This window comes from Maylandia zebra, linkage group LG16, assembly GCF_041146795.1.
Source record: "Maylandia zebra isolate NMK-2024a linkage group LG16, Mzebra_GT3a, whole genome shotgun sequence".
In the NCBI taxonomy this organism is placed as follows: Eukaryota; Metazoa; Chordata; class Actinopteri; order Cichliformes; family Cichlidae; genus Maylandia; species Maylandia zebra.
This window is the reverse complement of record NC_135182.1, coordinates 19,223,843-19,368,021: the sequence shown is the minus strand read 5'-3', so window position 1 is coordinate 19,368,021 and position 144,179 is coordinate 19,223,843. Positions and strand designations below refer to the sequence as shown.

The following is a 144,179-nucleotide window of genomic DNA, read 5'->3' as shown; positions in this document are numbered from 1 at the left end:
TGCCAAACGCAAACACCCCTGAGGGCCCCTGGTGGAGCTTTGCTCTTTAGGCATGTCACATCATCTTTAGCAAACATCCCAAAGGGACGATGATCTGACTCTCGCAGGGTCCCACTCTTTGGTTCTGGTATCTCACTTTATTTATTTTAGCCAAACATTTAAAAAGAAAAAAGAAAAAGGAAAAAAAGCACAAGTGAAAAACTAAGAGGAGCATTGGTAAGAGTAATTCATTAATCTTCATGCAGGCGATTAGCTGCTTTGAAGTCTTTGATTTTGAAAAGCCACGTTCCTTGCTTTACTATCCCTCCCTCACAGGCTGTTTAGATAAACATTGGAAATAAACAGATTAGTTAAAATCATTAGGCAAACATCTTAACACGCTAACACAGGCTGTCTGCTTTGGATTGCTGATAAGTGGAAGCCCTTCTGCAGTGGCATCGAATGATGCTGTCGCGTGCGCTGCGTGCGCTGGATCGGCGCTGTGGCGGCGGTGCGTTGCTGATTATGGAGAGGGGAGAATACTCTGTCAAAATATGATCAATATTTCCTATAAGTGCCTCCGCTGCTCTGCATGAGTAATGGCCTGATTAAGCGTGCAGCACGAGAGAGGCTAGTGTGAATGCAGCCTCTCCACTGCTGTGTCCATCAAATAATGAGATCACCTGAGACAGCCACTGTCACACACACACACACACACACTGAACAGAACATGCTGACGGGACACTTACCCTCTCATTGATCATACTGTCATTCAAGCCAGTGCTTAGGAAGAACACGTGCACACAGATGACTTTTGCACACACAGACACACGCACAAACATATTTGGAAACAAACAAACAAACAAAAAAACTGCGCAGGTATCGCTAATCTTTCCATGTGTTTTGTGTCTGGAACAAACGGCTCTTACTGCAGTTGCTCGAATGGCCACATGACAACACCTCTACAAAGTGCTCACCGAGAGAGAAAGAGATGCGATGTTCAGCCGCAACACTGAGCCATCTGCAGGAAGTTGGTTTCACTCTCGTGAAAAGTGGGACTCCTTTTTCTCTCTCAGTGACACGGTTATTATCTTGGTCACTTAATCTCCTCAAATAAGATTGATTTCTCCTTTCAAGCTGTGTTAGAGTGCCTCTGTCAGAAGGCGCTCGAGCCATGGGAACCATAGAGTTCCAGTGCATCCTCACAATATTCCCATTTGATGGAGGTCACAGTCACCCTGCCTGTTTCTTTGACGTAACGATGAGTCGACGCACAAAGGCTCTTTCATTGTTACAAGTGATGGAGAAAGGCACGGCTATGTGCACAATACGCGACAGGAAAGGATGCAGCGCTTTGAGCGTGTCATACAAATGCAAACAGGCACTCTGAAACTGACAGCTAATTATATACAAAGATAATAATCACCAAACTGTCAGTAATGTGATCACAAAAGAAGGAAAAGAAAAACTTTTGCTACGTATTTCTCTCACATTAATGGGTAGTTTAGGGGTAATTAAGGTGTAGATCCAAAATGGAAGTAACATCAAGAATTTAGTTAGTGCTACAAATGTTTGGGTGATTGAGAATCCTCAAAAATTCTTATACATATATAATATATTTAACTCTTACATTCGCCAGAATATATATTCATTCACAGCACTGTTTGGTCTCTGTCAAGGTCAGTCTTCTGCTCAAGCTTAGTTAAGTCATCTGCTTTTGTTTTTTTCTCTCTTTGGGTTATTTTTCCTTATTCTACCTTTCATAAATGACTTTTAGTGGGAATTTTCGAGTATAATGACGTATAGAAAAGGGTAAAAAAAATAAATCACAGAAGGTCATTTTTAATAGGCAACCTGTGAATACTTTGAACAGTTTTGCAGTTTGATATGATCACATTTAACTTTCGCTTTTCTTCTTTACAGACCCGCGTGTAAAAAAGCATTTAAAAGTATACATAAATCTTGACCTTTGACTTTTCACAGTTTTTACCTTTTGTTTATTCAGTTCAGATGAGCACAAATCAATAGATTCATTCTTTGCATCCCATTCAGAACATCAAGCAAGGTGGTTCATCAAGTCAAAGGTAATTAATAAGCTGGACTCAATAAGCTGCCAACTTTTACGCGAGTGTCTTTGACACTGTGTGCGGTGTTAAAGATGAACGAGTCACCTTTTGGAATTTTTTTTTCTTTTCCTCCCTCTGAAGGACGATGGGGCACTAGAAAAGCCCAAATAGCATGATACTGCGCTGCCACGGGTTCAAGGAGATTGGATCTCTTATTGTTTGCGGAGTGGCCTCAATTCAGCTCGGACATAAAGAGCGAGAGACTAGGAGAGGACTGAGAGAGCGCAGTCTTTGTGGGGCTGAAGGAAAAGGGTGGATAAAAAATTGCCTTGGTGCATCAGTTTTCTCTGATCCCAATTGGAACTATACGTGTATCTGAGAGATGAGCTATCTGTGGTGGGCTGTGCCACAAGCAGGCCTTTTCTTCCCTCTGTCTCTATGATGAGTTAGCAGGACCTGGAGTGATAAAGCTGATAGAAGGGCTGCTATCAGGTGGCAGTCTGGGTAATTACAACTCTCTATTTGGGGCTTTGCAGCGATGCTGTGGCGATAAGGGGAATATAATAAGGAAGAAAGGCCAGTGATAATGTATCCGCTAAATGGTTCAAAATAGTCTATCATTGGAAAAGTCATCTCATAGCCTCGAGGTAAGCAAGTATCTTTGGATATGAACCACGGGGCTCTGCCATAGAGAATACGTGGCAGGTTTAAGCTAAACATATACCCTGCGGGTGGGTGGCAGCAATCGCAGTTCAAAAATCTGACTTTTCACAAACGGTTGGATCGGCCGTTTTCTTTTTAATGATCCAGGAAGTCATTTGATTGCCGCTGCTATTTTGTTTGCCCCTCGGGGTGTGGAGATATTCTGCAGTGTGAGATTACATATAATACTTTGACAAGCGGCGGTTTAAAGATGAAGGTCTTATCAGCCTGGCGGACTCCACATGCTTCTGTGTAGCCATTCTCCTTCCATAATGTGCTTTCAAAGTTTGTTGTAACTGTCAGTTGAGGTCCTCGAAGATTGAACTGACAATCACTCCCCGTTTTTCTTCCCTCTTTACCATCATTCAAGCTTTCACACACACACACACTCTTGCGCACACACTCTCGCTCAGTCCTCAGGGCCATTTTGCCTGTTCAAGTCCCCAGTCTTTAATTTGTGTTCTATCTTGTATGGCTTTTTTATTGTGAATCACAGATTCCCTCACCAGGGATCATGACCACTATCAATAGTATTTTCACTAATGTGATTAAGTTAATACTGTGCTCTATGAGGGGATTATTTCTCAATTCCTCTTGATATGCGTAATATTTAGGTTGTGGTTGAGTAAATATTTTGGTTCTTCACCAAAATAATTCCCACTGAGACAAAGACACAAAATTCTGCCCTAAGGAGCAATAAAGACTGTATAATTAGAATGATTAAAGAACTGCACAACTAATTTGGCACTTATTGAATATATTTTGAGAACACAACCTTCAAAATAGGTCACATTTTCAAACCACAAAAAAATATTAACTTTATATTCACATTAATTATGCATTTATTCAGACATTCTGCGTGTGACTCATTTGAGGTGATGCTGAAGTCGGCATTGTCTCTTTACCAATCCTGTCATTATGTTGCCTTGCACTTAAGCATGTTTTCTACGTATTGTAAACGCTGTAAAGGAACCTCATTAGACAAAATGACTTCTAATCTAAACGCAATCACCTTTAAATAGTAATCAATGGGATCACTTTCAGCACTAAACTGTTTGTCATTAACACTTTATCAAAGGCTCACTTGAGATAAGACTCTGCGGCTAATGGCGTGCGATAGTGACAAATTGACTTTCAATGCTCTCCACATCACGGGGAAAACACTTTTGTCCTTCGCTGTATGTCACATTTATGCCTTAAAATTTGGGATTTTGTTGTCCTGTTTTCTTTTAGCGAGTGATTAGCAAAAAATGTGCAAAAATGATGAAGCGAGTTAACTGAAAATATCCAGTAATTATGTGTGTAACAGAATTATATTTCTCCATCCTTAAAGCGCCGCTTTTATGATAGCTATCGCGCTTTTAAATAGGTTTTAGCTAAATTAATGAAATATTTGGATCCTGATTTGTGCTCTTTATCTGCACACTTAAATCCTTAATCTGAAAATCATCTGTAAAAAAAACCCCCAAAAGTGGAGCAGTTGTCATGAGCGTGTAGGGGTAAATAAAGATCATCTCAGCACAGTCGAAATGACTACCTTTCGCTGTGGAGGTGTACGCTTCTCTCTTGGCTCGGTCTGCATGAAGCAGCCACGGCGGCAAAAAAAGGAAGGGGAAGATCCAGGCAGAGCTGTGATCAGACAAGCAGAAAGAAACCACATCAGGTACACAATCAGGAACCCTCCCTCTCCCTTTCTACAAACCTCCCCGATAATGAGCAAACTTTCATGTGACAGTAAATACTCCCCACTCTGGGGTTTGAAGTGGCAAACAGAAGATATTGTTGTTTACCCTCGCTTTTTCTCCCCCCAGTCAAAGGAAAGCCATCAGATAGCAAGAGGTCAACTTGTGTTCCCTTGAAATCAATTTATTTTAAAGACCCGATTCCCCCTCCTTCCAGCTCCAATGGGAGAATAACAGTAAACACTTTGAAAAGTGGGAGGAGGTGAAGTGCACATCCTACAATATTCTTTATAGATGAGGGCTTTTTATGCAAACTGGGATTATCCAGGGATCCTCATCAAGTCTCTCCCCACAATTTGTTGTGCTTTCTCACAGACTTAGTGGAGTGTTGAGCAGAATAAACTGTTTGTCGCTATCGTGGAGATTCTTGCACCTCCAGGGGGTCCTATTTCAGAGTGATGGCTTTAGCACTTTAGAGTGAACTGTGCGCGATCTCCCCGGGTAGGAAAATGTCCCCATGGGCTTGTTGTTGCTGCTGTCTGCCTTCTATTTGCATGATATTTTTCTATTCACTCTTATCATCAATGTGCTGTGAGGTGGGAGTGCTGGCTCCGTCTCAGAGGCTGGACCCAGGCTTTATCGGCAGGTAATTCTCCTACTCTCACTAACTCATGTTGAATTATTTAAGTGTTTCTTCTAGGACCCAAGCAGAGGTTAAAAAAAAGAAGAAGAAGCAGGGGGTGGGGAACACAGACTGGAGTGTTTACTGTTGTTGTTATATTATTATTATTATTATTATTTTAGATATGAATTCCATTACAAATTGAATAAATTAATGTTGTATCAGTCTACAATATAACAAGCTCTTCTTTCAAACAGATAAAACAAATCCTGACATTTTTTTCTGAGCACACAACCTCCTTGGTGGCTGTACCTGCCCCGTTAAAGCAGGCCTCAAATCCGCAATATACATCATTAAAACAGAGGCCATAATTTATATATTTCCATGCAGTCAAATAACCCTAACAATAAAAGAGAACAGCAATGAGAAATTCATATAAATAAGTAAATAAGAAATCTCGAGGGGCCCAGTGACAGCAAGCATGTGTGCACATACTTACCTCTGCACGTCTAGAACTCCCAGCGAGAACTTTCCACTCGGGCTTCTACGTACAGTTTATAGAAATGTTTGCACTTTGGTGTCACGAGAGGTTTACGCTCCTGTGGAGTGAGCGCGTGCAGCGCTTCGTTGCGGGAACGTTATCTAGGTGAATGACACGCGAACAAAAAAAAGGGGCGCGCGGTGCTGAGAGATGCTGCCAGCCAGCTTATAAGCAGCAGGTTTGTCTCTCATCTGGTCCCCGTTTCCGGCGCGGATCATCTTCACCTTGTCAGGTTTCGTACCTGAAACAAAAGAGCGATGCCTCAGTGAGCGTCTTCTCTCCGCGGTAATAAAACAACGCTAATCCTTGTAAAAAGAAATGTGAATAAGAAAAAAAAAATCCTCATCTTCACTTTGGGTCTTTACTGATAACTTTCAATAATTTCCCGACATCATCATCATCATAATAATAATAATAATAATAACAATAATAATAATAATAATAATAACAATAATAAAATAATAATAATTCCACATTCTATATTGTGTAACTGGAGATTAAGCTGAACCGTTAAAAAAGGACAACACTAAGGTGAATTGAATTAAACTTCCGTTTATATCCTCATTTAAACGCTCGACCTACAGCCTAATTCCTCATTTATAATATTGTTCGATGCCGCTCTTCTATTTCCTTTTTTTGTACACACACATACATATGTATATAATTATGTGCAACAGAGAAGGTGCCAGAACAAGCCACTTAAACCTACAATTTGCTCAACAGGTCCTGCAGATAGCTGTAATTGCTTAGTTGAATATTCGACAACCTAATTTCAGTTGTTGATTCGCTGCCCTTGGGAAAGTCCTTTGAAGTGAAAGTGAAAAGGGGGATTTCAGGAAAGTAATTAATTTTCACCAAGCGCGATTAGAAACACTTCAGACCTCCTCAACATTTGCTTATTTACCACAAATACCGCAATATCAGAAAATTAAAGAAGACATTCTTTAGCTCTCGTGTCGTCTTGTGCTCGCGCTACTTTTTTTTTGTTTTGTTTGAATGGCATTGCCACCCAAGGGGAAAGAGGGAAGGGAAAAGGGACAGCAGACGGAGTCACCGGTGAGGACGAAAGGTGAGAAAGTGGAGTGAGCTGGTTTGATTTGTCAAACGCACACATGAAACTGAGAGGAAGTGTCTACTGATACCTTTTAAATCAGTGAAAGCACGCGAGTTGTTGTTTTTTTAACTATCTGATTTCAGAAATTCAATACAAGGTGAGAGTAAACGTCAACGAACATCTGTCTGCAGTCGCTTTCCACCCTAAACCTGACAGCATTATTAATTTTCACATGTGCTGCCGTCCTCAGGTATTTCAGGTACATCTCTTAAGTAGCCTACTTTTTCTTTAAAAAACTAAACACAAAGTTCTCATTAGAATAAAGCTGTTGGGATGAAAAGATGAAACTACTGACCTTTAACACCGAGGACACACAGTTCTCATATAATACATAAAGATGTAAATACGAGATGCGTATAACCTTTAAAATCAGGGTAGAATAAAAAAAAGAAAAGAAAAAAAAACTGTCCAGCAGTCGTCTGCGTGATCGCTGCAAGTGCGCATGCGCTAGCAGCACTTTCACTACCTGCCGCACAACCCCTGTATTTCACATGGGGCAGGCGGGAGTTACCATTCACTTGCGTGTATGCTGCTGCTGAGTGCTGGTTGACAGTCTCAGGCGACAAGAGGAAAGCAAGGCACAGTTTTTCTTTTGCTTCATCTTCTTCATCTTTACCAACGCCGTACCACTGCTGGATGGAACCATGAAGCAGGAAACACTGGAGCACTCTTAAGGACGCTGCCGTTTGTACTTTTCGCATGATAATCACCGGGGAGATGAAGAACTGAAGTGTTAAGTAAGTAAGCAAACGTACGAGCTGCAGTCTAAGTGAATCTTCATTTTAATGTCGTCCTGCTGACGCTGTCTGAATAAGCTGCTCTTTATAAAGTGCGTTTTGTTTTTTCTGTACTTAACTTGGAAGTTATCTATACTTTGTTTGATTTTTGTGCAATATTTTGCTTTCAGAGACAGTTTGTGCCAACATGTCTAAACCGATGGATCACGTTAAACGTCCGATGAATGCTTTCATGGTTTGGTCCAGAGCCCAGCGCAGAAAAATGGCTCAGGAGAACCCTAAAATGCACAACTCCGAGATCAGCAAGAGACTGGGAGCGGAGTGGAAACTTCTCACCGAGTCTGAGAAAAGGCCATTCATCGACGAAGCCAAACGGCTGAGAGCGATGCACATGAAGGAACACCCAGACTATAAATACAGACCGAGGCGGAAGCCCAAGACTCTGATGAAAAAAGACAAGTTTTCTTTCCCCGTGCCCTATAATCTCGGGGAGCACGACGCACTCAAAGTTAACGGGCTTTCCACTGGAGCACTTTCCGAGTCTATCATTGGGAACCCCGATAAGGCAGCAGCAGCTGCTGCGGCTGCGGCGGCCAGGGTATTCTTCAACCCCTCCATGTCCACGAACCCCTACTCATTTTTCGACCTGGGATCCAAGATGACCGAGCTTTCCCCACCTTCGTTTCCGTACGCTTCTCCTTTGGGTTACCCGCCGGGAGGCGCTACGGCTTTCACCGGGACTGGCAGTGTAGGTGGCGGGACGCACGCCCACACTCACTCACATCCGTCCCCGGGAAACCCAGGCTACATGATCCCGTGTAACTGTACGGCCTGGCCCTCAGCAGGACTCCAACCACCCTTAGCATACATTCTGCTCCCCGGGATGGGAAAACCTCAACTTGAACCGTACCCTGCATATGCTGCGGCATTATGATAGGCCCACTTTGGACATCTGAGAAAATGAAATGTGAAATCAAAACAAACAGAAAAAAAGCTATTCACGCAAGAGTTTTATTGTGCATGCACAAACCTGTACATGTGATGAAGTGCTCGTCGTCTCAGATATCACATGTGTATGTATATTGATTAATGCCTTTATCTAAGGTAATGCTTATTTAGAGAACTCTCTAATCTATTATTACCAAGCCATCACTTCACACAGCCACAAGGAAAAGGACTAAAAAGATGGCACACATGCACACAGTTGAGAGAGAGGTATAAAAGCAGTTTCCCCTTGTGAAAACTCATTTTTAAGGGTGTCCTGATCGATTTCTATCTTTTGCACCTGCCTGACTAACCAGTTTGGAATCAAGGGCAGCATATACAATGACCATGTTAAGGATCAAGGCATTTCCTCGCAAATAAGTTGCCGGAGGTTATAATTCACGGGTTAAGGGGAGTTGTTACAGCACTGTAAATGTGTACAGATAAAAATGACTTTAGTTTATTTGCCGTTATAGGCTTAGTGTTTGAGATAGGGCCAGGAAGCTACGTATTTCACTAGAAACCCGGTGTATATTTTGAGTTTTTAAACCGTTTTATAGATGTCTGTACTATTTATTGTTTAGTGGAATCTATGGTGAACCAGACGATTTTTAAAAAAAAAAAAAGTGAATGAGGCTAGTTCTGTATTATTTGCACATGAAACGTAGAGGATGTAATTTATTTTGAAGGTGATATTCAGTTTTAATGCTTTATAACTTTCGGGGTTTGATTCACCAAACCCCATTTTCTTTCTCTTGAAAAAAAAGTTCAGATTTGAAGATGCAGAAGAAGATTAAAAAAAGTTGCAGATGGAAGTTTATTTAGTGGGTTTATAATTTCCTGGATTCACCATTCTCCCACTCCTCGTATCATGTGCAGAAAAAAAAGACGTTTTTAACTAACTCTTATGGAATTTGTATGTTTTGTGTTTTCTTTAACCTCCGTTATGTACTTCAAACTATTGCTACTGTTCACTTGTTCAGCAAAGGACTACAATAAAGCGTATTCGGATTAAACGGAAGGGAATCGCGGCTGTAGTTCTTGATGAGATGAACAAGATTGTTATCTTTTCTTTTTCCTGCTCTTGCTCCTCAGTCCAGGTGAAGTGTAAGGTATCCTCCAAAGGCCGCTTTTGTCCGCGCATTGAATGGCATTACTAGGGGGGGGAAATCTAAATCAGCCCATTGTTATCAAGAGCCAAAACCTTATTTATCACAATTTTAATCGTGAATAGGAAGGAAGATAAAACTGTGTGGTACTCTGAGCTTTCTTTTTCCCAAGGAGAAAGAAAGAAAAAAAGGAGAGAGCTGCTTTAAGGCTGCAGAACAAACACGTCTTTTATGCTCTAAATCAGCCTGAGCTGCGCGCTCTAAGGTAAAAAAAAAAAAAAAACTCCAAACAGCAATAGCAATTAATACAAATTAAAAGAACAATAACTTAAATTTTAAAGACAAATAAATGCTTATCACCCGATTTAAGGAGTGTGCAGTCACGTGTGCGCGTACACCTGCGTGCGTAAAACAGGTGTGTATGTGCGTTACCGCGCACGTAGTTTTTTTTTTTTTTTTTTAAAGTAAAATGCGTAATTTAAGCAAAGCGCTTCTACCAGACTACACTAAGAGATTAATTCATAAGGATCAGAGCGATTATGCAAAACTAATTTGGACAGTCCAGGGATAATTATCTCCGTCACGGTTAATTAAACCCTTTCACCGCTATGTTCTCCATTGTAACACCTCGATCTCTCCTTTTTTACGGAACTTCCTTCTTGGCCTCGAAAACAGCGCGTTGTGTTTAGTTCACAGTAGAAAAGCGCAGAGCGGAAAAAAAATGTGTACTTTTTGACACCGGAATTTGAAGCTTTCCTCCAGGTTAGGCCTCTTTTTTTAAAGAAAAAAAAAGAACTCCTCGTTCTTTTTCATTTTGTAATGAGATATTTCTGAATGACGTGTCACGAACGACAAAGCGTATTTTTTGGAGGTGTCATAAAAGGGCAAAACTGTCGGATCAAAACAGAGATCGTCCCGGAGGCTGTGAAAGAATCCGCATTGCGAGTTCAGCGACCATTTCTTTCTCTTTCTTTGACCCTTTTTTATTATATTTTTTTTTTCTTGAGCAAAAGAGGAAGAAAGCTGAAAGAACTTTTTTCCAACTCTGGGAGCGTTTAGACGGTCGAGGAGGTTTTGTCTGGGAACAAAACGTGGGTTGGGAGGTTTTGTGAGAGTGTTGTTTGTTGAAGTGGAGCTCAGCAAAAGCGGCTGCTTTCCCTCATTGTGATGAAAGCAATCAGTGGTATTTGGAAAACTGTTAGCATTGTGCACTTCTTCTGTGTCCATTGTGGAGGATTTCTTTTCACAAGGTTTTTTTTCAGTCGATCCAGCTGGCCGGAGTGAATAGCAGTGCAATGTGTACACGCTTTGTCCCTCCAAGCCCTTCAAGTAGCCCACATTGAATAGAGTGAGTTGACACTGCATGACAGTGAAACAACATAATAAAAAATACATGAGCGCATGAATAGAAGCAGGCGCATAAATAAATAAAATGGGTGGCCAAAACTGGATAAACTGAATGACAAAACGGTGAAAGGGGAACAAAAAGATATTTAACACGCTAGATTAGCATTAGAATGCAATCTACAAGCCAGAACAATTGATGAATAGGTTTACCGGCCAAGAAAGAAATGGACTAAATGCCTTTTGAATAGATAGCCTATGTTTTTTCTGACTAAGAGGGGAACTCAATGGGAAAGGTGGAGATATAACTATGGAACAAAAGTGGGAGAAAACTTTTTTTTCTCCCCCTATAAAATGTTGATTTTCTTGCAGGAAAACCAGGAGAAATAAAATCAGATTCTGGCGATATAATATATAGTTGGAATAATTTGGGGATGATTAAAAGTCTAAATACTTGGATATATAACCAAGCTAAACTGACAGACTTATTAGGGGTAATTCTTCCAGGTTCTCCTGACTTTTGATCCTTATCCTTAGTTTTGCAATTGCAATTAAGAGAGATCCTTTTTTTCAGTAGGTGAACTTTTCTCATTACACTTTTTCTCTGTCTGAAAAAAGTTAAATCTGGCCACAGAAAGAGCTGCATGATAAGCATATGATGTAATCAAAATGTAAAAAAAATAAAAAAAATTTGAAGGTGCTAATCATTGTGAGCAACTGTTAAAAAACACTGGGGGAATTCAAAGGGTTGTTCAGATTAAATAAAGATTAAATAACTCTTTTATCTAAACCGAAAGTAGTGCAAGTAGCAGCCCTCCGTCAGGTACAGTGCCTTTTGTTGGCATCAAGGGAGGGAGGCATAGAAAGCATTTATGTCTATTTGATATATCTGAAGTGTGTACATGAGATAAGGACTTCTCTTTCTAAAGAGCAGGTTGTAAATTAATTTTTGACTTTATTGATGTCTGTTAAACTCTGAGCAAAACTGGCAGCGGGGATCTGACATGACAAGTGCTTTTAGCTAAAGTGTTATTCATAGAAATTAATAGTCTAATATTCAGAGAACACTCAAAAAATTAATAAAATATTTTAAATTCAACCAAATTAAATAGACTTCTTTTTTTATTTAAACTGTAACTAGTTAAAGAATATTTTTTAATAGGAAAAAAATGGCAAAAACTGAAATTAATGTTTTCATTGAAAAAGAATATCCAGACAATACATGCCTTGGTATTTTACTCTAGATATTGACAGTCAATACAAAGGTTTCTACATAAGATTTAAAGCCATGGCTGCCTTGTGTTTTCATAAGCCCCCGCCTGATGCCCTGATATCATTATGTCTTAGTGTTAAACCCTTTATGTGCCTGTAAGACATTTGTAGAAGTGAGATTAGGCAAATTAACATACATATGTATCACCAGTTCAGCCATGTTGACCTTAGAGGGATCTACAATGGTTTCCTCATCTCTAATTCGCCAAGGGCTGCCCCACAAGCAAGTGGATTATCACCTGGCTTCAATGGCCTGAGATGGATCATTTTAGTATTTCTTCTGACATGAATAATACATCAATATCATCTGTTTGAGGATATTTTCTCAATTTGTTTGCAGGAGTGTGCTTCTTGCTCACCTGGTTGTCATAGCATGTGTGTAATGCTGGGAGATATACAGCCAGTGCTGGCTTCTCCGCGAGGAACCTCAAAGAGTCTGATCACTGAGTTCTCCATCTCATTTTAGGCAAATCAAAGTGTGAAAAGTCTCTCCTGAAGCAATATCTCCATCATCAGGCTGGGTCAAGAATGTTTATGGAGGCTGTGTGCCATATTACCTGTAATCTCCAGAGTATGAACTGCTGTATTTCTTACTTCTCTATGCTCCCAGGAGGGGGAAAAAATGCCAAAATTATCTTGCATTGCACCTTTTCCGCAACACTTCAACATGGCAAATCAAAGCCTCAAAACCATACATGTCACTGTGCCCAAGGTCACTAAGAGAAATGAGAAATCTCTGTGTACTGTACAGTCAATCCCTATAAACATGGCACACAGCCTCTGAAGTCTGACTCTGCCTTTAAGAAGTCCAAGTTTGTTTAATAGTACATAATGCAATAAGTAGATGGACCCGTGCTGGAGTTCAGAGAGGGGATGCTTGAATAAGGTTGGGGGCAAATGGGTGCATGCAGGAGGGGTGCTGGTTGAGGTGATTGTGAGTTTTGCAGGTGAGATGAGTAACCTGCACTTAGAGTCTGTACAGTCTTTAGCAGCAAAATCGTAACCCCACTTTATTTATTTCGGTTTGTTGGCATACATTTTAGTGCATCTTTTACATCGGTAAATTTTTATAATTGGAGAATCTTGAAAATAAAACTTGAACGCTTTTCTGTATGAAAACATTTCCGCCTCATATTGACAGGAAAAAATAAAAAAAATGTGATCCTGCAGATTATTTAACTGTAATATTTCGAGGCTTTGTAACAGCTCAAACAAATTCATTTGCTTAATGCACAAATTTTATATTTGAAGAATTTATTTCAGGAAATAAAAAGTTAGTTGTATTCAGGGTCCTCAAATAACTCAAATAGTATTGTTTATTGTGAAGGGTTTCCATATGTTCCGTATCGGCTCTCCTTTTGCACCACTACTCTTCTCAAACCTTAAATGGGTGTAAACGTAAAAATAGTCCGTGTTATATTTTAATCTGGATTGTATAAGGAGTCTGCCACTGAGGCAAGCATGAGAATATAATATATGAATTAGATTAGTAAGTAGATGACTATAGAGGAGCACACCTTTAACAATAAATTCTCAAAACTGTACAAAATTAAAGAAATATTTTAGATGTATTATATCACACAAAGGTAAAAATGTTGCATTGACATTTATTTCTTCATGGCCCAAACAACATGTGAATTATTTTACATTTTTTTGTGCAAAACATATGCTTTAACACCAATTCTTATTCTGCTGCCTTCATGAAATATGCAGTTTGTGGTACAAGGAAAGGAAACATATATAAGGGAAAATTAGATTTTGTCATTTTTTTGAAATATAAAATAAAATATAAAGGATACAGCATAAAAAAAACCCAAAACAACATCAGCTAAACACAAAGAATACCGTTTCTTTTCAGACTGTAAATATAAGAATAAAATAAATGCACAATGAATAGATATTTCCCTCATCCCCTCTACTCCCACCCAGCTACCCAAATCCCTTAATAATTATTAGGTGAAACCTTCATTTTCAAATAGTCTGTAGACAGAGAACTGTGTTGTGCACGAGCTTGTAAAGGCAAACAAGAGTGTTCAGTTTATCCGGGGTAATTCCAAAACAGAGAGAAACATTCAAAGCGAAACAGACCCTCCTCTTAGCATTTTGTCTGACTCTAAAGCTCCCACTGCTGACTAAAGGAACTCATTGCACTAATGACTTTTTAACCATGCTGAGCATGAGGAGGAACATTATTTCAGAAATCATGTTCAGGCGTTACACAGGGTGGTATGCAAACATAAAATCTGAGAATACTGTACACAGGTATAACATTGAGAGAGAGAAAAAAAGAATTGCATATGTTTTCGTCGATAAAGTCGCAATTTCGAGAAGATTTAACTTTATATAAAGATCGTATAGCTTCAAGGTAGTCACTGAAATCATTAAGTTAATAGCCCAAAACATGAGGCATAGGATTATTCTATGAATCCATCAATAAATTAGAATAATGTCAGCGAGCAGCCTTAACAAATGTTCTTTAAACTGACATGACATTTTTTGTTCCATTTCCAAATGACCGCTGGCTGAGATTGCTGGGTCTCGTATTAATTCTCAGGTTTTCAAGGAAAAATATATCTATCTTAAGTAGAAATAATGAAGTTGAAGAGCTGATGCCCCGAGGAGCAGTCACAAAGAATTATATCTTTCTATAACACAGGACACAGGCAAAAGATAAGTACCTGTCAGTTGGCATACTCTCTTCTACATGTGCCTATCAATAAAAGAGATTATTTTTCCCAGTTATTACAACAAAGATCTGGGGGGCTCGAAGATTGCACCTTTAATGAGAAGGAATGATTTCCTCCTGCACACTCACAACCACACTTGAAGTGAGTGAGCTGTAATGCCATCACCCCCCCCCCCCCCCCCCCCCCCCCTCGATTTTACAAGAACTTATTAAAATGAAATATTGCCAACATTAATGCACAGGGATTATTTATTACATTTTAACAGGATTATGGTGTGCAAAGCTTGATTTGGGATTCATACCCTGCATTGTGATATCATGGTTTAGCAGTCAAATTGTGCAGACTTGTTGTAATTAACAGTGGCAAAATAGATCATTGCCAAATGATATGTCGCTCCATGAACTAATCTTTGTGTACTGAAATGTCGGGAACCTGAAGAATGCATGCGCTGGATGAGAACTGGGATTTTGTCTTTTGGCTTGTGCTACTTTCCCCTTACTTTTCTCTCTGAAAGACATTGTCCTAAACTCCATTACTCTCATAGCTGTTTATTTTTTTATTGAATTTTATAGTGTCAGGTGCAGCGCTTTATTTCATAGACTTGACACTGATCTCATGACTGTGGCTGTCAGATTGTTTTTTCCGCACTCAGTTTCACAGCGAGCCATGGTGTAATGCGCTGGAACAACTTTATGGATGCCTTAGTAATGACGATATAAAGAACGCTAGTGTACGCACCTTGATGACAGTAAAGCAATAATTTGTTTGGGCACCTTATCATATTCGGCAGAAAATCCAACACATGCAAAACGCGTCTTTAATCTCGAAAACATGGCCGGTTCATGAAATGTGCTATTAGTTATGCTGATGAAGGAGCATGACTTCATACCTTAATTGTGAAGTAATGTGAAGGTCCTCAGAACAAATCTATTATGTATGGTCCTACCAGACATCACATGCAGGGGTCCTTCAGACATCCCATACTCTTTAGCCACACCATCACGCTGTGCCTAGTCAAATTGTGTTGTGGAAATTTTCCATGTTCTTTGTTACAGCAAAGGGTTACATTGAAGGTAATGGCTTTTGAACATAGTATTTATACCGGCTTTGTTTGCTTGTGTGTGGGAAGAAAAGGGATCTATAAAAGGATGTGAATGGGGAAAGCAATCAAAAGTCTGGCCTTCACTTTCGCTGTGCTGCTAACAAAGATGATACAAGGGTAGGAGCTGCTGAAGTACCTGCATATAGAGGGACATCTCTCTGAGAGGTGCTCCTCTCTAAAGGTTTCTCAGTTTTTTTTAATATGTAAGATGTATAGTTTTATTCAAAGTAAATAGCCGCTAATAGCCATTAAAATCGTGGAGTAAATACACAGCCAGTCCCACAACATCCATGCAACTCTGCAACTTCCAGCATGCTAATTCGAGCACACTAAAGTTATTTGTATGAAAAATAAAATGGGTCAAGTGGAACAGTGCCCTTTGACAGTCCTTTTCAACATAGAAAGAAACCTTGGAATTATTCCCTTCCACATATAAACTGTCACAGGAGACCGAATGAACTTGAATGTCTAAAACCAAACCTCTACTTTGATATTGATGCAGACAGGTGTAAAAATATACATAGCGAACACAGAGCAATAATAAGAGATTTATGTATGTAGGGCGCAAAAGAAATGCCGAGCCGATGCCTGGTGCTGTCAGGTTCATTTTCCTGTTGCGTCATTCACCATGCCAGTGCACAGTGAAGCCAAATATGGCAGAATCCTACACTCCTCGTACCACGTGCCTCAGGATCTCTTGTCAGGCAAACAGATGTCTGAGCAATATGAATTGTTGGATGTTTGTGTGCGCATGTAAGAAATGAGTAAACAAGTTGAAATATTTCCCCCTTAATTTGATGCACAATGCTTCCTGACAGCTAATTCATTTCATGCAGATTCAAGACCCAGTGTCATATGTCAGGTCCTTTCTGCTCAGATAAATATGTGAGCTTGTAGCAAGTAGCTACTAATGCAAAATAACAAAATGAGGCAGGCATTGCTGTTTAGCCTGTAATATTATCAGTTCCTTCTGACCCTATCTAACCTTTTACCTATACAGTCAATACACCGAGAGGTGATAAAAGACCATGGGTGAATGGAGTGTGTGTAATGTTGCAGCCAGCAGCGATTACAGAGGTAACACGAAGACTTGGAAGCAACACTAAGACAAGGCTTTCTACGTGTACTAAATTGCTGGACAGCTCCAGGGCTGACATTTAAAACATAACATCACCAAACAAAAACACATTAAAAGAGAAAAGCTGAGCAGGGGGCTTTGAGGAAAACCTGAAATTCAAGTTTTGGCGAAGGCAACTGACCCAAATTTCCTGGCCCTTCTTTTCCTTAACATGCTTCTGCAAGCCTGGGCCCTGGGGTGACGTTTCCCTTATACAGGGATTGCCAGTGCATTTACATAGCATGGTTAATGAGAGATCAACACCAGGAAAGCGCCTTGAATATAAAGCTTTCTTGTAAAAATAATGAGCGAGCGATTGATCCATACTCAAACAAGCCGGTTTGCTGAGTTAATACCAAAGGCAGATTATAGCCAGTGCCAAAAGTGCCCTGGCGTGCGACGCCTTTTGCTTAGAGGGTCCCCAAACTTGTCATCACATTAGCACATGGTCAAGGAGTACATCCTACCACTCTCATAATCTGCTTTCCTGCACAATTAGCCTTCTATAATAAGGCGGCTGTCTGACAGCCAGTAGGGAGAAAAGAGGGAAATCACTGAGTTTTACATAGGACGGATGGATCATTTACAGCCACTGAAATATAGACTCTGAGGTGATTCTCTTTCTAAGTCATCAGTGGTCCTCACACCGAGTCTAAACATTATGGAAACATGGAGGTTTGCTCTTCTTTATTGTGCCAAGCATCTATTACACTTTGATGAAGCCAAACAAAGGAGGGCAAGGGAGGGGGTTGAGAGAAATAAAGAGGGAGTAAGTGAAAGAGAGAGAGCACCCGTGGCCAGGGCAGATGTGTTTTAGCCCAAATTCTGACAGAATCAGATGCTGAAGAGGGTGGAATGGTAGGGAAAGGCAAGTTTTCTGAATAAAATAATAGATAATTTCAGCCTGACAAAGGCGAGGAAACTATGGGCAAAAGAACAAAATAGCAGGAAGGGATGGAGAAGGGAAGGGGCTTGAAAAGAATAAGAAGAATTCAGTGCTGCTGCTTGCAAGGGAAAAGAAAAAAAAACATTGATGACACCCGGTTCCATTCTTCCGCTCTCCCCTTTCTCTGCTCCTCGCCTCGCAGCACGGCGGGCTAAGCTGGGAGCTGTAATGTCATTAAATTGCAAATGCTTTTTTTTTCATTTCCGACACACACTGTTTACTTATCTGGCAAAAACATATGTTGGAAGGAATCCGTTAAATTCTGCCCATTGCCTTGGGTGAAAGTGCAATAGAAACGGGCCCACTGAGCTCCTTCTGTCGTCTCCTTTTAGCACTTTGCCTTATCTACAAGGCTGCTTAGCAGCAAACTGGCGAGTTCAATGAAAAATGAAGATACAGAGCAAGATTAGGGAAGAACAGTGAGGGGAGAAATGCTTGGAGAGAGGGTCATCCCATTGCAAATGATTTCACTCCTCTCCATCTGCATAAATGACTATTTTTAAGGCATCTCCAGCGTCTGTATATTTTTCTCACTCTGCCACACATTTAATTTCACGCCCCGTGTTCTGAATATGCTTAAATGCATATCTCTGATGCACCTTTAAGCCAGAGGAAAGAGGATGGGGGGGTGAGTGGGGAGGGTACGAAAGCAAAATTAAAGATAAAATGGTGTGATTTGCACTACAAGTCTATTACTTTATGGCATTTACATATAGTTTACCTCTGCAATTCCAAGATTTTTTTTTCTACCACCTTCCTATCAGTATTTGGGCATGTATAAATATGTATAAATCTTTGTTGAGAAAAAATAGAATTCCTAGAACTGCACTGGAAAGTTTGAAGGGTGCACTTTTTTGCTTTAACTTCTTCTCTTGCTCCCATGAGACTGTCAGCATATCTGCTGGGGGTGTTCTCTACCGGCTTGCCCCAACAAAGGCGCAGGCTTCAAGCACTTTGTGCCCCATGATCCCCAGATACTCCTCCCCTCGGTGAAATGAGTGGGGAGAGCGAGGTTCCAGGGTCAGGACTTGGCCATGGCTTTAGAGCTCGGGCCTGGCAGAGCCGGATGATGTGAGGAGCTGCATCCTTGTCAAACAAGTGGCTGAACAGCTTGGTTAAAGCACAACATCAACTCCCAGTATGTCATGTAGATTGTCATAGATGATATTTCCGCACAGTTGCAGACTCCCACACAGGTCTCACATAATGACACAATGAATAGCACCTACATGTGTGCCACTGTTGTGCTATCAAGTGGATGTGTTGTTCTACCACTAGGGCTAGGAAGTTTGAGCTGTGAGTAGAAAGCCCACCACTGACAGCAGAGAAGACGAAGGCTGTGGATTGGCCTGGGAATGAAAAGGAGAGAGAGAGAGGCTATTCAGAGCACGATTCCTTTCCCTCATTGTCTGCCCGCTTAGATTTGAATACGCTCACTCAAAGAAGATGAGAAAAATGCTTCAGCCTCTTGCATTGTTGGCTTTCTCTCTCGTCTTTCTATTTGCAATTAAATGCATTTCAAATGGAACAACTGTACAGAAAGCATTTCTGATAAAAAAGGAATTCCATTGCCTTTAACCTCCTTTGTAATGGCTTTGCAATTTTTTAGTACTCTTATTATGAGAATTGCACAATCAAAAACATATCTTTGAATAGAAAACGCCACACAAGTAGGAAGTATTGCTTCATTGAAAATTAAATTGCATTTAAAAATCATTTTCAGTCTTCTGTGTTCCTCAGTTCTTAAGCCAATCTTAGTGTTTCTGTTTTGCTGCTTTGTGTGTAACATTGTGCCTTGACAGGACCCTTGTGTCCTGTGCAGTATCATACATAGTGGTCCTAAGCATGGGATGAGATCAGTCAATTAGAATTAATGTCATCTGGTCATTTACAGCTAAACACCCTCCGTGTGCATTGTGTTTGCTTTGTGTGCAAAGCATCAACTGCAAAACCAATCTCATCCTCCAGACATGAATTTTTGAAGGATTTGAACGCTGTAAATAACTCCAAACCCTCTCTTACGAGGTTTACCCCTGGAGCACTTTGTAACTTATCAGGGCTGCCTTGTGCCTCCTCTAATGCTTGCATTATGCTCAAATGTAAATCGGTAAGCTGCCAGAGAGGTGGGCGGGAATCACTGAAGAAAGAATCACTGAAGGGTCTAGCCAATATTCTGATTGGGGCATAGCAAAATAAACAGTATAGTTTTGTTTTTTTAGAAGCTATTTGAACAAAAATATATCACACTACTCTCTTATGTTCACAAACAATTGCTCCTCAGTGTTACACACCACCAGATTTTAGCTTAAGTAATAAAACGTGAGAGTCGTGTCTTTGACACCACATTGAGCAAAGTTTGGAGAGTTGTAGGCTTTCTTCTGCACAATGCCAACTCCTGGATAAAAGAAAACTCTAATATATTCTGAGTGAATGATGCCCAGGGGTCTGTTTTGTATTTCTAATTTCCATCTCTAATGGTACAAGAGGCTGATTAGTAATTAGGACAGACCCATTTAAATGCATGTAATGAGCATTATATATTTCCCATATACTATGCACTTGCTACTGATGAAAATTGGATAGTATCTTCATCAATTTGAACGCATGTTGACCTTTAAAGGCAATTAATCTACGATACAGCTCTTCATGCTGCTTGCCCTTGAATTGGCTTTATAATGTAATGAGTATATCACTGGAATCTCCCAAATAATGGACCTGAAGCATGCTTTGCAGCCTAACTATTAATCTTATTTTCCAGTGAATCATTTGATCAGTTTTCTAGAGAAGTGGGTTATACAAGTACAAACTAGTGCAGAGGGGTATGTGGCCCCTAGATATTAATTTGGAGATGGATAGCAGTCTTAAAGAGGATTAAAACTCTATACAGGCTACTCATTTCACATGACTGCATACCTCCCAATCCACTGTATATACTGTCAGTCACTGCTTGGCATGGTTGAGATTTGAAATGGTGACAGTTAAAGTACAAAGATGTCCAATCCTAGACTATTTCATGGCATATTTGGTGGAGCATCCCGAAGAAATGCAAACTGTTAGGACCAGTCGTTCCAGTGATCCAAGGCCACCACATACAGCAACACTGCCCCCATGCTATTGTCTACAGACACTGCATCCACCTCATCTTTTTTTTCCCTCATTCTTATATGCACTGTCCGTATGAACATAAAGATGAAATACCACCAAATGCCAGATACCACAAGGGCTGATATTTGCACTGCATCTTTGCAATTTTTAGGCATTTGTGATCAATCGTGGACAAAAAACAAAAAAATTGTACTTGAGATAGTAGAAAAGAAATATTATGTGTTGATGATATTCTTTAAGAATGTGAAGATGAAGCTCATAGAAATGTAAAAACAAGATTTTATTTAAAGCAAACATATGTGATTCAGTCAGAGGGTGCATTTTTGCCAAATTCTTAAGAACTAAACTAAACATAACAGTACTAAAATGTTATCATAAAAGATAGGAGTTTTATCTCAATATAAGAAAAAAAGAGAGTAAAGATTTAACTTGAAATGAACCTCAGAGAGCATTTCATTTCTTAAGTGACCATAATTTTAATTTAGTTCAATTTTTGTTTTCATAAGAATTAAATTTGCATTTGTGAAAGAGATGTCTGAACCACAGCAAGGGTTACATGATTGTTTCTTTTCTGCTCTCTTTGAGTTTTCATGTTTGTGTGCATTTGTACAGAGTGTGGGCTCATTTAAAAGACCAATATGAATATGGAGGAGAAATCCAAAAAGACTGTAGAAAGGGTTGTAGAGAGATGCCTCACGTTACGTAAAGCATAAAACAATAAAAAACTTTTGAATGAGTTGTTTTTCACTAGTTTCTATGATCCTGAGCCGTCCTCTCTGTAAATCTAACTGAAGAGGCCTCAGTTTAACATCTAATAGGCTTTCTATTGTGTAGTCAGCACATATTCCTGTGACGCACGTCCAAAGTGGCACGGTGATAAGAAAATGGTGCTGGATTTCTGCATCCACATGCTAACAATTCAGCTCCATGTGTAATTATCTTGGTACTTGCCAGAATGGATACATTCGTCCTGGTGTGTTTTGAAGATGCATCATGGAGTATTAAGCAGACGTTGAGCCTGAGAGAAGAGTTGAAACCTGCGTAGGAAAAGACAATTGAGGGTCATTAGATGCAAATCACTGTTTCTTTCTTGTCACGTTCTCCTCAAATCTTCTTCTCACAGGATGAATATATCTTGGTGGAGAGCTGCTACCTGCTGTTGAAGTATCTGAAAACACTGATCATAGGTTGAGTTTTATTTTGTAAATTATTAAGCTCTACTGTAATTTGATATAAAATAATTTAAAAAAAAAATCTTTAAAAGATTTTGAGCTGAATGTGATTATATGCACTGCCTTGTTTTTCCATGGCTCTCTGGCACCATCCTGTGTTTCAGCAGGAATAATGTATTCCTGTTGATGTACACATTTTTAAGAAGGTAAATGATTTCAAAGTAATAACTTGATCAAAAAACAGGAATATAATATTAAGTTTACTATAAGAACTCATCACTTTATACATACTTGGGTATCAGAGTTCATTTTAAATCAGGGTTAGTCTGATGGTTAGTTCAGATCAGTATTACTGGAATTTTTCTCATTGTGTTATTTTAAATATGTGACTGAAATGAAATTTTACTATGATTATCATAGCGCATGTAAGTATCTATGTTCCCTATCACGTTGGCATCTCTGTGCAGGGGGGTTTGCTAGTATATATAAATATAATAAATGTGCTAAAAATGAAACAAATAAATCATATTTTGTTTTTCAAAAATAATTTACTTATGTAATTTATATCTTCGTATAATTTTATCTTGGCTGCATAGCCTATTTTTGAATTTGCTGGCTGCTGCTTTCTATGCAGAGTCTGCATCTTGTCTATAAGCTTGTATGAGCGCTCTCTGGGCACTCCAGCTTTTTCACACTATTCAAAGACATGTATATTAGGTTGACTGGTTATCCTACATTTTCTGTATGTTAGTATGACTGACTGTCTGTCTGTGTTAGCTTCGTGTTTGACTTGCGACATGGTCAGTGTGTACCCCACGTCTTGTTCCTATGACAGCTGGGTATTACTAAGTATTTCTTTAAGTATTTTTTCTATTACTTTGTGATCTTCATTCCACTGTTCATTTTATAATAATAATGTGCCTCATTGTTAGCTTTCATATGAAGCTTTTCCCATCATGTGAATTCAGATTCAGATTCAGAAGACTTTATTCATCCCCAAGGGGCAATTGAGAGACTGACCTTGCCAACCATACATACAATACACAACATCACATTGGGGAGACAGGTCAGGCTAGGTAGCTGGCCGGTCAGCCACACGAGCAGCGACCCCTCTCTCAATTAAGAGGGGAGAACAGACTCTTCTTAACCTTAATTATTACATGGACTTTAACTGCCAGCTGTCACATGAAAGGCCACAGCTATAGTGCATTAGGAGTGTGGGTCAGATTTATTTTATATGTTGGTTTCACTCAATATACAGCAGCAGATCTCTGCCTCTAGATAAAGGTACTTTGAAGAAGTTTGGGGGTAGAACACATTAATATGATGTGCGATAATATTCTGTATTGTGGGAGCATGGTGGCATGGTGGTTATCACTGTTGCCCCACAGCAAAAGGTTGCTGCATTCAAATCCACTTTTTAGCTGAAGCAGACTGGGTTGTTTGTGGATTACTTGTACTCCAGATACTCGGGTTTCCTCCCACAGTCCAAAGACATATGGTTGTAGAGTTGGGTCAAATGATGATTGTAAATTGCTCATGAGTGTGAATGTGAGTGCAAATGATTGTTAGTCTTTCCATGTTTGCTGTGTAACGGCTGGCAACCAGTCCGTGGTGTACGCTACCCCTCACCCTATGGCAGCTGCGACAGGCTCCAGAACTCCCAACAAACTTGAATTAGATATTATTATCATACACTTAAAGCTTTATTTCAGAATTTGAAAAAATGAAGAATGTGATTTGATTGGCTGGCTGAAAGAAGATATGACGATGATATAGATGGTACAATGACCTGTATTAACTTAAAGCGAACCCCAGACAGTTTTTCATCTGTAAAACAGTGAGTATAATTTTAATTGATTTATAGAAATTTCATATTTGTTAGGTTTCATGTCTGAGCCACAGCAAGGGTTACATGATTGTTTCTTTTCTGCTCTCTTTGAGTTTTCATGTTTGTGTGCATTTGTACAGAGTGTGGGCTCATTTAAAAGACCGATATGAATATGGAGGAGAAATCCAAAAAGACTGTAGATCTAAATCTAACTGAAGAGGCCTCAGTTTAACATCTAATAGGCCTTCTATTGTGTGGTCTGCACATATTCCTATGATGCACGTCCAAAGTGGCACGGTGATAAGAAAATGGTGCTGGATTTCTGCATCCACATGCTAACAATTAGTTAGTTTCAGCTCCATGTGTAATTATCTTGGTACTTGCCAGAATGGATACATTTGTCCTGGTGTGTTTTGAAGATGCATCATGGAGTATTAAGCAGACGTTGAGCCTGAGAGAAGAGTTGAAACCTGCGTAGGAAAAGACAATTGAGGGTCATTAGATGCAAATCACTGTTTCTTTCTTGTCACGTTCTCCTCAAAATCTTCTCACAGGATGAATATATCTTGGTGGAGAGCTGCTACCTGCTGTTGAAGTATCTGAAAACACTGATCAAAGGTTGAGTTTTCTTTTGTAAATATCAATTATTAAGCTCCACTCTCATTTGAAATAAAATGTCCATTCATTCTCAAAATTAGTGCTAGAGTGCAATATATTCATCCTGTTTTTGCTGTGTATTACTCTTTGGCTCTTGATGAAGGTGGTCGCACTTTTCTCCTCTCCCATATCTTCCCTGCTTAGCCTCTTGTGTCCTTGTCTAGTCTCGTGTTTTTATTACTTTTCCCTGGAACACTCTCTCACAGTCTGTTCTCTAAAACCTAAAAGAAGAATTATGGATTTGATCAACTGGTCCCTGAATGCTACTGACACCCTTCTCTCAATGAGAAGTCTGGGCTCGGGTGAGCCTGCCGGATACACGATGAACGGGTGGCATAACTGGAGGGTTTTGAGCCTGGCGGGACTGTCGATCGAAGACGCTGAAGATATCTACCTATTCGGAACCATGATAACAGGGTTCTTGCTGATCGGAGCTGGCTTGGCCCTGTTTTATCGAAGAATTAAGAAAGCGATATTGGCTCTTCAACCCCCCACAAGGCTGCCCGCTGGGATTGAAACGATGGGACGAGTCGTGAGTTCTCAAAATGTGCTCATTGAGTGCAGCACAGCTAAGATCTTGGAGAAGCTTGCGTCTGTCGTGAACACTCAGAATAACACCACTGAGTGCAAATTGGATGACATCTTGGAGAAGCTCACTGCGGTCGTGAGTTCTCAGAATCTGCTCTTTGAGCACAATAACGACAACATCACGGAGCGAAAGGTTGATAACATCATGGAGAAGCTCACGGCTCTCCAACGGGAGATTGAGAGACCAGTGTCGGACTATTAGAACAGCTTTGAAATTCCTATGAGTTGTTCGCACTAAAGTAAAAACCACCATCACTTCATGCGGCTACCACTTTGGCGCCAACTCTGGTCTCAAGGCTGGAGCTGGAGCCACCTGGGTTGGCTGGAAGACTGTTTACTTAGCCTGGCAGGGCGAAGGACACTGTCTCAGCTGAACTCTGGACACACACACACACACACACACACACACACACACACACACACACACAGACATATATATACACATGCAGATATACACTCATCCCCCTCCCCCTCCAAACGCCTTCGACGCTTATTTCCTTCTGATGCAGACGGCGGATCAAGGAGACCAGCGCATATGCTGCAGGCCTGGATGCACTGTCTACACTGGCTGTCTCTTACCCTGTACCCATCCCTGTTGCTTGTCATGTGTTTCTATGGTGTATTAAGAGTTTTTTCATGTGCTATGTGCAGAGGTGTTTTTTTTCTGTTCTCAAACTGATCTCCCTGTTGGAGCTCAGTCTGGGGGGAGTTATTATTTTCTCCTTGTCTTTCCTCATGTTGTGCATTTTCCATTGTTATACCTCTCTGACCCGTCTTCCCCATGTGATGTTTTGTGTAATGTATGTATGGTCAGAGGGTAAGATGGCGCTGGCCAGGCAATGGACGGCAGCCTTAACATGAAATTTCCCACTCGTGGGACTAATAAAGGTATCTTAATCTTAATCTTAATAAGTTTACTATAAGAACTCAACACTTTGTTGATAATTGGGTATCAGAGTTCATTTTAAATAAGGGTCAGTTTGATGGCTGGTTTAAATCAATAATGTTTTCTATAAACTCTGCACCATACAGATCTTTGTTTGTCTTAAGTTTAAATCAGAATAAAAAAAATGAAATAAAATGTCTTAGTACTAGAAAATTCACTCATGTCTTTTCAGGTTAACAGGTAACTGTAAATTTGGGAATAGACTATGAATAACTGTCTTTATCTCTGTGTTTTATTTAACCTATTGTGGGAGTACACTGCCTGTCACCCAATGACAGACAGAATAGGCTCCAGCCTCACTGCCACCCTGATTAAATGGTTTAAAAAAGGATTGATGGATGAATGTAATTCATAAAATTCAGTTGGCAGACATTGTAATGTTAATAAGCCACCATTATCTGCTTTTAACTTAGGCCTAAAGCTATTTTCTATAACATATCAGTATGCATAAATGAATAACTCAAATTACATATTATATAATTTTATAGTTTATAAAATTGTATATACAATCATTTATATAACTATATATTGACTCTGAAATGTTGAAATTAAAGGAAAAAAATATACTGTGACTTCAGGCTTTTAAAGCCTCCACCGAGACCAAGTTAAGTGGATGCTCACCAGCTTTGACAGAAAGGGGGATTTGGTTTAGGTCACTCTGCTTTTCCATTTTTTAAAAAGACAAAGAACCTAAAAACAATCTACCAAGTACAAATATTTGTAGCTGATCTTGTTACCAGAAATTAAGCAGGGTCATGCTTTTAAAACTAACTGCACAAGCTGATGAATACGGAGCCCCGCAAGGGACATGGGAGAAAAAAAAATTCTTCCGAGATCTCACAAAAGTTTTGCGATATTATCTGGATATCTGGATATTAAACAGACTTTAAACTGTAAGCTTTCTAGTACACAGTCATTTATGAGAATATCTTATATAGAAATATTTATTGTTGTGTTCCAGGAGGGTCAGTGAACTAAAGTATAAAGGGGAGCCTCTGCCTGTTAATGATATTCTGAGTGTTCTTTAGCACAAAAACACTGTAATGTTCTGTCAAATGTTATCAAGTTCTATGTCTATGTGTATTACTTCGAATTACTTTAACTGTCTATTTGGCTTGATACATGGATCAAAACATAAGACACAAGTCTTAATTTAATGTGTTAGGAGTTTTAATGTACAGTGTTTACTCAGATAATGGTGGTTTATGTTGAGTATTTTGTAATAATTTTTAAATGGTGAGTTTATTTACACCATCTGTATTTGTTAATGACGGGAATATTTAGTTGTTGATGTTGGCTAGAATAGTTTAAAATCGAAGAGATATTCTATTATGCCTTGTTGCTTCATATATACTATAACGCCAACTGTCACACTGGCAGGGTACACGAAATGGTACTAAGGGGCATCATAATCTGAGGGGGGGCACCTTGCATTTTTCTAAACTCAAGTTTCTCAGTCTAAAAATATAATTATTTCATGTCATTTTTGCTATTGTTTTTTAAATATTTATTCTGATTCCAGACGAGCTTTCCTTTTTTAATGTTGGTTAAACAAAACTGAAAAAATAAAGAACTAAATAAAGACCTTTTGAACTCTTAGAATTTCAAATAGACATAAACATTCTTTTTTGGTCACTGAATTTATCTGAAGCTTATTTTATCAGCTGAATAATAAATTCTTTGCACCCACCTGTCCTGTTGATGAACAGCAATTTCATTTGAATGCTATTTTGGCAAAACTCGCCACTTCTGAAAGGATGATATGTGTTGTTGAACTACCGGACAAATAAACTGAAATCTAATCAATTTCTACTATTTTTTTTTTGACTATGTAGTACAGACAACTAAAAAAATTGCAAATGACAAAAGCATAATGACAACATCTGTGTATGGACCTCCTGTGTTCCCTGGCACTTTAATTTCAGAGAAGGGTAGACAGAAGTGCATAATCTGTCAAAAATGTAGCAATAATTTATAATTAACCATATATACTATTTAATCCAATTTGAAATCCTGGCCTACAATCTTGATTATTCAAGAAATCTGTTAAATCTGATAATCATGAGCCTGCTCCTGGAGGAGGTTTCTACCTTTTAAAAGCGAGCTTTTGTCATGGTCCTGAGTCTGAGGACTCAGTGTTTTGTGTTCCTTATGCTTTTGTTCATTCAGAGTGTGTATTCTGTTGTGATTTTGCCATTTGTTAGGTTTCTGTTCTTTGCCTGCCTGCTTCCACTTCTCTGTGTTCCCTCTGTCTGTCCATGGTGTTATTGTGTCTGCTCATGAGTCTGCCTGTCAAGTTCAGTGTCCGGTCTGGTTCTCTGTGTCTGTTAGTTTCCTGTTTTATTCTGAAAGTTCATGTCTCATGTCAGTGTGTTCAGTTTTACCTCTCCCCTGTCTCGTTAGCCTTATTGCTCCCAGCTGTGTCTCCCTCCTGTGGCCCATTCCCTGATTACTCCCCGTGTATTTAAGCCCTGTGTTTTCCTGTGCTCGCTGTCGCGTCGTCTGTTTAACTCCATGTCAGTCTGCATTATTCTGTTACCTGGTATTCATTCTGCGTCTCTCTGCCATCTCTCTTTGTGCATTTCGCTCCTCCTCCCGTGAGTGTCTGGTTTAAGTTTTGTTCTTTAGTTTTCCCAGTTTAGGTTTGTTTACTCCCCGCTCTGCTCTTCCTGTTTTGTCACTTTATCACCTCTGCAAATAAATTTTCACTCGCACCCCAGTCAGTGCCTGCATCTTGGATCCTTTTCTCAATTCACCACACGACTGCTGTGCAGCCGTGACAGCTTTCCTTCCAACTGTCGCCAAAGGGCTTGCTCATAGGGGGTCGCATGACTGTTGGAGTTTTCTGTTTTCTTTGTATTATTGTAGGGTCTTTACCTTATAATGTAAAGTTCCTCAAGGCAGCTGTTGTCATGATTTCCCATTATATAAATAAAATTGAATTAAACTGAACTTAAAATGAACCCCAGACAGTTTTTCATCTGTAAAACAGTGAGTATAATTTTAATTGATTTATAGAAATTTCATATTTGTTAGGTTTCACGTCTGAGTCACAGCAAGGGTTACATGGTCGTTTCTTTTCTGCTCTCTTTGAGTTTTCATGTTTGTGTGCATTTGTACAGAGTGTGGGCTCATTTAAAAGACCGATATGAATATGGAGGAGAAATCGTACGTACTTGCGTTCTCGTGTACTCGTGATACGTCTCGCAAAAGTTTTGCGAGATCTCGCAAAAGTTCATCTTATTTTTTTTTTCTCCCACGTCCCTTGCGGGGCTCCGTAGATGAATGACCTTCTTTTAGATTCAAAATATGACCTGCACAGACCTACTCACTCAGCGTCTCCCTTATTCGTGCTGTTTGTTGCCCAATGAAGTAATTATTCTAAAACATTGTCTTTATTGTGACTCTCTTTAGCAAACTTCTCTTTTCCTTTATTTGACTTTCTGTGCTTCCAACTCAATCAGCTGACCCAGGTTGTTCATGCTTACAGATAAACCAAACACATTTTGCTACAGCCTCTTCGAGCCATTCATTTCATTGGTGTCAAACTTCAAAACCGTTTCTTTCTCTGTTGCTCTCTGATCGCTGCAAACCAAATCCACGTCTCCACCTCTTTCCCTGAATTGTTATCAGAAGCAGGATGCTTCAACTATGACTCATGAGAAGTTCTGCACCACATCAAATCCATCTGCAGCTATCGCTCTGCATTCTTTACCAACACCCCCACTACCACCACCGAGGGATGTAAAGTCCTTCTAGAGCTCCACTCCTTATAACATTTATCTTTATACTCCATTATATGGATGATGCCATGTTAGGATTTACTTGCAAAAGACTCCTCCCATAAGTTTTCCTAATTTGCACACTATGTTTAACAAATTAATTAAATACATTTAATTTACTTACTTTTTAAGGATGTTTTATTTTAGTCTTTTCTAACTCAAACTGATTTGTTTGTGTTCACTTCTGTTTTTCCCCCACGTCTCTAATTTTGTTTGCTTAACCATTAAAACATGTTTTTTTTCTTAGTGTTTGATTGATCGTATCTTGTCTGTGATGCGATTTACACTTCTTTATTGGTTTGCGTGAGCTATCCCGCCATTCAGTGGCAACAGATCTCATTTAGTACACATGGCAAGCCATGACTGTGATGAACCACAATCAAACGGCCTGTGAGTCTGCATCTTCACAAGTAGGTACACTTATTTACTGAAACTGATGTGAAATAATTTAAACAGAGAAATTCCAGGGAGTTCTGCTTCTTAATCCTTTTGAGTGCAGTGAACCTCACATGGCCTGCTGCATAAAGAAAGCAGTGGTCACACATGACTTTTCTCATGGAGCCGCGATTACATTTGCTTTAGAAATCTTGTGTTTATTTTTACTTTACCTCTGTTAAGCTATTTTCAATTCAGTTTTCAGTTCATTTTAGCACTGAATCATAACAACAGCTAAAGTTGTTAAGTTAAATATACTTTGACTTGAATACTTACTGACTTTTCTTTATGAATGCCATCCCATTATGAAAAGGGGGGAATTGTATGACTGAGCTGCACTTAAAACAGGTTTTCTTCGTGTTCAAATTATGGCTATTTAAAATTTTGTGTTGGTTAATGGGTTTTGAGCACAGTCTATTATGTTATGATGAAAAATGCTAATGAAATAAAAGCATAGTTCCACATGTTATTCTTGTTACATGTAACACAACCATGGGCTACCACTGGTACAGACCGTGGGCCTAACATTAAAAAGCCCTGTGTTATAGCACATAGTTTTTATCAATTTAATTTACATTTACTATTAATGATATGAGTAAAGGAAGTCTTCCCCAGTAGGGGAAAACTGCCTATTCATGACATTAATTAGTACATGTACATAGGCTCTCATCAGCCATATGGAAGGCCACTGCTGGAAGTACCGTAATAGTATGGGTCTGTTAAATGTAAGGATTAGTGGTTTCACTCAGAAAGTACTTCTAGTTGTTCTGCCTCTGAAAACAGGCTGGGTAAAACAGATTTATTTCTTAAGGGCAGTGAGAAACAAACTGTATCAAAACTCAAACCCACAAAGAGAAAGAACTCATACTTTTCAGTCACAAGTACAACCGCGTGCGTGGTTAGTGACTAATTCAATCTTCTTTAACCCTTTAAGACCTACCATAGAACCAAGTTCGCCAGAGCTTATATTATATTTTTACATGCTGTGGAGCCATTTTTGGGAGCATTTCAAGTTGCTATACATCAATACAACCATTATAGCCCAAACTTTAATAATATGTCTGCATTAGGTGCATAGTAATTACATAAATTGCAAAAAAGTGCAATAAACTACAAAAAAATTGAAAATCGTTTTTGTTTTTTTAACATATATTTCTAGTTAGAGAAATTTAAGAGGCTTATCCCTCAAAACTGTAAATACAAAAAAGTTACACAAACTAGTTTCCCACCACAGGAAATTTATTTTGAGTGTCTTCATAGTTTTATTTTTGAAATACACCAATTTTTATATACTGCAGGAAAAACGAAAATAAATATTATAGTGCAAATTTGCAAAATAACAGCATATGCATCAAAATAAACTATTTCCAGCAGTGCAATATGAGTCTTAAGCATCCCAGAAACGACACAGAAAGTCATAAAGTCAAACATAACTTTTTAAAACACATAACAAGTAAAACACAAGCTCATAAGGCCCCGATCGTAAAAAACTACATTTCCGCAAAATGACGTCACTTCCGGTTTCGGGCAGGTCATGCGGTCATGTGATAGTTCGCGCTGATGGACGTAGGAAGTGTTACAAACAGCTGATGGATCGGCGAAGCGTGTTTCTGGAATATCATGTTTTTGTTGCTGCAAGTGATTTTTATGCAGTTTTTGCAAAGCTATATGTGGAAGGAAACTGTGACCTAGGACAAGCTGATGGCATAAGATGTAAGTACAACTCCTCCAGTTTCATATGCAAAAAAAATTATTGCGCTAGCTTTGCAGAGCTACCGGGATTTAAAAATAGTTACGCAAAACAGAGCGTGCCCGCTCCGATCGGCTGTAAAGGGTTAAGTGTTGAAAATAAACTAAGTTTATTAGTTTACTATTATTTGTTTTTCATTTGTATCCCAGAAGACGGTGCGACCCATTCTTAAAACTCCAGGAATTTCATTGCACAATGACAATAAAGGGCTATTCTGTTCCATTTCATTCAGCACTGATTGCTAATAATACAATTTGTCACATGGAATCCAGTGAAATCTAAACAGCATCATTAACACCACTCTTTAAAAGTCTTTTGGACACAGTAGAGTTATTCAGCTATTATCAGAACAAGTTGTTCTGTCTTCAGATAGGACTTTCAAGGAACTCTTGAAAGGAAACTTTGACCGCTATTGTACTGTTATGATAATATCTTGATCAGATTACCGTCCCTTCTGACACAGTACACATCATGTAACTTCGCCAAAAAAAAGTTTGCCACCGATTAAATACAGATATGGTGATGATGGTGTGATGGTCTGGGGCTGCTTTAGTGCTTCAGGACTTGGAGGACTTGACTGGATCTTGAAGTTTGCTCTATATCAGAATATAATGAAGGAGAATGCTTGACCATGCCCCAAAGCTTGGGTTGGCCAGCAGAACAATGATCCAAAAGACACCAGCAAGTCCACCTCTGAATGGCTAAAAAAACAACAACCCCAAAATGAATGCTTTGGAGTGGCCTAGTCAAAGTCTGGACTTGAATCAGAATGTGATGTTTTGGCATGGCCTTAAACAGACCGCTCATACCCAAAAAGCCTCCGGTGTGCCTGAATTAAAAAAAATTCGGCGAAAAAGAGGGGGTTCTCTTCTGCTTGTTTTCTTTTTTCTTTCTCAGCAGGTGATCCAGGTGATTGATATATGTATTTTTTTTTCTTTTTCTTTTTTTTTTCTGCCCGTTCTGTTGGTTTTTGTCTTTTGCCCTTCTCCCCCGTCCCTCTTCTCAGCTGTTTCTCTTTCCCTCTTTCTTTCCCCCAGTCAAGTCTGTCCCGTATTCAGTAAGTGAAAATAAAATAAACAATAAAAGGTGAATCAAATGGACCATTACGGCAAGGCTGGGATGGTCAATTTGGTAAAGTAAATCCGTTGGGCATCTTTCTTTTCCGTTAGACAATAATTCTGATGGCAAAAGAGCCAAACGGGACAGGCAAAAAAAAAAAGAAAAAAAAAGAGAGGGACAAAAGTCCTCCACAGCGATGTGAAATATGCTTTGCCAGTTATCACAAATGCTTGATTGCAGTTGTTACTACTAAAGGTGGCACAACCAGGTATTAAGTTTAGGCAACAATTAATGTCGATGCATTTTGAGTGTAGGGTTTTCTGCTGTGTGTATTTAAAATATCATAGTTCTTCTGCCACTGGTTATGTGACTGATATCAAATATGCACAAATTATCAACCCTACAAAAGGATAAGTGGAAGTGAATGGATGGATATCAAACCTTTTCCAGTAGTTTCATACTGTCACGTGCCATTTTGCTCTTTATTTGTTAGGAATCACACAGACAGTGACACTGTATGTATAGTGTGTGAAAGATAAAAGAGTTCTTTGAAACAACGTCATAATACCTCTACTGCTGTTCTTCCCGCAGATCACATGGATAACCAAAGACGTCAGCTGAGACCTGCGGTGAAAATGTGGAGGGCAAAAAGCTCAAAACCAACCTGTACTAACAAGCTCCAAAACTTTCAGAAAACGTCTGGCAGGATTAAAGTGATTAGTCTCTTATTTAGATTTACTAGGCATGCAGTTGGGGAACTGATTTGAAAACTATTTTTGTTCTATTTGGATAGCTGAATATGACTCAACCACAGCTAACAAATAAAAATCACAATGGAGTCCTTTGGCATAAAGTCTCTATACATATCCTTAATAGTTCCTTCAGGCAGTTGCTTGGTTAATTCATCCGGATCTTAGTGTGGCTCACAGCTCTGCTGTCAGGTGATCATCACAAGACCAGTGGCTTAATCCTCCTCTACAAAAGCAAGAACAGAAATCAGAGGCTTTCTTAATGTGCATGGAGGCAACTGGAACACAACATGATTTAGCTGCAGGAGTTGTTTCTGTAGATATTAAACCTATCACTGAATCTAATTCAAAGATACACAGCAAGGAACCATAGCAGAGTGAGATTCCACACTCTTCTGGGGTAACTAATTGAGCGTATTACAGCTGAGATTTGATCTACAAACTGATTTGTCACTGCTGACTGAAAGAAACAGGTGATATATCATGATTGCTCTGGGTCTTGGTCTTCTTTGTTTACTCTTTGGCCCTGACCTGTCAGAGGCTCAGTTTCCTCGAGTGTGCTGCACAGTGGAGGGGATTTTGTCCAAGCAGTGCTGCCCTGCTGTGGGCTCAGACCCTGCCAATGTGTGTGGCTCACTGTCGGGAAGAGGAAGCTGCACTGCTGTTCGAGTCGACACCAAACCCTGGGGAGGACCGTACAGACTAAGGAATGTTGATGACAGAGAGAGGTGGCCGACCAAATTCTTCAATCAGACTTGCAGATGTACTGGTGGGTGCTGACCAGCTTATTTAGATAAATAAGAAAAGTTAAATCCGTAAATGGTTAAAGTAGACTTAGATTTAACTAGGTAAAGGGTTGTGTTAAACCTTGTCTGTTGTCTGCTTTTTATTTAATGAGGCCTTCTGAGATTCTTAGCAGTAGTAACTGTTTTTATCTTTTGCATTTAAACTGCATTTTTAGGTTTTATTATTTTGTTGTACAGTGTTTTGTGACTACATGTTTGTGCACAATTTGACAATTAATTTGCTCTTTATGTTGCAGGTAACTTTGCAGGTTATGATTGCGGCCAGTGCAAGTTTGGCTGGATCGGACCAAACTGTGACCAGAGGAAAGCTCCCGTTGTGCGGAAGAATATCCACTCCTTGACCCCTGAAGAGCTCCAAGAGTTCCTGGACGCTCTGGAACTGGCCAAGAGCAGCATCCACCCAGACTACGTCATCGCCACTCAGCACTGGCTCGGACTCCTCGGACCAAATGGAACCGAGCCACAGATTGCCAACATCTCCGTTTATGACTTCTTTGTCTGGCAGCATTACTACTCTGTTAGAGACACTCTGCTTGGTAAACCATCATGGTCATATTTACACAAAACCACTACAACCATTAAATGTGTGGGTTTTTTTTTCAGGAATATAACAATAATAAAAATATCAAATAAGACAAATACTATACCTACAAAGCAGATTCCCCCCCTTTTTTAATGAAATTTTATGAAGCCTGACAAATTCCAAGTATAGACCTTTTTTACTGTAACTACAAAAATTCTGTAACATATAAACTGATAAGAGGAATGCTTTTACTTAACTTTTTGTTTTACGTTCTCATATGTTTGTTATAAAATTCATATTTTTAGGCATTAGATATAGTGTTTATTAAGCTCAGAACTGTTGTGAGACTAAAGAGGAGCTAATGAAACAATTCATTTTCCTCCAGGTCCAGGTCGTCCCTTCAAAGCCATTGATTTCTCACACAAAGGGCCAGCATTCATTACTTGGCACAGGTATCACCTCCTGAGTTTGGAAAGAGAACTCCAGGTATTTGGAATTTTGTATTATTTTTGTATTTTTTTAAACATCTCTTAAAATATTATATTTTTTGTGGTGGAGAGTAGAGGAGTGTATCCTTTGCACAACAATTTGCATTTTTTTTTAAATTTGGGCTCATCAGATTTTTAAATTGCGTGCACAATTCTTGTTTAAATTCACTGATGAAACATAAATGACCTGTCAAAGGGACATCTGTTTAAAGCTCAGATTATTGCATGTTATATTCAATAAGCTTACTGATGACTAACATTTTGGTGAAAAATTGACAGACAAATCATTCTTACAATATTTCACAAAGACATTTTAAACTTGCATTAAAAAAAAGACAATAAAAAAATGGTATACCTAAAAATTATATATATAAAATATAAACGAGAGAGAGTTGGCCCTATAAAACATCCCTATAGAGCCATGTTGCTGATTTAGCAATACTTTTTCATAGAAACACGAGTGTTTCCTTTTCTTCTGCAGAGACTTACTGGCAATGAGAATTTTGCAATCCCATATTGGAACTTTGCCACAGGGCAGAGTGAGTGTGATGTGTGTACTGACACTCTGCTGGGAGGCAGAAACCCAGACAACCCCTTCCTCATCAGTAACCAGTCCAGGTTCTCCAGATGGGGGGTGGTGTGTAACAGGTCAGAAGAAAATACTGATTGGAGGGAAACAATTGTCAGTAATTGTATTAAAAATGTGTAACCAATTAACGAATGTTCATGGTACATGTTGGTGAAACATTTAAATTCTTTACGTGTATCTAATTTATTTCCAGTCTCGACGACTACAATCGTCTCGTGACCCTTTGTAATGGAACCAGTGAAGGTTTCATACAGAGAGGGATGATCCGGCAAGGCAACAGGACTCTGCCTACAATGACTGACGTCAGAAGCTGTCTTGGAATTCGGGACTTTGACAGCCCTCCCTATTTCACCAACTCCTCCTTTAGCTTTAGGTAAAAGTGGAGTGTTCACCATTGTTAATGATGTTACATTTATGCCATCTCTTTCACAGAACAAATGAATTAATGCTGTTGTTTGTACCTCACAGAAATGCTCTCGAAGGGTACGACAAACCTGATGGAGAACTGGACGAAACCGTAGACAACCTTCACAATCTTGTCCACTCAATGCTCAATGGAACCAGCTCGTTGGCTCACTCTGCAGCCAATGACCCCATCTTTCTGGTGAAAACCTAATTCAATGGTTTCCTCTGATAAAAAAAAATCTCTGACACACTTTGTTTTCATTTTTATAAAAATGATATTTGTCATTTGTACCTTGCAGGTGCTCCATGCTTTCACTGATGCTATTTTTGATGAATGGATGAGAAGGTTTGTTCCATCCAACGCCACTTTCCCAGATGAGATGGCCCCCATTGGACACAACAGAGACTACAACATGGTTCCCTTCTTCCCTTCCATTACTAATGAGGAAGTCTATGTTCCATCTGAGCAGCTGGGATATTCTTATGCCATTTCCCTGGATGGTGAGCAAATAGTGAAAGAAAAACTTTGATCGGTGGGATAGGTGGACATTTTTGGAAAATTGATGTAATTTCTTACTGGTGAGAGTAAAGATTGATTTCACTCAAGTGTGTACAGTGTGCGTGGAGCAAAGAGTTGGCCTGGGTTTGCATGAAGAGTAGACATACCTAACCCATACAATTATTAAAGAAAAAAAATAAACAGAATTTTCTAAATTAGACTGCCAACATGATCGGTTCAAGACCAAAGTCTGAAAATGACAGATTATGGTTTTAATGGATAGTTTTTTGGCAAAATTTCTCAATTATATATACGCCACTGACACGTGTGGCCTTTCAGTGAACACTAATAAAACAGGGCAACATTGCATGTTTCAAAACAAATATCAACTCACTGCCGACCACTTTCAAATCCATGGCGCTGGCTCATCAACATAAAAAAAACCCCTCTTTTTGTTATGTTGGAATAAATATCTTCTTATTTACAGATTTCATTCACATTCAATGAACCTGCAACTGCAAAGGTTTCAGCAATCCATCTCCTGTTTCATCTATACAGATGCAGATGGAGGACCGGCTGTTTTTGTGCTGGGCTCCACTCTGGGAGGAATCTTCATCGGTCTCCTGGTACTTCTCCTTATCTTTGTGCTCTACCTGCGTCAGCGGAGAAACAGAGGCTTTGAACCTCTGATAAAAGCAGAATTCACAAATAGAAAGTACACAGAAGAAGCCTAGATTTCACCTGTTGTTCTGAAATGCGCTTGAGTGCTCAAACATACCTCATAGTAATGGAGCACCCTGTCTGCTGTCACGACTGTGAAGAAGAGCAGAATAATAATCTTCTCTTTGAATAGCATGTTGTTTTTTAGCTGTTGCATCTAATTTCATGTTAGCAAATGAATCACACGATTGTTCTACCAAGTACCTTGCACTCTTAAATCAGTCTTCAATTAAATGCATTTCTACTTTAACCAGTTTTAACCTGATTTACCATCTCAATCATCAATATATATAAAACATATATGATTACAAATTGTTTTTGGGTTTTTTTTAAATAAGAATTTATTCTCAAGAACAGCAATAAAACAAAAATGCAATCATCTTAATTGCACCAAAAACAGTAAGGCATATTTGCTCAACTAGTTCTTCAAACCTCAGTTTGAAATTATTTTAAAACCCCATAAAAACCTTTCCTCATTAGTTTTGAAATCAAACAGCAATGCATTAATTCTGAAAAACAAACAAAGAGATAACAAAAAACCCAAACTGAGCATTTTTGTGAGTCATAATTTGTCTGACCATACATCCATTTTCAATATTTTATTGCAAAAATATTAAAGGTTCAGTGATACAAAACAATAAAAAGGGCATCTTATGAGATCAAAATGTAGAATAATGGGTCCTTTTAAATGAAACTTTGACATATTTCCTCTATATTCTTGAAATAAATGTGGGTTAAAAAAGTGACTCGTATGAAATAAAGAAAAAGCTCAACAAATATTCAGTGATATGCCGCAAAGGACTTAATACAGGCTAATTCCTTGGAAATGTAAGCTTAGCAGGCCTGTTGGTTATGAACCTGTCGGGCTCTCAGAGAACAGTGGACGTACATACAGGCTGGTTTTGTCCGCCCCCCTCAGCACGGCCAGGCCTCTCACATTCTCCGTAAGTACGCTCTAGTGAGGAACTTCACTGAAGCATTCAGCTCTGTCCAGTCTCCACAGATTCTCATTTCACAGGTGACTGTGGCCGGCTTCAAGCCTGTCTGTGCTGCAGACGCAACCATTCAAGCTTTCCAGATAAATTTAGAGACCCTTTCTTTACATTTCCAGTAACCACTATGCGCTGTTGCTGCTTCTTCTCCTAATATTTCCATAACCTTTTGCAACTATTATATATAGATGTATATAGATATAGATCTATATATCTATCTGTCTATGTATATATAATTTTCTTTCTTTTTTTAAATTTGTAATTTCAACTTGTTAATACTGTCACAAAGTATTTTAGTTTTGGTCCTACAGTGTTCATTTACACACAGAATATGCTTTGGTTACTGAACCTTAAAAATAAGAGGGAAAACAACATTTACAGTATTAATGAATCATCTCAAAATCCTGTAAATATTTCTAGAGTATTTTTTGAAAATGCTAAAAGCCCCAGTTACTGTAAATTAACATCGAGGTTACAGCAGCCCAAGAACTGATAGTAATCGTCTTCGAGTGCAAAATGGTAAACGTCCATTTACACAGTTAAAGAAGATAATCCTGCTTTTCAGTGACTTCACATGACCTCCTCTGTGCTGTGAGAAGAACACTTGTATGCAGCACTTAAACACCTCTTTGTATTTGATTAGTTTTACTGACAAGTTTGCATTTTAGTGGTTGCATGAGACCCATTGTGCAACCCTTAACTTACTAATTATATTATCAATCACAATATTTGACATGGTATAAATATATTTTATACCAGGACATGCACACCACAACGCTGCAGAGGCAGCATCTACCTTGACAGCATAACCCATATATTAGCGGCACCTTCTCTAAATGTGAGTAACTGCTCCATAATAAATCTGTCCAGGCTATCTACTCTTGAAGCCTAAGGATCCAGTTTGATATGAGAATATTTTTGCACATAATGAATTTGCTGCAAGGCAAATTAGTATATAAAATGTCAATCTTAACCCTAACAGTGACTTTAAGCACAATGCAGCTGCTGAAAGGTTTTTAAGAGAATAGCTAAAAGCTGTGCAGATGCATAACCAACCCATGACATAGTTTAACTACAATCTTTCCATATGACACAGTTAAAATGATTGTGAAACAATTTAGAAGCTGCATTTGATCTAAAAATAAACATGACAGCATTACGCTTCTCATCAGAAATGAATAGTTGGCACATAAGTTCATGACAATGGAATAAGGTGTCAGTTAAAACCACATGTTCCATTCAGATCAAATCAAAGGATCCTTTGCTTTAAAAAAATAACACGTGTATAAAATGACCACATTCTCAACATTTTTTCCAACACACAATAAACTATTTTTTTTTGCAATAAAAAAAAAATCAAAACAATCAAAGTGCGTGTTATATTTTTCCACATTAAGACCTACAATAATACCTTTACTAAAATCTCAGAAGCAGAGTTAGTAGGGGTGGCATCGCTGTTAGATGGTGAAGTGATGCCAAAACATATCAAGTCTAAGGATGGCACTGCACAATCTTTGGGAAAGTGGGAACTCATGATGCTTGACTGCTCTCTTTTTCAGAGCAGACTCTTCTTGCCTTGAAGCTGGCAGTCTGAATGCTGTCTGCTCCAATCTGCCTGAATACAAAAAACTGCAAAAAAAAAGGGGAAAAAAGGAAAAAAAACAAACCCCTGCTGTCCATGTTTAGCCTGTTCCTCTAGCATTATCTCCACTGTCGCTGAAGTGCCAAGGCTGAAAGGGCCAGCATGGTTGGCAGTGCTACAGACGGTGCACAGAGCGGGGCAGAGTTATCCACAGGCCCGCTCCGGTCGGCTCTCACCACGGGGATTTCAGTCGCAGCCGTACCGTCCATGTATGTGGGGCAGACCTCTGTGCAGCCGCTGCCACTGCCTGAGCCACTGCCTTCATCGCCTGCAATACCGTAACACAAGCCAGAATGAGCACAGCACTGCAATAGCAGTGTAACATTGCTCAAAATCTCCAGCAGACACTGTGGAACTTTCTCATGTATAAATTAAAGGGTTTAAATATCACATGATTATCACCCACCTGGTGGGAAATGTGTCATTCTCTGTTTTCCTTTAGTCTCTTAAATTGTCTTAATTTTACGGTCAGCACATTGTATCACAAACTCAGTGTTGTTCAGATATGCTAATATATACACACTACACGCATGCTAAACAGTAAATAATAAACAGACACTGCCTGGTTAACACAGTCAAGCATTCAGCTTCAAATATATTTCTCATCAACTTATGGGAGACTTAAAACAATTCTTAAATTAGACTCAATGCTAAACTTTTATTCATCAAGTAGACATTAAGTAAAAATCTGCAAAGATGTTTAAAAAATGTGTCTCCCTATTTATACTGCCCCCAAGTGGCTAAAATGAACTTAGCAGTGAGTATTTACTTGTGATTCTTTACTTTTTGTTTATTAGTGTAATTGTGTCATTTGTCTGTGAAGGTTCTCAGTCATCCAGGTCAACGTAGTCAAAGGAGCTTACAAAGAAAAGCGTCTGGACTTCTTTAAGTTACTTGAAGATGTTTCACCTCTCATCCGAGAAGCTTCTTCAGTTCTGAGGTCAAATGGTGGAGAGTCCCAGATTTAAACCTAGTGGGAGTAACCCCCCAAAGAGGGACAAAAGGACCCCCTCACATCCTGGGTCATCTGACCTCAGGAATTTGCATGATAAGGTGGGGCCAGGTTTCACAATGAGCTCACCCGAATCCCTGGCTGATTGGGACCCACACCCATTTTCACACCTTGGCTCAGGCGATTAGAGGATCACCAGGGGGTCCTTTTGTCCCTCTTTGGGGGGATACTCCCACTAGGTTTAAATCTGGGACTCCCCACCATTTGACCTTAGAACTGAAGAAGCTTCTCGGATGAGAGGTGAAACGTCTTCAAGCAACTTAAAGAAGTCCAGATGCTTTTCTTTGTAAGCTCCTTTGACAATGGTGTCATTTGTAGAGTTAAACAGAACGTGATTTTGCACACTCAGTGTGACGTCTCAAAATTTCATAAACCTGGCAGAAGATACGTTTTTTTTGTTGTTGTTTTTGTTTATTATCATTATTATTATTATTATTATCATTATCATTATTATTATTATTATACAATTTTTGTTATTTGCACCTTTAGTTCTGCTTGCAGTTTTACTGACGCTGATCACCTTTGCCTTAGGGTTAGGCAGACAGCTTATTAGTAGTGAGTTGTTCTATTTGTGTGTATGACAGAAGTGGCAAATGGCTTACTTGAGTCTTGAAAGTAGATATCATTGCCATTGTAGGCATTTTTCAGCTTGTTAGTCATCACCCTCAGAGCCATGATCTGCTGACGGATGAGTGTGTCTGGGCGTGTGATGTCAACACCCACTTCAGGGTTATTCACCTGGTTGGTAAGGCCATCCTTTTGGACCTCAGGAAAGTACCTTGATGGAAAAAGAAAAGAAAAAAAAAACAGTTTTCATTGATACTGTTTAGTTGCTAAACAAAGAAAACCTTTACTTTGTTTAGTTGTTATAGACTGCTTTCTCTGAAATCTCATCAGAAGCATTCACTCAACAAAAACAGAGACAGGCTAAACACGGTCGAATTCCATAAATGTTTTGAGTCATGGGTCCAGTACAGCACTTGGGAATTGCTCTTTGAGGTAACAACAATGTTGGCAAAATGAACATTTGACCCAGTCGTGTAGGGTAATGTTCTGACATTCTTTTGACATATTTCTCTCGGGAAAACGTGTCAGCTGAATGCACTCCTGCTCGATAAATAAGCGGCAGGTCGTCATGTGATAGAATTCCACAGATCATCTGACACAGCAGCAATTGTTCTCCATAAGTCCAGATCACTCTGGAAAATACACACGTCTGAAATGTTGCTGAGGTGAAAGAGGCAAAATTTCACTTCTTTAATTGATGTTGTTTTTTTCTACCACTGAAAATAGCATTGAATATCAATTAAAACAATTAAAGAAGTTTAAAATATTCAAAATCATATAGCTGATATAACGAATAAAAGCAAAAATCGATTTCTCAGTTAGATCAGTAACGGCCAGGGAATCTGGAGCCCTAATGCAAATGTTAGCTTTTTAAAATGAAACCAAAATAACAGATGGATCTAGATGCTGGTTGAACATTTAAAAACAAAAGAAGAAGAAGAAGAAAAACACAATTTCACAAATATGCCACCAAATTCAAAACGCATGGAAGCAAATGATATTTTACACGAGATGAATTGAAACCACATAGAAAAGTTTTTTTTATAATGTTTAAGACAACAGCTTACTTTTAGTTCAAATCAAAACGCATGCTAAGCTCTTGCAGAGCAGGTGAAAGCACATAATCTGATTCTTAATTCTAGGCTTAGACTTCTTAATATGAAGCAGGTTGAACAGACTTTGGACTTCTACCCTTTTGTGTTAGCTGGCATTAGCTTCAGGCTCTGTTGCCCTTACCTGCCCTTGGTGTGTCCGTTCCAGCACTCCTCTTCGCTGGCATTTCCAGCGGTCACTCTGTCTTCTACACACATCGCCTCAGGTAGGTTGGACCAAAATTTCTTGAAGTCCTTTAGTTTCTCTTTTATGTCAACCACCTACACAAGGACAGGGGTCATTGTGAGATAGGAAAAAAGCCTCCTGTATAAGTACATGAAGTCTGATTTCCAATCAAGGATGATACATATCATAAATACAGTTTCAGGGATGTTATTGATGTTTTTATATGCTTACAATGTAACATTAATACAGAAAAATCAGTTTCACTTCAGTTCCTCACATCACAGCCCCAAATATTAAACAAAATACGAGTCCAGCAGTACCTACAAGAATAGATGGTCAGAAATATTTACTGAATTACATTTTTATTGCACATTAATATGGCGTTTATTAACAGCTATAAGCTATTCATTATGTTTCAAAACAGTCTTTTTGTATCTAAAAACTCTGCAGAGTTAATGTAATAAAAAAATAGCAGCTAAAGAGAAAATGTCTACAAAGTCAAACTGATTGAAGTAATTACACAAATTGAAGTCAATAAGGCATTATGTCTCCTAATATATGTATGACATATGAAAAAGACAATGTGCTGTTTTTCTAAAAAGTACATGTCAAATGCTCCTATTTCTTATTTCTATAGCATCAAATCATAACAACAATTGCCTCAAGGTGGTTTATATTGTAAGGTAAAGCTCCTATAACATTACTATTACTGACAGTCATGATTAGTCATTAAAAAACCAAATCCCACAGTGTTACTAACAACAGTATGTGGCTGTAAAATCATTTGAGAGAAAATACAAACACTAAATTAAACTAAGACATTTCTGACACACAGTGGATGAGAAATGGCAGGTTGAAAACTTGCATTTGAGTGAGATGAATAAAGCTTACTGTTACTCTGGATGCATCTCGTGTGAAAAAGGTAGAGAAGCATTTCACTTTTGCTCACTAACACACCTTAACAAGCTGATTATAAACCTCAGGAAGACATCTTCGCACTTGAACTCGTACCAAACGATTTGGGTTTAATTTTTCCTTCTCTGTTGACTATCAAATGTTTGCATCATGGAAAGGAAGACTATGCAGGCTTGCAGCAATCATTTCAAACTGAATGCCAGACATAAATGCTCCTTTGCATCCCAGCCATGTGACAAAGTCAGATATCGTTTCCTGACTTGAGCCTGTTGAACTCCAATCTTTCATCAAACACACAGAATTTGACATATTTCACTGAAGCTGAGGGAAAGCCTGATAGCAGCAGGTTGGCCCCATTATCTTTTTCCGTCTGACTTGCTGTTGGCTTACGTGAAATTGTAGAGAACCTGAGCAGAACATGAAAGGTGCTGTACTGACTGTGTGACGCTGCTGTAGGCCTTGACACTGCTTTTGATGTGTTAATCCTGTCACACTGATGCCAAAGCACTTGAGCAGCTCTGATACTGCCCAGAGGGTCGAGGCTACACTCAATACAAGAGATTGACTGGCAATGTTTGACTAAACCTCATACATTAAGTTAAGTCTAACAAGTGAGATTCACAGTTTTCCTCAGGATCTGCTGGCAAAAAACAGAACCTGTGAAAGTGGGAACTGAACTAGGAATGACACATATGAAAACATTCGATTAATACCTCTATCAAGTATTGTGTGGCCATTATTTCACGTGGATGCAAGTGAAAAGGTATTTTAAGCAGCAGCTAATTTATTATCCTATTTGAAACAGAATTTAAAAAATCTGAAAGATTCATGAACTGAAAAAAACCCCTAAAAAGTCTGTGTTAAGTTTGCAAAAGAGAAAGGTTTTGCAAACTTAACACAATTATAAACAAGCCTCTGAGAAAAGTCTGCCTCTCGTCTAACTGGACGTTGCCTATGAACAAATACTACCACTCCAACAAATAACCCTCAAATGCAACCAACTGCAAAGGCCACTAGATGGCAGTATGTCTTTGAGATCTGGTGAGATGAAAGTGAGTAGACGAAAAATCCAGGGAGGAAATGAAAGTGACAAAATAACCTTGCAAATTGAAACTAATTATGTTTGCTAATGAAGCTTCTTTAACATCAAAGTTCAGCTCCATGTGGCCAAACATAGATGGAAGACATGATATCCAAACAGATGTCAGCAGAAAGCCTAATGGAAGACAAAATTACACACACACAAAAAACGCACACACGCAGACACATACACACAAAAGACGGTGTAGAAGAAACGCATGTCCCCATGGTATGTGAGGAAGCAGAGCGGAGCTATGCGATTCTTTTTATAATCTGCTACCTATTACTGACAGCACTGACATTCTCATTAAAATCACAATGACGATCACAGACACAGCACCTCCCCGGCGCCTCACATCAGGATATTACATAGCATTTGTTTTCAGTGACATCCTAACAAATGACTATTATCATGCTATGTGATAGCTGCTCCAATTCCTAATGACACTAAAGGTGGCATTAGTGTGAGATATCTACAATCTATAATAAGGGCTGATGAGGGAGTTGATAGAAGCATTTACTCAATAGAAGTGCAAGCTGTATTCATTTTTAGATTATTATTCAGTCCCAGGACTTCAATAACTTCTAAATTTAAGGACCATATAAAACACCGACAACACAAGGACCTTAAGATATTAGAAGTGCTGCTAAAAAGACTTCTCTTCAAACGCTGCTAACTGTACAGATGTTTTCCACTGAATGATGTCTTCTGAATAATTTCTAAATGGTTTAAATATGACAGATCAGCGCAGAAACGTAGCTCTTGATTTTCATTAAAAATATTTTAAATAATTATTTAAATAAACAGAGCTAAATGAGCCATTTGAAAACCCATTAAACCATCTTCTCCTGCAATGATATATATTTGCTATGTATTCTATAATTTTAAATATACAGTGTATATACTGTCTGCACTGAAAAAAAAAGTGGTATATATAGATATATAGGCATATATTTCCTATTCTTTATAGGCACTATAAAGGTCTTTGAGGCCAATCCTGCAGGGATGTACGTAGCCTTGCTCTTGTCCTGTTTTATGCATCATATCATCTATATTATATATTACTTACAGGAACAGTGCTGTATCTTTATTCACTGATCTACCAGTGATACAGTGTGCAAATGCATGTCTTTAAATGTTTCTTTAACAACTGTAACAGTTTATTAATTCCAATATTGAATTAAGATAAATCCTTTAACTTTGGCAAAAAAAATACACAAATGTGAACTATACAGCAGTGTTATTATTAATGTAGTAAAGCTTATTATTATATACCGGTAACAGCTGACATGACAGCTTATATATTTGGAATATATAAATACGTTGTGCATAATAAATGCATAATACATTTAATGCATATTGCTTCTTGTTGATGAATTCCATGAACGGCGCAAAACCAAACAGGTGCTACTTAGTCCCTCACTCTCTGAGTACTTCCCAACTTCCCAGCTGTGCATGTGGCATTTATCCTCTCCCCTGCTGGTTACTCAGGAGACGTAAATGCATGTAGTTTAACTTTTAAAAGAGGCTTATGAATTTCTTACAGCAACTGGGCACCGGGAAGTTACAAATGTTTCCCAAGCAGGAGTTTATTTGCTGAGCACAATTTAAAGTGGCTGATTAATCCACGTTTGGTGCACGAACGGGTACTTGCGCCCGCAGGATGCAGTATATATACAGCCACAACAAATGGGCCCTGTTTATTGCTCTTAAGATACATGTTGCCCAGTGCAATTGTATGGGGAGGTAATATGTCTTAATTAAAATAGAAACAAACAAACGAAAAATACAATGGAGCTACGTTGCACAAGTGAATAAGCTAAATCAGGATTTGGCTTCAAGATCAATATTCATAACCTTTTTGTAGGTTATGATTTTTTTATGAATTTGATGACAATAATAAAGTAAAGAGCATGACCAGGTTTATCTTTTAAACATCTTCTCCTTAGCTTAAACAAAATATATATATAATTATATTTACCTTGAAGCTTAATCATGTATGCAGCACCACTGCAGCACCACTGTCAACTCTCCACTTCCCTCCTCAGACATATTTTTTTTCTTCTTTTACCCCATTGCCCTGTTTCCTGTCATGAACCATATATTTCTTCACTGCGTTGTTCTCTCTCTCTGCCTACTCGCTGTGACTCTGCAAGGTCCCCACTCTTTTTGGTCTTTTTCTGTCTTGCTTTAGTTCTAAATGTAAGTGAAACTTTCATGCCTAGCTGACCCGTGATCTTACAACAGAGCTCCCATTCAAAGGAGATTTGTGGGTAAAGCCTCTGGTGTCTTCCGACTTTGATACACAGAATAAGCTCAGTCTTCTCTATCCTTTCTGTATTGAATCATTTTATCCAAGCTTTCATTTTAATTATTTTGAATTTTAACGAGCACTGTGTGTGTGTGTGTGTGTGTGTGCAATGCAGTTAATCACGCATTTATTTAATTGTCCAGTTCTTTTTTGTCTCTTTATAGCTCTTATTTCCACAAGAAAAGATAAGCAGAGATTTTTTTTTAACAGCACCAAACCACAGAAAATAAATTCAGCAACAGCAATGGAAAGTAGCCTGTAATGTATTACAGCTCACACAGCTTAGCGTGCTATGATCCAAACATAACCTCACCTTTAAACTTGCTTTTTTCACCTCAAATGAAATCTGCCCAAACAGCCCGGATATGCGATACAGTGTTTACTCGCTGTAAAAAGCTGTTGGCAAGCTCACGTGGACATACATGAGGAAATGTTTACAGAGAGTAATTATTTCCAAAAATCAGCCATATGAGCATATGAGATTCCGGTGTTAACGGGCTTAAAGTCTTTGTGTTTGCACACACTTAAAGTGTTTCTTACAATATTTATCACCCATGCTGTTTTTCTGTGCACACAGCTGAGTGTGCAGGCAGACAGATCATAAGTTCTCGTGGCTCTCTAACAGTGTGGCAGCTGTGTGCCATCTTTCAGCTCAGAACAGAAATGTGAGTGAACTATACTTTGACCAGTGGTTTTCAGACGCCCTTGCCTATTCTCAGATCAAAAGCTGACGTGTCGCTGGCTTTGAAGTTGCAGTCACACTCCCAGTGACGGCACAATGTCAGTGCCCTAAGCTCTTATCTGGCCGTAGAATGATGTCTGTACGTGCTATGTGCCTTTCGGTAAAAAAGAAATATGCGGCCAGACTACATAACTTTTGCTCTCAGCACACACACTGCATTTGCAGTGCTCCCTAAGCTGACCTGTGCAGAGTGTGTCCCCTGGCTTTTCAGTCAGCTGGTACATCTCCTTTCCTCTCTCTCTCTGTAATAAGCACCTATCTTGCTTAATTAACAACCAGTCCTTTTCATAAGCACATATCTGGGGTTGTCGTCACTGTTTGACACGGCACACATCCATCTGCTGCAAGTCTGTACTAAATTAGTGCACGTTCAATCTAATCATAGACTCGACAGCAGGTCTTCCCACTAAACCACAAGGGGCAGACAACTCCTCGATCAACTTATTTTCCCTGGCAACTGCTCCTCCTGTCTGCGTTAAAATAGTTTTTCATTTGATACGAATGCAGTATTCTTCCTGCATCTCAATTACAGGGGTCAGGGAGTCGGTTCTGCTCATACCAAGTCCTTGGCCATGCCACAAGTCTCTTTCCCTGACCAGTGACCAATTTGAGGACAGACCAAATAGTTTCTCACAAGGAGGAAGGCCACAGTAAGAATAACTTTGCATGTTCATCACAACTGTGATCAAGTTAGATTTTTTACCCAGTCACACTGAGGAACTAATGCAGTCTCTTGTGGTAAGGCTGTTGACAAATCAGCCGTCATGGTGTCAAGTCACAGGGGACTGAATCCCTGTGGGTATAATTCCCTAGACATGACTATTAAGTCTGGTGTCCAACATGTCATAAAATCCTCCTCATCAGTTCAAGTCAACTCATAAACAGCAGATTCTTTCAACCAAGGCTTGCCATCTGGCTTTAAAGTACTTTTAGCATATTATTAAAATGATTCAGTAGAAATAACATTGGTTAGCCTAAAGCACATCAAGCAAATGACCTCTGCGATGATGTTTCGAGTAGCAGTTGTCTCCACATCGTTGTGTCTGCTTTGTCCTTGTCTGGAAACATTTGCCTCAAAGGTGACTGGCAGTGTTGCTTGGAGCAGGTAACTACCAGACTGCATATAGATGTGGGCTGTTTTCATCCAATCAATATCCATCAACAGAGGGCAAAAGCAAACAATGTTTCCCCTTTGTGACTTCACAATAGATGAGATCAGAAAGACATCACTCCGCTGTTAATCTTGCAGTGCTAACACAAATGAAAATGGTACACCAAAAGCAAATCATGGTTAGAAAACATCACAACCACTTACAAGCTATGTGGCTTGATATGACATTGGAGTGATGTCATATCATCACCCCACCCCACAGACTGCTGGGCTACATGCCACGTGCTCATGATAAATCCATTTTTTAAGGATCAGTCTGCAGGCTGCAGCACTTTCTTTAACTTCCTCCTCGTTTAACTTGATTACAACTGATTATGTCCTGGTAGAAATCTGCCACAGCAGGATTCCAAAACATGATTTGACATGAACAGCCCAAGAAAGCCTCAACCAGAGCAGCGCGTCTCCTGGTGACAGCGCTGTCACGCCGTTACTATGCTGCTTCCTTAGAGCGAATGCACGAAGTAAAGTAAAACTGTATTGTTACACAAATCTGGCTATTATTTTGCATTTGTTTCGATTTGCAACCTGGCATTCACACAATAGTGTAAATGCTGTGTGATCCATTTTAATTATATACCTGACAGAAATTGTGGGGAAGATATGGGGGCAATAAACAAAGCTAATGAATATTTATCACTTATTACTGCGGCCGAAACACCGATTTTAAAACGTCTGCCTTAATTTAATACTGTACATTGCATTGATGCAATCGCATAAGTGCGTCAAACCAGATTTGCTATCACGCTGTCTTACTATGTTGTAAAATTAAGTTTTGAAAGTTGAACTGAATTTGTGCGCTCGCTTCTGCAGCACCCTGGAGGCATAACTTTATTTTCAACATTACACAGACTTTATAAGTGTTGTAGAGGAAACAATTCATCATGCCTTTAATTCAATGTGACAGTGAATCTCTGTGTACCTTGAAAAACTTGTGGGAAAAAAAACCTGTCTCCAAAAATAAAAGTGTAAGATGCATAATTACAAACCAACATCTTTAGACTTTTAAGGCTATATTTATCAGATTTGATCACTTTGTAAAGTGGATTATATTAAATTGTGAATAGCAACAGAAAAAAGGATGTCTTACAAAATGATGCTGGTATCCGTTGTGATCATAGGGGCATTTGAAGACTTCATTAGTCATAAGTCAATACACAGGTGTTGTTAAAGCCCAACCTTATCTAGGTTTGTGTATACTGGATTCTGCACATAAAGCACACACACACACACACACACACACATGAAGATCAAGTATTTCCCTTATAAATGACTTTATTGATGTAGCTCATGTTGTACTTACATCCTGTCACTGAACGGGACTGTCATGGCCCATTTTAAGTCTTTTTGCCTCAAACCATTTGCTCAGTCCCATGGTAACTACACAGTTAGGCAATATGGTTTATCATAGTGAGCAAAATGTATCACACAAAGATCCCATGGTGAGGAAAAAATGACAGAATATTGATGAAGCGGCGTTGAGTTTGTGCATGTGACTCGCCCAAGGCTACGACAGGCGAACTTTGAAAAAGGGAGATGATTAAAGGGAAGCTATGCACTATGGAAAACAGAGCAATCATTGGCAAGCCTGCTTTCCCCTGCTACCCCTGTTCCCCAGAGATGCAAGCAGCGTACAGTGTAATGGGGCCAGTGCGCCTCATTAATGAATTGACACATATGAAATGTAGCAGAGCCTTTATGGCACCAGCATTAGTCGATGAGGGGGAAAATGGACAATGTATGGAAGGAATTAAATAAAATCAGTGTTTGTGGAAAAAATACTGTTTTGGCATTATAGCGGCTGGCTGACCTTTGATTTTAACTTAAAAAAGTGACGAACTGTAAAACAGAGTTATTGGGGCAATTTGATTATCAGCATGATAACATCCAAAAAAGTATATAAACCCCCCCACATGATTTTAGCTCAGTTATTATGCGCCCATTTTTATTATACTATGCATTTTCCAATATCTGCGGTTTTTACTGACTTCCCTTCCTGTGCCTCTCTTCGTTTAATAAACCACGTTTATGGTTTCGTAAATTTCATTTGCAGCTACAAAAAAAATTCCACAGCAGATTCAGCCACTGTAACATTCAGCTGTCTGTAACAGCAGAAACTCATGACATATCTATCATTGCAACTATCTTATACCCATCTGGTAGTATAAAGTATGTGATCTTTGTAAGCTAAACCACAAATGTAATGGAATTTGTACATCTCCACGCCAGAGGGTGGGTCATGTTTGGATCTTTGCCATATATAGGCCGATTTGAGACTGCAGGAAAATGGAGCATAATGTGACCTTTTACTTGTATACAGCATATACTTGTGGACAAGCTGTGCTTTTGCGTCTGGCCAAGATCCCTGAAACAATTATCCAACTGGATTGCAGATGTAAGGCATTACATGGATCCTTTATATGCTGGTTTTGTGTATTTTCTCAGAAAACCATAATAAGGATATGTGGGATATTAAAAGCATAGTGAGATATAATGGTCACAAAATTGACTTCATAGAAAGTCAAGCCGTTAATAATGGATTGCTGAGACCTGCAAATTATCAGGGGATTTGGATTTGTTTGGCATTTCGGACGGCAAAAATCTCAGAGGTGGTGAAAAACAAGGTTTGGAGAACTTATTGTGCCAGTATTCATTTCCTCTCTGTATCTACGTTCAAAAATGAAGACTAATATGACAAAATAGGATCACGGTATATCATTTAAAGCTTAGTAAAATGATAAATTATTAAGTGGTCTGAATGTCTTTTTATTGATATTTATATTTTGCCTTTACTCTTAAAAGATGGATGCATCTGGGCCATCGTGGCATGACCAGCAAGCCAAACAGAGTCAGGTCCCACATTTATCAAAATGAATGACTGCACAAGAGGACAGCATGCTGTTTTAAGACGCTCAAAAAGCAAATAAAAAAAATACAATTTTGACTGGAGATTTTCTTGTCACATAAAATGTTCTCATACAACACCGCGGCACTCTGTGGCTTTAGCCAACGCAGCATCTTAATACCGTAATACCTATAATCCAGGACAGAGTATTTTTATCTTGCTAGCTGTAATTGCTGCTTTTTGTAAGCCGTTTTCTCTAAATGTCCTTTTGATATTTTTTTAAGTATTGCATGGTAAAAAGAGGACAAACTGGACTAGCACTGATCATGTTTGCATAGTTTCTGTATAGATTTTCTTTGCTCTTCTAATTTTGTATTCTCATTTACACACATATCTATATCTATCTATCTATATATCTATATCTATATCTATATCTATATCTATATATCTATCTTTTCTGAATTGAGTTTGTATTTTTTGAGTTTGTTTATCAAATTATTTATTATTTATGTTTTCTCTTAAGCCGGCTCCTGAAAAACCTTCTAAATTGTACTTTTCTGAACTTTGATAAGCCCCGTACTCACATTGTGATACACATCACAGTTTTGTCGTTTTGGGAATTTAATTTGAACCACCTCAGGCTTTGGAGAAAGTAAAACAAAATAAAATATCTATACCTCTTGTCCTACACCCACAGGCACTTACGTATGCAATAAGATTGTTATGAAATTGTCTTGAAGAATAAATCCCTCTGCTGAAACGGCTTCTTCATCTTATATTTTTAGCTTAAAAGTTTTGTTCAACCCAGCTGACAGTGAGACACAGGATTGTTATTCTTTCCACCCTGTTGACAACCTTACTAGTGTTGCCTTGTGAATGACAACAGTAACAAATGGATGATAAGTATTCTATGGTTGTTGCACCTTTTGCCCTGATACAGCATGTGCAATGTCTCTTTTATCACTATAGGATCAAGGTCATAAAGCATTGGATTACTGTCAGCTGCAGTTGCCTGATAACCTGATTGAGATGTGTCACTATGGGAAATGTCTCTGTATGCTCATCTTACATATAATTTAGTCATAGGAAGTGATGGTGATGTGCTCAAAGCAGCCTCTACTTCCTACACATTTACATAAACAACTTCCTTTTTTTTCCTCAAAAGCTGTATTGTTTGCCCCATGCAATCAGAACCACACTCCCACTCACAACAGTGTCAGATTCTTGCTATTATGAGCAACAAACTTGTTGCTTGTCGTTAAACTTGGGATTTGTGGTTACTGGTCATCTGAAATGTGTCATCTTGACCTAAAATGTGGCATCGAGAGTAAACCATGGATGAGGAAAAACTCATTTACAACGTAACACAACCCACACAGACTGGGTTAAAAAAAAACCTTCATATAGATCCAAAAGCACTAAATGCTCTTTTCAAGGAATAAATATGTCCACAGTGGTGCCACAAGCCAGATATCAGCAATGTGTCATTCCTCTGCCTTCCCACGCAAATTTATATTGTCAGCCTGAGAATCAACCGAGTGACTGAGGGCAAACTAAGTGCTTCATCTTTAAATCAATGAAGGCGCCACAAGCTTCTTCATTATTTTTTTTCAACATTCACAACTCCTGACAAACAAATTCACATAATTGACAAAGAATATAAATAATGTAAAGTCATCCCACAGCTCTACTAAATGTCACTGCTCCCCCCCCCCCGACATTAGCATTAAGATAATGCAGCCGAGTCTCTGAGTTGAAATCTGTTTACTTTTGTAGCCCTCTTTTTCTTTCAGAACTGCCTTCATTCTTTGTGATATTAGTAACAATGGTTAGTAACAATACTCAGGTAGGCTTTGGCGTTGAAACTATGTTCAGCTGTTAGTAAGAGGCACTAAGAAAAAATACCCCAAATCATTACAGCACCACCAGCCAGAACCATTAAAGGCAGGATGGATCCATGCTTTTATGTGTTTTATGCCAAATTCTGACCCTACCATGTAAATGCTGCAAGAGAAGTTGAGACTCATCAGACCACGAAACATTTTCTTAATCTTCTACTCTACAATTTTGGCGAGTCCACGCAGCCTTAGTTTGTCAGCAATCCTTTGAGCAACAGCAGAAGACCACATGGCGTGGTCTGCTGTAATCCATCTGCTTCACGCTTTGATGTATTGTGCATTCAGAGATGCTCGTACGCATACTTTGGTTGTAACGAGTGGTTATTTGAGTGGCTGTTGCCTTCCCATCATCTCAAAGCAGTTTGGTCATTTCCCCCTAACTTCTAGCATCAACAAACCATTTCCACCGAACTGCTGCGCACTGGATGTTTTCTCCTTTTTGGACAAATCTCTCTGTAAACTCTAGAGGTGGGAAAATCCCAGTAGATCAGCAGTTTCTCAACAACTCAGTACCACTCATGCTCAGTTTAAACTTCAACAAGTCATCTTGTCCATGTCTATAACCTTAATGTGCTGAGGTGATGACATGTGATTGCCTGATTAGACATTTGGTTTAAGAAGCAGTTAAACATATGTACGTAATAAAGTGACCAGTAAGTGCAAATAACATATTGTTCTCTCTTTCTTCTACAGAAATGTTTTTTCTGGGAAAAGGGAGGAGATTTCACTGAATTAAAAAAAAAAAATCACAGGATCTCATAGCAGATCCACCCAAGTTAGTCAGGTTTGGTTGGATCTGCTATGCTTTTTTTCTCCTTTGACAACTAATACCAAGCTTAAAAATGTACTTTTTAGGACTGTGGTTTTACCATATAAGTAAAAAAAAAGTTTCTTAAAGCACATGCACAGCATACAGTGCAATGCACATCTACCAGTGGCTCTAAAGGTTTCTGCCCATCGTAAATTTTAGAATATGTCCACGCCGTGCAACTCCACATGTTTACACTTTGTAAGCTAACCAGAGTCCCATGCTTCTAAATGAAAGTTACATCCTCTTTTAGCTTACCAACTGTAAACACAGCTGTTTTATGAAGAAAGAGTCGACTTGACATGTTGTCTGCTTTGGTTCTTTTTGGTTTGCTCCTTTGTTTTCTAAACAAACAGCCACCACCGCACAGCAACTGTCAACTGTACAGGTAATTAGTTGGAAAAAGGAACTTGTGAACTTGTTAAGGTGGTCTTCCAAAACAGCCATCAAGGAGTCACTAATGAAGCACATTTTCACATAATGAGCGTCACAGTTTGTTAGACCAAATCTGTGTCAGGCGGTGCCGATGTGGTGACTTGGATTTACAAGCTATAGTTTTTGGTGGGCTTTAATTTAAGCACTCAAACATTCATGCATGAGTGCCACCCCTTGCCTCGAAAATCGTTGCGTTTATGGTCAAACAGTGTCCTGAAGTATCATGCCACATATGCACTGCCAGACTATTTATTTTTGTGTGGTCTCAGAGAAAGTATCAGTTATGCTAGAATCTGTGGAATCTACATAATTGCATGGTTTTGGTAAGAGTCAGTAAATAAAACAACTCAGAGAAAGGAGCTGTGGATAGGCCCACTTTACTTCCATTAGGCTGTATCCAAAACAAGAATGTTTCAGTGGCTTGTCATATCCCTGGATGGCAGAAATATAATGCTAGGGTCAAGATTTTTTTAAAAGGAGTGGTTATGTTTTTTTATTTCCCTGTCAAGTGACTTCACAAACCACACATGTATGTTACTCAGTGTTTGCCGCTGAACATGGTAAGGAATGCAAAGAACAAAGATCATGCACGTGAATACACAGTTTTGCTTTCCAAGTTATTCATGTACTAACTGATCATTTGTCTACATATGAAAGCAAAAAAAAAAAGCTAAATCACCATTTCCACTTCACATAAAAGAGATTTAGTATGCAAGTTGGCAGTTCAGACAAATCATCAGAATCTAGCTGAACAGCTGCCTTTTGAATTTTTTATTCAGTCATTCACATTCCTCATATGCTCCTAATTCAAATCATGCAGGGATACAGCCCGTGCATTTTGCTAAATGCACAAAGAAGAGCCCAGACAGATCACTTGTCACACAGTCAACAAACAGAGACAATCACACTGTCACACCTAATAGCTATTTATTGACCTGCATGCTTTAGCGGGAGGAAACTTAAACATCTAAAGTAAACAAAATCACAAGTGCAAAACCTTCTAGACAGCCATCGATCCACCGTGCTACCATCTTTTCTTTTTGGGAGACCTAACCAAGAATTTAGAAGAATTTTTAACTTGATGTCCTCCCACCTACTGTAAAGCACAGGGGACAAAAAAGAAACAAACTAACGCTGGAGTGAGGGCAGTGTGTTGCTTACTGTCATTTCACTGGAATGTTTGACCTTCACTGTGCAGAATGATTATTTGTCATAGTTCCCTCCTATCTTTCAGGTTCATGGAGGACAGGGGGGGACCCGGACCTAGACCTCTTAGTGAATCATGCCATTTCAATGTTTATGGGTGCTCACCTTAAATTTAAGGTGTGAAACTTAAGTTTATTAAGACATGTATGCATGAACCGCATATGATTTTAAAAACATAGTTAGTCTGAAAGGCAATCAGCATTATACAACTTTCATAGATGTAAAAAATTTAAAGCCTTTCACAGAAAAGAGTCATTTTTTTCACATCCAAGTAGCCCTTGTTGTCCTATCACTTAACACTGATCAGATAGATTGGTTTCAGTGGTTGCATTAATCCAGAAATAACAAGAAATCCTAGTGTATAAATGCTAAGTTGGGATGCTGTGTAAAACGTAAATACAATGCAAAGATTTGCATGTCTCATAAATACATATTTATTTCACTATAGGCCATAGAAAAACATGTCATAAACATAAAGGACTGCATTAAGACAATTCACCATTAAAAAACTGCAATTTTGAATTTGATGGTAAATGTCTAAAAGAAGTTGGTACAGGGCCAATGTGGACCACTGTGTATCATCCCCTCTTGTTTTAACAACAGTCTGTAAACATCTGGGAAGTGAGGAGACAAGTGTTTGGACTTCTGGGATAGGAATGTTGTCCCACTCTTGTCTAATATAGGATTCTAGCTGCTCAACAGTTCTGGGTTGTGTTTGCCATATTTTTCCATTTCATGGTCCACCAAATGTTTTTAAACTGGTCAAAGATCTGGACTGCAGACAGACCAGTTCATTGCTCAGACTTTTGTAATAGATGCAGTAAATACTACGTAGTTTAGTCTTAGTTTGTCTTGCTGAAATATGCAGGGTCTTCCCTAGAAAACTATATAAGAGTATATGCTGCTGAAAAACCTCTTTAAATCTTTCAGCACTGCGAATGTGGATGGCACAGTGAACTGAGTTCACAGACAGTGATTACTGGAAGTGTTCCTAAGCCCATGCTGAGATTTCCACAATAGAATCACTCCCGGTTTTAATGCAGTGATGCCTGAGGGCCCAAAGGTCATGGCCATGATATTGATTTTCAGCCTTCCCTTTTGAACACAGAGATTTCTCCCAATTCCCTGAATCTTTTGATGAAATTACATACTCTAGAGGACAGAATTTTCAGATTGTTTACTGTCATTATGCAGTCACATAACAAAATTCTGTGTGGTAATTAGCTTATAACCAGACACGATTAAAAAGACAGAGAATGACAATGAACAAATATACACAATAGGGAAACAATTATAATGTAGCGTTGGCGTTACAAAGTGTCTAGCACATGTATCGGCCCTTTAAAGCGTGAGGTGTGTATGTGTGTCTGTATGCGTGGTAGGGTGGGGTGATAGAGTTCAGAGCTCCGGGAAAGAAGCTGTTCCTCAGTCTGTTGGTTCTTGTTTTTATGGTCCTATACCTTCTTCCAAAAGGCAAACAGTTTATTACTTGGGTGGGTGGGGTCTGCAGCAATGCAGCTGGCCTTCTTTTGGACACGGTCAGCATACACTGAGTCCATGTCTGTGAGAGGATTTCCCACAATCCCCTGTGCTGTTCTCACTGCCCAAGCCAAGTGCTTTCTGTCTTGTTTCGTGCAGCTGCCATACTATACTGACATACTGAGACAGAGGATGCTTTCTGCTGTGGTTCTGCAGAAGTTTGCAGCAGGCTCAAGGGGAGCCCATCCCATTTATGGCTCCTGAGGAAAAGCAGCCTTTGCTGGACCTTCTTTACCAGGTGACATGTATTCAAGCTGTGATGTGAATGCCCACGAACATAAGGTTGTTTATCTATTCTACCTCCTCCCCGTGTACAAGGAGGGGAGCATGTTATGTGTTGTCGACCCCTTGCAGTCACCCCACAATGAGTCTTCTGGTCATGCTGGTGTTCAGGACCAGGTTGTTTGGACATCCTCTCCGTAATGAGCCTCATCATCATCTGATATGAGACCCAGTACAATGGTGTTGTCTGCAAAACTCACAAAGTTATTTGTAGAGTGGGTGGCAGTGTAGTCAATAGTGCCAAGAGGTCTGGGCTGAGTGCACAACTCTGCTGTGCACCTGTAATCAGGGCCAGTGTGGATGATGTACTGTCCTCTATTCTCACTACCTGAGGCTTGTTGGAGAGAAAGTCCTTGATCCAACAGCACAGTGAATAGTAACCAGGCTGTGAAGCTTCAGTGCTAGTTCATCTGTGATTACTGTATTAAACGCAGAGCTGAAGTCAACGAATAGCATCATCAACATCCATTAATATGCTGCAGGTGAGACAGAGCTCCCTGCATAGGTGGACCGATGACTGTCCAGAACAGTAGTTTAGGATGATCCTCTCAAAGCACATTATAATTACCCGGGAGTCAGTCTCAACAATTTTATTTTATCGAACATTATTCTGAATTTGTTTGACACTTTGTGGAGCCTGTTTTTTTTTTTTTTTTTGCAGATTGGTAAACTGCTTCTCTGATATGCTCTTTTTATAACCAATCATGTTACTGACCTCCTCCAGCTGTTTAGCTTTCCTACCTTTTGCTACCTCCATCCCAATTATGTTAGATATGTTGCAGCCATCACTTCAAACGATAACACACGAGTTAGCCGTTTTCATGAAAAAGCAAAATGCCTTTTTAAATGTGACATGTTTTCTATAATATGGGCTTGTGAGATTTCCAAATCATTGCAATCTGTTTTTACACTTTTTACATTTAACCAAGCTTTTGGGGAATTTAGTTTGGAGATTTCAGCTAATCACAGTGAAACCATTATACAACTTATGCAGGAGTTCTGACAAGTATATTTTCGCAGAACCACAGGCTCATAGCTTGCGGTGTTGCTGCCCAAGTGCTATGTTCCCTAACCACTCGGTCATCGGGTCACCTGCCGCAGTTGATTGTTGACTTTGGCTTTCAAAAACATTTGCTCTATGCAGCGGTGGAAAAAGAGGAAAGAAAAAGAGGAGCTATAATTTATTTACAATTATAGCTTTTCCATTTGACGTGTGCACTCATCAAGCGATTTTGTTTGTGTGCAGGGGAAAAAACAAAAAAGTAATTGCTGATTTTGAATATTAAGGAATGTTGAAGAAACAAACATATTGGTGGAGGCATGATTTTACAAGTGCCATTTGTAATGCAAAATAGGGAGCGCTCAAGTTCAGAACAGGGTATTTTGTTCCCCCCTTTTTTCTGTCTGTTGTTACTCTGCGATTTACTTTCCGTTTGTAAGATTCTTGTGGCAAAATACCCTTGTCTAATGTGAAATGAACCAGCTCAAACAAATCTCAGAGTTGTGGTAAATAAACCAAGTAAATTATGTTTGTGTTTTTAAAATTCAACAAATTCCAGGATGGGAAGGAGGGGGAGGACTTCTTTTGCCAAATTATTTCATTTATTAATAATCAGTCATTATGTGCATGGATTAATTTTTTTAATATAAAAATATAATCTCTAATATTTCCAAAACATCTTCTGAAACCTATGCAAAAAGAGGGTCCAGTACTATGTGCACAAACTCATGGATCAAAGGCTTTATTTTATTTTTTAGTGTTCCCTACTGGCTCTTTCCACAGTCTAGCCTTGTTTGTGCCCTGCACTCACTGTTGTGCTATATTGCCATACATATAAATTGCGAACCATGCATTACACAAGGGGACAAAAAAGGACCTATAAAACTACACTAAATTGAACTGCACAAAAACTTGTTACAAATGTCAAATTAAAAGCTCCACTTCTTGTCTTTAATGCACCTCTGAGCCTGACAGTGTGTTGTGCCTTTATCCCCTCTTTTGACTTTAAAATCTCCATTTCTCTCCGAGCTTTGAGGGTGTGTGCTCTGACAGAATGTCAGGCAATTAAACAGTCATGGCTCATTGAGCTGGAGGTGGGCCTGCTCCTCCAGGCTCCTCTATAGGCAACAGAAGAAATGAACACAAGCACTCCCTGCCATCCCTTCCTCATTCTTTGACTTGCAAACTTAGCAGTGAATCTAAACAAGAAGTTGTTATCAAAGGACACTTTAAACTGCTGTCAACTTTCACTGGGCTGAGCAGTGTCACTGTCGTGGGTAATTATCTCGTGCCAGAATGTAAACGAGAACAGTGTGTGGGACAACAAAGATGTGTTCTCGCAGGGTACCCAGTCATGTCCCTGCTGCGAGATGAACACATAAACGCAGCCACAGTAATGATGGCAGGAGACAGCTGCTAGCTGTACCTTTACACCACTAAGCACTAAGGTAAAAACAAGGCAGCAGTTTCAGTTTATATATACAGCACATACTGTAAAAATCTTGGAGTAAGACCAAAGTGCTTTACAACTCTACCAAGCTACAGAAGGCTGCTATCGTTTGACGTTTGTGCTTGTGTATTCTTTTTCTTTTCTTGCTTTGATGTGAAGAGAATTGTGACCAAACTTTCAGTGAGGAAAAGTTGTACTGTGATACAAACGTATTTTGGTACAGCACTGCAGCATTACAGCATACAGTGTAGGGTAAGAGATTATTTCATAAACACTACTGGACAGTTGATTTTCATAAATCCATTTGCACTAGAACCTACTCAACTCGATGTGATTTTTAGTGTTTTCCATTAGGTAGCAGTGCCTGGTACAAGGTACTTTTTTCGTATCTGTTTGGCCAGTCATCACTCGATGAGTCATGAGAGCGACTCCTTCACAAAAATCAGACCTTTTCCTTTTCTGAAACCTGACGATGAGGAAAATGGCTGCACAAAAACCAACACTGCGGTCCCCGAGAGTGACAAAAAGCCACAGACTGAACAGCTAGTTTACCATCGCCTGTGTTGTATTTGTGTCACATAAAAACGACGTCACAGGACTTTTTGCTGTGTTGCTATAATGACCCATGATTCTCAACTGTAATGGAAAATAATAATACCAAGTAGAGTCGAGTCGAGCTGAGTCAAATCGAGCAGATATTAGTGGAAAAGAGGCTATAAAGAAGTCCTGGTAACTTAAGTTCAATGGACTTTGTTTAACTTTTGTACTATGTGTTCAGTCAAGTTTTCAGAATTAACTATTTACATATATTTATAAATGTATTATACCTAACCTCAGCAGTGACACATATCTAACAAACCAGGAGTACTGTAACATATACCTGCAGGCGGTTACGGTTATAGGCTGTTACCTCAACTGCAGAACTTTGACAGAATCATCAGACTTCTCAGGAGGTAGAAATGTACAAATAAACAAACACTTTGTCACAGATCCACTCGTGCATTTTAGGACAATTTTTTTTCACATGGTCTCGCTTGCCAACATTAGATTACTGGCTGGATGCTAACAACTAGTTTTACACAGTTAGAGGTTTGACAGCTGGAGGTAAAATGCAGGACTTCACAGCAGATGAATGAGACATCTAAAACACATTCACTCGTCCAAGGTACACCACTGCACACTAAATCAGGTATCAAAAGTATATTGTGTCAATATTGTGTCATTGTCCAAAGGTATTTGGACAATGACACAATATTTGTAGCTTTGCTTATGCACACCTCCTCAGTAGATTTCAAATCCACCAATCAAGATGTCATTTAAGAGCAGACTTTAATCCTTATTGCAACATTTTTTATAAATCTTCTGAAATTTTTAAATGCTCAAAAGTAATTGAACAAAGACAATTTTAAAGATAAGGACTGTTAGTAATACTTGAATGAAGGTCTAGAGCTCATGGACATCACAACTCATTTTTTCCTTCCTTGAGATGCAAGGACTTTACTGCTTTTACCTTCTGTTTCTGAAAGTTCTAGACTTCAATCAGATCCTGATATTTAATATACAGCCAGGTATTATTATAGATTTTTCCCCCATTGTACTGTAAATAAGTGAACTGCATCAACACACTTTGATTCTGTATGTGAATTTGCTTCCACTTGTTATTTGTCCAGCATTTCTCTTGCTTCATGTTTTCCAAATTGTCTATCAATGTTTTGCCAAAACCAAACAGATTCACAAGACTAAAGATGGGAAAGATCACAACAGCATCAATAGGCTTCTGAACATAAGGGTATATGGGTACAAAAGAGAGCCATTCTACTAACAGCAGTAGGTGCAGTGGCTGTCTTTTGCTTGCTTTTTGTGCAACACAGCATTGAAAAACTGAAGCAAAACTTCACACAAGGATCTTTCCAGAGAATGTTTTAGTTTAAAATGGGATTATGTATAAATAGCTCCTGACTTCATGTCTGTGCATTTTAAGGTTTTTGCATTTTATTTTGTGAGATGAAATGACACATGAAAAAACTGAAAGTTTAGATGTCACTTCTGCTGTGAAAAGACACAAAAGGAAAAAAAATTGCAGTGATAATTCCTAAAATGACATTTTAGGAATCTCATATTTTATGAGATCAGACTGCACAGCTGACCGCTCAATATATATGTCTGGTGTCCAAGAACAAACAATACCCCAGGAAGAACAAAAAACTGCAAGATGAAATAAGCCTGATGAATAATGGCATCACATTCTAGGTTGGGCAGATTAAAATACATTTCTTTGGATCATTTTGGAACCTGGATGTCTAAAACCAGATTAGGAGTACTACAGTGATGACAAAACATGGAAAAAGGAGTATACTGATATGATGTTCTTGAGTATATACCAAATGAAGACATAATTCTCAGTCTCAAGAAGCATCGCATTCCAGACATAACTCGAAATTCCTCATCTATTTTAAAATGGAAAGCAGACCAACACAAGTTAAAAAGAATGATCTTGAATTACTTGGGTTATAGCCCACGCCTTTATAGATGAATTTTTAGTGTTTTTAGTGAAAACATTGTCTGTCTGGTCAGCATCAAGCACGAGGCAGACAAAGTCTCCTTAAACAACTGACTGAAGCAGCTATGTGGTAAAGAGACAGCTATTCCCAACTGGGAATTAGTGGAGATCTAAAATAAAGCTAAAAGGACAGGATATGCCCATCAAATTGGTTGAATTATGCAAATGTTGCTCGATATCTGCTCGAAGTGTTTGTTAACAAATTCACAATAATATTGAAAATGTCAGAGTTAATTTGAGGGCTTGTTTTGGTTCCCTCAAGTTGCCACGAAAATCTGACCAGCATTTTATTGCACAGTATGAGTAAATATAGCTCAGTAGGCATATTTCATATTATGCACATTTGAATCGGAGGATACCAACAGCAAACATATGGTAAATTGACTGGTTCCTTTATTTATATATATATATATATATATATATATATATATATATATATATATATATATATATATATATATAAACTTAATACAACGCTTTATACAACATATCTTATTCACCCACAAGCACTATTTTCTAGACTTATGTTCTTTCTATCTAACAGTCATACACATTCATACTCCAGTGAGTGCATTGCGAGTTCAGTTGGCAGACTGGAGCAACGAGAGATCGAACCACCAAGTTCCCGATGAGCTACTCTAACTCGTGAGGTAGCGCCCCCACCTCATCCAGCCACACATATCTGTGGCAAGTATAGTTTTGATTTTGAACTGGAACAGTGGACATGAGTTGGACAAAACTAAAAGATAAGTCAAGAATCTTTCTTTATTTTTCATAAGCCAAACATCACATGGTACAGCCTATTATAGAAAACCCACAATTTGCAGCATTCTGTGGCCAGATCAGCATGGATTCCTCAGGCATGTTGATAATAGAATTTTCTGCTCATGTAAACTGGTTTAGTAATAGTATGTCAAAAAATAAGCCCTTGCCACTGAGCTCCATTTTGCGAGAAGCTCTAAGGAGGCTTATTGCCTAGTTATTCGGGAGCAGTCTGGTGCCCCCGTATCACTGTACCATTATAGCTGCTGCTGCTCGTAACACTCCCCCACCAAGACTTCACAGCTCTCCCTTCTGTCAGCTGTGACGGAGCAGGTCATTTGCTGACTGGTTGGGATCCTTGTGGAGTTGACTCTATTAGCTACAGAAATGAGAGTTTTGGACTAGGATGTGTCTCGAATAGATGCGGCGGTTGATGAACGTTTGTGTTGGATCTCGGAGAGGCATCTTGACTAGCTGAGAACACCGTGGCATGTGTTCAACAATCCCTGCGGTGTTAGCCACTCAACTGTAAAACGCTGTGCTTAACAGCTGACACTTCTGATGCCACGATATACCACATTATCAAGCTTCGAAGAGTTTTGCATTAGAGCACCTTATAAATCACAGGAAACATTTTAATGAGAGTATTTGACATTGAATCCCTTGGGAGATGAAAATGAGAGTATGACACTTAGCACACCAAGTGCTGCATACCACTGGGATTTACAAGTCCCAATGCTTGCTTGCTAGAAATCTCTAATGCTTTGAATACAGCATTAGAGGAGTGTGTGTGCATCCCCATCCACACAATATAAAAAAAAAACACAATTTCTCCTTGCAGTTAATGCATAAAACAGTGCAAGATAACGGTCCCAGCAAAAACATAAGTATAAAATGTTGAACCTTACACTGTGTTGCATCGCATTCCAAACAATCCTCTGGTTTGCAGCATAAAGGCAGGGAAACAGAAAGTCTTAATTAATTCAGCGTAGGTGGGAGAAATCACTGACGGACATATAACGCTTAAAAGCCAACTGCTGTATATAAGACATCAAAAATGCATCGAGAATGAATTAGATAAAGTGCAAAAACATAATTAGGACTGAATAAAACAAATAGCTCATTTGTTGTTGTGGGATTTCAAGAGCCAGATGGCAAAAAAAGGCTGCTTTTCAAATTATGTACCCATTAACTAAATAACCTATTATTAACCTCACACAGAGAACTAAGACTCTTTGAGATGGAAATTCATGTATCAAGATCCTATTGAACAAACATACAGATTATCTGACAGAAAATAAAGGTGCGCCTTCAAGAAGGAATTGATATGGTCAGCCTCACAAAAATCTATCCATCTCCCTTCTTCCCCTTCTCTGTTTGCCAAGTGCACGGGGATGAGAAGGGCAGTGAATGCAGTACATCACACCTTCCCATGCCGTCTTTGGGTAAAGCTGTTGATTCGTTAACAAACACAAATCGATAGAAAGGTCTGAATGGAGGACAAGTACAAAGAATTAATTTCCGGCTCCGGGGGCTTACCATGGCAAATCACCAGCTTTAATCAACAGTGTCAAGTCAAAAAGATAAATGATGTTTACACTGAAGCAGTGTCTTGTCTGAAAACAGAAAGCATTGGCTTTTGTCTTCTTACCAGTCTGTCTAGGCTTGTGCCAGTTGCAGTGGTAGGCCTCTCCTCTGGGCTGTAGGGCCTGAAGCGGGCGTTGAACACATCCGAAACACCACGAGCAGACCTAGTGATTCCTGCGGGTTTTGGCTGACCACAGCCTTGAAAAACCTACAATTACAAGAACATGGGTACCCAACTGTCAACAGTTTAAATTACTTGGGATGCAGAAAATAGGTAAAATACACTGTTTGGATAAGGTCTTGTGAATGATTCACCCCTGACTACCGGTGTGACAGTGCTTTACGTCAAGTTGAGGCAACCATGTTGATAGGTGATCCGACTAGGAGCTGTGACCAGTGCTATTTAAGTTTGTTGAGTTAAATTTTTACGGGCTTCTGGTAAAACACCACATATACTTAAGCCATAAACAAAACGGCATCTGGTGCATGGGAAAGGCAACTGAGCATTTAGTTTTGAATTGGAACGGGCATCTAATTCAGTGTAGGCAGAAAAATATTCTTCCTCCTTTCTGTCTACAATTTTGTGGGCAAAGAAAAATGCAGTAAAACACAGGAAACACATTAACTACTGTTAGTTGAACTAAGATTATCTGACCAACTTGAAACATATAATTCAAATACAAGACCTAAATTTGGACTTAATTAGAATGTGTTGTAATCCACACCTTAGTCACAGCCCAGTATGACTTCCAGCAAAGCTTATTCCTCATTTTGTGACGAAGTTGGACTTCGTCAGCCTGTCTGAAGTGTTACTTTGGTTCTTAGAGAAATGTACCTAATTGACATACCCTGTAGGAGACCTGGGCACTGTTATCTTGCATAATCATGATGGCCTCTGAAATCTTGACATCAATAGGCTCCATGACAGATTCAATGTTGAAAGGTCCCTCTAGCCTCTGCGCCACCAGCAGCATGGCATCTGTTATATAAAAAAAAAAAGGTGTGGTGTTGAAGGAAGAAGAGCAAAGGTGCAAACACACAGTTGGTAAAGTGCTCACAGACAAAAATAACTGTCAGTACAGCAACTATTAAAAAAAAATGACTGCACTGCAAGGTCCATCTCAAATTACAAAGGCCTGTTTACGTGCTTGGTAAACGTAGCAGTCCAATAATAGTAAAGAACACACTGCAAGAAAAATACTGTATGATTGACACAATGCCAGAAATTCATTGTGAAAACAGAAACCACAATCATCAAGTACAAAGAAAAGTCTCCACTCATGTCCCTGAATTCATTTACATTGCGGTGCTGCTCAATTCAGTGGTGTGCAATTGCAATGGGTCTTTATTTAGGTGCCAGCTATAACTGCTCACATTTTGTTTATGTGGGTTTGTGTTTCCAAACGCAGTGCATAGTTTTATCTAACTGGTAAATTAAAAAATGCTTTTGAATATTTTTCTCTTTATTTTGAAGCTGCTTTCAGTTGATTGTGTTTTGGGCTCTTTTGGTTTTCACAGAAGGTGAAAAACAACAGAAAAAGTAATAAAATGGTACTAATTGTACTAATGGTGCAATGCTATGCCTACCTCTGATTAATATTGAAGCAATTAATTGACTGGAAAAAATATGTCAACCTCCCTAGGAATTTTTAATTCATTATTTATGAAAACACACACACACACACACACACACACACACACACACACACACACACACACACACACACACACACACACACACACACACACACACACACACACTTCCGTTCAGGTTTAAAAGTGCAGATATGTTTCCTCTCTTTGGCTTACATCTCTGCAGATGAGCACATAAACAAACATGACAATATTTGCTATATTGTCATGGAGCTTTTTACAAAAAGGACACAAACGGTTTACAATTTGCAAACTACTACATCTTCTTTTCTGATTGCTGCACAGTATTGTCATTTACCACCTTCCCATCTCAGACTGCAAGCACACTTACGGAGCATGAATGCTTCTTGAGGCAAATTCAATTTTTATGTAGATCAACTCAATCAAGTCTACAAAATGCTGTTAGGCTCCATGTAGTGAATAGTGCTGATGAGTAATTGATTTAATAGAACTTTTGAAAGCCAAGCACTTATTTACATATGCTGTGAAAAAGGTCAGTGGCTCATTAATATTGTGTGGACACAAGCCAGAGGGCCTTCTTGAACATGATACACTTAACATATCATCTGCACTTGTTTTCATCGTTTTTAATGAACATATTTGCAAGCTTTTCAAAAGGATGTTGCATTCACATGATCTAATATGTACAACTCTGTATGGTTCACATTGCACAGTACCTCAGACTAATTAGGCAAACTGCTGTTGCCCTTTAAAGGCTCACTGAGTAAACTGAAACACTGCTAATGTTGATTTATATCGATGTGCTAGAGTCTGTACGGTGGCAGCTCTGAGTTTGACTGCCGTGCCACAGGTAACTGGACATCACCAAACCACTCATTCATAGCTAAAGGCCCATTTCTGCAGACAGTACAGAACATGCATCTCCATCCACAAACCAGAAGGCTGGTTTGTGGATAAGTACTCCACAATTACTTTGTACCTAAATATAATAATCCTGTCATTTGGAGACTTCAGAAACAATGATGTCTCACTGTACATGCTCCATGACTCCCTTAACAGTTTATTTTATCTGTATCAAAATTCCAAAAGTAGCTTGTTGGTTTTTGAAGAATAAATTATGTATTTCTTTTGGCTTGCTACTCCAACCGCCCCACCCATCATAGGAAAATAAAATAATGTATTCCCAAACTGTGAAGGAATAGATAACATTCCATGGGGAACAGACCAAAAATGGCGACTGAAAAGAAAACATTAAAAAAAATAATTGACCTTACACAAAAAGCCAGCTGCAGACATGAGAAAACATACTGTAGTGCAAATATTGTACATACCCCCCCCCCCCCCCCCCGGACACACACAAAACAAACAAATGAAAAAAAGAATATCTAAATTACACTTTAGTGCTTTGATAGCAGACCTGTCCAGCTTTTCATTCTTCTGGGACCTTAGATCACTAATGGCAGGGGAAAAAAGCTGAGAAACATTAGCTCAGCTCTGCTTCCATTTCCTTTCCAATTATGTCAAAGTCAGAGCCTTTGAAGAGCCCCTCTGTTTGTTTACACTGTGAATTGCAAATGGCCTGTGATTCTTGCTGAGATCTTAATATACAGATTACATCAGTGCCAAATGGTTTTCTACAGCAGCACTTCAAGTGCACAACTGTGTAACCATATGGTCTAAGTGTAAAAAAAAACACCTGCAATGGCCAAAGAAAAAATATTTTTGCTGTTTGTCTATTAGCAGCCATGGCAATCATTTTTAGAAAAGTATTTTTTAACAGCGTACTGCAGTTTAGTTTGACTGCTTTCTTTTTGTGTCCTTATATTCCTTAAAAAAAAAAATCTGAACGTAGCATTTCCATATTGTTTGTTATTTAATGTGATTATAATGCAAATTCATTCAACTGCCCCAGGTATGTCTGCTCACAAAAACAAACACAGGTAAAAGTATATCTAAATTCAAGCTTAAAAGCTCTCAGTTGCAAATACTGAAAATTTAGGTCAGCAGCGCCAACTGGGAGCAACTTGTATTTCATCACAGGAGAAAAGAAGAGTGCCTCCAGGATCAAAAACGATGGCAATCTTTCCCAGCAGTGGTGACTTATCTGCAACTTATCAGATGGGCTCAACAAACAGAGAGCTAGCCCGGGAACTTTGTCTTTATACACAGCTGTGGGAAAGCAGAGAGTGTCACGGGGGGAGGCAGGGAAAGAAGAAAGCCGGAGAATAAGATGTGGTTCTGGGTTGAGTGAGGCTAGGACTATAGCTGTGTCCTATAGAGAGATGGGCTCCTGCGCTACATGTGAAAAACTCTGCCTACATGGAGAATTAATGACTCTCATTTATGAGGAGTGCAGGAAGTCCAGTCCACTGTGGCACAGCTGCCACTCTGAGCCAAATTTTCCCTGCATCACTTTTGCACCACTGAGATAGGCTACTGGCCAGCCAGAGGAAATCTTGTTATCAACACGACACAGCCATGCAAATAGACATATCTTGTCCTATTCTGAGCAGGGGTTTTTACAGCTGTGACTTACTGGATAGAGACACAGAAATCTAAAAGACACCATGCCTCGAAACCACAGCACGAGCCAATTATTTTTACTTCAAATTGGAGGTTAATATTTCAGTTTGTGATATGAAACATGCTTATTTGCCCCGCCTTACTCTTGCCTCTGCCTCTTTATCGAGATTGATGTCCACTTAAATTCAGGCTATGTCAGCCAGCAGCAACCTCCAGCAGACAAGGACAAATAAGGAAAGTGAACAAGCCCATCTATGGCTCTTTGCCTGTGAAGAGTTCCACAGGATGAAAAATGGCTCTAGTGTGATTTGGATTCTGTAAAGCATACCTCATCTGTGGTTCAGTCAACCAACTAATAGTGCTATGAAACAGTATAAAAATGGAAAGGAAGAAAAAAAAAAGAGGCATATTGTCCCTTGGACACATAGTCATGATCAAGAAAAGGAGTCCTTGAACATAGACATATGTGCACAGCCCAGGGTTTAATAGCCATAAAGAAAAAAAATGTATCAAGTATTATGATTTATTTTATTTTGTTTGTTTGTTTGCTTTTTATATCAAATGTTAAAAATGTCTTTAACGGGCTACTTAAAAAAAAACAAAAACTGACCCCTCTTTTCCCAAAAGAGTAGTCTACTTTACCAACTTTTAGACGTTTTGGTTCATTAATCATTTGATAAAGACTATAAAGGCACACAAGGCAATATTTAGAAAAGCTGGGGCCTAAATCTTAACCCTAAATAAAAAAATCTTTTACTAGAGATCATTTCCTCTGCTGCTAACATGAGGCAAAAACCCCCCCAAAAACAATCTTGTACACATCTAGTGCAAGATTAGATAAGACAGTCAAGATTAACAATATCCTGACTTTTTCCTTAGCGTCCTTAGGAGATTGACAAATCTATGCACACAATTTGGAGTAAAATGTAGAGGATGTAAAATTTCGATGCAGGAGACAGGCAGGATTCACGGGAAGGAAGCCTTTTTATGAGGCTGAGTGCAAAAAGTACACACAAAACAAAACAATATCCAAAAAAAAGCGACACAAAATTAAAACCACAAGTCACATGATGAAAGACAGGACAGAATTACAGTCATTGAGACAGAGACCAAAGGTAACGCAGTACTTTTTATGCCCAACAGGGTAATCAAGAATCGGAAGCAGGATGCTAACGAGACACAGCTGAAGACAATCAAGATGATGACACAAGTGGGGAGATGTAAGCGAGAAACAGAAACTACAGCGGGAAACAGATACATGCATGAACTTCACATATTGAGATTGATACACGAGGAACAAAAAGCAAATGGTTTTGTACCCTTTTAATTGATTTTGTACAGTTTTTTCACTCCTCTAAGGATTTAGTTTAATGATTTATTGGTGTTTTTTATGCACTATAACTAAAAAAAAAGTGAAATTCTTTATCTGAACCTTGTTTGTTTATTTGGTGATTACAAAAAATTGCCTTTTAACCGCTATAGAAAAGCAGTTAGCAGGCAACACAGAGAACTGCCTTCTAATCCGCAGCATTTTTGCCATGTCATTGTGACATATGTTAGCATTTCAGTGTTAGCCCCAGTGGTCTTTTGATCTAAACGCTAACAGAGAGTCAGTCAAATAGCTCAGTCTTGTACAAAAACAAAGCCTGAATCATTTAGCATAATTCATGTTCAGTGATGATGGCAGCAATCTAAAACAGTAGGCAAGACATAAGATGCAAAACCCAAGAGCAACATTGACAATGTACTGCATGGCTAATCAAACTAAGAGACACAATCCGATAACGAGCTATTCACAATCAGATCGTGTTACTAATGGGGCTGGAGATATCATGAAATTTTGTGTATGGTTTGCTGACTGGACTGTTTCTAGTATTTTGCCCACAATTATGTTGAAGCCAGCCTTTCCTGTTCTCACTTTGTAGCCTCATGTTGCAGGGTGCATCGCAATGCTCAGATGTGATCTGGACAGGCCATGCAGCTCAGACAATAATAGACCTTGCTGGTTATAAACACACTGGAGAGTATAATTTCTCTCTCTTAACAAAATCCCTGTCTTTCTGCAGGTTTCTAATTACACAGGTGGGAAGAGAATATGTAATTAGATCCACTCAACCACATCTTCATGTAACTGTGAGTGATTAGACAAGCAAATAACTATAAAACAGAATGTAAATTAATGTCCCTACAGATGCCAGTGCACACAAACCTCCAAATGTTCACCCGGTGCTGCCTTGAGAAAAGCACAGTATGTTCTACATTATTTGACTTCTGCAGGCAAATGACACACAAGGGTGGTACAGGCTGTCAATACTCGGTCAGAAGAAAGTCCTGTGTAAGGAAGTTATTATGTAATATAGTGTCTTCAGCTCTTAGTTTTAAAGGTTTTCTCACAGCTAGGTTTCTACATTTTATACACACAGACACTAAAATTCACAAATGTCATTTTAGATTAATATTAAAGATAACTGCAATTTCTGGTAAGCTAAAGTAAAAATCTATCTTTAGCAACTTTAAATAGGAAAACAAAGCTATTTCTGTTTAGCTGGCAAATATAAATAATTATTTAGATTTAATCTGGAAACATGCAATTTTAGAGGAAACGGTCATAAAGGTTTATTTGTTAAACTCTTTCAAGGCAACTGTTCTATAATTAGTTATGTTTAATTTTTTAATCACCTTTTACAGTGATAAGTTGGCAGTGGTACTCAAATAAGCCATTTTTATGTACTTTAACGCTCGGTTACATTGTTATTCCTGAAATGAAAACCTTTAACACTATTTGTTTTTAATAGTAAAAAGCAGAAATCAATAAGTTTGCTTTTTTTGTAAATCTCTGCGCTAACCCCAAGAACTTATTCGATGACCTCCAAGAAAAAAGGAGACAGAAAACTACCTTTAATATGATGTGTGCCTAATAACACATCTGACTGTGCAATCAGTGCTACTGGTGATTGAAAATCAGAATGTGAAACTCAGCCACGGGTATTTATATTTAGCTGACATTTCAGATCCCGGAGAGCTGAAGTTTAATTGAATATGTAGAGATCTCATATATAACAGGCTATCAATGTCTTCACTTTTCACAAGGCCCAATTTGTAAAAAAATAAAATTATTATCAGTGTGTCAGATGAGTGGCATGCTCTGGTGCTGTTTTTCCTTCGTCCTGTGTGGTCTTAATTTCCATCCCTGAACAGCAGTGATATAGAACTGCTGTGCCTGAAAGCCATTTACCTACACCTGTGGAGTTAAATGGATGTATAATGGCTGTCTGCTCTGTCTAATCGTTGTGGCTTGTCTTAGAACCATTTGGCAAAAGGTTAATAAAAGCCCAGAGCTATATGAATTTTTTTTTTCCATTTGAAAAATGCAGAATACTCTAAGTCTGCAACGATTATTATCACGCAAAAATAACCTGACCATTTATTTAAATGCTTTTAATCACATGTTCTGTAAAGTTCCAGGAAAAGCGTAGCTGTTTGCTTTGTTTCCAGTCTTTGAGTTGATAAGCAGTTATGATTTAACAATATATTAAAACATTCATTTTTCTTTACATACACTTTTGCATGGATGGAACCGTTCAAGTGTGGCATAAGTGGAAATACTTTTCCTCAAGTAAAGACTCCTAATATTAAGATATTATTTCTTGGGAGATTGCAGTCACAGGTTATTTCTTGGCTGTCACGACCATTCACAGAGTTCCATTTGCAATAGTGCATCCACACATAGACAATTTTCATTACTCGAGATGAGTTTTAGCTTTTTCAGTGCAGCTCGCCCACTCAAACGCTCAGTTTTCTTTTCCTTTGTCACATGAGATGAAGAGTTGCTTCAATCTATTTTTAAAAAAGTAATACCATTAAATTAAATTCCAATGAGTAACAGAAATATCGAATCACTAAAGGTGACCATGTCTAAAATGCTTTCAATGGGCAAATTCTAGGGCGAGGTCACCAAACCGGGTCGGATTTGTGTTTGACCCATTCGGTTTGGCTGCCAACTTGCATCACCCAGTTGGCCTAAAATAGAATAGCTTAATTTTAGTGAAATGGAAGCGTGTGATTTCTATCAGTGTTTCGAATTTCTGCTGGTTAGACCATAAAATTCTAATCTTTTCAGTGTCCTTGTGTGTAGAAACTTTTTGTGTGGTCTGAGTTTCAGCCATGGGCTGTCCACTCTCAGTGAGTACAGATTTTATTTTCCCTTTTCTGTCAATATTTTATTCATGAGGATTTTTTTTTAAAACAAAAAGAAAGGGTTTGTTGCTGTCTTGAATTTCAATAAACAGTTTGTAGCTGGATACAGTTACCAAGTGAAACAAATCACCTAATTAAAAAGAAATGAGCAGATAGAATCGATAGAGATCACTTCCAATGTGGAGACATTTCTCTCTCAAGAGGGAAAGTGAGCGAGCAACAGAAGCCAGTAAACATCGAGGCAACTAGATTAGGGAAAGAAAAAAATACAGAACGAAAAACAAAAACCTGGCACTGATAACCAGTTCACGTTGGACTGACTTTAGTCCAGTGGCAAGTCGCTGTAAGCATCTCAATATGCGGGAGACTAGGTTCCATCACAGGTATAATACAATGTGATAATGGCACATATTGCATGATCTAAATCACAGAGCACAATATTTATCTCCAGGGCATGCGATTGTGTGACTGATATTTAAAACATCTGAGAAGTAGGAGACATCAATTTGTGCAGACAGCCTGATTAAAAAATAGTTAAAAACATCAAAGCATTATTCAACAAAAAGAGTTAAACAATGCACAAAGACAAATAAACGCTGTCAAAGCAATGCTAAATAGGCAATCTATCTAAAAAGCAGCATGATCTATGCATCCTACGTGCATCCTGACTGTATTCAGTGCAGCCTTTGATTGTGGTGAACAGCCTGACAGCTGTTCCTCAGTCGCTCCATGCTTCAGCTAATTCGTGTAATTAAAATCTAATCCTACCTTTAATCTCATCAAATTGCTCGCAGACTGCTTTTGAAAAAGGCGTGTTTATTATGATAAATGGTGTATAGAAAGCAACTACAAATTATTTGACAAAATAAACTGTTTTTTCATTACATTTATCATAACAATAAGGTTTTGTGTGGATACAGTAGCTGGCATCTTTTTTCCCATATTGGATGCAGTGAGCAAGTCTTGTCTGTAGGGGTGGAATTGTGAGAAATCAGCAAGGATTTGTTCTCCAGTGGGAACAAACGGATTAGAGACTGGCTACTCAGCAGCAGAGTCCATTTAATCTACTGAATGATTTATTTTGATTTGATTTATTCAGCGTAACATTAAAGAAGAAATAGATATCGCAGCATGGCATTAAAAACGATATTTATTAAAACCATAACTATCCATTTAGTTCCTACATGAAAAATATTATGTTGTATTCACAGTAGAAGCATGGCTGATTGATTCATATGAATGCTATTGTTCATGTTCTGTCAAGTGAAGTTCTAAGAACAGCATCTTTCCAAATTAATGTGAAATGACAACATGATATCAACATATTTAAATCGGATATTAGCGGAGCTTGTGAGAAGCTCTAGCCTCTAAATTAAGTCTCTTGGTCAGATTTTAGTTACTTGTCTAATTAATCTCTTGCTTAGAGGCAAACACAGCAAGCACACGTTCAATGCTATTTGTGTAAAGGAGAGAAAACTTTCAAGATCTCCTCACTGGGATGCATCTGCATTCCTCTGTCTCATGAACAGAAATATAAAGGAAAAATATGATTGTGGAGGGCAATTTTTCCTGTCACTTTTTTAATACTCTAGCCTTAACAGCAAATAATTGTTTTCGAACATAACATCAAAGAAAACATCCAAAAGCGAGGAAGTTGAACCAGTTATTTTTTCTCTCTCCTCCTGTGAAAGTGCGGTACAAAAGTAGCGCTTTCTAAACATTTCACATTTCCGAGGAGCAGTGCGGCTGCTCTTCGTACACACATGTGTTTTAGTTTGCTTCTGGCGATGCCATAACAGTCACTCTCAGCCTCACACTCATATTGTAGATAAATGGAGGTAAGGCTGTGAACTGGCCTTTTTTTCCTCTCTCTCTCTCTCTCTCTCTCTCAACTTCTGTCACGAGTTTGAATTTATTTAATCAGAGGGTGTTATTTCCTGCAGTGTTGTGAGGAAAATTGTCACTATCAAGGGCACAGCCTCCAGGTGTAAAGGATTTCTCACTCTTTGGTTGGATTAGTTCTCACCTCCCCAGTATCTTGAACATAAAGCTGGTCTGAATAGATGCCACAAGAATCAAGATGAATATCGCAGCTTGAAGTCCGCAACAGTATGTGATAGCAGAAGGTGATCTGAGTTCATTCAAACCAAAGCTTCTTATTTCTAAGTAATAGCATAGTTGTGATCTACATGGGATTACATATTACAGTAATTTGTCTGCATGTGTAGAACATGAAATAACCTTCCTGACAATTTAACACCGAGAGACGAGTCAATACCGTTTTTTGTGGTTAGACTTCAAGCTAATTGAAAATCTTTCATCCCATAATGAGCATGAAATGTCAGAGCCAAAAGATATAGAACTGGCATTTAATCTGCACCAGGGAACAATAACCCAATTGACAAGTGCTCTAATAAAGACAAAATGAACATTGCTACAAAATTAATGGCAGAAATGTAAAACTGTGGCGCCATGTTAGAAATTAATTTTTTTAGTGAAGTAAATGTAGACATTCTATTGGATTTAGGAGTCCAACAGACTTGTTTGTTTTAAGAAAGCAGTCTTACTGGCAACTAACAATAGATAACATTCATGTTGTAATTTATTAGTAAAATTCGATAAACCAGACAGTGCAAATGCAACACAAACATCATTTTTTTTTAAAAAAAATGTATATATTATTTTTACAATTCTCCCTGTTTTTGGCTGATAAGAAATTCAGGTAAAGTGAAATAGTGTCTATATTATCAGTGGGGGTGGGTATATTTATTTGTGAAATCTCTCTGTTACACTCCAAGGCTTCATTTTGGCAACTTCCTGTGACCCTGAACAGGATGCATGGTTTTGAAAATACACTGATTGAGATTAACAAGAGATTGACAGCTAGGATAAATAATATATGTGGCATTCTGAAATTGTGATGCTGTTACAGCTTGTGATGGTGCCCTGTTCTGTCGACTATAAAATGTGACAGATGTTTCTTACCAAACAATTTCACACGTTACTAAGCTTCAATGGCTGCAGCAACAGCAGGAGCAAAGGTACCAATAGGCAACCTGCAGTGTTGAATTTTTGATCATTCAATACTGGATCCTCAGTCAAAAATCCCACAAGCTGTAGGCAAAAGTTATTTTTGTTGCTTGAAAATTGCGAACAATCCTCAGTAAAGTATATTTAAGATGCAAGTCATGATTCCTAAACAATATTTTGGTTTGAACCTCAAAATAATCAGTTTCGTTATTTTGATTAAGTAAAAGCAACGAGTTTGAAATTATAAATAATTTTTCTATTAGTTGATAAACAGCAGTGCTTTCAATAACATAAATAAAATTACCGTGTTTTTTGGACTATAAGGTGCATCGGATTATAAGGCACACTGTCAATTTTGTCGATTCTGGGGGTAAAGCCCGGTCTGTTAAAGTAGGAAGGCTGAGGCATTTTCTCTGAGGCATTTGCCTTTTTACCAAAGGCGATAACAAGTTCCAGCATCTCCACCACCCCCTGTGAAAGGTCACAGGCTTGTTTTTGCAACAAATCAAAAGTGTGGACGATGCTCAGTCTAGAATCTTCTGCTGACAGATAGCGTAAGCTTTAAAAGATTTAAAAATAAACTAATAATTAAGTCAAAGTTGATCTAAAAAGGTTGGCAAAAATAATGATGTTAAAAAAATCCCATTACATACCCATAGGTGCAAGTGTGAATGTGATTTGATGTGGATTTGAAAGTGTTTGGATTGTTTGGTATTTGCAAAACCCATATTGCTGGACACTGCAAGGTGCAAAAAACGTCAATAAATCCAAATTTATTTATTTTTTGCACATGAATGACTGATGCCACAGAACATTTTTTCATGTGCACTGAGAGGTCCCTGATATGATGCTTTTGCATCATATCAGGGACCTCTCAATCGGAGTGTTATAAGAGTGCTTCCTTGAATTACAGCTATTCTTAAACAGTTCATGCGATACTTTTGTAAAAATCCATTGATTTAAAGATTAAAGTCTGCACTTCAATCATCTCTTAAATGCTTGATTTTGAATCTACTGTGGTGATTAACAAAGATTTACAAAATAATCCTAATAATCATTGTGGAATCCTTTTGTAGATTAAGCAATTTTTCAGCAACATTTAAATTACTGCTAAATTAAACTATCATCTTCAATATCTACTGCTTAATATACTTTCTTGAATAAAACGACTTTCTGTAACGTAGCACTGAAGGACTTACTGTGAATCAGCACTGAAGCTTTTACTCGTGCAGCTTTCAGTCTGTTTGAGCTGCTCATTGCTTTGATTTGCTGCTCCATACAGTCCCAGTAGATCTCACAAAGACTGGCAAACTTTGTGTAGATAAATCAAGGTCACAACTTAGACCAGATGGTTGTGCACTACAATGTCAGTACAATACTTCTAAGTGTCAAGATATGAGGAGCTGCTCACAAGAACTGAAGTGAACTGGAAAAAAAGAAAAACTTTTACAAGAATGACCTAAGTGTTAGGGCTCAAAATCTGTAATGGATTTATTTATTAGTGCAGATGAAAAAAAATATGCTCATGTTTTTTACTAAATATATTGTTCATATATCAATTCATCAACCAGCCCTATCATAAGAGGATTTGATTATTTTCATTTTTTTAAAGCAAGACAATTACCCAAACCTAAAATACAGAGATATTTTTCAGTAAAAACAGAAAGAATATGATTATTTTTAAATATTAATCTCCAGAAATAGATAGGAGTCATGTATAGTATGCACCAAGATGAAAACAGAAAACTTAATAGCTTGTACTAAAAAAAAGGCAATACAAACTTCTTAATCCATCTCCTGCTCACAACAGTCACATTTTCGCCATCATACTGTAGCTTTTGTTCAGGCCAATGGGCTGAGCCTATCTAGCTGACAGCAGGAACCATCATGCTGGGCATTCTATCAAATACCAAAATAAATATATAAATATTATATTTCTATTTGTATTCGTTGACTCTGAGTTGAACAATTTTCTATGGAACATAACTTCACAAAACTTGGCACTTCCTGCGGAGCATGTCTGCCCCATTACAAGTCACCATTTAGCCCAGCAGGAGAGCAGAATCCCATGAATACAATCTTTTCACACAGGAATCATGATAGAAGAATGACAAATAGAGCACTTTCTTATCCAAAGGCCCAGCGAGTGTCAATGAAAGTGATGTTGTCAAAATATGATAATGACACGGCACCAGCTGCAGCCTCTCTAAAAATAGAAAGTCCAATTCTGCAATGCAACACAAGGATTTGTATATCCCCGCATACTGATGCAGTCAGCATTTTGACCTAAGCTGCCTTTCAATATTTTATTTATTAATTAATAATATTTCAATGAAATTATGGTGCTACTCAAGAGTTCAATGCTGTGAAAGCACAGAAAAAACACCAAGACAGAAACATGTAATGTCTAATTTCATTTCAATGACTTTAACTGTGTGGAACTCTAATTCACACACAGTACTGTGCAAAAAATTTTGAGTCATACCTCATTTCTCTGTATTGAGCCAGACTTTGTTGTCATTTTCAAGTAGTTCTACAGGCCCTCTAAACATCTTTCAGACTTTATCTAAAGATGCTGGAATTTTCAGTCCAGCATGTCCACAGCTATCTGTAAAACATGGTGGAGGCTCTATGATGGTTTGGAGCTGCATTGTATCCAGCTGTGTTTAATTCCATCTAAACTGATGGAATTATTAATGCAAGAAATGCACTTTCAGATTAACCTGGGATGTAATACCATCTGGAAAGTGTCTGTTTAGCTTTATTTTTTAGCATGACAATGATAAACGCATTGCCAATTGACTAAAATCACACCTGGATAGAAAAAACACACAAGGTCAGTCTATGACATTCAGCCATAGACTGACCTCCCCAGAGCACTGACCTGAACATTGCTGAAGGAGTTTGGGATCATCTTGACAGATAATGGAAAGAAAAGGCAGCCAACATCCAAAGAAGAGCTTTGAATGTCCTCCAAGAAGCCTCAAGAACTATTTCTGTAGACTACTTAAAGAAATTACAATACAGGTTGCCTCAGAGAGTTCAGACTGTGTTGAAGAATGAAGGTGGTGATACAAAGCGTTGACTTTCAAGCTCATTAAAACTGTACAAACTTAAACTTATGCTTCATATACTGTATTTTTCTGGATGTTTGCATGTTTCAATATGCAGCTGCACCTATTTTCCATTTTCCTAGTAATGAAAAGAAATGATGACTGATTCAAGACTTGTGCAGTACTGTGGATTCAAACATTTTAGTGCTATGAATTTTGTTATATTTAAATATTCAGTATTGGAAGTGCTCCTTACAATGGGTCTATTATGCTTATTGCCATAGTAATCCGTAGACTCTTGTGGAAAAAAAATGTTTTGAGCACCCCTCCCTATGCCCACACTTCCTTAAAGCTAACTTTCTTCTAATTGGCTGCTCACTGGAATCAGAAGGTTTGAACAGCAGGTGGTACTCTGCAGAGTAACCCTGCCATTAGTGAGATCCAGTAGCCAAAAGAGCCAAAAAACCTATGTGCAAACAGTCTTGTTTTACACTACATATTGGCCTATACTATACACTATATATTACTTACATATATGCTGACCTCATTATGTGAAACTTTGGCCATGTTTAATATAAGCATCCACTACCAGGCCACTTCACATAATTCCAATTATTCCGCCCTTTTCCTCTTGCTTCCTGAACACATAGGTCTCACCGTGCCTAAAGCGTCTTTGCTTTATGATTAAGGTTTGAGCAAAACAAAGCAATATTTGTAATATTAACATTTAATCCAGTTACTCTCTGTAATTTAAAAGGTTTACAGCTTTTGCCTACGTCACCCAAAACAACACCCCAGTGTGCAGCTTTCAGCTTACTTTTTTAACTGCTTTCAAAGCACAGTTACAGTTCTCTGGTCTACACCAGGGAGCTTAAAAGATTATTCAACTCATACTATTATCTGTCCAGCTTTAAAGCAATTCGTGTCACTTTTTGGTATGCAATTAAAATATAACCCTGTGTATAGCAGCAAAAAGGAAAAGCTAAAAGTGATGGTGTAAGTGAAAATTTCAATCTGCTTTACTGTGAGTGCTCATGTGATGTAACATGCTTTCTCTGCTTTTCTCCCACATCCATTAGTTCAATTCAGTCATATTATAAAACCATATGCCCAGACATGAATTTATAGCAACACATTTAATTGGTATGTTACTTTAGAAATAATAGAACAGCAGAGTCGAGGTTAAAATAAAAATGGCTGGGGAAGTGGTTGAAAAGACTCACCGATGTACTGGTTCCACTCTGGGTCCAAATCAGCTTGATTGGCCAGGCAGCCCTTCATGACATTCAGGCAGTAATTCTTACAAGGCTTTACTCCTGGCATACTCTGACAAAAGGGGCAATACAGCATCTTTGTCACTGCTCGAATACATGCTGGAGTGCTGCTAACCTGCAAGGACACAGAATGTGACAGCGGTCATTAGTATCTAGTAGCACCTATGAAATATATGGTAATTATAAATCTATTTTATTAAAGTAACTGTGCCAGTTAAAGAATTTTGAGTAATTTATAACAAGAAAACTGTCCAGTAGAAAACTTTTGCAAAGTTTTACCATAATGCTATTGTCCTATTGTCAAAAAAAGTTTCAGTTATTAATCAGCAAAGGCCCTAGAGAGAGACCGTTTTTGCTGACTGAAGACTTAAAGAACGTTCTTATGCAATCAGTCACTGCCGATGAACACTTCACATAGGATAATTTGGCTTGCAATTAAACCACAAGTCTTTAAATAAAGTCAAATATCTATTTCCCCACTCTATGGAATATAATTTCTATTTTAAAATGTAGGGTTATGTCACTAATGAAAAAGTAAAAATCCAAGCTAATAAAGAAGACAAAAGTGGCAAAGTAGAAAAATCTGCTTTCATAGATAACCTGATAAACTGTCTCCATGTATGAAAACACATACAAGCATTGATAGTAATAGGCTAACAGCTGCAGGAAACAGACAATTAAACACCTCTGAAATGCATTATGTTACAGTGACTGCATGTATAGATATTGAAGATGATAAACAGTGAAGCAAGAGATAAGATGCACCTTTGTTTGTTTCAGCTTTTCACTACAGTTTGTTTAACAGATAACCGATGCGACTCAAAAACAGGGTTATTTTAATAAGTTAATAGGACAAATTATGACATACAACTAGTGACCACTTTGTTAGGTACGTCTATTCAGTCGCTTCTTAATGCAAATATCTAATCAGCCAATCACGTGGCAGCAACTTTTTGGTTATTGTTGGCAGTGTAATGGTATGGAGGGTTCCTTAGTACAAGCTGAGAATGGTTTAAATATCATAGACTCTCTGAGTTCTGTTCTTGATCATGTTTAACCCTTCATGACCACAGTGTACCACAGTGCACCAGTGTATCTTCTGATAGCTGCCGCCAGCAGGATAACTCACGATACCATGGAATGGCATCATGTGTTTTTTTTTCCCCCAGACAAAACCACACATCCCTGCCAGATGAAGTGAATTCAACCCTTCATTACCACAACCTCTCATGTTCCAAATGTTAATTTGATTTGATTGTAAATTACTAATCCTTCCAGATGCCCATTGGAAGCTGCAGAAGTACCCTCTAGGGTACAAAAACCCCTGGTTGATAATTTAGGCTACTTTGACAAACAGCGGGAAGTTAGCTACAATGAAAAATGCTCTCATTCACAGGATCCTGAAGTAATACTCACAATAAAAAAACTACAGAAGACAGCTGACCATCAGCTGGATCATCAGCTGCTATATTCTATTCAAGTCATTTATCAGACTGTGGGAGTACCAAAGTGCAAAATGTCATTAGTGTGTGTTTTTTGAAATCATAGTGAGGAAATCGATCTCATAGCAAATACAAACTCCACTATGCGATCTGCTAAAAAACATTTGATGACATTATTTATAATATGGAGCATTCATTATTCCTACTCTCAGTATGCAGTTACTTGCACTCTGAAGACCTGTTAAGATGTTTAAAATTAAATGAGCTATTTTCATGAACTAACAAGACTCTTAAATCTTAAACACCTTTTAGTCTGGAAAAAGTGCCTTTTTACACTACACTAACACTTATTATTGTCTCACTGCATTAAAAATACAAGAAAAGCAGCTATAATGCAGCATCACAGCTCTTTTTGTTTTAAAGAAGCGATGCACAGCGACGTCTTCACCAAAATTAGCTGTTGTTTTGTGTAAAATGAGTGCACTTATTGTAAATTGATTTGGACAAAAGCCTGTGCTAAGAACATGAAAGGATTGGGAAGCGAAGGTGTTCATACCACAATAGTACCTTATGTTTTATGTAACAAGATTTGACAACATAAGCAACATGCCAGCGACAAACTGAAAATTTAGAACTACTGTACTACAAAGTCCACGGCAAATGATTTCAAGCAAAAAGTAAGGCTTCTGAGGAACTGGCAGATCAGAGGTGTAAGCAGGACCCTGACAAAAAATATCTTAAAAATTAAGGTTTACCCATTCATTTTCTTTTTCATATATATTTTTTATTATTTACTTTTTTTTTTGTGAAGACAGCTAAGTGCAGTGAATCAAAAAATGGTATTTGTGGTCAGCTCTCTTGCAATTTTGCCATTTTGCCTTTGAACATTCACTCAAGCCAAGTAAGTACAAGTCAAGCCTGGACTAGACAAAAAACATGGCTGACCTTTTCAAAGTCTACAAATTAGAGAAGCTCTCAGTGATATGTCTTAACAGCTGATGTGCTTCAAAGCCCTGCTTCTTTCATACCCCCTTCTTTCACAGTGCAGTGCTAAGAATCACCAAGAGAGGAAGGCACGTAAGAAAAACACGTTATACATAGACATACTTGCCCTCACTAGCAGACAACCCCCACACATCAACTCGCAGACAACTGGCGTCAAATACAAAACTTGACACTGAATATTCTAAAAATGCTTCTGCCAGCATCTGTATCACCTGACACAGGTGTAAGGCAGCAGCTCAGGGCAGTCAACAAAGGTTTCTTGTAGATCACAAGGCCGTGAGGAGAAATAATCACTGTTAGTAATGTTTGAATTAGCAGTATTTATGGGTGCTCACTTATCAATTTCATTGAAAAAAACATTTTAAAAGTTAAATTTTTCACAATTTCAGAAAAATACAGTGGTGCCTCATCATTCCACAAATTTAGATTTGGAACAATTAAGAGAAAGGTGCATTTTCTCTTTCTCTATAACCATTAAACAATTCATGCAGAAAACACATCAATATTGCTTTGAATGACAATCAAAAATATTGTTGTTAATCAAATAATACATATTCAGAATGCACCCATCCTTACACTTTGCTGCGTATAAGAGTTCCAACGTGACTTCCTTTAACAATAACTATAATATTGTGACTTAAAATAAAAAAACAGAGATCATTTTCTTTTTCTTTTTTGTTTTTTTCCAGAACAAAAGAGCAAATTGTTTCTGTAGAGTTTATTACTACAGAGACTGTTTTCAGATAATGGAAGTATTCTTTTTAGTTACCTGCATGACATTTCAGATATTCTAAAAACTGTCAACTAGGAAAATGATTATTAAATTGTATTCACTACAAATAGCACAAGTCTGAGCTGTGCTGATGAGATCTAGACACAGGTTTGCGCTTCCTCAAAGCTGTGAAAAGCAATAAAATGCTACATCACCTACTTTAATTCAATATATTGTATATCCCAGGAGCAATAAGCATGGATGTCACATCTTAGCAGCGCTGAGAAACAGACACCTCTGGCATGGTGTCTGTTTTTATTATGCTTACACCCAATCTCTCGTGATGACTTTATACCCTGAGGATCAAAGGGCTGCAGTCCCAGACAGATGACCTGGATCTCAGGTCCCACTGAAATGTCAAGAGGTGAAGCTAGGACACGCTGGGCTCTAAGGACTGCAGGGTACAACTCTAAATGAATACTAACAACACATCTTCTGTGGCTAAATGCTCCTCACTGCCACTACTGTTAGGGAGGGTGGGACCTCAGGGGAAAGGAAGGGAACGTGGTTAATGCTCAAGTATGGTGGGATTTAACAGACCAAATGAATGGTGGATTTATAAGAGTACAGCAGTGTCTTCTCCATTTGCCCTCTGTTTCTCATTATTCAAGGCTTCTATATTTTCATTAGCTTTTAGTTATATAGCCTACTGGGAAGTGGCTCTATAAATATTCATAATAGACATGATAATCAAATCTAGCTGATAGACTGTATTGAAAAAACAAAAAGCAAAGAAGCCAAAGAGGATGGCTGTGGATTCGCAATGTTGTGAATCAGTGCTTCTCTGAACCCAAATGACAGTGTAGAAACAACATTGTTGTTAAGCGTGACTAAATCCAAGGCTTAGCCTTTTGCTTTCCCTTTAATCTCACTTTGTACATGATCAGCCCTACATACACTCCCAGGGCAGTATGGTATTGCAGGAACTGCATACAGATTGCTTTGCATCAAACTGAATACACAGGCAACAGTGTGATTAATGACTTCTATATACTGGATGAACAAATATAAGGCAAGAGAGCAATAAACAGCGATAGCAGACATTTCTTTTCTCGCCTTTTTTGTTGTCTGGGAATTTCTCCTGAGCAATCCACACACCCTTCAACAATGTTTTCTAGACAGCTCCATGAACGAGCCACCTTGAGGACTAAATTTTCTGAAGACATACCCTGAGAGAATCCGAATTACTCTGAAAGTATATCTGGGATAAACTTGATCATGTGAAAACTAGGGCAAATGTGTGCTTTTTAAAGAATTTAAAGGGTTAAGAACATTTACCTTAGACACTCTCTGGGCTACCTCCCGGCCAACGGAGAGCCCCTGGACAAATGTGCGTGCAGCGATGAATGCGCGGGTAACCTGAGCCTTGAGCTTCCTGGGCACGTCTCCAAAGGGCTTCAGCTGGTCGGTGTACTTACTGATACACTCCAGATAGTCCTCAGTGATGACATACTGGGAGTTGAGCAGTGTGAACATACGCTCCAGCAGCCGTGACCAAAAGTCATTAAGCATTTCCTCTAGGTTAACATTCCCTCCAGTGTAATAGCGCTTCAGTTCAGCAAACAGGTTCTCAAAGACCTCTGCATTCTGCATGTAAGGCTTGCCGTAAGTCCTCATAAACATGTCATTCAGGGACCTCTCCGTGTTCTCCAGCAGCTCCAGGAAAAATTCTGGATTAGAAGAAAACAGAAAAAGCCTTTATTACTGTCCAATTTTATTTCATGTGTGACGGTGGTCTCAGTTTATTCTGTACGGTGGTGTCAGTTTATTCTGTACATGTCATACATAGACATGGTTTGACAAGATGCACTGGGAACCTTCACTGCATTTACAATTAAACAGAAACACAGCAAAATGACATTAAATATGTCTGATTGCAATCTAGAACGCTGCTTAAAAAGGAAGCCTGCTTGATTGCAATGCAAATATGACAACAGCCAGAAAACACTAAAATAAAACAAACAAAGAAATCAATTATAGCGTTTGATGCCGTTTTCATTTTGAACTGAGATCACAGCTCTGTTGACTTTTATTTGCAGTAAACTCGTTTTTTGATGACAAAGGGAAGTTCCCCTATATATTTCTGGAAAATAATAAACTCTGTATTCGCTTTATTGTCCATATCACTCATGTAAACCCAAAACACCTTCCTGTACTGTTCATTGACAGAAAGAATCTACAGTTCAGATAAAACACTTTGCATATATGAATATTTCTCTATATGGTGAAAAGCATACCACTGTGAAATGCAATAAACTTTCCATCATCATGATTATGACAGCACAATGCAGTTCAACTGCAGCATTTGCATGAGTCTGCACTCTCCTTTTTAGACTTCACTTGTTGTTTGTCTCATGACCTCTGTGACATGCCAGAAAGTGGGATTAGATGATATTTCTGACCATCTGCTACAAATAACAATAAAATTGGCATAGAAGGGCCAGAATGAAAATTTAAATAACCTGTACATTTAACTGCAAAGAGAGTCAAAAGAGGATTCAGTACAGACTCCAATTCAATAAAACTGAAAGCTTTTTATATTCCTAAGTGGGCTTTATGGTTACAACCCAAAGCTTTAAAGAAGCGTGAACTCTTAAGTGTATCAGCTGATATATTTTGCTCCTTGGAGGCAGCAGAAAGAGCTGTATGAAGAATATTACCATATTATCACCAAGTTATAACATGGCAAAATGTGAGCAACGAGTCTTACACTTGGATTTCTTTGGAGCCATGTGCCAGACAAAATGCATAACTCTTCTGGTGGGCTGTATACTGTCTTATGTGGTACTTTTGTGATTTGTCAGTGAAAGTAGCAGCTGCATCCTGCATCTGGAGTAGGGTTGATGGGAGGACACAGACTGAATCAAAATGTAAAATAAAAAGAGACAAAAAAATCCCCCCCCCCCCCCCCCCCCCACACACACACACACACCTTTCATTTTACACATTTATCAGTTAATTTATTGTTCATATAAAAATACTGATTAAAAGTACTTTTAGATCTTAGATTTTAGATGGTAGGAAGTGAGGTGTGGACAAAGCCAGCAGCAAAACTACACGTTTGGGATACTTCAGGATAAAGAAAGAAAATAATGTTGTCCTAATATCGTCACACCAGCTACTGATTCCAGGAAATTTTACTATTTGTGTTTTATTTTAAACAGTATTGTGGACTATTATGAACATGTAGACTACTACAGTGGGGCAAAAAAGTATTTAGTCAGCCACCGATTGTGCAAGTTCCCCCACTTAAAATGATGACAGAGGTCAGTAATTTGCACCAGAGGTACACTTCAACTGTGAGAGACAGAATGTGAAAAAAAAATCCATGAATCCACATGGTAGGATTTGTAAAGAATTTATTCCTAAATCAGGGTGGAAAATAAGTATTTGGTCACCTCAAACATGGAAAATCTCTGGCTCTCACAGACCTGTAACGTCTTCTGTAAGACGCTTTTCTGTCCCCCACTCATTACCTGTATGAATGGCACCTGTTTGAACTCATCATCTGTATAAAAGACACCTGTCCACAGCCTCAAACAGTCAGACTCCAAACTCCGCCACTCCGCCATGGCCAAGACCAAAGAGCTTTCGAATGACACCAGGAAAAGTATTGTAGACCTGCACCAGACTGGGAAGAGTGAATCTACAATAGGCAAGCAGCTTGGTGTGAAAAAATCAACTGTGGGAGCAATCATCAGAAAATGGAAGACATACAAGACCACTGATAATCTCCCTCGATCTGGGGCTCCACGCAAGATCTCATCCCGTGGGGTCAAAATGATCATGAGAACGGTGAGCAAAGATCCCAGAACCACACGGGGGGACCTGGTGAATGACCTGCAGAGAGCTGGGACCAAAGTAACAAAGGTCACCATCAGTAACACACTACAACGGCAGGGAATCAAATCCCGCAGTGCCAGACGTGTTCCGCTGCTGAAGCCAGTGCATGTCCAGGCCCGTCTGAAGTTTGCCAGAGAGCACATGGATGATACAGCAGAGGATTGGGAGAATGTCATGTGGTCAGATGAAACCAAAGTAGAACTTTTTGGTATAAACTCAACTCGTCGTGTTTGGAGGACGAAGAATACTGAGTTGCATCCCAAGAACACCATACCTACTGTGAAGCATGGGGGTGGAAACATCATGCTATGGGGCTGTTTTTCTGCCAAGGGGACAGGACGACTGATCCGTGTTAAGGACAGAATGAATGGGGCCATGTATGGTGGGATTTTGAGCCAAAACCTCCTTCCATCAGTGAGAACTTTGAAGATGAAACGAGGCTGGGTCTTCCAACATGACAATGATCCAAAACACACCGCCCGGGCAACAAAGGAGTGGCTCCGTAAGAAGCATTTGAAAGTCCTGGAGTGGCCTAGCCAGTCTCCAGACCTCAACCCCATAGAAAATCTGTGGCGGGAGTTGAAAGTCCGTGTTGCTCGGCGACAGCCCCAAAACATCACTGCTCTCGAGAAGAGCTGCATGGAGGAATGGGCCAAAATACCAGCTACTGTGTGTGCAAACCTGGTAAAGACCTATAGTAAACGTTTGACCTCTGTTATTGCCAACAAAGGTTATGTTACAAAGTATTGAGTTGTATTTTTGTTATTGACCAAATACTTATTTTCCACCCTGATTTACGAATAAATTCTTTACAAATCCTACCATGTGGATTCATGGATTTTTTTTTCACATTCTGTCTCTCACAGTTGAAGTGTACCTCTGGTGCAAATTACTGACCTCTGTCATCATTTTAAGTGGGGGAACTTGCACAATCGGTGGCTGACTAAATACTTTTTTGCCCCACTGTAAATCTGTATGTTCTCGAGCTATCATAAAAGCTAGGTTACACCTCTCCCCCCAAGCCATGCACATTAGAGTCACTTATCACAATGGCCCAGACAAAAGCGTAATGGATTTGAAGTGGTCATTAGCTTCCAGCAATGCAGGTAAAATTACAGATTACAGCAGCAGAGAAACCAAATGACCCGACTCTCCATAATGCCACACCAAGTCACATCTGATTAGTTACATCAAGAGGTACCCGAGATGCACACTGACAGAAAGTAAAATATGGAAAACACGCGTCATTTGCAAGGTTTTTAGAAAATAAAATGTTATTTTATGATATTATTTCATCGTTTAAAGACTAATGTATGGTGGCTTAAAAAGGCAGGGTTTTGGTGTGTATCATTTGAACTTGAAGAGCAGAGGTTTTTTTTTTTTATCTTACATTAATGTATTCACAAAAAAAAACTGTCTTTCATTTAGTGCATGCTCACAAAATACTTGCTTTCTTTATTCTCATCAGATTTAATTATTGTTCATTAGCACATCTTATGAGGCACCAGTGAGTATTAACTGTCATACTCCCCCTGGAATCTGACAACATTAGCTTACTTTCACACACGTTTGGTGCCTAAGGAGATATCATTTCTTTTTTTAATTTACTTAACACATCTTATATTAGAACTTACAGTAGGCAGGACTCATGACGTTAGCCAAAGTCTGGTTATTTTTCAGTATACTTGAGAATATGTAATAAATGTCCACAGTTAGCAGTCATTTAAATATGGTAATCTTTAAGCATGATTTTTGCTTCAGTAATGTGTTTGTGGTAATGAGAACAGTCAGTGATGCTGAGCGATGTGCACATAGATTAATGACAGCGCCAAAACAAATTCTACTTAAAATCATGAAAATGAGAAAAACAAACCTTTATACAGCCATGTTCTGCTGAGAGACTAATTAAACATAACCAATTTAATTAAAACAGTGTTTATAATCAATATGACATTATATTTGATATAATTCTAAGCTCTGCAATGGAGTGATTACGATGAATAATTTCATTATGAATGGCCTTGGTATAAATCACCAGCAGAAATATTAGGCTAAAAAAGACATCATAATGTAATTAGTGAAAACTCTTGAGGGGATCCATATTTCATGACAGAAAATGAAAACCATAGTGAAATGTCAAAGAGTAAAAATTACCTGGAGAATTTACATAAATCCTAAACATATATTACTAAGACGTTTGTCCAAATAATCATTCGCATTAGCTGCAAACAGAGAATAATGATGCTGAAATGCTGGACAGCAGTGATTCAAATACTCCCAGCTTACACAGAGTTCATTACATTTCGCTGATAAAGCTCCGTTTGGCTCCAGCTCCTCAGTATATGCACAGAGCTGTGCAGAGGTTACACACAGCCATTCTCTTTGTGATAAAAAGAAAGCATCTGTTTCTGTGCTTCTGCAGAAACCTACTGATGGATGGCCTCCTAGATGTCAGCAGTCTATTTCAGCAATCTTGAAACACAGCATCCCTGTTTCAGATTTCTGAACTAGATGGTGGAAAAGGCAAGTTTTGTGAATTTTATTTCTAAGCAGACCACAGCTTTTTGGAGACAACAGAGACTCTGAAGTCGACTTCATTTGGTCTTTACACATAACCAAAGGAGTTTGCTGTGGATCGGATGACATCTACTGTGAGAACCCTCAGGGGAAGTGGCCTGCAGAATTAATTACTACAGTCTTCTGAACTGTGACCAGCCAGCTGAGGAGGGAAAAGGGGTTGGCTTTCCAAAACATTTCAGCCTTCTTCAATTGGGTACATGCAATATATTGTATTGGAGTCTACATACATAAACCAACTTTTTATTTTTTAACTGGGCCACATTCAGCGTCATGTTTATTTGAGCACAATAACTTTAACCAAAAGTAATTGGGATTTAACTGATATGTTAAATAATATAAACCAGTACACATCCATGCTACAATACTGTTTGGCCTGTTTGCGCTGTTGGCAAAAGTGAAATAAACAAATGAATAAATAAATAAATATCAATGATAAAGAAAAAAAACAGGGTTGGTAGATTTTGCTTACTGGCTAAAAATGGGTCATTTTAACCTGTTGCTAAGTGGTTGCTAGGCATGTATAATTCAAATTTTGTGGAAAATTAAATTAGTTGTTACTATCATGAAATAAAAACATTATGCTTTTATAAGGTCTCATAGGTACAAAAAGGAACGAAAAAAGACTTATTTTGGCGCATTGCTATGGAACGCCAGGACTGCCATAATGAATTAATTAAATACACCATTAAATAATTAATTAAATGTGGCAATAATTAATTAAAATTGGAATTAATTAATTAAATAAATAGTTATGACACATGTAATTAATTAATTATTGCCACATTTAATTAATTATTTAATAGTGTATTTAATTAATTCATTATGGCAGTCCTGGCGTTCCATACATTGCTAGGTGGTTACAATGCATGGTTAATTAAATTTTTGTGGCTATAAATGAGATGTTATTGTTGTAACTAAACTGATGTGGTCCTTTTATAATGTGTTACAGGTGCATAAAGCCAAAGAAAGGTCATTTTAGTCTGTTGCTAAGTGGTTGCCAGGCAATCTGATGCTGTCATATTATTATTATTATTATTATTATTATTATTATTGGTGTGAAATAAAACAATGTGATGCTTATAGGTGTTACAGGTGCATAAATGCTGAAAAAAGTCTTTTAAGCCCATTGGTAGTAGTTGCTAGGAAGCATGACGACATGGTAACATCTGATATAGATAAGAACCTTCAGGGGCCTAAGTTTTACCGGCAGGGTGTACCTGCAGTGTTATGGCAGACAACTTTAATACTTTTTTACCACAGTGATTCTAATTGGTTTGGTGCTTTTTGAGAATCTGGGAAGTATATCTCAAAATGTGGACTCATCTGTCATCTGTCAAAAAGAAATTAGAGATATTTAGACATAACTAGATAAAGGCATAAACAAGGTCTCAGAGTAGAGTGCAATTTAAGATGGATGTTTTTTTTTGTTTTTGTTTTTCCCCCACTCAGAATTTTGTAATTTCAACAAAAAAACCACAACCTCTCACAAAAAACAGTTTCTGCAGAGAACATGTGGAGCTGCTTAAAATTATATGGAAATTACAAGATTTCATAAATGCATTCACTCTGGCAAGGCAGGAATTGAATAAACACTAAACAATACAGTGGGGCATTGGCTTTCAAAGTCACATACCAATAAAAAAGAAAGCAAAAAAGAAATTAGCTACATCACTTTAGAACTGGGAATATTTTCTGATTGTCACATTACTGCAAGCAACACTTTGCCACAACTCTATGTCATTTTTTAGCAAAGATACACACTATAAACTACACAAATATACACGATTTCTTGACCCTCACACAGCAGGGCAAATAGCTGTTATCTCCCACAGTTCACCTAGCATCTTTCACGGCAATATAGTTAGTCAGAGAAGGAGCCCGGTTCTCACTTTGTGATTGTTGAAACAGCATAATATAACACAAGCAGTATGATATTCAGCCTCCTCGAGCTCCAATGATTGTACATGAAACTAGCAATTTTGCTGCATTTCAGATTCTCCATGTCTGTCAAAAGCTGGGTCATTGATCGGCCTGACAGGAAGTGCCAGTCTATAGAGTGCTGCTCTGAGTGCTATGCTGCTGTAGAGAACATGACAGGTTGATCGTTTATGTCTCCATTTCTCTACGTTAATTTTTATGGCCAGTCTTTTATGGTCACCCTGTGCTCTTATTAATAAAATAAGAAAAAGGTAAATGATAACCCGATTGAAGACAAATATATCATCTAAGGTCTAATGTTATTAAATGTCAGGGGATTATTCTTCATTTTTTAAGTTACTGTATCAAACCCTTTAGTTAGTGTGCTAGCTCATAGACGTTAACAGGGATTTGACATATGGACTCTAACATAAGGTGCATGATTTAAATGCATTAAAGAGCAATTTCTTTTTTTTCTTTTTCTTTTTTTGTATTTCTAAATTGACTAGAAACTTTGCTGATCAAAACTGCACTTGAAGACATTTCCATGTAAAAGACATATTTTCTTGCCTGACAAAACAGAGACATCTGAATTCAGATGCCAAAAGCAAACACCAAGGGATGACTTAAAATTATGACAAAGTCAAAGGGTCCAAAGACTTATAAATCTAACAGAGGATCAGCATAGTTTTCTCAAATATACTTACCAGCCTAGGCGCAGTATTGTCTTTCAATTTAACCTTCACCCAAAAAGAATTAGGTTGAAGGTTAAATTGTCTTTATTAATAGTAAACATAAGGAGTATACTTAATGCCTGATTGGGAGGGACATCACATGGGGGGTGGGGAGTTGTCTAGCTGGCAAAAATGGATGATGTCATAGAAGCATCCACAACAGAATATAAGTAATGAAGACGTTATTGAGCAATTTCCTACAAAGAAGTATCCTAAGTTAAATGTCAATACCAAAAAAGTTTGCCAGGCAGAGAATGGACTATTGATGCTTTAAAATATCAGTGTCTGGAGAACTATAGGACTCCTGGGGTTGTGGTGTGTATTGAGTTTTTAAAGCTTAGTTAAAGGTGTGCTATTAAAAAAGGGCTACTAAAAAGCTGTATGGGGTTAGAATAACAATTTTTATTTATTTATTTTTATAACCTAAAATAACAAATACTCATCACTTAGACACCAGAAACTTTCATAGTACTTTCAGAAGATGGATACGTCATAACTTAAGAAGCAGACATACTGCAGTATTTTCATGTTATTTAATTTAATTTATATAGTGTCAGTTCACAATTCATCTGTACACTCATGTCATGTCATCTATACTCTTTGTACTGTAGTAGGACCCTACAATATTACAGAAATGAGATCAAAAATTCCCTATTAGAAATAAACAGAAAGGGGCCTCTGGCAGAATCTCAGGTACAGAGAAGATCTAGTCATCTAGTCACATAACCACACCTGTTTGCTGCCCACACAGTACTGTTTTATATGGCTGGCACTTTCTCAGGAGTCTTTTTGGGTTAAGTGCTTTGGTCAAGGGCACCTCAACATTGACTGCATACAGTTTACATTTTTATATATAACGGTAAAAATTTAACAACGCTGTGACAATGCAACTGATATCAATGGGTACCACACACAATGTGCGAGGCCGTTCATATTGGATAAATTGCAGAGGACGGACCACATTAATATTCTGCTAGGATGCTCAGCACCATGGTGTTTGTGGTCAGCAGGGCCAAGAATTGATTAACAATTACAAACCCTGACGTTGGACTTTAATGAGTGAGATAAAAAAGAACTCTCTGTGCTAGCATTTGCTTTGTCTGGTTTCTTAGACCAGTTATTTTCTCTGGTCTTATTTTATGGATTATAGTGAATATTATAATATTATAATAATAGCATTTATTACTAAATTACAGGAATTCTGCTGCACGTTTGGTACCGATGATATTGTTTCTCTTTTAGATACAAGTGTACCGTGCCCCTGAGCTCTTGCAGACATTTCAGAGTGGATGAGTCTTGGCATAGTTGAGACCGTACCCTCTTATTGTGACACATAGGCTGTGGTGTCAGGAATGTGTGGGCTGCCCAACTACTATCTGCTACAGTAACCATCATCACAGTCTGCATAAAATGAAAAAAATATTCAAATACACCGACTCTCTGTAGGCGGAAACCTAAAGCAAAGCTCTGAAAAGATAGAAAAAGGGCATTCAAGTGAACTAAAAGCTCTTTATTGTTTGGATCTTTAACTATATTCTTTGGTTCAGTATCTTGTTATTTAGGTAATACTGCTTCATAATGAATAAGCGCACCTCTGGGAACACGGAGGAATTATACAATCGTTATAAAACAACTTTTTATGTGCCTGAGCAGCTGATCTGCTAGTTAAATCATCTAGTTAAATTGATTACATAAACAAACAGTAAGGGAAAATTTTTAATTTAGCAAACAATATCTCAGATTTCCTAAACAGTTTATCAGTAAAGACCCTCATCCGACACACAGTCTCCTTCAAAAACCTGCAAACAGCATTTGCTTTGACTCTAATTAAATTATGGAGAGTGGCCGCAAACCCCACGAGAACAAGGGGTGCCCGGAGTCATGCATCTAAGTGCTGCTGGACAAACCCCATTTCCCTTCCTCATGATATTCACCATCTTGACAGGGGATGATCAAAATAACACTTATTTATTTATGCATGCTTCCAGGAAACACATGTGGCCTCAAGAAGTGTATTCCTGGAAAAAAAATAAAAAAATAAACAGACATCATTGTGACATTGAGTTTCTGGGCACCAGTGGAATCATCTGAGAGTAGCATGCTGTAACCCAATAGCATTAGTTTCATATAATATGTTGAATATTTTGAATAGAATGAAGACAGAACGACATGACATTGACTGCTGAATATTAAATTGCACACTTAAATCACTCAACCAATATCCATTGTTGACTTTGAATACATTCCAGTCGCAAAATATTACAATGCATGCTTTCAATCTTTACTTGAATAAACTTTTTTAGATAATTACTCTCTCTCTTTTGAGAAATTAGGCTTTACCCATGTTGTAATTTACATGCATTTAGTGGACATTAACATATTATACAGCAAGTAATTAATAGTGATGTCGGTGACTTTAGTTTAGCATATATTTTAAGTCCATTAGGATGCATAGTTGTTAAAATTGTCCTTATTATCAATGTTGTGCTTAGTCTGTTTTCTAGCTGTTTCCTGTGCATCTATGGCAGGCATGACAACAAACACAAGTTGTGTAGCATCAGTTCGATGGCTGCACTCATGGTAGTAAAATAAATACTCAACAACAAATTTTAATTCTGAGACTAATTCTGACTTTGTGATCCCTGGACATTCAAATTTCAAAGAGACTGCTGCTTTACAGTTAAATTCATATATTAAGACAAATAGTCAAGTAGTGCTGTCAAGAACAGAGGAACGCACCTAAAAAAATGCTCGACCTGAACATAAAACTCAAAATTAACTTGGAGTTTTGCCATTTACGTTGAAGACCCAGGCCCTGTGCATGTAGTCCTACATGCACGGTAGCAGATCATTTATGTCAAAGTTATTTAAGAGGCATACTGAATGGGCTTTTACTAAAGATTGCTTAACCCTTGTATGGTGTTCGGGTCTGTGAGACCCGTGTTCAGTTTTTTTCAAAAGAAAAATTCAACAATTAATTATTTTTTCACGTGTAAATGTGTTGTGTCTTTCCACTCACTCCACTTGATTATAACTGATTTATTTATAACATTTTATATAAAAGAAAAACGAGAAGCACATTAATTCATAAATGTGATCTAACAAAGGTAAAGGGAAAAAATTAACCATGTTCGCTGTTCATATGTCTTGTAATTGGGATGAAGTAAACATCTGTTGAGTAATTTAACATAAAATTGTTTGATAGTGTTAATTTGGAAAGCCAAAACTCTAGCGGGTCCACCAGACCCATGAACACTGGTAACAAAACTACGAACACCACACAAGGGTTAAGCCTTAATTTGTTATGCCTTTAATGGCAAAAAAAATTTATTTGTATATATTTATTTTTTGTTATTTTTATATTATTATTTTGCACCTTTTAGTTTCTGCATTTATTTTAAGTCTCTTTTTATGCAGTTTTTACCCCTATGGGGAAGTTTGCTTGTACTACTACCAAAGACACTTCCTTTATTTTAGTCAAGGTTGCCAGACGTGGCTGCAAGCAGCTTTAATTATTCATCACAGTAACAGACACAATATATTAACATCCTTAACTGCAACAAGAATCATCTGCTGTTTTAGATACAGTGGTGTGAAACAAATGATTCAATGGAATATCACTGGAGCACTAAGTGGTTACACTCCACATGATGAGAAGAGTTAACTGTGGATGGAAAATACTGTGGTGGTTAGATTTTTTTGTTGTATTATGTTACAATGTTCTGCACGCTTCTGTACTCGCTGGAAAAGAAGGATAAAAAGGTAATGCCTGCAGGCATCAGTCACATATTTTTAGTATTTATTGTCTGCATATCATCATAAATATCATTATTTCTTTAAATATCTTGAAATCATTTTAAGGCTATGTTGCACACTCCTATTTGGGGATGTAGACATGATCAAGACTGCTGAATTTCAAATAAGCATCAGAATGAGGTGGAAAGGTGAATCAATTCAATTCAATTTCTCAACAGTGCTATTTATGAATAGTGCCAAATCAAGTTATATCTTAAGATAAAGACCCTACAATAATACAAAGAAAACAGAGAAAACCCCAACAATCAATGACCCCCTTTGAGCACTGATGAGTGACAGTGGGAAGGAGAAACTCCCTAAACCCAAAACCATTCCCAAGGAAGGGCACCATCTGCCACCACCAGCTGGGGTCAGAGATAGCACCTTAAAGCAAATAGCAGCAGAAGACCACACCGGGTGACACTATTGTCAACTAAGTAAAGGACAATGAAGCTAATACCCATTAGCTCATTAAAATTGGTCAATAAAAGAAAATGCTGCCTTGTCTAATGAGTCTAGATCAGAACATGAAGCCAATAACATGAAAATCTGGATCCATCCTGCCCTGTATCAATGGATCAGGCTAATGGCAGTGGTGTAATGGTGTGTTGAATGCCATTTTGGTACACTTTGGGCCATTAATTACCAACTTAGCATCCTTTAAACCACAGATTCCCATGCTGGAAGCACAGCCAACAAATCTGCAGCGACTGAGTGATGTTATTATGTCAATATGAACCAAAAACTCTGAGGATCGTTTCCAGCACCTTGTAGGCAGTTCTGAAGATAAACGGAGGTCAAGCCCAGTACTGACAAAGTGTACCTAATAACATGTTTTTGTATAGTGTGAGCATATACTGTATTTGCTAAGGTTTAAGTACTACCAATAACCATTACAATCTAATATTCTTAGATATTCTTTAATCAACTTTAATACATGGAAATTTTTGGCCCATCAATTCTTTGGAGATAAAAAGAAGTCTTTAATCTTTAAAGATATCTATGTAATGAAAGGCATTTTGTTGGATTTCTAAATAATAACAACTATTTTACTAATATTAGCATTTTGATAATAATAATAATAATAATAATAATAATAATGATAATAATTATTATTATTTTAATGACAGTGTTGACAGGTGGCTACACTTCTCCACCTCTTCTACCTGTCACCATTGTCCACAGTGATAAGCTGTTGCTAACCACATGGTCTTGTGAGAGTTGAAAGGATTATTATTTCTCATTAAATTGTAACTAGAAGGAGCTGACCCCATAGAGAAGAACACCAACAGGGACATGTAGAGAGGCAGAGTGAGGCCTGGTTCAGTAATGAGCACATCTCGTCCCATACAAAAACTTATTAAACGTGTAGTGGTCAAGAAAGTCACAATGGGACTAGGACAAGATCACATACAGCACAAGACCACCAAACAACCTTAATAATGCAGAAGCTGGCTTTGTGCTGCTGTTGAAGTTGTCAATCTTCAGCGCAAGTAGCCATGTTTGTCTAATCCAGCAAGAGGTTTCTCCACTCCAAGGCATATTAATGAGATTTTCACATCTCGTCTCCTCTTCAGGGAGGAGAGCTAAAGAACTGGAGTAAACCCTTTCAAATTAACACGTACAGTCCCAAGCCTTTTCGCAGCACTTGTTCTCTAGTGACTGACCATTAAAACAAATTTTAAAAGAAAAGAAAATAAGAAAAAAATAATTAAATTAAAGCATTAAGCAAAGAGGACTTACCATCAAATCTTTTATGTCTCGAAACAAAGGTGCTTCTCAGTGTGTGACTCATTTCATCAACCAGATTCTCAAAGTCTTGTTTACTCTGTTGGCCAAATCTGTCCTCCATTTCCTCGGTGCAACATGTGTTTCCCTGAAGACATACACGAAGATGTGTCCCTGCAAAAAATGACACACAAAAAGCTATATTTTTCTCTCCAAACCAAAACGTAGGCTACATATAGGCACTGTAAACCAATGTAATGACCAAAGCTTAAACCTTTAAAGCCTGAACCATGAAATAATTGCCTGCAAATTATTATTATTACTAGCATTATTATTATTATTTGTATTTTGTAAATATTGTTATTTTGTTTGGGTTTTTTTTTTTGTAATTTATTGCTTAAAAATGTATTGTGCAATTTAGTTAGTTACAAAAAAATTACATTGATGCTGTAGAAGTCTGAGAAATTCAAGAAAACTCATGTATCACATATGATAAACTCGGCGTTACTAGGTTAAATAATGTTGGAGCATTTTTTTATGTATCTTCTGAAGCCATATTTTTAAAAACTCAATGACCAAAACATCACTGGCTTAGTTAAATGTTAAAAACAGGACAACTGAAGCACATGAATAAAAAATCATGGTGGTTGGAACAATGTTCCTCTCTAACATGTTACATCTTACCCCTAAAAATCAGATGAGGAGCTACAGGGTGTCAAATTCTCTGAAGGGCTACCTGGACAATCTTCTGTCTCCACAAACTAGCCAAGAAAGCAGTAAGGCTAAAGTGGTTCAACTTTTGAAGCAAAGCCACACCTTTGCATCAAAAACTATTAAGTAAAAATAAGCTTTTTTGGTTACCAGAGTAACAAGTCCCATCTAATTAAAAGGACCAACAATAAGAAAACTTTAGACTTCACATGCTCTAATGCGAAATTTCCCCTGCTTAAACATTAGTTGTTTTTTAACCTATTTAAAAGATAAACCAGTACTATTGTTACTATGTTTTGTCATTGCTGGCGAGGTCTGACTGGTTGGTTATGGGGTTTCTCATTTGTCTGAGAGACACTAAGTGCTTTAATTGACAAGGGCTAATTAAAGTTAAATCAGATACTCCATAGTTTTAAAATATTCCTTTGCACATTACATAATTGTAAAAATTCTGAGTGGAATATCACGTTAATGACCTATATCACTTCATTTCCCCAAGCAGCCATATTAAGACAGACACAGATAATGAAAGATTCAGTCTAGAACAGAACGTGTTTCATAGAAACATTCATAACTAGGATTTTAAGCATACTTTAAGACCAGATATGTCTGACAGCAAGAGCTTCGTCTCAGCCTCCAACCACGATTTTCATTAGCTCATTTGACATTAGCTCATTGGAAAAGAAGGATTGAAAAGGGTATTCATTTTGTTTGCACTTGTATCGATACAGGGGAAAACAAGTATTGCACCTATTTTATCAAATAAACTGAAATACTTGGGGAACACTACAAACAAGAGGACAACATTAGCTTAGCTTGACAAAGCTACCTCCTAATTCGGAACTTTTACTTGTGTAGCTCAGTCACATCAGTAAAATTACGACAGAACCTACTTTCATCAAAAAGACAAAAAAGAAAAGAAAAAGAATTGGTGGCTTCTGGTGTTTGTCCAACAATGTCGTAACCATTCACATTAAATGCTATAACAATGTAAACCGGTCATGATTCAATAATGAAACATCACAACCACAGGTTATCCCAAATTTTCTTGAAAGATTGTGATATCATTTTAAGGCCCACTCCCGCATCTAGTGAGAACAGAGTGTGACAAAGTAAGAATCAACAAAAGCTGCATTTTTCTGGCGCTTTCACAGCATTTCACAGCCACTATTTTTGAAAGTAGATACAGTATTATTACAATGTAATTCACTGTAGCTGCTATCACAACAGAGGCAGTTTCTTTTTAAAGCATACACATGGAGATGTAGTTACAAGCTGTATACATTGCTACACATATGACCTCAAGGTTAAGAATAAACATCCATGCTCAAGAAACCAACATTACTTTACTTAGTTTGTATGAAATAGCCACACAAGAAACATAGTGTAAAGAGAAACTATCTACAGGGTATGAGAATTCACTTTTAAGTGTTTCATCAGTTTCACCATGGGTGTGTGTTTTTTTGTGGGCATGTATTTGCTAAAGCAAGGAGTAGCTTTGTAACCTCCCAGAACTCAGCTCCCACGTAAAATATAACCACCACGGTGAATATTTAACTTCCATGTAATTATTACATCAGCAACTGAATTGCTCCATTTTAAGATCATTTTATTTTATGGTACTGATAAAAAAAAGAACACGTTGTGAACATGTTGTGAAAATAACAGAACAGCACCGATAAATGCCAGAATGTAAATATTTGAACACGGTGTAATCAAACAACAGTCTAAGAGCTGCAAGGAAAGAGACTTATGCAAACCTTACTTGTGAAATTCATTCTTAGCTTTGCATGCCTCACTCACTTTACTTGTTTCATTCAGTTGTCAGGCCTGTATTGACTAAATAGCAGGTGATATCAACAAATAACCAAAAGATGGATCAAAAGTCTTCATTACTACACACCATTGTTAAAAAGACCCTGGAAGATAGATGGTAATAGCATCATACAACCGAGTCCTGTGTTTCCAGTGCAGCCTTCTTATCAGATATGTCAAGAAGAGGGAAAAAATACATCTTGACACAACAACCCTACTGTGTGCTCCAGCAGTCTCAACAGAGTGAAACATCACTTAAAAATAAACCTGTCGTACATCAACATATGGGAAGGAGCTTTCAAGGGACTTCACCACTCAGCAAAGTGCCATGACCTTCCTAGTCAAGGTTAAAACAGCCCTGTAGCTTCACAGATAATCTATCTACAGGAGCACAGACCACACACACATTAGCCACACAAAGGATGGAGTATGGGCCAGAAAGTTCTTTTACAACAGAAAAAACCCCACTCTTGTGTGATGTAAACATGCGTTATTATTTTTTAAGATACGTTGTCAACAGCATCAAAGTACTTAAAACATCAGCTCGATTTCCACATTAAATTTACCAATACAGCAGTTTTTTTTTTCTCCATTCCTTCCCTAAATCAAATAAAAGGGCCAGTTAGCAGAACACAGCTATCACTGTGAACACAAATACCAGAGATTATTGTAAGAATTCAGTTCCGGAGCCTAGTGGTTAGATTTTCATTTGAGCCCATTATCCATTTTATATCTGCAAACTCAAAAAGTTTTAGGCACTGCAGCTAAAATTAGGATGCTTTCCAAAATGATATACAAAATACTGTTTTTTTTTTTAAAATAAACTTCATTCCATCTGCAGTGAACAAACCAGGATAAAATAAAAATTTCAGCATCACAAGATCTTTACAAAAGAAAGATATCCCCTTTGACATTGTAATTGGATTTCACTATGCTCTGCTGCACTTTTAAAATCTGTGTTTAAAGAAAAAAAGATGTTAACTTAATATCTTGTTAGATTCTAGCAGATGTGTTGGTCTCTGGTTAGAAAAATAGAATCCTGTCCTCAGCTGAAATCATTACAGTAGATGTGAGTTGACAGTTCTGTCTTTCAGACAGTGGCATGTACAGTAAACTTACTGCAAGATTACTTTGAATGGTAATTTGCATTAATGTGTGAAAAATCACTCAGCTTTTTTCAAATAGCGGAGCTCCTCTTGCAGTCACAGCCATTTGCCCAAGAGATACTACAAATGAACAAATGTTACGAAGTAACTGTTATTGGGAAAATCTTTTTCTTTCTTTGTCACCCATCAAAATCAGATCAGTCAGAAACTTACATCATGTATGCCAGTGACTCTCATGTCGTGTTACAGATGAGGCGGGTGCTGGTCTGCAGTCTGCTGCGAGACATTAATTGACTAAATGAAGCAAATTTTATCCAGTTAAAATGTAAATGGGTAAATTACATTGTATTGCATTTTATATTAGCCTTTCTATTCACATTATGATAACAGAACTTGATGTTATATTTACTGCATTACAGGACTTGAAATTTGAAATAAAACTTTTAGGTTTTGTTCTCCTTTGAGTTTTCTGTGCCAACCTTTGCCCCGTGTTTCTGTTGCGCTGTGTACAACTGTGTCATTTACTTTCTGCTGCTAACATAACAGACTTTTGAATCTTAAGGTACTACTTGCTGTCCTTTCAGTTTCACTTGTAAATGCATTTTAAGGCATACTTCCCTTATTTCACTTTAGGTGACACAAAATAACCTACTTAAAACTGCTTGCATTAACTATGGATTATAAAAAATTAAGTATTTATAAAACCTCTATTAACACATTTACACAATTAAGCATACTTTAACCAATACATATTTATAAATGTAAAATAGTGTCATTAAACATGTTCTATGTGAACTTATAGATCAAGACTGAAACATTCTTATCTGTGTTTATGAATTACATGCTAATGTCTATTAATATAGGATTTATCCTTTATAAGTGATGAATTAACACTTTACTAATGTAAATGTTTACTAATATTATATGGTGTTACTAGTATGAGGCGGTGAGGTGGAAGCCACTCACTGACTTCGTATTGTTATATTTTGTGTTAAATCTATGGTTCTCCGAGTCCCTCACACACATATACAGAAACATGCAGAAACTTGCCATTAAATTCATTTTTGTAACATCGCTGTCCTTCAGATTTAGATGTGTGCTGTAATGGAGTTTCACATTCTTTGTCCGCTTTTCTATCAATCCTTGTCCCTTATTTCACAGAGAAAAATAGAATATTATTGTGACCCATGAGGGCTGTTTTTGGAAACAGCTGTGAAAATGAAAATGTTCTTCCAGTAAACATGTTAGCACAGCTTCGGGACAGCCTCTGCACTGAGCCAAATCTTATGCAGATGGGGGGTTTTGTTTACTTTTGGCTGGTAAGGTAACAAGTATGAATTCCAAATAAAGCTGTGTACAATTTTGAAGAAGCCATCCTTCAGCAGCTGAAGGAGAATTATTGCCCTCTAATAGCCAAAGCTGGTCTTTGGCAAGTCAGTTAATATTAAGTGGACAGGGTGGGTGAACCAAAGAGGCTTGTCCCTGACTAACCTCGCTGTACAAGCTCAACACCTAACCTCTGTTTTTCTGGGGCTAACGGGAGGATGCAGTACTTCACTTTGTATCTAGCCATGGGACCAGACTGTATTTAGCGTGCAGACAAGAAGAACAATTCTTGCTAATTAACAAGAAGCAGATCCTAATCACACGAACATAAGAACAGCAGAAAATACAAGACATACATACAGTGCCATGAAAAAGTATTTCCCCATTCCTGATTTCTCACTTCTATGCATATTTATTTGAGTTTAAGACTCCAGTGAACCACGCTGAGAGCCATTATACACAAATGGAGAATATTTGGAACAGTTGTGGCTCGCTTACAGAAATCACTCCAATTAATACAAGAGTGCAATGGCAACCCATCCAGGAGATAACAAAAACCCCTCAAACACCACCCAAAGGAATGCAGGCCTCACTTATCTTACTTAAGGTCAGCATCCCCCCAACCCCTTCCCCAAACGGCTCATCTCACATTTCCCAAAAAACATCTCCAAGACTTTTGGAGAAATATTCTGAGACTAATGAGACAAGTGAGACAATGACGAAGGTTGAACTTTTTGGAAGGTTTGAGTGTCGTTACACCATATAAAAGGGCATAAAACTAACACAGTATTTCATTAAAAGAACATCACACCAATCGAACATGTTGGTGGTAGTGTGATGGTCTGGGGCTGCTTTGGTGTTTCGAGACCTGGAAGACCAGACCTAATTGATGAATCCATGAATTCTGCTTTCTACCAGAAAATCCCGTAGGAGAATGTCCCACCATCAATTTCTAACCTGAAGCTCAAGCACACTCTAGCTATGTGGCAGGACAATGATTGAACATGGCAGTAAGTCCACCTCTGAATGGCTAAATACATAAAATAAAATAATAATTTAAGTTTTTGGAGTGGATTAGTCAAAGTCCAGTATCAAACAAGATTGTGTTGCTTTGGTATAACCTTAAAAAGGCTGTTTATTCTCAAAAACCCTCCAATATGGCAAAGATAGTGCACCAAAATTCCTCCACACTGATGTGAAAGATTCACTGTCAGCTATTGCAAATGCTTGATTGCAGTTCTTACTGCCAAGGGTGACCCAACCAGTTATTCGGTTTAGGGGAGGAGTACTGAATTTATATAGGGAAGTTTGAATTGTTTTTTTATCCTTAATAAATGTAATCATCAAAAATGGCATTTTGTATTTATTCAGGTTATCTTTGTCTAATATTAAAATCCACTTGATGATCTGAAACATTTAAGATGAACAAATACTGAAAACGTAAGTTATCAGAAAGGGGGCAAATCCTTTTTCACAGCACTGTACATGGCTGTCAGTTGTGCTGCGCCACACATCAAACCTGGTAAAAATATACAGCTGAGTTATAATGAGATAGGTTTATTCATGCACACAGATTTATTAACACCTACTCAAGCTGTCATCATAAGTCATAATTATATCATGTCACTCAGTGTCTGTAACCAAATGGGGTGTCAGTCAATTTAGCTACCTTATTATCAGTGCTAATGAAGCTCTATGAAGATATTCAAATTCTACATTCGTCCTGCTGAGATGGGTTTCCATTTTACAAAACTTCTCTGCCAGGCACGTACAACATGTTTATGATATATTTTGCAGTCTTTAGCAGGTTTAATGTGTGATAATCCTACATGACAGAAGTGCAGTTGTTTATCTAAATCTGTTTTACATATTTACACGTTGTATGCTTACTTACTTTCTGCTGGTAAGCAAAGCGATACCTTAAGGCACCTGTTGTCCTTGTTTACTGTTCAGAACACCTCCACAGGTGCCTGTCAAAAACCATCATTGCTGCTCAAGTCACACCTACGTAAGCTCTATGTCTCTGATAAAGACCAATTTTATGTAGTGTTCAGATCAAAAGTCCAAAATGGTTCCCCTTACAATGACTAGTGATGCAGCAAATTATCATTTTAACACATTACTCTTCATACTGAAGATCTGTTTCAACTCACTTCAACCTTGTACCAAATATAGCTCACTAGCATCTCACACAATTAAACTTTGCCTGCAAATATTTAGTTTTTTTTTTCCTTGTACAAACATATACAATGACATTGTTTACTTCCTTTATCATTTATCTAAGAAGGGCACAGGCAAGAGAAGATATAAAGAAGAGGCAATTATCACACAATTACACTTTGACATGGCTTTAAGCAAAAAGAGAACGTGCTTTTAGAAAAGTTAGACATCACAAACTGAAATGCTGCAATTCAACGCATGACTCATGTTGTTTTAAAGTGTCTAAGTTCCTGTTACACAAGCAAAGGTAGGCCAACTCTCTGAAGTATTCCTCAGTGTACCTGGCCAAAGAGACCCAGAGCATATGTGCTCTGCCATCTGCTGTGTCCCATGGTTCCCCCTGACAAACTTTTAATGGATTCACACTCAAAGACACGCTCAGCCCTAATGAGATCAGGAATGCTTGTGTCACTGCAACTTCTTCTTCTTTGTCAAATCAAAACATCCAGCAGGAATTAAGAGTTAAAACAAGTTTGAATTTCTGGCAAGTTATCTTTAAATGTTTAGTTCTTTTAAAACAATTGTTGCTAATATAAAATCCTATCTGATATTTGCTATTCCCCCATGTTAAGCAAGTTTTCATTAAAAAAAAAAAAAGGAGTTAATATACTTTGTTATTGCAGATACAGGACACAGTAGCTAATCTGGCTCACAGTCCATCATAATTCACAGGTTAGTTTAATGACTGAAATACAGAGAGAAGCAATAGATATTCTTGTCATTTGTTGGATGTTTTGCAAAGTGTGAATTAAAATCCACTGAGAAGTTAAGGAGGCTTATATATCCACAGCAAATTAATCTTGTTCATCAATGAAACTGCTTGAGTTCACGAGTATATGATCAGTAGCAGCCAGCCATTAGACAAATGAAATTCTGTATGTCACACCATTGACCAGATGATAGCATAATAGTGAAACGAAGTCCATATTTCAGATGTGGGACCAACAGTGGTGACGATCATAACCAATAAGATAATGATCATTTCCATCTAACAGAATGCAAGTGATATGCAGCATATGTGGCAGAGCTAAATCACATTGATTCCGTCATTTGGTATTTAACAAAGTTTTTCATCATTTTGTGCAAAATTTATCAACACTGAGAATCCTATGTTAACAACTTTGCCAAACAATTAAAATTAAATATTGTTTAATACACCAGAAATTAAATTTTGTAAAACTGCCAATTGTGGCCAAGAGTTTATGTTAAAAAAACAAAACAGTTATGGTGAAGAAGCTTCTGGTGAACATTGCTTGCAAGATTTGCTGAAATCTGACCAATGCTCTGAGAGTAACAATTTTTATGAAAACAGAAAAAAGCATCAGTAAAACAACAAATATGACCTCGATCACCATTTGGGTAAAAACCCATTAGGTGATCATTGTGTGTAAGTTTGTTTAAATTCAGGCAAATACAACTCACCAGGGCATAAGACAAATGGAATAAAGCAAATTCTTTTCAATTTCATAAATTTCTGCTCCACTTACTGTGATCTGACATTTCCTTGCGTGGTTTAATCCAAGCAAAAATCTATCCAAGACTGGAAAAGCTGTCAACTATTCAATTCTGCACTAAAATATTGAAGACATTTAAAATCCAAAATCCCTCCTAATCTAAATAAACTGCTTCTTCACACCTCCGAGCCTAAGCAATTCTGTTTTATCTGAGGTATCTTTTTGCAAATTTAGACCAAAGATTTTGACTGCCCATGTGGTCATTTTTTATTACAATCATGTTAAGTGCAAAGTACAAACTCAATGCACAAGATGCTGCAAATTAATAACCCTGATTACTGTGATGTCTCAGGAGGTATGAATCAACAATGAGTTAAAAAAAAAAGAATAAAAAGAAAAAAGTAAGTGAGTGGGTGGATAACATATGAATACATGAATGTGATATGTTATCTTCTTGTCTCATGAGCATCATATATGGAAGAGATATGTTGTAAGGGGCTCATCAGATGTGATCCCAACCAAATCTAGTTAGCTCACTTGTTTCACCTTCTTATTAAAAGTAAATCAATAGGTTAGACTTAAAGGTTGCTGTAAATCACCATTCTAACAATGAAGCAGAAACCAAATGCCTCTTACACTCAAACTATGTATGTTAAGTGCCTTGGATGTCTGAAAGAATAGGACATTAGCTAAATGTCAGCAAATGTTAGCTGATGGCCTATGCTTCTAGACACCCAAGGCATGCATACTGGTAATTTCAATGTAATATGCATTCTGCTTCATCCCACTTTCTCTACAGCACACCGAAACAGGCCCCTTAACCAATGGGTAATCAGACTTTGACAAGACAAGATCATATCGTCAGGAACTATACAACAAGAGATATTCATTGAATATGAACATCATCATGGATCTTTAAATCGCTGTATTCCACACACCTTCACACTTTTAATAACGTCTCTAGAGGGTTTTGTGTACAGAATAGCCAAGTTTCTTGCTCAAGTTGGAACTTGCATCAATCAAAAATTGAATGAAATTATTCCTATCACATTTTGGGTCATGTCAGAAGTTATTATGAAAGGCATGTTCATGTTTTAAATAACTGGGGGATGCTGATACAGAGGGGTATATGTCCTTGGGTGAATGAGGACAGGTTCAAGAGGAAATGAATTCTCACTGACATAAAACAGTCTACAATAAAAGCAGCACAGTACAATGGTATGATGGTATTCTTCATCCTCAGGAGAGTCAGCGTGAAGGGAAAAAGGACAGGAATAAAGATGTTGGAGCGGTTTCATACTCCTAGCAAATGTGTCAGTATATATATATATATTTTTTTGAATATGTCAAACTATTCCTCTGCAACATGCCATGTGCAAGGCTGCGTGCGTGATAAAACAGTCAAACGTTGACTCAAAGGTATAGCTTTTCATATTGAAATGTTTTTAAATGTACTATAAAAAATATTTTTCAGGAAAGAAATATAGGAGTGGAGAAAAAACAACCTGTTTCTTTAAAGGCTTTGGAAAACTTGTGAAGAGATGAGTTTTCCACATTTATATAAATATTTTTTTCTAACAGATTGTTTGCATCTTAACATAAAACTCCTGCTCATCAGGTTTCTGGGAAGATTGGAGATGACTACAGTTTCAGATTAACAATTGAACTGTTGCCTACTAAAGGTTTTTTCAGTAAATTTTAGTGAATGAAGCAAAAGTGCCTCCAGCTTTTTAGACATGAGAATTTCTCAAATATAATTCAAAACTGTACCGACTTTTCAGTGGGGAATGTAGTGTGCATTTTTTAACCACTTTATGAAATTTTACAAAATAATAATAATTTTAAAAAACAAAAAAAAACACAAGCATTAATAAGGAAATTCGATACAAGTAAATCATGACAAGGACTAGACTCATCTTTACAAAAATCTTTGACAAGAATACATATATACATATGCAATAAAAAAATATGTTTGACCTTGAGGGTAATAGCTGGGGGATATTTATGTACCATATACCCTTCAGCAAAGTACACCAATATCATTACAGTTAAAATTAATGTATGGATTTCCCTAATACCGTGTACGGCACATTTAGGAATGACAAGTGCAGAAATAATCAGCATATGTAGCACTATGTCTAGCTTTGACATTTATTGAGGAGTGCATAATAAAAAGCCTAGTGGAGGAATCCAGTGTGGATATTCGATCTATGCATGCCTAGAAGCCCCTGAGAATGAGAAGTGAGGAGGCAAGCCTCTCTCATCTGCATCAGTTTGCTAAGTGGAGCATGGCACATAAACACACTACAGGTAGCAGCTGGTGGCTGTTTAGAGACCCTCAAGGCCCTGAGACCTGCACTGATCGTTACCTTTCACTCAGTTTACAGTTTAGAATACAGGCACCGGTCATTATACCTTGCTACAGTGTAAGTGTCCTCAAGCCAGTGGCCTTGTTGCCTGAGAGGGAAAGGATACAGCTCTGCTGCACAAGTACATAGCTTCCATTGGTGGCTTGCTACACACCACACTGAACTATCCTCAAGAGCAGTGTAAAGGCAAGTATAGACTCCAGTTACGCATCATGTCTAGTCAGACGCTGTCAACAAGACAGAAGTTGCTAAAGATAGATCCAACAGCAGCAACAAGGCATTCGAGTTAGCTTTGTTTCATGATGGCTAAGTTTTGACTGTTAGATGTGATGTTGGGAAAAAGTACTGGGTATACGCCGCAGTCCAACGCCAGAATTTTGATACTAATGTCAGTGAAAAACACACTGATCCAGAGGATTGTTTTTGTGAATGTCTTAAAAAAGAGACAATGAAATATTGTCAACTACAGGAAACAGTGTAAACAGATCTCCAAAATGGTAGCCTATAATGGTCAAAAAGAACAAAACAGCATGAGTGACAAGCGAAAATGTGTTTATGTCAGTTTCTTAAAACAGAAATGAAAAGGCTCTTTCATTGTGGCTCCAGGTTAGAATTTAATTGGACAGTTGTTGACAGGAACTAATAGATCAAAATAACATCCATTCATTTCTTGCAGGAGAACTCATTTGTCCACATTTCAAATGATTCTGAAACCATTAAACGATGATTGCAATGCCATTTCACGAGAATCTGTGTATTGTTTTTCACATATTTATTGTAAATAAGTTTAGAAAATGTTAATTCCCCGAGGCAGCAGCATATTCCTTTAGTAATGTATAGCTGTGTGTCAGCAATATAAACCAGGCATGCCAGCCTTACAGCATTTGGACAAGCTTCAATAACCCAGTACATTTTACTAAAACTAAATTTTTGCAACAAAAAAAAAAATAGGGATAGGTTAATTGGATAATCCAAATTGCCACTAGGTATGAATGTGCGAGTGAATGTGAGTATGAATGGTTGTCTGTCCTTGTGTGTTAGCCCTGCGACAGACTGGCGACCTGTCCAGGGTGTACCCCGCCTAGAAGCTCGCCCTATGACAGCTGGGATTGGCTCCAGCGCCCCCCGTGACCCTGAAAAGGATAAGCGGTAGCGAATGGATGGATGGATGGAAAAAAAACAAAAACAAATGGAAAAAAAATGAACAGGTTTCTGCTACATAGTAATAAAAAGTGACTTGTACCTGGAAATATCTCAATAATTTACTTATTCACATAATATGGACTGTGAATTAGTCAAACAAACAGCATTGTTAATATCTGCCACCTGAACCCCGTTTGGTTTTTAAATGTGTAGGATGTATTAAAATTTCAACAACTGGAGTTATGAGCAGCAGAAAGTTGGACATAAACCCTGCTGGAGGCCACAAACAAAATAAACAGAAAGTTTGGGTCACAAACAGGATTAGGGTTTAGAAATATTATCCAAAGAGTACTTTTGGTGTTAAAAAAAATATCAGTAACCCTGAAGACATCAGTTCCCCTCCTTCCTGAAGAAACACAAACACATCAAAATTCATCAAAATCTGAGAGGAGTGCATTGTTGCATAAACTGTAGGTTCCAGACAGGCAGAATAAAATAACTTGGTCTTGGACTGCTGGTCAGATACAATAAACTCAGTGCATGGCTTTATGAGGGTGATTGTGCAAGCAGCCCTCTTGAATAGTGCATATGAAGAAAAAAAATGGCTTGCACACAACTAAATAAATATCGTGTATATCAAACGATGATGGTGCTAAAACAAAGACTATATGCATGAAAACAAAACTGTTCAATAAAACATGCAGTACCAATTTAAATCCAAATAGTTCCATTTAAATAAGCAATACACAAATAGATAAACCACGCAAGCACAAACAAATAATCCTTATCAATTTTACAAGACATAAGCTACAAGAATACTCATCAAAAGCATATACAGAAATGTGCTATAAATACTCACAAGGCAAGCAAACAGAGAAACATGTGACAAGAAGCACAGACACCAAAGATTTTTTTTTTCAATGGGACACCTGGTTGGGACTTGCTTGTGCACATGCAAGAAACAAGTCTTTCTGCCAGAAGTTCTTTCTCGTATCCGACTGAAATGATTTATGAAATGTAGGCAAACCTGTGAAAGGATCTATTTAACTAATAAAATATTATTGCCCTAAATTCAACTAAGTTAGCTCTTGGAGAACAAAAATCAGTCCATCAAGTTTCTTAGTATAAATGCATTGGGGGATGCATCAGGAAGGACATCCAGTGTAAAAATCAACGAAATCAAATATGCAGAGCTGCCCAGTGTGGCAACCCCTTGTGAATAAGGGAGCAGCTGAAAGTAGCTTCTTAATGGCTTATCCAAATTAATGTTGTGGAGGGGCTGAAACTTATCCCAGCTGTCATGGGACAAGCGACAGTATGCAACCTGGACAGCACACAAGTCTAGTCCATGACAGTAAACTAAAACAACCAAGTTTAAATGGTAAATGGTCTGTATTTGTATAGTGCTTTACTAGTCCCTAAGGACGCCAAACTGCTTTACACATCCAGTCATCCACACATTCACACATGGCAAGCTACATTGTAGCCACAGCCACCCTGGGGCGCACTGACAGAGGCGAGGCTGCCGGACACTGGCGCCACCGGGCCCTCTGACCACCACCAGTAGGCAACGGGTGAAGTGTCTTGCCCAAGGACACAATGACCAAGACTGTCCAAGCCGGGGCTCGAACCGGCAACCTTCCGATTACAAGGCGAACTCCCAACTCTTGAGCCACGATCGCCAAAATCGATAGGTCGGTGCTGATTTATGAGTGATCATTCCAGGTTAGGTTGGGGCCTCATCATGGAGAGACTCCACCTGTCAGTTAGCTTGGAAACAACTTAATGTGTCTCTGGAAGAGCTGAAGGAAGTGGCTGAAAGTTCTAGGTGACTCTGTTTAGGCTACTGCTCTCACAGTCTGGACCCAAATAAGCAACAGAAATGGATGGATTGATGGATGGATGGGGACACAAACCCTTTTAAATAAAAGTCCTTTTTTTGACCCGTGCATCCACAGCAACCTCAGCCTCATAACTGGTACGGTCATCTGACATTTCTGAGTATTTCTCCTAGAAATGTTTTCCGGCAGAAAATGTTGAAGTAATTTTTTGCGCTACTTGCTGTTGTTCAGTGCTTTATGAATTTTGAAGTTGCTGTGGAAAATAAGCAGAAACATTTTTAGTCTACTGCAACATTGCTCATCACTTTTTTTTGTCTCCACATTTACATTTACAGCACATTTGTGTAACCGATTAAGTTGCACTTGGAGTATGTTTTGTCTGTTTTAAGTGTTAAGCTTATAAAGTATTAAAACTTATGTATAAGGCTAACACTTAAAAACAACAACAACTGTGTGTTAATCCACTTCAGGGCCAGGAGTTTGTACTTTTGTGCATTCTGCATAAAAAACTTTTAGAAATTTCCATTTCTTAAATTTATTTTGATGTACTTTGATTCTGGTGGTGTTATGCTTTTAGCGCTGCAACCCTAAAAGACTTGCAGGACACAGTTTCTTGCAGCTCTCACAGGAAACACCCGCAGAGAGAGCCCATCATGAGGCCATTTTGGCATCCATAAGTATGATTGATGACATAGGGATGCAGACAGCGAGAATTCCCCTCTGCCATGAGAAAAATGATGATTGTTTGGATTTTTTTTTATTTATTTATTTCCCTGTTAGTGCCCCCCTCTGCTTCTCAGTGGGACACATTTACATTACGTTAGCAACATATACACTCAAAGCCTGGGGCTACCAAATACAAACAAAACAACTCCCGTGGATCTCAAAAGTCCATTTATCCACAATTTTTATCACAAATACTTCGATGTTTGTAGAGTAAAATGTAAAAAAGGTAAAACATGCCATCGGAAGCCATTATCCCTTTCAGGACCTCACCCCCAAATCTATTTCAACATGTGTGACTGGCAGGAAGGTCGCAATAATTTCACAATACATCACAGCAACAGTGGAGTGTGCTGCAGGGGCTAACAAAGTCACCTGGCCATTCCCTTTGCAGGCACTGCCATTTAGCCCTTTTTAATCCCCTCCATCCCATTACATGACAGTAGAAGACCTGTGCACATTACATGCTTCAGTAGAGATCATTTGCCTCGCGCAGGCAGCCAAAGATCACATAAAATATTACCACCCGTTATTTCTGTCCCACCTCCATCTCCTGACTGGCAGTAAACAGAGCTGGACGTCAAATGATAGCATAGTATATGACATCCTAAGAAGTTCCACTGAATCCCGCAGTCTGCCATATGACTCACTCTCCACGTCTCAGACATCGGGTAATCGACTGAGTGGAAACGGAGACAGCAGATAAGACTGAGTGCAGGTCTTAACTTTAACAAGCAATAAAAAAGTGGATTTTAGAGGCAAAATATAATTAATTTTCTTACAATTAAATTAAACAGATATAATTAAAGTCTTCTGAGAGGGTGGTTCATATTTTAAGATGTGCAAACACTCCAAAGACTTTGCAATTCATAAGTTCATTCCTATTTTAAATATCTTCACAGTATACGAGCTTCCAGCCCGGTCTGGTCAGCAGAAAGAATCATCAGTTAAGTCTTGTGGAATTACTGTACTCGCTGAGCCTTCAGGCTTTGGATCATAACAACATTTTTGTCAATAACACCATCTCCAGTGCTGTCATTCCCCCTGACCTGGTTCCTCTATTGAGCCCAAACACAAACACACACATACGAAAACACACACACAGAAAATCTGGGGTACTAAGCTTTTCATTTCAACTCCAGGAGAAGACGTGGTAGTTATTTCAACATTTTAAGTAGTACAGAAATACTCTCACAATAGCACCCTGATGTTTCACGGTTATTATTTTCACTCTATTAAAATTGCAGTGGTTGCAGTGAATTACTCATATTGGCCAATCTTATAGAAAAAGTTTGGGTAATATAAAAAAGTAATAGATATATATTTCAATAGTATTCTAATTTGATTCATTTAAATATAAGTACAATCTAATTTAATAAAAACACAACTTTACAAATACAGAGTTTCCCAAATATGTTTTCCAGTCTCTAACGGCATCACATCAAAAGCAGCAAAACCACACACACATCCGTCTGTCACAGACTTCAAGAAATCAAACCGCCAAGTGAGACCATTCAACAAAAAATGCACAGCATGCAGCAGCAGTGAAAGCACCATTTGTGGAGGTGGACCAGTAATAAGTTTGAGATTTCCCCTAAATCGTCAGTGATTTTAATAGAGTGTGATGGCAGTTGTGAGACTGGCACAAACAGCAAAACAGGAAGCTTTTGAAGCTCTAAAGTAACTTAAAATTTTTTGTAACTTTAATGATCAAGTCGTCCGTCCTAAACAGCTCTTCAAGTCATCACGAACTGCACAAAAACAGTATTTAAGTTCGCATTAATCTGTGAATTGGTGTTAATGTCATTTGCAATCTGTCTGTAAACTCCACAAATCATAAAATGTGAACAGTAACGTGCCCTTGACACACTCATTGACTACACCACTACCTCTACATCATGTGTGTAATATAAATGAATGACATTTCAGTGAAAAAACTAAATAACTAAAAAGGGGCCGAAGCTAAAAGCAGATAATGCTGCATTATTAACAACATCTGCCAAGTGAATTTCATAAAAATATATCCATCCATCCATTTTCTTAACCCCAGGGAAGCTGGGATCTATCCCAGCTGTCATTAGAGCTAAAGGAAGGGTACACCCTGGACAGATCGGTAGGCTGACACGCAGGGAGACAGAAAACCATTAACGCTCATATTCATGGAGTGCGAGAGGAAGCCGGAGTTCCCGGAGACAGCCCATACATAGGCAGGGAGAACATGCAACCTTCCCAAAGTAGCTTAGTAAAGTAAAGTAAAGTAAGCTTGTGGATTCAAACCCAGTACACCCTAGATGTGAGGCAACAGTGCACAGCACCACCACTGTCTATAATGTTAAAAAAAATACACATATTTTAATAAGCTATATTACTCAATTATAGTCCAAATGATGTCATTTATCCCCAAATCAGCTATTAAACCAAAGGCTCTATTTTCAGGAGATTAAGTAAAATAGTGCAAACAAGTCGTGTGCCAGCCACGAGATTAAATTTTAAATCAGTTCAGACTAATATAAACTTACATAGCGAAAAAGAAAGCTCTCTGCATTTACTACATTTCTGCTAAGAAGCAACTTGAATGTTTTTTCATTTATTTATTTATTGATAGGACAATGTTACGATTTTAATCAACTTTTAATCAAAAGGAATTTGCAAATTTATTTTAGGCAAGATCTGGCTTGGCTTGAAAGTTGTTTGCATGAGTAAGAGGCAATGAGCTTTGAGCCCAGAGGACATGTCTATCACTGTGCGAATTTGCTGAGTTGTTGATAAAGCGTTTCTCCCGAAGACATGTAAGGTTGTGACTCATTCAAAGAGAAGATCAAAAGACTTTTATTCAGGGTGAAATAATTCAGGAAAGAGACAGATTGGATTTTTTCCACTCATTCCAGAGATTAGTTGTGATGTCAGAGACACAGATCCAACGGATTTAATCAGTTAGTTATTCAACCCGTCTCTGAACAGGTGTGCCTGTTATCAAATATGCAGCCTTTTACTTGTGCCAGATTCCCTGATTTATAGAAAGAATAATTGATTGGCCTTGAAGCATAACAATGACGACCTGGAGAGACAATTCAATGAAAGAGGCGGAAAGGGGAGACTGCCTCTCATCCATACTCCTGTTCTGATGACATAATGATATTTATATCCAAACTATGCCTGAAAAACAGACCAATTTAATTTAAGTATCGCTGCAGCGAAACACTGACGCTGTAACCTTAAGTCATTTTTCAAATCATGTGTGTAATGTGTAATCAAGGCCAGAGAACACCAAGAAAGATTTCAACAAAACATCATAAAATCTGGTTTTACATGCCAGTAGGGATGCATCGGGCCTGCCTTATTTCACACAAGGTATATTTAAGATAATTACTTATTAGGCTTGTGGCAGAAACCATGCAATGCCAAATGAAGTGAGCAGCGGTTGTGGTCTACTGCTTGAGCATTGCATGAGCTTCATTTTATCTAATTACCCAATTTTCACAGGACAGGAGTTAATCTGTACAGCTGTCCACTCACTGGGCTCCCTTACTTGGTTTTCACCGTCAGAAACCTCTACTGGAGACATGCAGACACATTTCACACTCGGCATTGATAGGGCAGGATAGCCGGTATGACACACACACACACACACACATATATATATATATATATATATATAAGCCTGTAGTTATGCGTTCAGGCAGTTTACATGCGTGGGTTCCCGATTAGAGCAGATCTCTCCAAGCAGCTGTGGGAAGCTCACTACCCCCAGGTAGTCAGTCAGGAGCGTTTTGGAAATCAAGTAGCTCACATTTGTATAAAGTTAACTTCAGTGAGTGAAAATCACAGCAGGTACTTTGTGAGTGACAGGTGGTTGAAAAGCTGGAACCGATTAGTTGGACGTGGTGCAGTCGCAGTAGCGTACCCCTGCAGCATTAAAACGATTTAGCGTCTTAAATGAGTTGCAATAGGACTGCTGAGTATTTTTAACTTTTCCTCTCAGATATAAACACTTAACACAGACGCGTTTACTATTATTATTTTATTTTGTAAAAGTCGCTGCATATTCTCGATCATTTCGGATGCTGTAACCGGCAGGTCGTGAGCCAGTAACTCAGTCCACCCTTACCTGGGATCTCCTGATGGGGAACATGTGAGAAGCCAAAGCCTTTCGCGATGGAAGCCTCCCTCACCTCGCTGCAATTCCTCGCTTTAAATTCGGCTCTTGCCGCAACAGACAGCACAGAAAAAGTGCAAATGATGGTCTCCAGTCTGAGCATCGTTCACTTCTGTACAGATCCCTCACTGTTTAGGTACTCTGCAGTGTCCCGCTTGCTGGCAAAACTCCCCCCTCCTGCAGCAGATTCGCAGGTAGACTATTTAATGACTGGTCGTTTTTAGTGGTTGAAACTCAACTATAGTCTCTTAACACATCCCCCAAAGCACAACGGGTTTGTATCGCCACCGAGTTCAGTTGAAAGTCCCTCGGCGCAGTAGAAAAGAAAGCTGTGAGCGTAAAGGTGCCACATGAATCCAAGGAGCGCGTTTCCCGGCTTGTTGACTCAACTTCGCTCAGCAAAGAAAGCCCATTGTAGCTGCGTTGAAGTGGAAATGCTCTGTGGAGGAGAGCGCTGTGTGTTCAGATGCACCGGCAGGGCAAAAGCGGGACACAAAACGTGGAGTGGAATCGAGCCTCATCCAGTGTAGCAGGTCGGCACCTGCATATGAGATACAACCTGGTAGAAAGTAACAAATACATAAAACATCCTGTAGGTGCTATTGGATTAAAAATGGGAAGATATGGAGCCGACTTTAAAATTGAATCGCTGCCATAAATGCCTGTGGGTATATCCCATTGTTTTTCGTGAGTGTGAATTATAGAATGCAGTCTGTTACACTTGGATTTTTTTTCCTAATATCTGCAATTTAACAAACCTTTACTTGGCCTGCACGTTTATGCTCCACTGGGGAGGTGGCAATTCTGCTGAGCTTAGAAAATGCAAATGTTGATATTTTTTCACTACATTCATCTGATACAGAAGCAAATTATCAGGTTCTGTAGTATCAAACTGTATAAGTCACGAATGTAAAGGATTTGATTAAGACCAGAAGGCAAGCTTTCACAGTTTTATTGATTTTGGAAGAGCTTAATCCCTGGGTAGATCAACAGTGGATTAACGTGGCTCCCATCACTATGCAAAGGATTCCAGTGGGATGGGTTACCACATTTCGAAAGTTCTTTAAAAGTGACACCGGCTTGTTTCAGATGGTAGCACTGGAAGATCTTCAATTAAATATCCAAATCCAAGGGGTTCAGGTTTAAGGGCAACACTGAGGCATGTTCTGCTTTACTGATTAAAGTGCCTGTATTCTGGCTTTATGAGGCCACATTCAGTTCCCCACATGAAAGACGGTCATTATTTTTTAGAATTCTTAATGTATGTTCATGTCGATCGTGTCCTTTGAGAGGTTCCGAGAAATTGCATAATAAAAACACTGCTAATCACAGCATCAACATATACTTGTACTCCCTTTTATGTTTGCAACTGGTCAAACACTATTCCCCAAAAACAAATGTAGTCCCCCTGTTTTGACATTCAGTAAAGGGATGATAGAATTAGTCGTTAGTCTCTTCATCCTTTAGTGGTTCCTTTCATGAATTCTGTGCTCTACTTTTATAGTGAGACATTTTGACCTGGACATGTCACACTTTAATGTATCCAACTTTGAAACCCAGGGGATGATTTCATCCAGATGAATAATTTTAATACAATAAAGAATTAATCGCAGCCAAGATGGCTTTCAAGTTTCCTAACTACATAGTAATATGCTGCTCTAACTTACCACAGTTATTCTGGGATTTCAAGGCATTCCCAAACCAGCCAGTGATGTAGAGTAGTAAACATGATGTCATAGAAGCATTAAAATGTGGACCCAAAAGCTTGGACATGGGACGAGGCAGACTGCAAGTAAAAAGTGAGCCATTTATTCTGGCTAATCAGAGTTCATACGTAAAAACAAAGTGAAACACTGTCTGGGGAAACAACAAAGCATAAAGTTAGCCAAAGTTCTGCTTTAAATAGAAACATGAGGTAATCCAGAATATGGGAAACACCCAGGTACAGAGCTGAATCTAATCAGACATTATCAAGACAAGGGAAGCAAAAGTAAATACAAGGCACATGGGACAAGAGCTACCAAAACAAACAGGAAGTACCGACACAGAAAAACGCCTACCACAGAGACTAAGACTTGATAACAGTAAACGGGGATACAGGAGAGGTCAGATGAACTGAAAACTCATGGACATATACTCATGGAAAACCCCCCCCACAAAAGCTAACCTAAAATACAACTTTAAAAAACTCCAAACACTAGGTCAGAGATTCAAGAACATGAAGTGCAGTAGCATTTAACTTTATTATCTTGTCAAAATCACAGAACCTACTTGTCGAAACAATAAACACTTCAGCCGTCAAGGTGACAAAAGTATAACTTTGGCATACTGTCACACAAACGGTTCAGAACAAAACAAACAGAACTTAATAGAAGAGAAACACTGAGTGCTGTGACACCGACAGTGCTTATTATGAGAACATTAGAAGGTGAAGAAAGGCATAGTAACAACCTCTTAAGTCTCGCAACCAAGAGACAAAAACACACATCACACATACACAGGTGAGTTCAGTGTTTGAACTGCAGCTAAGATATTGTCTCATAAGCTGCTGCTAATAAGTAACACTAACACCTGGTGCAAGCTAAAGTGAGAGGCTTAGACATTTTCTCTGCCACTGACAGCTGCACGTACAGCACCTTGGAGAGCACCACATATTCACCTCTTACCTTGGCCATCACATTTGTTTGCCTTTTAATATGGTGATTACACAACATTATTACAGGACTTTTCATCGTGTCCTATCCCACCTCCAAATTAAAGCTTTTATTTAAAAGCATTAACTTTTATTTATTTATTTTAAGGCAGCGTTCATAAACAATTAACTAACAAATGAAGAGATTGTGCACCTGTCTCCATCTGTTCCACCAGTACACATTCATTCTAACCTGCACAGTGTGAATCAACTGATGATCAATCTTTCAGTTAAAATGGTAAGTAATAAAGATGCTCTTGTAACCAGTGGGGACTGGCTGGGATGATGATGGTTTTTGTGAGTTTGTGTATTGTTTAATTATGTTTTGTGTACTTTTCTGTTCACTTTATGGTAGCTGGGATAGTATTGCTAAGACCTGTGAATTGACTTTTTATTTTCACTTGCTACAATCTTTAATTAGCTCTGTCAATACTGCACAGTTTCTAAGATAAGAAAACTGAAATAAATCAACACCATTAGGTAAAGAAGATAAGCTAAGGTAAGACTGGAACAAAAAGGGTCTGACTGTAATAAAAGTTTAGAAACTGACAAGTGATTTTTTTCCCCCTAGAGAAGCACTGAGGGGTTTATGTTTTTGAATGGAAATTGATATGGAGAATGCAGATAAACTATCCAATGCACATTACATAATATTTGACCTAACTGCAAGTCATGACAACAAAAAAATATGTATTTTAATATGAGTTAAATTGTTCTACCTGCCCTACATCCTAATGCACTCGGATTTCTCCCCAATATCGACTCAGGCTCTGTTCACATTCCTCATACAGATGAGAAAATCCATGTTTATTCTCTGTAAAAAACAAAAAACAAAAAAACAAGGCGGTACAATAAGAAGTGCTGGGATCTCAGAGCTGATGCCTTGAATCAAAACAGCCTGACTGTTGTTTTTGGCTGTGTCCACAAATTTTCACAAACGTGAAAGGGGGTAAGGAACAGCTTATATGGATTTGATATCAAATATGTGGCAAGCAAAGCGAACGCTTCACTTAATCTCAGGAAGATGAATGCAGATTTCTGTCAGTGTGTCGGACTAAATGACTCATTGGCACGACCACAATGTACAAGCTAGATGTACATCTTCTCCAAATCCTCAATACATGAGGAAAAACAACAATATCGCCATGATCCCTCAATTATTCTAGTTGGATAAAAACACTGCATTGTGCTGAAATTTGCTGTCGCGTCCAAGGTTCAACCAATATAAATCTTCTTTCATGCATGTTTAGTGTAGGCTTTCCTGATAGGCTGTGTAGTGTAATTCAGAAACCTTTTTTTATTCTGGCAATATAAAGACTTTGTTCCAAAATCATCTCAAAACACAGCAAAGAAATATGTTAATTGCTACATCCCTAAAATCTCTGGTACAGGATTTTGTGTCATAAATAAATGTGTTTATGTTTTAAAATTCTGGGACAAATATCCACAAATTACATAACAGCAAGAAGTCACTTTACAACATAATGCAATCAGGAAATATGAAATGCATGTTCAAGGATTTCAGAACTATTTACCATCCTTCTGTTTGATGTGAATAAGCTTACAATCAGTTTCTGTAGAAGACCTAAAAATATGGCCTCAGATTTGAATCAAACACAAAGTAGAAAACTACCAGACAAAGCTTTTAAAAATACAATCATGTGTCTCATCTGTCCTTATTCTGAAAAGAGTATACTCAAATATTTGTTTAAATCATGTAATTTAAATTTCCATCAGTGGTAGAAAGTCTAAAAATGATTAAGAAATATTAATGTACGGGACCATGATTCAGTTGTCTGAAGTTAAAGAAGCACTTTTAGCTTCACTAACAAGAAGCAGTCGTTTTCTGTATGACTGCATTAGTCTCTCAGCTTTACAATGTTGCTTCAGTTTGTGTACATTCATTTATGCGCAGCACTCCTTAGGTCTTGCCACAGCATTTCAATTGGATTGAGGTCTGGACTTGGTCATTTGGACCATTCAGGTGTGAGTTATCATCTCCCGATCAGAGGGCATCCCAGCAAATTCACCTCAAGGTCAGAACATGCAGTGCTGAGAGAAACTGCAAAAACTGCCAAGAGCTACATCTCAGACTATACAGGCCTCAGTTAGCATGTTAAATGTTTAAGTTCATGACATTCTGAAACAATGTTCACTGGAAAGTGTCTTGTTTGAGTTGAGCTTTTGGACCGGGCTACTTCGACACCTTAATTCTTTGCTTTTTTAATCATTCTCTCGTTGACTTTTTCACATGCCTTTATAGTTAGGTCACATTTTCCACAATTTTGTGTACAAGAAGTGTATTTCAAACTTAAAAAAAATGCATAGTGGCTAAAATGAATATTTTCTCTCTTTCTTTCAGTACCACTGTTGATTTGAACACGGACTGAATTAAAATAGTAAGCATTACACTGGTGACAATTTGCCACAAGCCATTTTTTTATGAAAATTTAAAAGAAAGACCAGAACTTGCTAATTGAATAGTAACGCTGTCATGGGTTAATACCAAATAGCCAACTAATTATACTCTTTTCTACATGTCATTTAGCCAGAGAAAAAACATCATCAGAAACAGTAGTCAAAGCAAAGTCAAACTCGCGATGTTTGTACAGGTTACATAAACGACTGTTTATGCTGTAATGCATAGCATGGTTAATGGCTGACAACTCTCATTCACATTTCAAACTCAGAGTTTCTGTTCAGCATTCAGTTTAATATAATCATACTGCCATGTGGCTGCTATAGCAGTATAATCATCTTGTAGCTAATACAGTGCAAATATTGAGATAAATTGCTCTTATCATACACAGCAGACAATAGAGCATAAACAGAGATGGTTTCCAGAGAAAGATTTACAGCTTGGTTGCATAGCCAAGACATGAAGCTTAATTGTAGCCTATAATAACTAAAAACAAACAAGCAAACAAACAAAAAAACCCAACTAAGGAAAAAAAATACCAGTATAATTTTTGGCACATTTCTGATTAGCAGACACTAGTAGCACAATATGTCCTGCAGTAATACTGAAATAAAGGGGTGTTTTTCAGTGCTGAATTTCAACCTTATGACATTTTATCAGTGAATCACAATGGCATTGTGAAATTGCTTTACTTTACTTTAAAAGTGTGTTTAATATTGATTTATCACACTGACATTCCTGCTATTCATTAATTCCCTCTCTTTTTTGTATATTGAAGGTCGTGTACTCATTGATGTCATTTTAACTCATTAAGTGAATTGTCCTCTCACACAATGGTGTGAAAAAGGATGGGTTATGAATTCTTTTTTTCTTTAAAAAAAACTGTCTTGCACATTCTTTTACTCCATTTCCTGGCATTTTTCATACCAGGCTAAATTCTGAACTGAAAAATGGACTTTCACACAATGCATCCATCCGTGGTCTAATATAGATAAGATAAATCTCTTTTCTTAATGCTCTCATCATGTCAAGAATTCAAACAGCACACCTTTTTAGAGTCATATGATAAACGCAATTATTACAAATATGTGGTTTCTTGAGATGAAGACATAATGTAGCTAATGAGACATTTTCATCTCTGAGAGATGATTATTAAGTGACAACAAAGCAACGCAACTGTCGGAATGACGTGTTAAAAACTGTCATTCTTACAATCTTACAATAAACTTTATATGCTCTTTTGGAGGACAATAAACAGTAAATTTCAAAATCTATTTTTTTCTTCACAGTGACAGAAAAAAAATCACAAGCTAAACCCAATTTACTTCAAACTGAGTGCCTCTGAAGAGTCAGTTATAAACCACCTTCTTTCAAGTATTTTCTGCAATGAACATCTCAGCCTTCCAAACCACTCCATACTCCTTACTGGGACAACCTACAGGGAAATAAGTGCATATGAGAAAGCAAAGTGTTTTGGGCATTTCCTCTTGTGTCTATCTCCCAGCTGCATGTTTTTTTTAAACACTGAAAATGTGGAATGTTTTATAGGATACGCAGTTTGGAAATCTCTGTGCCTTCAAACATTGTGTCCCTATTCATATTTCTCAGAGATGTGAATATGGTCTCTTGCATGAATTGTCTGGAGCTATGGGGAGACATGGCATCTCCTGCTGCACTGAACAGATGCTCAGAAGACAGAAACTTTTAATCCACTCCCAGTGAAACAAGCTGCCGTATTTGGGTAAGTGGGGTTGCTAGGACACCCGCTGAGAGAAAGATAAACAAATGCTGGCTGCTTCACAGCTAAATTAGCATTTGAAATAATTAGACTAGTTCATCTAGGTCTACCTATTCAGCACATGACTCTCGATTCTCCGCTGGAATCGGGCACAATTCCAGGTGAGATTGATTCAGTTTTATCACTCACAGAGCTCTTTGTAAATTACTTTTGCTTGGACATTCACTGAAGAACACTAAACTCTGAGCAGTCTTATTGGGACATAAAGCTCAGGGTTACTGAGATTTAGGAATAACTTACAAATTGTTAAAAATTTAATAACTAAGATAAATATTTGAATTGCCTAATTAAACTACTAAGCTAGTATATGTATTTGAATTCTTTGTTTGTATTACTATTTGATTGAACAATTAAATCTTCTACAGGTTTCCATATGTTTCCTCAGGTGTGTCACTGGAGATTAGCATGAAAAAATGCAAGGCAGTAAAATAAAAGTTGTGTTCTACAATAACACTGCACAAAGCTACAATTTCAGGTATAATGTACAATGAAGGGAAAGTGTGTGTGTCAAAAGATTCTAACCTACTTGTGAGTTTAATCAGAAAAATGCAGAGTCATCTGTGCAACTCACAGCTCCTGACATTTTACAGTGGACACATAAAACATGTGAAATCATATGACAGCTTAAGGTACAGTCAAAATACAGATCCTAAATAAAGCTCAGCAAGCAGCTGAAATGATGTGATGAAAGGAGTTTCACTGTAAGCACTGAATCAAGGTGAAGTGTGTAAGTGAAGCATTTATCTTGTCAATTGAAAAGTAAGAGATGAAAGCAGCAGTAATTTAAAAATACATGTAAGTGATACTTAAAGAACATTAAGTCTCTGCAGAAGAATGAAAAGCAGTTCAAGTGCAACTGACATTTAAGATGAAAATGCAGCGTAAGTGTCAGACAAATAAATCAAAGACTAAATCTAAGCTCCTGATTTTTATTTAAAATGAAAGTTATATAAACAGTTAAATGTTACTAAGCAGGAAATACTCAGCTGGAAATGAATTAAATCAAAGGGCAGAACAATGTGTCCTAATGGGAGACAATGGTAGATATAAACTATTTAGTCCTCATTTAGGCCACACTCATCAAACACCATCTACATTTTGATCCAACTGCAACTGAGACTGATGTTTATGAAAGGTATTGTGTTTTTACAGTAAAGCACCTCTCTTGTAGTACTTGCTGAAGAAGGTTATCTCCAGGACCACATTTTGCTATGATGACACTCATACAGACAGACAGAATCACCTGGGGAAATAATGACAGTCACACTAATAACAGTAAGCACGCTGTCACAACTGATAACAAAGTTAGAAATACCTACAAATCTGCCAAATACTGTGAAATTGAGAAAATTGCTGTATATTTTCACCTGTTGTGGATTTGTAGAACCAGAAACTTACTACTAAATGCTATAGCATGGCTGGAATGACATTATATATACTTTACATTATTCATTATATGAAGACATCCTTGACTGTGCTATTTGCATATTTGCATCTACAACTAAGGATTCCAATGTAAAGTTTATGTCCACAGAAGCCCTGTGTATTTTTTTAACAAGCCTGGGGCACAGAAAGACTCAAACCACAAGCAGATTTTCATCATTCATTCTTGTTCACCTTGCTATTGTTCATTGCAATAGAAACAACGATGTCTCTGGGCCATGTGCTTTGTTGACTATGAGAAATGAATCCATTATGCAACGAAGAATTATCAACAGTTAAAGTACAAAAAAACTCAGAAGAAAACAAATCTTGTGTCTGCTACAACTTACAACAGTATAACTATGTACCCAATATGGTATACTTTGAAAACCTCTTAAGCAAAAATGCTAACATTTTTAAATTATCATCAATTACAAAATCCCGTCCAGTTCTGTAAAAAGCAAAGAGCAAATGACTTTGTCCTTGGGGCTGCAGACTTAGGAAATTAATTGACATTCTTGTATCATTGGATTGCAGTCTAATCTTTATCTGGACTGCCACCATACAGAACCTGAAAACACTAGCAGACAGCACGAGTAAAGCAATCAAGCTAGGTAGTTTTGCACATATATAGATGCACCGTCTAGGGCTGGCTATTTTAATGAGTTGTCTTTACATGATCACCTTGGATGCTCTAGCCATTGCATAGTTGACCTCTTTAATGGGAGTAGAGTTAGGAGGACTGTGGGTGGATTCAAGTAAAAACACATATGGCCACACTTAACAACACTGCTGTGTTGTTGTATATATGAGAAATATCAAAAGATTCATTACTAAAACATGTGCTAATATTTAAATTTAATGATGCTCAAACTGAATTAGGGACTGCAGAGAGACAAGGGCAGGTGTGTCATAAAACTACATATAGTAAGTTACAGTGCATTAACTTGTTTTTTATCTTCTGTGTCACTGCCAGAAATGTATTCTACCATTTATTTCCCAGGTTTGCATGGAACTTAAACACCATTGTTTTCAGCTGTGATTTTATATCTTCATTTTGAACTTCGTGGGATATCTTCATTCTACTGAGGTTCACCAAGATAAATTTAATATGCTGTACAATCCTTCAAGCTTTGCCCCTTCCTGCTCCATGGGCATTTAATGCAGCATAATGAATCAGTATCAGATACTCTTCGATGAAGGCTGTGTCAGCCTCAATGGTATAGATCTACCATTTTAACAAATAATCCAAAGTATGTAGCACATTTATGTAATTTAAGTTTTCCTGGAGTGAATGTCTTGGAAATTTTGAAAACATGCACCCTGCTGACTTATTATCTAATGAAAATTTCTCAGAGCATCTAAAAGAAATGTGCAATAAAAATTGGGGTTGTACAACTCTGTAGCTGTGCACCAATGTCAGAATAATACAGCAGCAAACCAACCAACTTTTGCAAAAGAGCAGAATATAAAGTGCTGTCTGTTAAAATTAATACACTTGGTTATGTTAATGTTCCCTTAGAACTCTTTAATCTTCTCATCAATCATTTCAGTGTTTTGCAAATAGATTTGTATTTCAGAGGCAAGTAGAAAAAAATCTGCTAGGAATAAATATTTGTCAGACTTGGCAATATAACAAATATTTACATCCTCCCCCCACATTTTGGTTTAAATTACTGTTATAACTATTAGAAAATGTTGCTTGAAAATAACATAATTTTAATAATTAACCTTTTTCTTCTGATGCAAGGCCTATTTCTCAAGAACATTAATAGAAGAATAGCTTAAGATTTATTATACAACAACAAGACTGATATGGACCCCGAGAAGTTTGAAACCTTGCAACAAGTTTTACAAAAAACTTTAAAGCAGACTGGTAATGATGTCTTTTCTGCCACTTATGTTTGATTCTTCTCTGTCTAGAACCTGGCACCGCACATCAGACAACCCAGCTGAACTCAAAGCTGGTTAGTCCAGTTTTTCATTCAGCACAGCAGACTGACATTCATCATGACTGTGCCAACATGGGCAGGCGCTGGATGGATCAATACAACCCAATTAGCAGCACAGTATCTCTAAGATCAAAGGCTCACTCTGATCTTAGGAATCTGACCACTAGACAATACGCTAATAAAGAACCCTGTTGTTCTAGTGACAGCAGTACCCCAATCCTCTGACACTCTTCCACTGCTACTGCCAGAATACCAAAGGCGTTTCATTGTTATAGCCCTTATGCAATCAATTTCAATCTAAGGCTAGTGGTCAATCATTCTCCAAAGGCGAACACATTGAGCCTGCAGATGAGTATGAGGGAGACAGGCTTGACAAAACTCCTGGACACCAACGCCTCTCTGATGTCTGTTGGGCTGTCTTTAAGTAGACTATAGCAGAGGGGGTTGTAAACAGCACAGCTGGGACAAACAAACCAAATCCCGACACTCCTTGGCTCCTCACTGGTTTAATCCTTTGTTAGCTCTGTATCTGCCAGAAACCATAATGATTTGGCCTATTCTGGGTGCCTGGAAGATGTTCTGAAAATATACTGAGATATACTGAGAGTTCAATTACTTGTGGGAATTTGTGGGGCACAACACACCTGATGGCTTAGACTTTCAGATAAGACAAGATGATTGAAAGCAAAGAAAGACCAAGATCCAAACCGTGATCATAAAATGTCCAACTTAGCACACTGATTGTGTGTGCTTTATTTTGAATTGTGACAGAGACAGGAACAAGTGGAAAACAGCATGTGTAAAAAAGTGGGTGGGATTGTTTTTGCCTCCAAGGTTTCAAGAAGCAAAATCCAAAAAAGAAGAAAACGAATCGCTGCACTTAAAAATCATGTATTTTACACTAAAGCAGCCCAGCAATCAATGTCAGCCTGACACAGCCTTTTCTCTACGACTGTTATTGCAGCCTGGTCTCACACAAAGTCATGAAAACAGGAGGAAATGTGATCTATTTTTACTGTGCATGGACATAAAATGTCTTTATTTTCTTTTTTCTTTTTTTGTGACAGTCAGCAGGACTTTGAAACTAATGTATTTTAATTGGAAGTATGTTTCATGCCGGCACCATGTTTTTGGGGATGTGCTTTTTCCCATCACCCAGGCAACCTAAAAAGATGAGCTTTAAAGTAATAGCAGTATTTTTACCCAAATCCTGCCTGCCCCTAACCAAGAGGTGTGTGAAAAAAGTAAGGAAACAGCAAAAAATAACACCAAAGAAAAGTGTGTCAAAAGTGTGTCTCTGAAGTGAATGAGCAGTGCACATTGAATGGAAGAAACACATTTGGAGAATTTGTGCCAATGAGCATAAATATATAACTGAACTTTGTGACTATATAAAAATTGCTGTTGGACTGTGTTTTTTTTTTTTTTTTTCATTAATTTATTTTTGTCCCTCCTGGGAAACTTGATTAGCAGACAGGTTCTCAAGAATTTATCCACATAAAAATCAGCAGATGACCACATTAACCAATTTAAGAACGCTACTGCACGGTTAGTGCCATTGGGTTTCTGTAATCCAAACCTGACAGTAACCAACGTGGTCTCTGGACAAAGCAAAACAAAACAAAACAACAACTACAAAATCAACCAAAAATAAACCTTGACAATAATTATTATCAATTTATCTTTGGCTTTATCCACTTTAGAGTTGATGCAGTTGATACTAGGCATACCTTAGAAGACCCTGAAGATGTTGCCAGTCTGTCACAGGGTGAACAAAGAGGGATGAGCAATCATCCATGCACATATATTAACAACTACAGCTGGAATCACCTAATAGCCTAACTTGAATGTCTTTGAACTCTAGGCAGAATACAGAAAACCTACAGGGAGAACAACCTCGACCAGGAGGGCCCCAAACTGGCCAGCAGGTTCAAACCTTGAAACTTTTTGTGGTGATGTGACAGTTCTAAACGCTGCACCACCCTCCTTGAAGACAAGGATGGAGCAGGACAGCAAAGGTATTACAGAATAAACTGTAAAGCTTTTGCCTTGCTTCTGGTCAAATTCAATAATTCATTCCAATCAGCCTGTTCTGTACTTTGCTTTTAGTGCCAAAGTGCAAACTGTCATTGTGATCATGTTATCATCATGTTTGTGCTTTTTGTGTTTTTGTTTTTTAACTTTGATGTTGAATTATGTGATTTAATATCAGAGGCAAATTCACTTGGTTGAATACGATTACTCTTTTGAATCTTTCGCCCTAGGAGTGTTTGCACTGTATGACCATGTCCCTTTTCATTGAATGAGGTCAGAAAAGGAAAAACAGCAACATATATGGTTCATCAAAGACCAGCTTAGAAAACTTGGTGACATATGCTGCAGATGTACTAACAAGACAATTTAGCTTCCAATCCAGGAAATGGCCTGAATTTTTCTGAAACTTTTAAAAAAAATACAAACAAAATTTAAACTACCGGGTAGACATTTCCAGTCCCCTGTGTGCTAGTATTTGGTGTTGCCAAATATGTCCATAAAAATGGTTCTCCATTAACTGTGTTATCATACATTTATTATTATGTCAGACACTGATTGTGCACATCTTCCTTTAAATTATATATCTTTTTTTTATTCTCCCTTTTCTTACAATCATAGTTTGGCATTTCTGTTATAAAGTAGGCGCATGTTGCATCAAAATATGTCTGCGTCATTTTTGGGCCTATCAGGTTTGTTTGATTTTTCGTTAATAAACGTTTCTTCGACCTGCTTGAGATTACTTACTGGTCAGATATGTTTCTCATTCATACATTTCTTAGTTTCAAGTTAAAAAAAATGCTTTCTGGCATGCCCTGAAAACAAATCTAGAAGCTGTGAACAAGTCCAGTGGGGCTGTGAATCTTCTTCTGATTAAAGTGAATTTCCATCAAGGAAGTGACACGCTCAGAGAATTCAACACTGCCAGCATGCAAGGGTCCAGGCACCTTAGGGACTCCAAGTCTAATTTGCTTCAAACCTAAAAGGCAGATAATAGTGCTGATCTGACAGCCAGCCAATTCCCAGCTTCCCTCATCAAGAAAACATTCAATTTCAAACATCAAACTGCTTGCAACAAAAATGAAAAACCCTTTCAATGAATGAAAGTTGAATGGATGGGGCTTTGGGTGGGGGGGAATTGATCCTTGATACACTTGACAAGTTTGAAGCACTATCAGCTCAATGTTATAAGTTTTAGTGTGGTCCAAAATTTTAATCAAATTATAGCTTATGCTAGAGACACAAAGATATTCTTACTTTAAATACAAGACAAATAACTTTGGATACTTTATGCTGTCATAATCCCTGCACTACAGGAAACATGGGTATACCCTTATATAAACAGCTTTAAACTTGTATTTTCTGGTGATTCTTGTATCTATAGTGGTAGTAGTCTTGAGTATTAGTTTTTGTATTTGTATTTGTAGTCACTGTTAAGTATTTATCCAGTTCTGGGGGCAACTGTGACTCAGGTGGTAGGGTGGATTGTCTACCAATAAGAAGGTCGATAGATTGATCCTGGCTCTTTCAGTCCACACGTCAAAGTGTCCTTGGGCAAGATACTGAAGCATGCAGCCATCAATGTGTATGAGTGAATGTCAGAAAAAGTGCTATATGGGTGAGAAAGACTTAGCAGAAAGTGCTTTGAGTGCTCAAATTGAATAGAAAGGTGCTACATGAGTCCCAATCCATTTCCTGATATTCCTTAGTGAATTTGACACTCTGCATTTTTTGGAATCTTTGGTTTCTACTTGATTCCAATCTATTGAAGACTTTCAGTTATGTAGGGGAGACCGGGGATAGTTGTAACGTGGGTCAGTTGTAACACTTCCAATTTCTCCAATCAGGGCTAAGTTTCAAATGATGTGACTCATCCTGTGCATGCCCAACTCAGTTCTGCTATCACATGTGAAAAATCAGCACATTTCGTCAAACACAGACAATTTAACATGAAAAAAAGTAATTTGTATGGCAAAAAGTAAGTTTTTCTACTTTATTTCAATTTCTAATAGCATTATTTGCTTTTCAGTTAAACTCATCAAACTTAAATTGTGTTATTTGTATGTCTGTGGGGATATATTCTGTGTAGGTCTTTAGTGCTAATGTTTTAGCCATTGCCTGTAATGTTAGCTAGTTCATGGCTATAGGAGTCTGGGTCAGTTGTAACAGCAACAGTCTGGGTCAGTTGTAACAATAATGCAGATGTTACAACTTACCGCACTATTACTTTAACTTATATTAAACAAGTTGGGGCAACGACATCAGCAGAGAGAGGTTCACTGGTTTCATTTGTACATGCGGTTAATGCCATTGGCAACACAATTCCTCCACTGTTTGTGTTCCCACACATACATTATGCAGACCACTGTGTCAGAGATGGACCAGTAGGAAGTACTGGTAGTGGAAATAAATCAGGATGGGTGCAAGAAACAGATTTCCTCATCTTTCTGAAGCACTTTGCAAACCACACCAAGGTAAGCCATGATAAAAAGTAATGGAATTGTGATGCTGGTGAACAACTACATTTTTCCAGCTTCATTGTTATGTTCAAAATTGGTGCAAGAGTTGTAGGTTATAATGCCCACTGAGCCAATGAGGCCAACCTCGAGGAAGACCAACCAAAATTAATGAAATATTCAGTTGCAGAAAATTCCATAACTTGTCTTTTTTGGGGGGTTGGAATATGTTCAAAAGCTAGATTTCTGCATTCTGTCACACACACACAGCTATATTAATGGCTCTAAGTGCATTCATGTGTTGAATAAACAAAGATTACATGTTAATGTTTTGTTAGTACCCTTATTTCATTGTGTTACATTTCACCCCAGGATATGTTACAACTAACCCAGACTATGGGGTTAATTGTAACATTTCACTCTTTGTGTTTGAGGCCATACCATGCAATGGGTAATTGTGCTGCAGAGAAAATAGCTGCACTATTTAATAGCCGAGACATGTAAATACTTTGCATTACATTTTGAATCCACTACCTTAAAAGAGCTTCAATTTACAGACAGAAATGTCAAAAATGTTACAACTATCCCCGGTCTCCCCTACTACCTTGAGTTTTCTTTTTTGTTTTGAATTAACCATTCTAGTTAAACTGTGTTTCCGTGTGTCTGCATTTAGTTGGTTTTCTTGGTATTTCTTGTTTTTCTCTGTTAGTCGGTGCCCCTTGTGTCATGTTTTGAGTTTTACTTAGCATCTGTTGATTGTCTTGATTGTGTTTAGCTTTGTCCTATAGCCACCCAGTGTCTTATGCTAACTTTTCTGCCCTGTGGAATTCAATTTTTAAACCACTATTCCTTTCTGATATTTTTGATACTCTGTTGGATTTTATGTTTGATTGCCTTTTGGACTTTGTTTGGGATTTTATTTTAGTTTGTGGATTTTGAATCAGCCAAAATAAAATGGCCCACATTTTACTTTTAAATTTTACTTCCTGTATCTTGCACTTTGTGGATTGTGGAGTAAATGTAAACCAAAGGCTAGATCATGAAAAGATGAAACCCATGTTTGTGTGGTCAAAGAAAAGAATGTAACTCAGTGAGAGGAAAATAATAGAATTAAGACGTAAAACATCCATTAATTGACTTCCAGTTGTAGCTAAGATTGGGTATTATCAATATTTCTGGAAGTTTGTTGTTGACAGTAATTGAAATGAATGAGCCAGTTAGTAAACTAGCTAATTAAGGAAGCAAATCAATGCATCTGAGCAGACATCTACTGAGGAAGTCATGTACATCCTAATGAAAATTTCTTACAATATTGTGCTTGGTAGTGTTTTAAAGTGGGGTTTAAAGCAAAATGGTGGATATTATTGCCTATTAAGATCATTTTAGGTTAGGAGGCAGAAATAATCTTAACTTTACTATTACTTTGAGACTGCAAATGAAGCTGTTGTATAAAATAAAGGGTTCTAAAAAAGCATGGCATAGAAATAAAAATATCAGGTAACTTAAATCCTCACTTAGACAAACAAACAAATGACTGTGAATTTAAAAGCAGCACTGTAATATGAACTAAGTTATCAATATTTGTAATTTTAGGGCTCACTAATAGTATATTTTTTATTCCATTAATAATTGATTTTGTTACCACGGTAAAAAACAACCCTTTAAAATAAAGCAGAAGTATTCAATCATGCAATGCAGTGGCTTCTTGTACCTTTATGTGCCAATGTATTGCAAACTGATTTGGTTTCTTTGGTTTTTTGCTTTGTTACACTGAGACAATGTGAAAGCTCTCTGTCCACACTCCATTACCAAAATGACGCTGCTGTAGTTGTTCCAGCTCATTAATTCAAAGCCAGTTTAACCTATGCTGGGATGCTGGAGGCTAAGATACGGACTCTTTATTTGCAGAACTTCAGAAAAAAAAGAATTTTTTTTCAAATGTGAAAAAAAATATTGATATTAGTATTTGTGATTGTACACTAATGTGATGCTCATCTGTTGAATGGGCAGGTATTATTAGGGACGAAAATCCTCCTTAATAGTAACAACATGTTTTGTTTTTAATTTGAACTCAGCCACCCAAAACAGATTATTGTTGATGCACGGCTGGTTTAGATATGCCTGCAATCCACCCACTAATTCACCAATAGTACCTCCATACCTCTGTTTTTGTGTAATCCCACACACTCCTTTTTGATTTCCTCTGTTCTTTCATTACAATGAAATGCATGAGACAAATTCAATTATTTACAGTGATGCATCATTACAGGGTAGAGGTCTTTGTATAGCAATGTACTGCATTTTCATATGTTGTGCAAAGAGCACTGTGCCGCTAAGGCGAGACGCGATCAACTTTTCTAAAATCGCAATTTCTGTGTAAATGAATTTTGATGGTTATCTCAGTAGTGATAAATCCTGTCAGAATTCAGTCTGGCAACATTGCCAGTTTCTTATTAAAACTGTCAAGAAGCTCTAAATCTCTTTCACACTCTTTGTAGAACATTAGCGAGAAGACTGGTTCTTACATCTAGGACAAAGGGCATGCCAATACCCTGGTTGTCCTCCTGCGCACCACATGAGGTCTTTCATACCTAGTATAGATTCAGCACTGCCTTGCAGCAAATATGAAATGTAGTGGAGCAGGGAGCTTTTGCTGAAAGGAAATATTAGTTTATTTCTGACAAATGGAACATCTTTAGCAGTAGTCAGTGATGTGTGTCATCCTGAGTTAGCCCCAGCTGTCTCATTTGACATTGCCTGCAGGAGTACGAGTGTCAAGTGTGATTTTTGTACAAGCAGGGTCAAACAGTCAATTCTCCTGACTGAAGATGGTGACAGATAATTGCTTGCAGCTTTACTTTGTAAACTTTCAGACGATAGAAGTGAAATATTATGCAAATTCAGACTGAGTAATTAGGAGACGTAGTAATCTAATACTAGCTCAGAGGGGAATCACTCAGTGATGACAAATTATATGATTCATTGGCCACAGAGGAACTGTAAATGTATCTTTTCAGTGCAAGTGAAGTGGGAGGATTACTGGAAATGATCAAACCTGTCTTCAGCAATATGCATTTACATGTAGAAATCACATCAGTGACAGTTTTAGGTTACATTTAAATGTCTGTAAGTAAGTTACTGTTGTTTACACGATGAGATGAACCAGTGTACAGTTAGAAGTATACTGCATAATACCAAATATAGAAATTCACTTTTTTGATCACTTCTATAAAAGACTGGAAATAAACTAAAAACCCATTATCATTATACTAAAACTAATGCTAATAGAACTAATGCCAAACACTTTGTTCTTTATCCATGGTCCTGGCAAGAGTACAAGATGAAGTGTTGCCATTTCTCCTCCTGCTATCGACCACTTCTCATCCTCCTTGACATCACTTGTTAATTAATGAGACGCTGCTAAGAAGACAGAGGAAGAAAAAAAGCAATATGTCTTCTGAGCCGCCAAAAAAACAAAAAAAACAAAAACCCTAACAACAACCAAAAAACAAGACACTTCTTAGATCAAAAGGTTGTATTTCCTAGATATCTCTGTATCAAAGATTTTATATAGCATGCATAAACACAAAGGATGACAAATGTCAGTAGATAAGACATCGTGGCAAATCAACATGCAGAACACACAAGACTGGGGCATATGTGTCAAAGAGCTTTAAAGAACAAATGGTTGTGTACCTTAATCGAGATGCTGTGTTTCATGTTTTTGTTATACAAGATAGCAATGGGCTGACTTAACTGCGTCCTTTTAATATTCTTTGACTGAAAATAGATTTTAATAAATAAATAAAAACGTATGTCTCTAGGCACAGTTGTCTGAGCCACCAGGTGTTCTGCCTTTTATATCAGTGCTGTTGGCCAAAAGTAATGGTGTAGATTAGAACAAATAGTATGCTAAAATATTATAAATCCATGAGACACCCTGCACAAGGATGTGCAAGCCTAGTGTTATTTGTTTCTAAAAGATGGATATGCTTTTGGCTCATGCAGTAAACAGAAAACAGAACAGAAAATGTGATTTACTCCTGTGTAATCCTGTGCTAATAAATCTAATGTTTCAATCACAAATAAACATGTGACAGTGTTTTAGGTTGCTTCAATCTCATCAGTGGAATGGTGTAATAAATGTAAAACTGCATTTGCCATTAAACAATTTTGTTTTAATTAGAATTTTTACTTCAGAGTTCATAGAAGAAAAACTCTGAATGGATTTCTCTGTTAGCTTTCACTTGATGCACCATATGCCATTGAGAAACCTTCCAAAAACAATTGCTGTATTTTTTTGGGAAAACAGTCTGCTTCCTGTTTTGTGTCATACAATCATTCACCACATAAAACCCAGAGTTTTTACAAAATACTATAAAAATATTGAACCATACTGTCTAAATGTCACTGTAAGGGCTCCGATCTGTAACTGCTAAACCAGTACCGGTCTTCCTTTTCTTGCTCTCTTGTGGAAAATGAAATTTCAGGACTACTTATAATAACTACCTACAGTGTAGGAAAGTATTCACAGCACTTCACTTGTTCCATATTTTGTCATGTTATAGCCTTATTCCAAAATGGACTGAATTCATTTTTCAACCCAAAATTCTACACACTATATACTCCATAATGAAAAAGTGAAAAAGGTTTCCTTGCAAATTTATATATGTACATGTATGCATTTATGGATGATACGTTTACGGATGGTGGAGGCCACTGTGCTCATTGGAATCTTCATTCTACTACGGAAATTTTTATATACACCCCCAGATCTGTGCCTTGATAAAATACAGTCTCAGATATCTACAGACTATTTCCTGGACTTTGCTGATATGCACTGTCAACTATGGGACCTTATATAGACAGGTGTGTGCCTTTAAAAATCATGTCCAATCAAACGAAGTTACCACAAGTGGACTTAGTTATAGAAACATCTGACAGATGGTTAGTGGGAGCAAAATTTTGAGTGTCATGGCAAAGGCTGTGAATGCTTATGTAAATGTTTTGGGTTTTTTTTTATATATATATATTTTTTTTACTTTTAATAAATTTGCAAAAATATCAAGCAAACATTTTCACTTTGTCATTATGGGGGATTATGTGGAGAATTAAAAAAAAGTTAATCAATTTGGAATAAGTCTGTAACCTGACAAAATGTCGAACAAGTAAAGCTCCGTAAATACTTTTTGGATGCACTGTACGCAGCTTCAACCATCATGGAAGTATATCACTCTCATTCATCCTGCTAATACTAATGTGCAACCTTTAGCTAAATAAATACATAAGAATTAGAAAATACCAAACACATATTTGCTATAGGAATGCATAATGTTCTTAGTGAAGTCAAACAGTATTTGTATGTGGATATTTCCCACCAAACTCTGTGGTTCTCCTTAATTCAGTGGTCTTTTAGTGTTGCTTAGCTCAGTGTCTTAGGTTTACAACCCACAGTGTTACTGTTAAGTCTCACTGCTTTCATCAATCTCTTTCCAAACGCAGCAAGCAGTTGTTTAGAATCAAAAAAGCTCCAGCCTGCAAAAAACAAAACTGCTAATAGGCTTTGCAAACACAAAAATTTAAGTTTTCTACTAATAAATAACACTGAACATCAGACCATTTCTCCCTTTATGACCAAAACCGAAGCGTTCACTTTATTTGTTCTTTAGTTTAGTTTAGCCTCTTTAAATACATAATAATAAAATAATCCTGACAAGATAAAGCTCCCACACTGCGTTGGCACCATAAAAAGCATCTTTAAATTTTTTGATTTTCATTTGTATTCATAAACACATAAAAACATTACATCATTTGATGCAACTTCAGATTTTGTGTGTCCACAGAGATGTACATATGAAATACAGTAAAACCGCTGTCACTTCACTAATAACCCTGAAATTGCCTCTCACACTTCGGGGCCAGAAAACTGTGGAGCAGTTGATGCTTTAACATCTGCAGCACTGAAACCTCTGCCAGTTCATCTTACTGGCTGACCTACTGGAAATTAGTTGGGCAGATGAAAAAAGATTGGAGAGGCTTTCAAGCCAAAGGGAACTTTGACTCCCTAAGGACAGGAAATGAGAGACAGGTGACAGCAAGAGTGAGTGAAAATAGGTCAGAGATTGGTAGCATGAAAGCAGTTTGGTTAAAGACATTTTGTGTGCTTTAGCAATTCACCGAATAGCCACAGTTATGCTCTCTCTTGCACACACTGCATTCTGTGCCCTCTACTTTACACACAGCTTCCCATATTCATCCTTAAACCGCCCTGTATGTGTTCTTCAATTAAATAAAATCCATGTTTCAAATCATTTTCATTGCTCCAAATATTCATGATTGGTCATAAAAGGACAATTAAAGTAAAACATAATATCAACTTTATGTTAAAGGTTTTTATGATTATGTCTTTACTTTTAAACACAAAGCAATAGACCAAGCAGTGTCTGTAAAACACAATACTGTTGGACCCACATCTGTTTGTTTTCAGCGCTAAAATAACATATCTATAATATGGCCGTAAATAAGCTAAGATCGTTTCAGGTCTAAAAATAAACAGTACAGTATATCAAGCAAACTAGATATTGTATTGCAATCTTAAAAAGACACTGAATTCAGTCGATGTCTCACTTCACAAGCCACATAGTCAGCAAGTGTTCCAGCACTAAAGATTGTGATCAAGCTCCTTGAGAAAACTCCTCCTCAACCTGCTCAGAAAATTAATTGTTTTTCATGGCTGATTCAAAAGTGCATTAGCATAAATTGACAGCTGTGGTGTGCAATATGCATGCGTAAAATTGGAGTTCATACTCCGGTCGGGCATGATCCTTGAGATAGAGCCATAGTTAACAGGCAGAGGTCAGCTGAAGGAACAGACCCCGACTGGAGTGAATGTCAGCAGTGAACTGCAGCCTCAGCAGCATGGCTCACACTGGCTTTTTTGTGTCTGTTAGCAGAATTAAACAATCCCCGGAGACATAACATCAACACACACACACAGGGTCCCTTCTGAATATTCAATTAGCCCTATAGGTACTAAGAGGAGCCAGCTAGGTTTCTCTAAAATAATTCAGACTGATAACCATGAAAGCAGTACCTCTACAGACCTGTTCAGGTTAGGATTTAGACATAAATCACATTGGTATCTGCTAAATTGTGGCCTTCATGAGAGCCACACATGGCTCCGGGTTAGGAACTGCTATCAGGACAAGAGTTTGTGCTCAGGATAGTGAGCTGGGGGGTATTAAACACTGATAAAAAATAAAAATAAAAAAGAAGGGAAAAACCCACCTCCATGAAAAATGACTCATACTCAAGTGCTCACATTCTCTTTGTCTGTTATCCTTGACAAATTTACTACAAAAATTTCACCAGGGAATTAAAATAATTTAAGTGGGTACAAAAAGGCTCCCATCCCATTTTGACCCTCAAGGAAACATGGCATTTGGAATTTTTAATTATTATCATTATTATTTTTTGTCTTGTCTTCAATTTAATTTGGCATTCAAGCACAAGGAGGGCACAATGGAAGAGTGAATGAATGTCTTCCTGAGTATTGGGTTCTGTGTCATCTCTACTCATGCAGCGGACAGTGAGGGCAAGACCGTTCACAATAAAATGCAATAAACCTGGACTGAAAAATACCTCTTTAATGGGTTAAGGGGCTAGTAAAAAATTCTATCATTTCTTTCCATAAATGAGGTGATAGGGAAAAAAAGAGGGGCTGAACTCTGAATACAGATTAAGAAGGTCTACAAGATGAACAACGCAATCAAGCAAGAAGACAAAAAGCCTGGTATATCCAGGAGAGAGAGCTTTTGTACTGCGGGGATTAGGTGCAAACTGCAAAGCGATATGTTAATTTCCAATTGCTTTATTTCACAAACAGCAGGTATTCACTCATTTCCCATTCTAATAGTAACAACATTTGATAACTTGAATGCCATCCTCGAATAATCAAATCATGCTATTGCCATACTATAACTATGTCATACTATATTAAAATCACATTTGCATTTGTAGAAATAAGGAAACTTCCTTTCCAGGCACAATGCAAATTAGCAAAAGTCCTTTGGAATCATAGTTTTACAATGAAGTTAAAAACACTGTTATTAATGCTTACCAAAGAAAACCACAGAGCCATTTTTCATCCAAGATAGTTTCTGACAAGTTGTGCAAATGTCAAAGTTATAAAACGAGTGATAGCATTCAAAAGAAGAGTCAAAACCCACCAAGGTCATGGGATTCATCCTCTGGAAACGGCTACTGTCAAAATGTATTAACATCTAGTAATTTTTAGGCTAGATATTTCGGTCTATACGAGGAACAAGCCAACATGCTTGTATGACAAAAAGAAAAAAAAAATAGTTATACGACTTTATTGTGAGTACTCTTTCTGGTGTTTTATTTTAATTTCCATAGCTATAGTTGGATCTCAAAGTCTGGACAAAAACTTAAATGCACTGGTTGCTTTTTACCCAACAGTCCACAGTCACACAGCATTCTGTGTCTAATAAAGGTATAGGACTTTCTCGACATCAACTTAAATAGAGGTTGCTAGAGCAATCTGCACGGACTGACAAGCAGAAATGCATCTTTGAGTTCATGTCCTCTCTGGATGCTTCCCATTTATCTTGTCTGTCAAGTAGAGAGGACATGATAATGAAAGATGAACACTCCAGTGAATGGCTCCCTCTGCCAGCCTACCATACAATGCCAAATAATGGAAACTCTGCTCAATGACCAGAAGTCTGCTAGATCTTGGAACCCTAGGACAAGTGGAGCGCTCACTCAGTTGATATCAGTTAACACAGTACTTATTTATAGCAATGGGGTTTAGGTAAAAGAAAACGTTGCAGAACAAGACACCAAAAAAAATAAATAAAACCCAATATTGTCTTAATTTTGTGAAAACTAAGAACATTAAGGGGCGCATGCTTCTTCAGATTTGGAGTCATTAATTTGCATGTCTCCAGTTTAAATGTGTTACATTTGTACAGTACAGGGCCACTTACACTGACCAGCAAACACTTAAATGCACAGCTACCTCCCTCTGCTGGAGGATGGTAAAACTGCAAACTCTACTTTAACTCCCCAAATAATAAAAATCCAACAAATATCAAAACACTATGACAGCAGACACCACTTCCATGTTAAGACTCAGCAAAACGAGGAAGATTATTTAAAAGTTGTAAAGTTTGTCTCTTAAGTGTCCAATTTTTATTAAAGAGGTTACTGGTTTCACCTAGTTTTCCATTTAATAAGGTAGATACAACTACGTACTCTGGATTTGCATGAACCCTTAAACGCCTGAACCATGAAGTAATTGCCAGAATTGCATTTTTTCTTTTTATTGAGAAACTTTAGGGTTTGTGGAAGCTTCTGGCAATTATAAGTATACATACTTTTGCTGCATGGCATGTTCGCGCAATTACTCAAGACTGTTTAAAAAATAAAAAAATAAATAAAAAAAAAAAATTATAATTTTTTTTAATTTATTTTTAACTTAAGAATCTCAAGAACGCAAGCGTGATAAGCATGTCATTACAGGGCTGACTTGATTGTTTTACTTCATATAAAACAGATTGCATAACGACCACAAATCAGTGGGCAAAGGACAAATATTAAGTTCAAGTTTTGGGAAGTTTGTAAGGCAATGCAATTTTACATCTATTTACATATTTGTCCAAACAAGTAGACATCTAAAACTACTTTGTGTGTACCCCTCTGTATGCATGGTAAGTGTACATATAGACAAACTTGCTCCATGCTTTTGCAAGCATGTCTGGAGTTAATGCAGCTGCTCCTGTTATACAACCTACTGGCAACTGCGTGAAACACATGAAACCCCTTTTTCCTGACAGTGTGTGTAGCGATCATCACCGGAGGACCCTTGTGGGATTAAATCACTTTGAAATTGGTACACCCTGCAGTTAAGACGTGCCATGAAGCAAAAACTCATTTTGAAGGCAAGTTTTCAAACTAACAATGAATTACATATTTGAAGAAAAACTTGAACAAAGGAGTCATTTAAGTATTTATTCATAAATTATTGTATTTACATTGCATACAGTAAATATTTCCTTAGATATATGACAAGGTGCTCTAAGCAAGAAATTTCCTCAACTCTCAAGTGACCTACATTTAAAAGCTTGTTAGGAATAGGTGCGCATAGAAAACAAAACAAAAAAAACAGATTATAATCAAATTCAGATTTTAAGAAAGTATCCTGGGAGAACTTGCAGAACAATTCCCAGTGTCCTCAACAGGCCGGGACAAGTGCAATACCACACAAGCACAGAGCATTGCCACTTCTCCCAACCTGCACAGAAAGGGATCACTTCTGATAGATTATTTTCAGTTCTATGATCAGTTTTGCATGGATTTGCACAGCAGTACATTTAAAAGCTGAAAGCAAACCAGCAAAACTAACCAGAGACCCACGTGCATAAGCTACCCCTGCAGTTTTCCCAAGACGACGTAGTCTAGGAGTACTTGAAGTGCTCACATTGCAGTAGAATTTAAACAGTAAGAAGACTACCTGCACTATAAGCACTTTAATACTACTGAAACCTTGTCTTTACATTATTGACAGAGGTGCACTGGAAACCAGACTGTGACTGTTCTTTCATAGACGATGCGCAAAGAGGATTTGGATGGAAACGCAGGCCACCATCAGTTTTGCATAGATTTGCACAACTTATTTCTTCTTGCAGCGCAACTACGCAAAACTAACGGAGGACAGCCACAATTAAGATTAAGAGTGTCCATGCAAATATACTTCAAAAAACCCAAACTCTCACTCTCACATGTATGCATACAGAGATACATGGCAGATGAGAGTCCCAGCCCCT

General features: G+C 38.0%; 3 protein-coding genes and 1 long non-coding RNA gene across 5 annotated transcripts in view; 2 read left to right on the top strand and 2 right to left on the bottom strand.

The window, feature by feature from the left end:
- The first annotated feature begins 7,211 nt into the window (after nucleotides 1-7,211).
- Nucleotides 7,212-9,448, top strand: sox21b (SRY-box transcription factor 21b). The gene is made up of 2 exons (XM_076874970.1): nucleotides 7,212-7,443; nucleotides 7,614-9,448. Exon 2 carries the CDS (start codon nucleotides 7,631-7,633, stop codon nucleotides 8,375-8,377), a length of 747 nt encoding a protein of 248 aa, XP_076731085.1. The 5' UTR covers nucleotides 7,212-7,443; nucleotides 7,614-7,630; the 3' UTR covers nucleotides 8,378-9,448.
- Nucleotides 9,449-34,326: 24,878 nt separating this feature from the next.
- On the top strand, nucleotides 34,327-38,358 carry dct (dopachrome tautomerase). The gene is made up of 8 exons (XM_004557823.4): nucleotides 34,327-34,847; nucleotides 35,121-35,420; nucleotides 35,793-35,893; nucleotides 36,377-36,543; nucleotides 36,678-36,857; nucleotides 36,953-37,088; nucleotides 37,189-37,390; nucleotides 37,947-38,358. The coding sequence occupies exons 1-8, from the start codon at nucleotides 34,562-34,564 to the stop codon at nucleotides 38,120-38,122; spliced, it is 1,548 nt and encodes a 515-aa protein (XP_004557880.2). The 5' UTR covers nucleotides 34,327-34,561; the 3' UTR covers nucleotides 38,123-38,358.
- A 334-nt stretch (nucleotides 38,359-38,692) lies between these two features.
- Nucleotides 38,693-118,986, bottom strand: LOC101480018 (glypican-6). 2 transcript variants are annotated; one of them, XM_076874969.1, is made up of 10 exons: nucleotides 118,512-118,986; nucleotides 99,711-99,869; nucleotides 86,377-86,768; nucleotides 81,829-81,994; nucleotides 67,037-67,167; nucleotides 66,253-66,396; nucleotides 65,510-65,539; nucleotides 43,558-43,694; nucleotides 42,357-42,532; nucleotides 38,693-41,010 (listed from the first exon to the last, which is right to left on the bottom strand). In XM_076874969.1, the coding sequence occupies exons 1-10, from the start codon at nucleotides 118,660-118,662 to the stop codon at nucleotides 40,802-40,804; spliced, it is 1,695 nt and encodes a 564-aa protein (XP_076731084.1). In that variant the 5' UTR covers nucleotides 118,663-118,986; the 3' UTR covers nucleotides 38,693-40,801. The 2 variants fall into 2 exon arrangements, with proteins under 2 accessions (XP_076731084.1, XP_004557879.1); XM_004557822.4 differs by lacking the exon at nucleotides 65,510-65,539.
- A 24,364-nt stretch (nucleotides 118,987-143,350) lies between these two features.
- The window catches only part of LOC111500698 (uncharacterized), a 3,684-nt gene continuing 2,855 nt past the window's right edge, over nucleotides 143,351-144,179 (bottom strand). The window contains exon 2 of the long non-coding RNA XR_002721213.3: nucleotides 143,351-144,179. This exon is cut by the window's right edge and continues 587 nt beyond it. This is a non-coding gene — a long non-coding RNA (uncharacterized LOC111500698).

What these genes read in the sequence shown, in the direction of transcription:
- sox21b (XM_076874970.1), top strand. Translation starts at nt 7,631, where the DNA reads ATGTCTAAACCGATGGATCACGTTAAACGTCCGATGAATGCTTTCATG.
- dct (XM_004557823.4), top strand. Translation starts at nt 34,562, where the DNA reads ATGATTGCTCTGGGTCTTGGTCTTCTTTGTTTACTCTTTGGCCCTGAC. An exon ending in TGTTAGAGACACTCTGCTTG is followed by an intron (nt 35,421 to 35,792) that starts GTAAACCATCAT and finishes ATTTTCCTCCAG; the next exon opens with GTCCAGGTCGTCCCTTCAAA. An exon ending in CCAATGACCCCATCTTTCTG is followed by an intron (nt 37,089 to 37,188) that starts GTGAAAACCTAA and finishes TGTACCTTGCAG; the next exon opens with GTGCTCCATGCTTTCACTGA.
- LOC101480018 (XM_076874969.1), bottom strand. Translation starts at nt 118,662, where the DNA reads ATGCTCAGACTGGAGACCATCATTTGCACTTTTTCTGTGCTGTCTGTT. An exon ending in TCCCCATCAGGAGATCCCAG is followed by an intron (nt 99,870 to 118,511) that starts GTAAGGGTGGAC and finishes CATTTTTTGCAG; the next exon opens with GGACACATCTTCGTGTATGT. An exon ending in AACGGACACACCAAGGGCAG is followed by an intron (nt 42,533 to 43,557) that starts GTAAGGGCAACA and finishes TTTTCCATCAAG; the next exon opens with GTACTTTCCTGAGGTCCAAA.